The 144,179-nt window shown below is 41.8% G+C and overlaps 1 protein-coding gene across 4 annotated transcripts; it reads left to right on the top strand.

Moving 5' to 3' along the window:
* Nucleotides 1-78,214: 78,214 nt before the first annotated feature.
* Nucleotides 78,215-121,920, top strand: USP25 (ubiquitin specific peptidase 25). 4 transcript variants are annotated; one of them, XM_053456867.1, is made up of 26 exons: nucleotides 78,215-78,482; nucleotides 89,047-89,124; nucleotides 91,442-91,586; nucleotides 92,284-92,407; nucleotides 92,825-92,987; nucleotides 99,029-99,115; nucleotides 99,262-99,399; nucleotides 99,948-100,024; nucleotides 102,144-102,217; nucleotides 103,963-104,111; nucleotides 104,390-104,517; nucleotides 104,887-104,982; nucleotides 105,364-105,525; nucleotides 106,077-106,279; nucleotides 106,756-106,826; nucleotides 107,755-107,983; nucleotides 108,759-108,959; nucleotides 109,455-109,594; nucleotides 112,959-113,072; nucleotides 115,330-115,425; nucleotides 117,024-117,202; nucleotides 118,527-118,605; nucleotides 119,127-119,206; nucleotides 119,530-119,653; nucleotides 120,044-120,239; nucleotides 121,003-121,920. In XM_053456867.1, exons 1-26 carry the CDS (start codon nucleotides 78,441-78,443, stop codon nucleotides 121,173-121,175), a joined length of 3,348 nt encoding a protein of 1,115 aa, XP_053312842.1. In that variant the 5' UTR covers nucleotides 78,215-78,440; the 3' UTR covers nucleotides 121,176-121,920. The 4 variants fall into 4 exon arrangements, with proteins under 4 accessions (XP_053312842.1, XP_053312841.1, XP_053312845.1 ...); XM_053456866.1 differs by having other exon boundaries at nucleotides 78,217-78,482; nucleotides 109,452-109,594; XM_053456870.1 differs by lacking the exons at nucleotides 112,959-113,072; nucleotides 115,330-115,425 and having other exon boundaries at nucleotides 78,217-78,482.
* The last annotated feature ends 22,259 nt before the right edge of the window (nucleotides 121,921-144,179 follow it).

The following is a 144,179-nucleotide window of genomic DNA, read 5'->3' as shown; positions in this document are numbered from 1 at the left end:
GTTACTAACGTAAGTCAATTTGATTTCTCTTCTAGTGCCCTAATAAATTGTAAGACAAGAGTATAATGCTATCTGATAGTAGAGTTGTATTATTCACGTTGTATTTGAAAGTTCTGAACTTCCAGTTATGTCCTAATATCGCTGCAAAGAATTAGAGAAGGGACCAGGGGAACAATTGTCCCCTGGGGTACTATGAATATGAATTTTGACTACCATTATATGTGATTTTCAAATTTTTTAATTAAAAACCACAATGCGAAGTTCATTATTTGAAGTCGTACACTGATTTTCATAATTCATCAAGGATCTTTTAAAATGGTCCCAGGTTCATTATGAATTCTTACTTGATAGCAACAGGTCGATGAAATGATTATTGGTTTTCCTATACAGGTATACATTTTAAATCCATGATGTAAGGAAGAAGTGTTTATGCTATTCATAAGGGGTCATTTAATAAAAAGGTTTTTAATATAAAAAGTTATAAGCTTTAGGTAAGGATTAAGACAGGTGTCTGAAAGTGGAGTATTAATCTCTTTACTCAATTTACTAAATTTGCGTGATTTAATTTAGGTCACCTTTGTCATTGTTACATCAACTTGAACCAGACAGTCTGGCATCACATTGGAATAACAGTATTGTAATAGAATCAATCTCTGATTGATTGTTGTACTCATGCTATTCTCCCTGTTGTGTATATTAAAACCCTTAAAAACCCCAAATGAAGCAGTTCACCCTTTGGAAGATGTATCCTATCTGTTTTCTGGGAATTAATACAATAAGTGCTATCCTAAAGTGGCTCTGCTTGCAGGTCTGCCCCACAAATGCTCACCACTCTTCTCTACGGTTGCGACCATGTACGATTTACTGTGGAAGGCTTGCAAGCCTGGAAAAGTTGCAATATGAGTGAGTCTTCTTAGTTAGTGTATTATTATATATAAATACATTACATCTAAGCCTCTGATCCTCTAGATTCTGTCTATATGATCAGATACTAATTCATGAAAGGAAGAGTTGATAGGGTGAGTTTGCAGGGGGGTTGTGTTGCAGCTCCTTCACTTCGCTAAACATTATGAAGGGTCAACCCCAGTGAGCTTCTGCTGCAGGAAGAGCTTGGCTGGCCCTCTATAATGTATAGTTCAATCAACAAGAATTCTTCGAAGTCTCATTAGACACTGAATTAAGCCCTTCACGCTGGAGAAACTTGCCAGTGGTAGCACTTCATAATAAATAGTGAAATGAGGAGGTTAAAAACTTAAAACCATAACCCTCTGGCAAACCTCCTGCCAAATATCTCTTTAGTGAATAAACTACTCTAGTGTGTATTTAAATCCTTCTGTTGTAGTCCTTCTCTTGTCTTCTTTAAGGAATGTCAGCATGTCAGTTGCCACCGTTTCATTAGCCATTCTTGACCTCTCTCTAGAATGTCTGTATCCTGGAGATGGGGCTTCCAGACCTATAAACAGTAGTCTAGGTGCGGTCTGGTCAGACTAGCATCTGGAGTTATCTCTTTAGTTCCCTAACTTTCAGGAGGAGGTGGGGTCACGTAACATTGTGTTGTGTGACACCGGGGGGGGCAGCGCGGCAGCTCAGCCTGTACTTCAAACACAGGGGAAGTGAGCTGTGTGCTTGTTGGTGTCTGTGTGGGTATGTATGTTAGTGTCTGCCTGAGTATGTATGTGTGTGTTTGTACGTTAGTGTGTGTCTGGGTATGTATGTTAGTGAAAGTGTGTGGGTATGTTAGTGTGTTAACATGTGTTTTCGTACGAGGTATGTTAGTATTTATGTATGTATCTGGTTGTGTTAGTTTGAGTACCTGGGTATGTTTATGTGGATGTCTGGCTGTGTATGTTGCTCATATGTGTTAATGTCAAGTATCTGTGTGTGTTGGTGCTGAGTGTCTGGATGTGTGTGTTAGTGCTGAATGTCTAGTTGTGTTAGTGTGAGTGTCGGTGTGTGTGCTTTAGTGCGAGTGTCTGAAAGTGTATGTCTGGGTGTGTATATTTTTTGGTAAGGAATTAGCAACTTGTTGTTTGCTGTAAAAAAACAATCTTGTTAAGATTCACCACTTTTGTTAAAGTCAAAAAATATTTTCAAATGTTAGTGTTTTGGCTGAAATTTTGTAACTTGTAGATGAGATGGTAAATTTGATTATTTTTTCTTAACCTATCAAAACTTGTGATATTTAGAACAGAGCTACGTGTTGTTTAAATGGGCACTGTAATCATAATGATTCTGAAACACAGTGTACTTATTTTCATAATTCTCATTACACTAGAGTCAATTACACTAAAAATACTAAGTAAAAATCCTGTAAATATTAAATTATATAGCCATCCAATAATAATTTATATTGAGTGAGAAGCTCTTCTAACCTTCCCAATGGCAACATCTTTTTCCTCCCATCCACCATTCTCTTTGGTAGGGAGCAGATTCCAAACTATATTGTTTATAAACTATTTTGTATATACAATAATTACTACATTTGTTATAAATCCAATGAGGAAATATTTGTTTAGCTGTACACATGTGCCAATGGACCCAAGATAAGCATGACTGATAAAATATGTCATTTTCTTTGGCCTGTGAAAAATCATTAAGATCTAGCTTTACCAGATGATTCTGATTTAGTAACAAGTGTTAATTTTAATGACATTAAGATAAGCACAATACCAATAATTTCCTTCACTGTATAATCAATACTCCTGTTCCCAAATATAACTGTTTGCTAATTTATTGACAAGAATAAACCTCTGCTTCATTTGTTACATAGTTACTGAGGTTGTAATAGACACGAGGTCTATCAAGTTGAATCCTTCCAAGTTACTGTATCTGTTGACCTAGAAGAAGGCCAAAAAAATCCTTTGTCAGAATTTTTCCAATATTATTCCAAAGTGGTTAAGAAATTCCCTCTTGACCCCAAAGACAATTAGATGTTTCCCTTGGTCAACAACCGAAGCTAAATTAACTAAGTTAAATTGTTTTACCCTTGAAAACCTTTGTTCCTTTGAAGATTCATCCAACCTTTCATTGAAAATATTAACTGAATCCGGCAAAACCACTTGACTTGGCAGCACATTCCACAACTTAACTGCCCTGACTTGTTTTTCTTAACATGAAATCTCCTTTCTCCTAACCTTAGTTGGTAGCCCCATGTTATAACATTGTAGACATGTTTGGGTTAAGAAAAGAACATATTAAAACTGTCTGAAATATTAAGCATTTTTATCAGGTATCTAATACTGCCAAGCAATAGCAGTGATTTATGGTTTGCCATGCAAAATTTAGTTAATATTGCTTTTAATTTTTATAGAGTGTAGTGAAATGAACAGATTAAAATAAATGGGTAGTTTATGGCACACGTTTAATCAATCTAGTAATTACTTCCCCAAAATTTGTTCCAACAAACTTAGAAATACACATAAGGCACACTTTATATCTTTATTAATCAGTCTACCCATTATATTTCATTATTGCTTGTGATAAAAAAAACATTAACTTGAAAATCCCAGGAGTGTAATAAAAATCCCAAAATTATACAATTTATTGAAAGTGGCAATCCCACATGCACAATGCATAGAGGTAAAAATGTACTGACATCCAGTCTTTAGATCTCTGAATCTGCCCCCTCTCAGTATTGTAGATGATTGCTGGCCTCCAGGAAAATGATTGATGTCCTAGTTGGAAAAGTGAGGTTTATCTCCATCCACTCCCTGCCTGGTTCTTTCCTAATTTTAGCCCCTTTACTGATACTTTACATTTAGCCAGTCCAGTTCTGCTTTCACAGTTCCCGAATGAAAGAGTGAGAGGGGGGTCTCCAGGCCAGCATTCATGGTATGGCCATTGGACACGCCATTGATTAGCAGAATATAGAGCTACAGTAGACAAGAATCATGGTGTAATATGTCTAGGTGATATCTAAATATTGGTATGTGTAGATTAACAGCCAAGAAGGAAGTACACAGGCAGCTGCATCTCATTCTATAACACTGGAATACGTTGGTGCCAAATGTAAATAGATATTTAATAACAAAAGTGAAAGAAGTGAAATAATCAATGTTATATGCTATTAGCTGTGGAAAATGGCACATACATGTAGCTGACATACAGGACTCATATGATAGAAACTGAAAAATTATAGAAACTGGTTCCCATGACTAGTCATAGACCAAATGGTTCCCCAGGGAAGAATACTCCTTGGCAGTGGAGGGCAGTGGAGGTCCCAATAGGCTAATCTGGCCTTAGTAAAGTGGACGAGTCTTGATAATAACCAGTGAAAGAATTAAATTAAATATTCCTTACCTTAGGAAGTGGGATACTGTGGTACTCTTGGTATTAAAAACAAATGCAGAAATTGGAATCTTGAAGGGTTATTTGTAGTATTTAAATGGAACCTGCTTATATTCACCCATCTCTTTAATTAACAAAACATATCATATTGGGTTGATTATTCCAAGATAGTGGAATGTTTGGAATTAATGAAGTTCAAGATTTTGGAGTTGCAGCTCAAAACACGGAAGATATGAGAGAGCGGAAACACATCAGCTTTATATGCAGACCTAATAAATAATAGGCTGCCATAATCTAAAAAGGCGTTGTATCTGGAAATAGCCTACCAAAGGAAAACATAAGACAGAAAGTATTTATAAAGCCAAACAAGATAAACTTAAGTTCTTTCAAGTCCAAGAGTACATTGTGTCCTAAAGAAGGCTGTACATTTTAATGGCTTGTGATCACATGACTCTGATTGGTGCTTCTGGTGGGCAATGATGTCCCATGCTGTCATAGTAGGATTTAAGCATCCTATTTTTATGAGGAGAACTTTATGGAGGAACAAATGGGTGAAAGTGTTTTATGTTTTTTGAGTTTCTTGAATTCATTGGCAAACATTTCTCTTTTTGCTAACACATACACTAGATTTGGTTTAGAAGTGTCACGCTACCGGCAGGGAGATCCGCTGGGTCCCCCGGCCGGCAACAGCAACCGCCGCGAGGCAGGGGGAGACCCCCCGCTTCGGTCCGGCAGCCGCAGCTGCCGCGAAGAAGAGGGAGACCCCCCGCTTCTGAACGGCAGCAGCAGCCGCCGCGAGGTAGGGGAAGACCCCCTGCTCCCGCACGGCAACCTCGGTCCCCGCGCAGAAGGGGGAGACCCCCCACTTCTGCACAGCAGACGCGGCCGCCGCGGAGAAGGGGGAGACCCCCCGCTTCTGCAGGGCAGGTGCAGCCGCCGCGGAGAAGGGGGAGACCCCCCGCTTCTGCAGGGCAGGCGCAGCCGCCGCGGAGAAGGGGGAGACCCCCCGCTTCTGCACAGCGGAGACAGCCGCTGCAGATGGAAGGGGAACTTACCTCTTCCACGTCGCGTTCCCAGCAGCTTCACAGGTCCAGCTCTGGTGTCCGGACGCGTTCTTCTTCACGCCACCTAGTGGCGCCCGAGGAAACTGCATCTACTTATATAGGACGATTACGCAATCGCCAACCACAAGATGGCCGCGCAGGAAGTGACGTAACGGCACTTTGAAATTTTGGCGGGAGATCTCCAATTAGTGCCCAACTTCCTGTGCCTACTTAAGAGACTTCAGAACACCTAGACCTTGCCTTCTGATGGTCGTCTATGCCCTGTGCTAGCACCCAGATAGCGTTTCCTTGCTTGATTCCTGTATTTGACCTCGGCTTGTTTTTGACTATTCTGATCTCTGGTATCCTGACCTCGGCTTGCTCCTCGTTTATCCTGCTCTCCGGTATCCTGACCTCGGCTTGCTCCTCGTTTATCCTGCTCTCCGGTATCCTGACCTCGGCTCTCTGGACCATCCCTGCAGTCCTACCTGACTACGGAGTCTCCTCTGTACGCTGTGTCGTGACAGAATCAGAAGGCCATCATGAGACCCGCTTCGGTAGGACAAGGGTCCACTGAGGCTCGACTTGACGAGATGGATCATCGTCTGGATCAATTTGCTCAAGCTCTTCAGACCTTGCTTCAGCGTACTGATCCTTCGCAGCAAGCACCTCAACCTGTGGCGGCTCCTACTCCACCGCCGTTACCAGTGGCCACGGTTCCTGCTCACCTGCCTCCACCCCAACGCTACAATGGGGATCCAGCAACCTGTCGAGGTTTTTTGAACCAGTGTGAGATACACTTTGAACTGTCTCTTTATGCCTTCCCCACCGAACGTGCCAAGGTGGGATACGTCATTTCACTCCTTACGGATAAAGCCTTGGCATGGGCTTCACCGCTTTGGGAGAGGAACGTCTCTACAGTGCGTTCCTATGCTGAATTTGTTTCCAGTCTACGTGCCGCATTTGATACTCCGGGCAGAAGGGCCACTGCTTCCAATTCGCTCTTTACCATCCGTCAGGGTTCCCGTCCGCTTCTGGAATAAGCTATAGAGTTCCGGACCCTGATGGGAGAGGTGAACTGGACTAATGAGGCATTAGTGGCTGCCTTTCTGAATGGACTTTCTGAGACCCTCAAAGACGAGACTGCTGCCAGAGATTTGCCCACAGAACTAGACTCCGTGATTTCGTATATTTCTCAAATTGATCTGCGTCTCCGCCAAAGGCAAGCACAACGGGAGAGTTTGAAGTTACGTGACAAGGGTGAGAGATCTACTACACGCTTCTTACCACAGTTTTCTTCTGCCGATCCCTCGAACGAACCATCTGAGGAACCCATGCAGTTGGGAGCCACTCGACTCTCTGATCGAGAGAGGAACAGACGGAGACGGGAGGGATTATGCTTTTACTGTGGACTCTCGGGTCACTTTATCGGACACTGTCCTAGCAGGCCGGGAAACGCCCGCACCTAGGTAGGCCAGGGGAACCTACCATAGGTGTGGTGAACTATTCCCCTAACCTGTTCACTACCCGAATGACTGTTCCGGTTCGTCTAGTCTGGGATTCTGGATTCGTTGACACTGAGGCTTTCCTGGATTCCGGCGCTGCCGGCAACTTTATTGATTCTGTGTTTTGTGAGCAGCAACGCATTCCCACCCTATCCCTGCCCGTACCGTTAGCTATTGAAGCTATTGATGGTAGACCGCTTCGTCCTGATCAGATTTCTCGTTCTACAGCTCCACTCAACCTTGCCGTCGGGATTGTACACAAGGAACGTTTACAACTACTCGTCATCCGCTCGCCCTCCATTCCCATTATATTGGGATTTCCGTGGCTACAGGTACATAATCCTGTTATTGATTGGACTACGACTCAGATCACGTCCTGGAGTGCGTCCTGTAAGGCGCATTGCCTCACTCCTCTAAAGCTTGCCACGGTTACAGCCTCTTCGAGGGAGGCCTCTTCCCTGCCGAAACAGTACCAGGATTTCGCGGACGTATTTGATAAGAAAGAGGCTGAGAAACTACCACCACACAGACCGTACGATTGCCCGATTGACTTGCTTCCTGGGACCATGCCACCCCGGGGGCGGGTTTACCCACTCTCCATTCCGGAGACCCAAGCTATGGAATCATACATAGAGGAGAATCTTCGCCGAGGATTTATCCGCCGGTCTGTATCACCCGCTGGCGCAGGGTTCTTCTTCGTGAAGAAGAAGAATGGGGAACTTCGTCCATGCATCGATTATCGGGGCCTGAACAAGATTACCAGGCGTAACACTTACCCTATTCCACTGATTTCCGAACTTTTCGACAGGCTACGTGGGGCTACTATCTACACCAAGCTGGATCTCCGGGGAGCGTACAATCTTGTCCGAATCCGTGCTGACGATGAATGGAAGACCGCCTTCAATACTCGTTCAGGACATTATGAATATACCGTTATGCCATTTGGGCTATGCAACGCCCCGGCGGTCTTCCAGGAGTTCATTAATGACTGCCTTCGAGACTTTCTTCAACAGTTTGTGGTGGTGTACCTCGATGACATTCTGATATACTCTTCCGATTTGCAGTCACACCGCACCCATGTTAAGCGCGTTTTGTCCCGACTACGGCTCCATGGACTATACGCTAAACTCGAGAAGTGTGAATTTGAGATCCAGAGGGTGATATTTCTTGGATACGTTATTACGCCCTCAGGCTTTGAGATGGACCCATCCAAGGTGCAGGCCATCAGAGACTGGCCTCAACCACTGGGCCTCAAACCCCTACAGCGTTTTTTGGGGTTTGCTAATTATTATAGACGTTTCATCCGTGACTACTCCAAGGTCGCTGCTCCCCTGACGGCCCTTACTAAGAAAGGGGCCAATACCCTGGAGTGGTCTCCCGAAGCCATTTCCGCTTTTTCCCGACTCAAGACCAAGTTTACCACCGCTCCTGTGTTACGTCATCCTGATCCTCGGTTACCGTTTGTTTTGGAGGTCGATGCATCTGAGTCTGGAGTCGGGGCTGTGCTTTCACAGAGGGCTTCCTATAGTGGTCCTCTCCATCCTTGCGGGTACTTCTCCAGGAGATTCTCCCCGGCGGAGAGGAACTATGATGTGGGAAACAAGGAACTTCTGGCTGTCATCCTCGCGCTGGAAGAGTGGCGTCATCTTCTGGAGGGTGTTCCTATTCCCACGCTGATTCTGACAGATCATAAGAATCTTCAGTATATAGAGACTGCCAAGTGCCTGAATCCCCGGCAGGCCAGATGGGCCTTGTTTCTTTCCCGCTTCTCGTTTGTCCTGACCTATCGTCCAGGCTCCAAGAACGTCAAGGCGGACGCTCTCTCCCGTATGCATGTGTCCCCCGAGGAGGAGGGTCGTGCGCCCGAACCCATCATACCTGCTACCAAGGTCCTGGCTGCTCTACATACTTGTTGCCGAACTCCCTTGCTTGACCGGATCGCTGGTTTTCAAGCCCGAGCTCCAGCCTCCTTGCCTGCTGGGAGACTGTTTGTTCCCGCGCACCTCCGTACCCGCGTGCTTCGCCTGTCCCATGGGTCCAGAACTGCCGGCCACCCTGGGCTAGCACGTACCAAGGACCTTGTTTCGAGGACATTTTGGTGGCCAGAATGGACTAAGGATACTGCCCTGTTTGTCCGCTCCTGTCTCAAGTGCGCCGCCAATAAGTCCTCCAGGAGACACCCTGCCGGGTTGCTTCACCCATTGCCCCATCCTTCAAGGCCTTGGACTCACCTTGCCATGGACTTTATAGTGGACTTGCCCAACTCTAAGGGGCATACCGTGATTCTGATGATCATTGATCGTTTTTCAAAGATGGCGCACATGATACCTTTGAGGAAACTTCCCACGGCATCAGTATTGGCGGACATATTCTTGCGGGAGATAGTCCGTCTTCATGGAGTACCCACCGAGATCGTCTCCGACCGCGGTACCCAATTTATTGCACGTTTTTGGCGCGAGTTCACGAGGGCATTGGGTGTTACACTAGCGTTTTCTTCGGCCTATCACCCACAGTCTAACGGCGCTGCAGAGAGGGCTAACCAGCACCTTGAACAATATCTGCGCATTTTCATCAACCAACATCAGGATGATTGGGTTGACCTGCTTCCTTTGGCGGAGTTTGCTCGGAACAATGCGGTACAAGAGTCTACGGGAGAGTCCGCCTTCTATTGTGTCTACGGTCTTCATCCGCAACCCTTCCCTGGAGCCTTTCCGAATTCTACTGATCCTGCTTTGGAGGAACGGCTGATTAATATACAGTCCACCTGGGCTTCGGTGCAGAGAACTCTGGAACTGGCTGGTAGACGACAGGAACTCCAAGCCAACAAGAGACGTTCCGGTACTCCTGCGTATTCTCCGGGGGACCGCGTTTGGTTGTCTACGAGATACCTGCGACTCCGCGTGCCCAGCATGAAGCTGGCACCGCGTTTCATCGGTCCCTTTTCGATCGTCCGTCGGGTGAATCCTGTTGCCTACGAACTTTCTCTGCCTAGGACACTCCGTATCCCTCGAGTCTTTCATGTCTCCCTATTGAAGCCACTGGTCTGCAACCGTTTTTCTACTAGACCCCCTGTCGCGGGGACTTCAGGGCGTATTCCTCAAGCCATCCTGGACTGTCGCAGACAACAAGGGAGTCTTCAGTATCTTGTTCATTGGAGAGGACATGGCCCAGAGGATCGTTCCTGGGTTCCTGAAGCTCGCTTCCACGCCCCTCATCTCGTGCGTGCATTCCATGCTAAGAGGCAGCGTGGTTCGGGCAGGGGTCGCCCTGAGGTCGCCCCTTTAAGGAGGGGTACTGTCACGCTACCGGCAGGGAGATCCGCTGGGTCCCCCGGCCGGCAACAGCAACCGCCGCGAGGCAGGGGGAGACCCCCCGCTTCGGTCCGGCAGCCGCAGCTGCCGCGAAAAAGAGGGAGACCCCCCGCTTCTGAACGGCAGCAGCAGCCGCCGCGAGGTAGGGGAAGACCCCCTGCTCCCGCACGGCAACCTCGGTCCCCGCGCAGAAGGGGGAGACCCCCCACTTCTGCACAGCAGACGCGGCCGCCGCGGAGAAGGGGGAGACCCCCCGCTTCTGCAGGGCAGGCGCAGCCGCCGCGGAGAAGGGGGAGACCCCCCGCTTCTGCAGGGCAGGCGCAGCCGCCGCGGAGAAGGGGGAGACCCCCCGCTTCTGCACAGCGGAGACAGCCGCTGCAGATGGAAGGGGAACTTACCTCTTCCACGTCGCGTTCCCAGCAGCTTCACAGGTCCAGCTCTGGTGTCCGGACGCGTTCTTCTTCACGCCACCTAGTGGCGCCCGAGGAAACTGCATCTACTTATATAGGACGATTACGCAATCGCCAACCACAAGATGGCCGCGCAGGAAGTGACGTAACGGCACTTTGAAATTTTGGCGGGAGATCTCCAATTAGTGCCCAACTTCCTGTGCCTACTTAAGAGACTTCAGAACACCTAGACCTTGCCTTCTGATGGTCGTCTATGCCCTGTGCTAGCACCCAGATAGCGTTTCCTTGCTTGATTCCTGTATTTGACCTCGGCTTGTTTTTGACTATTCTGATCTCTGGTATCCTGACCTCGGCTTGCTCCTCGTTTATCCTGCTCTCCGGTATCCTGACCTCGGCTTGCTCCTCGTTTATCCTGCTCTCCGGTATCCTGACCTCGGCTCTCTGGACCATCCCTGCAGTCCTACCTGACTACGGAGTCTCCTCTGTACGCTGTGTCGTGACAAGAAGACAAAAGAATATTCAATACTAGACCATTTGGGTAGAGGGTTAAAAAGAATTGTATAATTAATTACTAAATGTTATAGGACGGAATGAGACATTGACATCCACTGTTCAATGTGACTTTAGCGTAATAATCTATGTCATTAACCGTTGGCAATACTGATCCGTGATCCTACAACTTGTTCCAGACCAATGGAGCAAGTGTCCATTTAGACTTCCAAATTTCATTGTCCCTAATTGTGACCTTCTCTAGAGTCTAAGTTCTGAGCATGTACACTGTCAACTATCAAATTCTGTACTTTATGATAATTTAATTACATTTACAGGATTATTTCAAGCTAAACTTCTATTGACTATATGTTACATTTAAATATACAAAATGAGAGCAAGAAGGAAAGCCACATATATCTGACCAGGTCCAATGCTTTCTCATTAGGTAAGGTCATGCTAGCGGGATCTAACATTTTAAAATGGTTAGTGCACACACAAGACATATGTTTGATAGGAAATCAATACATTTCAGCTACTAAATGATCTCCTTGAACATCTGAACTTTGAGGCTTCGAAGAGTATAACAGATGAAGGCAGGAAAATCCATAACTGTGAAGCAGCATGAGAGGTTCTGAAGAGCAGAATGGACAGACATTATGAGAGAAAACAAGAGGTGAAGACCAGAAAAAGAATATAGGATACAGAAGATATAGAAGGATATAGAAGATTGGGTTTGGAGACAGGTGGAGTGGACAACCATGCATTGCCCATGGTGCTGTTAATATGTAAGGTGTACAAAATGTCAATATACATTTTTAACTTCTGGCTACATTGTATGTTTTTTTTAATTTTTCACTAAGAATCAGATGGTTATGTTGCAAATATTTATCCTACATAGGGAGATATCATGGAAATTATTTTGGACGCCCCTTATTTTTACCATCTAGGTGGACCAAATAGATATGAGCGTCTATGTATTTAAAATGCTATGTCATAGAAGTCTCTGGTGTAGTGGTCAGGCGTCCCAATACTTTTGTCCATATAGTGTAAAAGCATTCAGACACATTTGTTATTTTGGTTTTCTCTCCTTTCCATTTTGTGATACCCAATAAAGGTAACTATAATTATAGAGTGAGATATGGTGTCATATAAAAAAAGCTCAGAAGCCCCTCTGTCAAGGGACCACTGGGAACCTGAACACTTGTGTGATGCTACATGTTCTTCTCTGAGGTGTTAAAGGCTTTTGTGTTATTACATCTTGTTCTGAAACTGCTTTGGCCCACCAGAGGTATCACTAAAGTTTAAGAACTCAGAGATCTGTAAACAAATAGGCTACCAAACTGTTTATAATTACACGGAACTTAACACTTTCTAAGTCAGTAATGTTCTGAGATATCTACAGTACATACCGTATAATGCAGGATCTTCAACTTACTATGATTTTACATTACAGATTGTTTAAAATATGTTATTTAATGGGTAGCTGTGGAGCAAGACCTCTTTATTAAAAATGTTAATTAGAATATGGCAAGATCAATTGTTCCTTTTTTCATTTTATACCTTGTTCCAATGTTTTTATAATTCAGTTATTTTTTCCATAAAATGTTATTATACGTTTCTAAAACGCCAATGGCCTCTGCCACTTTTGGCCATACAATGGAATGTGGTTCCTTGCCCTCTGACACTGAAGGGTTAAGGTACATGGATATAAATACCTAATGCAAAACCTTGAGCTTAATCAGCATTTCAAAGCTTTTTAACCCAGAAATATTGATTTATTTTTTAATAATATTTTATAGTACTCTGTAGCGATTTATAACACTTACATTAAGGAGTAGATGGACTGGGATAACAGCCAACATAAGCATGATAAAAGATGAAGAGTTGTCAGGAAGAACAGCTTTCAAGGATCAGGTAGAGCCCTCATTTTAAACAAATGTAATAAAAATAAAAGAATTGAGCCAAGATGCTTGCAGCCGTACAGGTTGGAGATAGAGAAATTTAGTAATACAATAAACCTGCTATTCCTTTCATGCATTCTCATGAAGTTAAAAATATTAAGCAAGGTCCTAAACTCGTTCTGTGTAATTTAAAATGTCCCATTAAATACAGATTGTCCGAATGTTTAAGCTTCACAAACCACAGTTTTAAGGCTATTTACCAAGTAAAAAGGCTATGCTTAAGGAATTGCACATTGAAGATGATCATTTTGTCTGAAGGCTGTTTATTACAGTAGCTTCACACTGTGGGTCTACACTATTTAAAGGAACAGTCATGGCCCTTTTTAAGTCTTTGGTTCCAGCACCTGTGGATCTGATGTGGTGAATGCCAATGGCCTCTGCCACTCTTGGCCATACAGCTGAATGTGGCTCATTGCCCTCTGGCACGGGAGGGTTAAGTTACATCGATATAAGTACCTAATACAAAACCTTGAGCTGAATCAGCATTTCCAAGCTTTTTAACCCAGAAATATTGATTTATTTTTTAATAATATTTTATAGTACTTTTTTTCTGATATAAAGACTCAGACCTTAATCAGTCCTTTGATTCCGTATAGTCATACGCCTACCCTATGCATGTTTGAATTCTCTCACTGTATTTGTCTCTACCACATCTGCTGCAATGCTGTTCCACCTATCCACCACCCTCGTAGTAAAGAAAAATGTCTGCCTCCTCTTGCTTGCATTCATGGCTGGCCTCCACAGCTTCATCCAAACCCCTGAAGAATCCCATCATATCCAGGAGGTTCCCAGGCATGGGGTATATAGGATACTCCGTCTGGTTCTGTCTGAAGTGCTGATGGGTTTAGAAAATGGTGTTTTTACTATTTTAACTTGATCCACTGCGACCACCCGATTTGTGTTAAATGAAAACAGAGAACGGCCGAATCCCTGTGTACAAACGGAGAGGGTTAAATGTATCTGCCGCAGGGCTTTTCGGATGCCATTCTGATCTTGTATTATTGTAACTGAGTTTGCCCTTACTCTTGTCCTTGACATTTTATTACACCGAGGCAAAGTTATTATCATCTTCACTGAAATTTTAAACAGCTCATATAAAGACAAAACCTTGATCAAGAGAAAGGCTTCACCTCCTGCTCAGCTCACAAGGTAGATTGTTACAACATATTATCGTTTTTCACTACTATTTATAAATGTGCCAAGACTCCTATTTATCAATCTTTACGAAATTCTTCTGTTTGCATTAATTACTTCATTTTATGTTCATTTCTTTTAAATCAATTATCAATTATATTTTAAACTATACAGTTAATAATTTTGGATCGTAAAAATATAAAACAAACGTTCTTCGTCTACGTTAGTGGAAACCAAGATGCACCGCTGAGATCGTATAAACATTTTAGAGAAAATCATAGTTACATCTAGGTGCGGATATCTGGGTTTCTTTGTTAGGGTATCCTGATTATTGGTTCTTGAGAGACATCTTTGTCCAAAACCAATTATTTCAAGGGGTATTTTGAAATTCAAGCAAATTGAGAATTTTTTTTACTCCTCTGCGGCTTTGGCAGTGCATGTAGGAAAAAAAATTATTCCAAGGAATCTTTCTACTCATTAGAGTTTATTCAAGATAGAGGGAGTTAGCAGGGGAGTTGCAGTTTCAACCAACCAACCAACCAACGTCATTATACAGAAAAGCCTGGGCCAGTGGGGATTAACAGTGGGCAAAAGTGCCATTTGCCCCAGAGTCCTTGGTGCCACCAGTTTCCCACTTGGAGCTCAGTTAGTTACGTTTCACTACAGGATGGTTATGAAGAAGTATGAAATCATCTAACAGGAACAAAGTGACACATTTGGTTTTTAACCACCCCATTTAAATTGTGCAGTGCTGTGTCTTTTGTTGGCCCTTAATATATAAAGCATAATAGTAGGTTGAGCATAGTAGATTCTTTTATTCTTTCCTCGGATGATTTAATTACCTCAAAATAGCTTTAGATGTGTTTTAAGTTTCTATGGCAATAGAAACAGCACCTCCTTTTGTTTCACACGATAATTAAGTGTTTCTGGCAAAAATGATGAAAGGTAACATTTTATACGATTTGATTAAAGAATTATTTCTGGAAAGGGTTTGAGCGCGCAGTACTAGTACTGGGAAAGATGTTCACAAAGCTGCATTTACTTGCAAAAATCTTAAAATTGTCACAGTAGGTCAAACAGAGAGATAAGTCTGAAACAGAAAACCGAAGGAGTAGAAGCTGACCAAGAGCTGGGAAAGACCTCAGTCCAGCGAGAACAACCAGGCCAAGCCATCTGACCCTTGTCAAAGATCGGGTTCAATGGGCAATGGAAAGGACTCCGCAGAGACCTTCTGTCATAGGAGTGGGCAAAGCAGGGGTGTCATCGATGGAAGTCCTGGGCATGTCTTTTAACCGAAGAAGCGAAATTATTGTTATTTTTTAATTTTAGACATTCTATCAATCCTCCGAGCACATATTTTATCTTTCACCATCCCCCTTTACAGCAACCTCTTGTTCCAGATTTTTCTGTAAATCGCTCCCTTTCCCCTTTCCGATTTATATATCTCATTTACTGTACCTCCGCTTTATTAACGTATCTCCTTTTTTATACATGGTTTCTTATCTATGAATAAAATAATGTCCCCTCAATTATAACCTCTAATTACGCCCCTCTGTTCCCCACTTTCATTAGAAATCTTTATCAGTTGGATCTTTATTATTCCTGTTTGCTATTATGTTGCCAGGTTTACTTACTTAATTACCGTACTTCATATTTTTATGTTTTGCAAAAAAGTTATTTGAATGAACATACATATTTATAGGATGTTGGGAAACCAGAAAATGTAATTTAAAGATATTCAGACATGAATATATGAATTTCTGGGGGGTAGTCCCATTGCTGGCACTGAAAGAGTTAAATAGAGGGGGGAAAAGAAACTATTTATCCACAGGTTACCTATGATCTCTGGCCATGGAAGGATGGAATAAGTTAATGTGTTTATCCAGCCTGAGGCTAGAATAAATATCCATTCAGCTATTCCAGACATCAGCTGTACCCTGGCTTACAGGAAGAAGGGGGTGGATTTAATGTGGTAAAAGGTCATTTGTGTACAGAGGTTATTTTAGAGGTCAAACAATGACCCGAGATGTCACTATAAAGCTACAAAATAAGGTCAAGCATGTGAAGGAGAAAATGATGCATTTGTCAGAGGCGGTTGGGGCCGAATGTCTTATGTTTATCTCATATTCCCTAAAAAAAAATGGAAAAACATAAAAATCTGGATTTTTAACTGAGTTTCCACTTGTGTCTATACTTTTCATGATTTGCTAGATGCTTAATCTCATTGTGTATATATATATATATATATATATATATATATATATTTCTGTTTAATGTTTTTAATAAATTCTCCAACTGCTTTCTTATGGAAGCCTCTTACATGCAGTGAGCCACCTTCTCATTTGACTTTCCGTGTCATCAATCATACAGACATCGTAGATGTGATTATTGGCAAGTAAAGAGGGCAGAATGTCTTATGATTTTCTCTAATTAATAGAATTTTGCCCACCATTTTTTAGACTTGCAATTCTATGTACGTCCAGAAGGGGGTCATCTACAGTAGAATATATACTAATGTAATGATTGGCAGACCCGTTCTGTGCAGTTGGTTAGGTGTAAGGACTGGTAATTGTTGGACATAATTGGCCAGGTAATTGCATCGCCTAGAAGCCTCTGTACCTGTTCATTCATTTTTTTTATTTAGCACATATGTAAAGCCATTGCATTGAAACAAATGCACTGCATAAACATATAGCTGTTTGTATATTAAACAGCTTGTTGAAGAGTAGTTGACTATTACATTTTTTTCGCTTGAATGACCCCCCCCCAAAAAAAAAGGCTAATAAAGTCTGTAAGAAAAATGTAACTAAGAAAAGAATGGCGATAACAAGGCTGATTAAAAAAAAAAAGCAAACTCCTTTTTCTAATTGGCAAAGGCAGATATAAAAAAATGACAGTTTGACTCTAATGGTCTTTAAAGCATGTAAGTATAGCCTTCGTTTTAACATCTTTGATTTATAAATATCACCTCTTTTTGTCTTGGCGCTAGCAGAGCCAAATGTTTTTATCATAGTTTCTTGTCTCACACCCACAGAGATTTTTTTTTTAATACCCTTCCCTTTCAGTTCTTTGTCTACTTTCAAGTTCAACTTTTGTAGCAATTATGTACATGTTCCCCACTGATCTTTTATTTAATCTTTCATACTTCACTGAAAACTGAATGCCCTCAAGGAAAAGTTTCCTCCCCTTTTGTGTCTATTTAAAAATAATAAAAAAAAATAGCTTATGATTTAAATTAGCAAACGAAACCATTTTCAAATGAAGAACTGTAACTGATATAAAATATATAAAAGCTGTGTGCATGAAAGGGATTCGTTAAAATATACATGTTTAAAGGATAAATGGGATCTCTATCCCTTTTAGCCACTGTAGGTGAATCAAAGCAAAAGAGAGATCATTCAGAAAATAATGTGCCAAGCAAAAAGCCATTTTTTCAAATCAGACTGTGTAGAAAACAGGCAGAAGGAGCACAGAAAGGATTCAGTGGTTGTGTAAATGATATCTAAAATCCTAGTGACAACATAGTAAGTAAAGAACATGGAAAGAAAAAACAAAGTTCCTGGTAATGGGCCAAAATTCTATGTTTCTGTCTTAGCAGCCAGGAAATACCTTCTCCATCCCAAAGACAACGTGTCTTCTCTCCTCTCTTCGTGAATATTTCTCTCCTCTCTGTCACGACCCTAACTTCCTTCTCAAATCAATTACATGTTCATTTTTTCCATGCATTCCCAATAACTTTGTTGCTCTTTTTTAGTTTTTGTTTGCCATCAATGTTCTGACTTTTCCACTCCCATGCCTTTCCTTGGAAAATCTCTAAATGAGCTGACCCTGAGAAATATTAGTCACTTAATAGTCCTGCAACAAAAACTCTATTGCAGCAACGTGCTCGTGGTTGGAACCAAATGGTTCTAATACACCCCTTACAAAAAATGAGGCTCAGATATCAAAATCAAATTAAAAAATAATGATGATGATGACGATGATAAACAAGCAAAGCATAAATGCATGAAAAGGAGTAGGGGGTGATACCAATAAACAATATCCACCTGCTTCCAACAGAACACCTATGGAACTAACTAACCTGTTTTATGGGACTCTTAACCCCAAGCCACTCATTTGCAAGGAATATCAGAAATGTGTTGCTACCATCAGTCAACATGAGAAGCAAAAAGCGGCAACGACTAGGCGGCAGGAGATGTAAATGCAGTGAAAATTATAACTGCACGTCTAAACTTTTCTAATCTTTTAATGCAGTGTCTGGCACTCTATGAATAATATGACACCTGCGTACATAGTTTGATGAAGGAATGTGCTAGACAAAGGTTAAGGTATCTATAAAGGTTTATAATCCAACATGCTGCCTTAGCTTAGATAGAGCTCCATCATGTTCTAGGAGATACATATTTCTGATCGTTGGCATCACTATGGCAGCTTAGTGTTTGAATATTAAGAGAGAAGAAAGTCTCATTTCTGTTGAATGATATTGATACACCAGATTCCAGACCAAGTTATGCTTCTTAAGCACAACAGATTTAGAAAGTATACACAAACTCATGCAAGACTACTTTTAGAAAGTACTCTAACATTTTTGTTACAGAAGTGGCGTAACTACAGGGGTCGCAGCGGTCGCAATTGTATGTTTGTGAGCATGGATGTGTAATTGGGCATGTGAGCATGGTGTGTAAGTGTGTGAGCGTATTTGTGTAAGTGTGTGTGAGCATGTATGTGTAAGTGGAGTAGGGCTGCAACTAACGATTATTTTAATAATCGATTAGTTGGCCGATTATTTTTTCGATTAATCGATTAATCGGATAAAAAAATGCAATTTTTTTAAATTTAAAATAATGTAATAAAAAACGTACAATTTACACTTTCATCTCTTTATTGCAATGGCCTCTCTCTATTCACCTTCTTATTTTACTGACATAATAATAAAAGCTACAAGAACCCAAACACGGTGTTTCTCAAACTAGGTTTTAATACAAAGTTATTAGTAAATATTAATTCATATGTTAACTATTTTTCATATTTAATAAAAAAAGTTGAGAAAATTTGAGAAAAAAAGCCTAGTTTAAATTTTTTTTATTTACCAAACTGCCCCCAGTTATGCACATCAGACCCCCAGCTTGCCACTCTGCCCCCATATATGCCTTATACCTCTTATATGCCAGATTCCACTGTGCCCCCTGATATGCCACTGTGCCCCAATATGCCTTATACTCCTTATATGCCAGTGATATGCAACTGAGCCCTCTGATATACCTTTTACCCCCAGATGTTTTATGACCCCCTGATGGTGCACCTGCTTTATGGTGCATAAATGGTGCCCTGAAATTCATAATACCCCCCATACACCACTATAACTCACCCATACACCACTTTGGCTCCTCCCCCTCCCATACACAACTTTGGCTCCTCCCCCTCCCATACACCACTCTGGCTCCTCCCCCTCCCATACACCACTCTGGCTCCTCCCCCTCCCATACACCACTCTGGCTCCTCCCCCTCCCATACTGCACTCTGGCCCCCCCTCCCATACTCCACTCTGCCTCCTCCCCCTCCCATACTCCACTCTGCCTCCTGTCAGCAACGGATCTTCACTAGACACCAGGGAGCCGGGTAGAGAGGCAGAGTGGCGTATGGGAGGGGGAGGAGCCACAGTGGTGTATGGGAGGATGGCTCCCATACACCCCTCTGACTCCTCCCCCCTCCCATTCACCGCTCTGCCTCTCTCCCCGGCTCCGTTACTGACAGTACTGACAGTAATGCAGACACCCACCAGCTGACAGAGAGGATGATTCTCTGTCAGCCTGTGAGTGTCTGCATCGCACAGACAGCCTCCGTTACTCACCTTCACTTACACTGTGGCTTCTACGAAGCTGCAGTGAAAGTCCTTGTCAGTAACGGAGCCGGGAGAGAGGCAGAGTGATGTATGGGAGGGGGAGGAGTCAGAGGGGTGTATGGGAGGGGGGAGAGAGACGGAAGTGAGAGACCAGCCGACAGTGAGGGGAATCCAGGTCTCTTGCAGCGTTGCGGGGGATCTGGATTCTAGTGTTATAATCCGATCTCTGTTTGAGGTCGGATTATATAAGGAGAGGAGTTTTTCAGAGCATTTGCTCTGAAAAAAACCTCTTTTTATAAATAGTTAAAAATCGATTCGATTAATCGATGATGAAATTCGTTGCCAACGATTTTCATAATCGATTATTATCGATTTTATCGATTAGTTGTTTCAGCCCTAAAGTGGAGTGAGATGGAGTGTGTGTTAGAATGTGTACATGTTATTGAGTATAAGGGTGTGTAATTGGTGTAAGTGTGTTTACATATCTGTGTCAGAGTGTATGTTGGAAGTGGGGACAAGGGGCAATCATGCCACATACCAGCTGTTTGGGGCAAAGATAGCACAGATAAGATTTTTGGAGGCACTGAGAAGCTGAGGGCAAAGATGGCACAGACTGGCTGTTTGTGAGTTAGAATGGGACTCAAGCTGTTTGGGGTAGAGGTGGTGGTCACAAGCTGTTTAGGGCAAAGGTGGCACTGTGGCACATGTTACTTGGTGAAGTTGAGAAGGCCCTGGGGCAATTTTTCCACCAGGGCCCTGTGGTTTCTAGTCACAGTCTGTGTTACAGTGTTGTCCCACAGAGACAAACCATTGATTGAGCTCTCTGGTATTTTCAGCAAATACGCCTTAGCATATCTATAATTTTAGTATTTATCCTGAAGGTTTAATCACATGAAAACATGTGCCTGTATTTGTGTCATGTCATCAAATGTTCCCAGCAATAATAACGGAAGAGGCAAGATTTTACTTGATTAAATAATTATTTATGTGAAGAGTTTGGGCATTTAATAGTGCTAGGAATTATGTTTCTGATTATAGTGTTAAAGTCAGTAGATTAGATGGAACGGCACCTTAAAAAAAAAACCCACTCCCATTAAATGTTAGGTGGTAATTAAAAAAAAAACAGAGCAATTTGTTCTTTAAATAGAAAAAAAAGGTAAAATGTAAGAATAAAGGTAAATTCTAAAATGCTGTTTTAAATATTATGACCTGTCCAGGTATGACACAAATATAACCTAAATACACCGCGTAGAGATAACAAAAGTCAGTCCGCGCTCAGTTTATCCCCGGGCCAAATTCAGTAGCATTTGGCTTGAGCTGCCACAAGCTGCTTCGTATCATAAATGCCGTTAGCCCTGACCTGGAGGAATCACTCTGTCTTTGGGAAAGAGATGATTAAATCATTATGCCGGATCAATCCTGGGCAGAATACCAGCTGCTACATACACATCTCAGCATGAACACCAATTTCAGGTCCTTTCAGCCTCTGGAGATAGCCGAGTCTCCTTAAATGAGAGACTGGTTCTTCTCCGAGCACATTTATTACATTTGGGTTGTGTACTACAGTTTAACCCATGTCCTGCCACAGAAGTATAATTCTATTTAATGTTATATCCAATAGTTTTTGTTTAAATGACATATGAATATGAGCAATATATAATGGTCACCCAATGAACTAGAAAACTATACATCCCAAGAGTCCTTCTTTGGGAATCAAATTCCTGCTCCTCTGTCCTCCCCTGGTGTTCCTCTTTTCTAGGAGCTCAGGAAGCTTGGTGGGTATTTAGAATGTATCAAAGTGTTCTACAGCCCTCAATATTGTGTATATAAACGGCAAACGTGTTTATAAAGTAAAGTGTATAGAAAATGAATTTTTGAAATACCTTATTTACATAAAGAGTAATCAATAGATCTCAAAGTCAATTAAAAGTCCTGCTCATTATCCCTACCATTATCCCTACCCTGCCAGTGCCCCTCTTTTGCTGTTTTAAATGTTGGGAAATATTCTTACAGTAAAACCCTAGGTGGATAAAGCAGAAGTTTATCATGTAATACTGAAAGGGAGCCAGCGAACAGCCTTTACTAAGAATGTCGGCATCTTTAACAACACATTTTCCTCCTAACCTCCTGCTTCTTTAGGTCCAACTTGTTACGTCCTGATGGAATATGATGTGGGATATGAATCAATAAATAATATTTAGTATTTTATCATGAGTAATCATTCAAATATTATTTAATATTAATCAAATAAATAAATGTTCTCTCCTGTGGACAAACACAGACGGAGAGGATCAGCACGGAACACTAATACTTTATAGCCATAATTCGATGCACTCGCACTCAATTAAGTCTCAGACTGATTTATCTCGGTTTTGAAATGGTTCTGTTTGTATTTCCTGCCTAGGAACAGCACCCTGGTGATTCAGCACTGAATGCAGACACAACGTAAGTCAGAGAACTTAAAGGTCAGCCCAGGTCATTATTTTCACATACTTTGGAATAATGAGAGCATCGCATGTCAGCCAGAGGAGAACAAAATGTCACATTCTCCAGAGAAAGGTCAGCTGTGGTCAGAGGTCACGTGGAGAAGGCCAGGAAACGACCTCGCGGGTCAGACATAGAGCACAAAGAAAGGTCAGCAAATGCCAGGGAAAGCATCCAGCTGCTAGGGAGATGAAACAAGCGAGGCACCTTTTTGTGTTGACACTTTTTAAGGTGCCAACTTTAAGACACTCAACCCTCGGGTTTAATAAACATGTATCAAGGAGTGGCTAGACTGTTAACCCTTTAAATCTTAAGTGTGTTGCGTTTGTGCTTTTTTTAAGTCATAAGGAAGTCCACAGAACATAAAAACAAGTGAGAAATGTATTAGGTTACATATAGTTACACAGTAATCTTATACGTAGTATTAACATTTAGTACAGATGTTTTTATGTAAAGTTAGGAATATCTTCCAAACGTCCTTATTTAGGAAATATATTCCCTCTTTGGGACCAAGTTCCCTGGTCCCTCTTCTTTTTGTTTTCTAGAAGCTCGGAATGTTTTGTATCACCGTGTTCTGCAGATTAAAGGTTATAATAATGTGCATAAAAACCATCCATGGGAGTCAATGCGGAAATGTTGCCTTGTTGCCTGCTTCTGGGGTGGCTGGAGAAAAAAAGATGAGTTAGAAACTTGTGTCACATCATGATCACAATTCCTATGTAAAACTTTTTACACAACTCTACTTGTGTAAAAAGAGTCTGGATTTCACTGTCCACAGTAAATATGAATGTGTAATACGATACAGTATGTACGCATATTTCTATTATTTAGTGACTTATATAATGCCTTAGAGTAATAATGGCTGTAAAGTCTTGTGTCCAATGACACCAATATATCCCAACATTTTACTGTTACACACAGCCGTCCAGTTACCTGACTTATCAGTCACCTATACGCAAGCAAAAGCCAGACACTTTTATCACATAAGTCTTGTTATTCACATATATATTAACCCAGCCTTTTTTTCTGTGTCCTCGCTATGTTATTGAAGCTTAGACCTTGAACATTATTTTTATCCATATTTTGTTAGGTGTTTTTTTGACTGGTTCCTGTGTGTATCCACAATCCTGTTTCCTGCCTCTTGTATTAGTTATCAGCCCCGGACTACACTTAACCTTGTCCTCCCGGTTCCGTTACTCTTTCCCTGATTACCCTCTCTTTTTTGTTCTTATTTTATTTTTCTGACCTCGTGAAATTCTGATTTCCGCTAGAATTTGTATTCTGAGCTTGACTTTTGGATCTTTAGCAGCCATTTAATTGGTTACGCTTACTCTGAAAAGATCAAGCGTATACACGTGATAATTTGTTATTTCTAAATGGAAATAAAGTTACCTGAGCCGAGGCTAATATCAAAGATGTCAACTTCAATATGTTCGTATTTGATCAAAATAGAGTGGATAGATTTACAAAGGTGGAATCTTTGTAATGTGTTAAAATATGCATTGAGTTTGAAATAAAGTGGCTTTGGGTGCACAGTTTGAAAAATGGTCTTAACCAGCGATGGAATAGTCATGGTCATTGAGACCATGGTGGTTATGGCGATAAGGCCAACTTTAGTACTAGAATGACTTTTCATACATTATGTTATGTATACATTTTTTATAAATCACATAAATATGCCGTCTCTGGTTCTACTTTGCTGGCCCAGACTGACCACCCAAAACACCCACTTACTATATCTCCCTGCCAGACCCAGCTGAGCCAGGCTCCGGAAACTTCCCCCAGGGGTTGTCTTCAGAGCCTCTCCTTGCCCTGGGGAACTTCATCTCATGCCTTTATCTTACTTTCAAGTATTCACAAAACTAAAAAAATGAAAATATTAATGAATTTTTGCAAAAGGGCGGCTTCTCCGCGCACCCTTCTTCTCTGATTGGAAGACGTCTCATCGTGTGTATGCTACAGATTGCATAACAACAGCACTCGATGCAATGCAACTGTCACGAACCGAGGACACAGATGGATAAGGAGCCCAGGTGCAGGGGATACAACATACAACAGACATGAACAAGACAGGACACACTATACAGAAACTAGCCTAGGACTATTTGATAAGTATTGGAGATTCCGTCACATCTTATGGCCATAGTATGCTTAGCCCACCACTACGCCAAAGTACTCCAATGACGGTGGGTCCTAACGCTAATCCCTGCATGACAGACATACGGAACAATCCAGACATGTAATCAAAACACATAACACGGAGACATACCTTTGGACTATAGACTGAGACAAACAGAACACACGGATGGGGCAGACCTCATAAAGGAAGCAGAACTAAAGCAAGGAATGACTCTTGGCTGGAAGCCCTATTGCAGGGCACACGGCAGGAAGCCCAATTGCGGGGCACACGGCAGATAAGCCCTCTTGCGGGGCACACGGCAGATAAGCCCTCTTGCGGGGCACACGGCAGATAAGCCCTCTTGCGGGGCACACGGCAGATAAGCCCTCTTGCGGGGCACACGGCAGATAAGCCCTCTTGCGGGGCACACGGCAGATAAGCCCTCTTGCGGGGCACACGGCAGATAAGCCCTCTTGCGGGGCACACGGCAGATAAGCCCTCTTGCGGGGCACACGGCAGATAAGCCCACTTGCGGGGCACACGGCAGATAAGCCCACTTGCGGGGCACACGGCAGATAAGCCCACTTGCAGGGCACACGGCAGATAAGCCCACTTGAGGGGCACACGGCAGATAAGCCCACTTGAGGGGCACACGGCAGATAAGCCCACTTGAGGGGCACACGGCAGATAAGCCCACTTGCGGGGCACACGGCTGGAAGCCCACTTGCAGGGCACACGGCACGGCTAGAAGCCCTCTTGCGGGGCACACGACTAGAAGCCCTTTTCCGGGGCACACGGCAGGTTGCCCACTTGCAGGGCACACGGCAGGTTGCCCACTTGCAGGGCACTCAACCAGGGTAGTCCACTAGTGGCAGTCATCCTGGGAGTCGCGATGCAGGGCACTCCTCTTGGGAGTCCACTAGTGGGGCGCTGGCCGCAACTCAGGAACACGGCAGATGGCCCACTTGCAGGGCACACGGCAGGTTGCCCACTCGCAGGGCACTCAACCAGGGTAGTCCGCTAGTGGCAGTCATCCTGGGAGTCGCGATGCAGGGTACTCCTCTTAGGAGTCCACTTAGTGGGGCGCAGGCCGCAACTCAGGAACACGGCAGATTGCCCACTTGCAGGGCACACGGCAGGTTGCCCACTTGCAGGGCACTCAACCAGGGTAGTCTGCTAGTTGGCAGTCATCCTGGGAGTCGCGATGCAGGGCACTCCTCTTGGGAGTCCACTTAGTGGGGCGCAGGCCGCAACTCAGGAACACGGCAGGTACTGGAACAAGGCAGGTACTGGAACAAGGCAGGTACTGGAACAAGGCAGGTACTGGAACAAGGCAGGTACTGGAGCAAGGCAGGTACTGGAGCAAGGCAGGTACTGGAGCACAGCAAGGTACTGGAACACGGCAAGGTACTGGAACACGGCAAGGTACTGGAACACGGCAAGGTACTGGAACACGGCAAGGTACTGGAACACGGCAAGGTACTGGAACACGGCAAGGTACTGGAACACGGCAAGGTACTGGAACAAGGCAGGAACCAAACAGGTAGTCCTCCAACATTACAATGTCAAGGCCCAGACTGCAGGGCTGAGCAGGTTTATAAAGGCTGATTTGATCATGAGATCAACTGCAGCTGGACCTGATAATTAGTCTGAGAGGCAAAGTATAAACAAGTCCAGCCAGCGCATGGGGAAGCGTTACAGCAACATTGAGATATAATAAAGAAATATGGAATCTATATAATATAGAAATATGAAATCGAACTTCCACAATGGTACAATGCACACACTTTTACAGCGCTTCGTTTTTGCACAAACTGCACTTCGCTGAAAGAATCGATTTACAGTAGATTTAGATATAAATCGAGAAAAAACATTAGTTGTGCAGTTTGTTTTGACGGAAGATTGGATAGTTGTAGAGAGGCAAGGTTTCCCTTGCATCACGTTCTCTATAGACTTAGCACAATATGCCAAGCAGCGCAGCCCAAGTTGCTAACATAACAGCGTTCTGCAATCACAAGATCTCAGTCAATTGCACAAACAGTTAATATTTTCAACGCCAACTATATTTGCAGTGCATTCAAGGTCTCGGAAATCAAGGACTCTTTTTTTTTCTAGAACTGATACCCATTGCCAAGTCATCAGTAGCAAATTGTTTCAATTTCTTTCTTACATTTGCTATAAACACAGACAGCTCTCATTTGTATAGTAATAGGAATTATTATTTTTTGTATAATAAAAACACATGATTTGGCCTGGAACCAAAGTTATACATTTTCATAGCCAAGATATACAAGTAGAAACCTGATTTATAGTATTGTTACATGCATTGACAATGCGTTATTATTACTTTATTTTATAAATATGTACTGTGAAAATGATTCACAGATTTTGTCATCTCAGCAAGGGTCTTCATCAGTGATAAATTAGAGAATCCACAGATCTCTTGTGTAGTTTTATTACAAGTTTAAATATTAATTTACAATGTTTAAAACAAACCTACAAACAAATAACAACCTGGCTTTCACCAAACCACTGACTTCAGAAATTAGGCTCTCAGAGAAATCAACGTGCCTTAAAATAAAGGTTTTCCTCTAAACTGCCAATAGAGGTAGGAAAATCTCTAAACCTCACCTGCTTTGACCTTCGGATCACATTTTTCCCACATTTAGGTAATCCAACCCCAGTTAGGTCTGGATCGCATTCATTGCACGACCTGATTATTTTGTAGGATTCTGGGTACTAAGTACATGACCTTCGTACTGATGATAGGTGAAATAATTTATGAGGACAATAAATTGATTGACACAAAAAATTGATTATAAAGGCTGCAACATTTTAATAAACACTGCAACATGTTTTATTGTTCGAGAAGACATTTTCTTAAAACATTGATACCAAATAAATAACATCAGCAACAAACTGTTTTCACCCAACAAATGCCTTACATTTTCAATAAAACCTCTTTCTTGTTCTTCGATCAGTGTCCCACAAAATACCCCCAACCATACCCATACACTAAGCACAGTGGTTCGGAAATACCTCATACTATGGGTAATTCGTAGTAGTACATATGAAAATCCGCCTTATCAGATCAAGGTTGCCCTCGCCCCAGGAGGAATAACCCGATCCCCCAAAATAGTCTTTTCAAGAGAGGAGCCACCTGCCAAAGGGCTTGACCTCCTTAAGTGTGCAAAACACAGCGCTCTCCAAATCCTCACCAACCTTCAGGCTCAGATGTCTAGGGAAATCTTGTTCAGGTGGACCCCATCTGCTTGAAACAGTCACTCCAATTCCTCATAACTCAGAACCATGCTACCAATTTTGACCCCGGAAATCCAACCATCTGACCTGAATGTGGAAGTAAGCCAAGTAAACTCCCTCGATGGTGGCCACTCACTGCGGTGCCCACAAAACAAAAGAATAAGCAGTAAAGAACATGTAATATAAGCTTAACAGACCTCCCATAATTACAGAACTGTGTAAAGCCAGATACTAACAAACAGCACAATGCCATAAACATTCCAATTGTCCAAAAATGGTTTTCATCATGGTTTTCTGTTTGCTAGGCCGCAACCACTTCCGCTTAATGCCTGTGAACCCTGTTAGCCCCTCCTGTTCCTCTATGTTATGGTCATAAATGCTGAGCTGATTCAGTATCTAATTGCCCTTTCTTACATATACCGGTATATATGTACATACTGTATATATGCTAAGAAGCAACACGGTATCTGGTTACATTTCTATCACAGATACAGCAGAAAAATGCTACAATAAAAGTACTCCAGGCTACAGCTGAACAAAATAATCTGCCAAGCGTTTCAGTGGAAAGCACAGATGGAAAAAGCTGGTGGTTTCCAAAAAACATGCATTGTGGCATCATAAGTGGCACAATGATTGATGAAATGATTTATGATTTACATTTGTGACATTTTACTTTTGCACTCTTTTGGGTGGGTAAATTACAGTGCTTCAAATTATCACAAAAGACACTTTTAGAGTCAACTGTGCATATAGATTGCATATATACTGTATCTATAGATTGCAACGATAAAACAGCTGGTATAATACATTTTAACTAGGTTATATGCCCATCATTAAAATTATGTGACAAAAACCCTTTAGTGAATACATTAGAATGATACATGTAAACTACAACCCTTACCGGATATTCCTTGAGGGATATTAGTCAAGAATAAGATGGATTGAAAAGATAGACGTGATGAAAATAAAATATTTTCTCCGCTGATCTTGTCTTTGTCCCGCTTTCTCCTTCTAGAAAAATATTAGTCACTTATAGGACTAATGGTTAAATGTCCCAAACATTTAACCATGTGACATGAGGTTAGATGGTAACTTGGAGAGATCTTGGTGTTGCAGGAAAGTTAGAAGGGGCAATTATTTAATAGCATAGAAGAGAACTGGACAGCAGATATGAACATAAGTCTGCCCATTTTCCCCTTTGGGGCATAGCCATGTGCCTATACCATGTATATTTAAATTCTCTTTCCCTATTAACCTCTGCTAGAAAGCTGTTTCACTCACCTACCACATCCATACATCTCTTCTATTTAAAACTCCAGTTTTAGACTATAATCTTTTGGTATAAACTGTCACCATTGCATATATTTCTATTGCCCAAATTGATTTTGAAATGGAAGTTTACCAAGATAGAGCGAAGAAGGATCGCTTGTAAAAAGAAAAAAGAAACAAGAAGGGCCCAATTAACTTCTACCCATCACCGGCATATAACATGGTTCTCTCTGGAATTTAAGCAATCAGTACTTTAATCAATAGTCAAGAAAAACGTATGAGATTGTTATAGGTCCAAAAACTCAATAAAATATCATCAGGAAAATGGATGTGCCTTACTTGCGCTCTACAAAAACAGACAATCAGCAGCGCGCAATAAACCAAGTTCTCTTGCTGCAAGGATCCATCATTCAACAAAAGTATTGATTATGTAAAGGGTAATTTAAGCCTTTGGATGTTATAAACCAGACGCAACCTTCCTCCAAATGTAATTGTGCAATTTGACCATAATATCCTTTATACAAAATTCTAGCACTTCTACCAATTATGGAATGACCATGTGCTGTTAATACATCTGATAGATTGTGCCGAGCTAGCTCAATGTTATTGTTCATAAGATGACTGTAGGATCAACTGTAAAATAATATAAAAGAACATCCTGGCTGTAAATCTTCTGCATCTAGAGGTTCTTATATATATAAACATATTAGTCTTCAGCTGTGTATCGATGCAAAACACAATGCGAAAGAGATTATAACGAGAATTTAAAGAAAAACTCCAGCTGTTACATGGACTTTAATGTACATGATAGCTGTGTGGTCTCTTTTAATTCATTGTACCCCTTGAAAATGCGTTTGGGGATTCTACAGAGCCCCCCTTCCGTATTCATTTACCCCTATTCCCCACCCCCATCTATGAAGGAGATGCCTTTGGCCAAGCACATATGCTAGCACATGATATACCTAGCACCATTCAATCTCAGTACTGGCTTGGCGAGCATTCTGACGGAGGTCTAACATGAGCCCCCTTTTGCATGAGCTGAAAGTGATCCCACTGATTTCATGGGGGGATGTTCACTGATTCACTGATTGCCGTCTTCCTTCATGTTGTACATGCCATCTCCTGCTGAGTGTCAGGGTATGGTGTCTTGGCATTCTCCAACAGCAGATGGTGGACAGTCCTCTAGGAGGAAGAGTTAGTGAGGAGGTTTATGCCAGCGCTGCACAGACCTAAACCTTCAGACTATGTCAGCTGGGGGGGGGGCAAGGGACAGTTATCATGGCCCCCAAAAGATAAGACTCTGCCCCTACCCCTTTTGTCCTCTGTTAAAGATGATCCGTTTGGGTCCCATTGAGCACAAGAATGCGTATGAGGGGGTGCCTGGGTGTTCGAAGTAAAAATGTCTAATAATACTGTACTGTAAAGCTTCAATAATGAAAATTATCAGTGGGCTTCTTGATCTGAAGTTTATTTAGGATTTCTTGTCTTGCAGAATGACAAAAAGTAGACATCACAAATTGTGTTACCTTAGTGGTAAGCTTAAAGGTTTGCTTCTGTATAAGACTGCCATATCTTCTGTAATCATGTTGTTGAGGACAGCGGTGTAAGTGGTTTGCGGTGATACCTTTTTTTTTGTTTCATTTTTAGGATGAGGTTTTGAAAGTATTTACCTCCCTTTTTAAAGATGTTCATACTCTCACATCCTAAAAACAAAAAGAATTACTAAAAACTGCAATTATTGTTTTTTTTGCATTTACACCTCCACACTAGCCCAGCTATCCTCAACAACCAAAAAGCATTTTCAGCGCCAAAATCTTTTCTTTCATCCATACAATGAATGAAAATAGTCTTTCTGAATCTAACCTCTTCCTATAGGTCTGTTATAGCGGGCTTCATTACCTGTACAACCAAGATTTTACTATTCAAAATTACATTTACATTGAAAATTGAACTCTGAGATGCAGCACGGATTGGAAATTGGCCAACAAGTACAATTATCAGAAGCAGAATTTTAATAGCGGCCAAATCAAAATTTCCATTCTTTTAAAAGAGGGAATGGCTCACATAAAATACATTTACAATAAATAAATGTTTTATCTTTTATCTTTTTTTTGTTGTTTTACTGTCACATAGGGGTTATGTGGGTATTTGTTATATTCACTTTATATACTTTATCCATATATCTATTAGAAGCGCCGTTATTCACTTTATTTTTGTACATTTACAATAAACAACACTAAAATGTAAAAAAAAGCACAAAATCTGTAGATGTGACAAAAATGTTGATAAAATATAAATTACCATATTGAGTATATTTTGCTACACGTTAATATGTATGTAATAATAAAGTGTTTGCTTTTGGATTAGTGCATTATAGAATATTAAAATAAGTAGGACTAGAAGAAATGTAAGCCATACCGATGCAATAAAATCAAATTGGCATCTTAGTAAATATGACATGGATCATCTCTGTGGCCACCAATGAATTATTAGCGACTACCAAGGAATACCCTAGGAAAAATACTGTACACCGATCAGCCATAACATCATCACCACTGACAGGTGAAGTGAATAACACTGCTAATCTTGTTATCATGGCACCTGTCAGTGGTTGGGATATATTAGGCAGCAAGTGAACATTTCATCCTCAAAGTTGATGTGTTAGACGCAGGACAAATGGGCAAGCGTAAGGATCTGAGCGACTTTGACAAGGGCCAAATCGTGATGGCTAGACGACTGGGTCAGAGCATTTACAAACCTGCATCTCTTATGGGTTGTTCCCGCTCTGCAGTGGTTAGTATCAAAAGTGGTTCAAGGAAGGAAAAGCGGTGAACCCCCAACAGGGTCATAGACAGCCAAGGCTCATTAAAGCATTTTGGGGGCAAAGGGTGGCCCGTGTGGTCAAATCCAACAGATGAGCTACCAGAAGATGGCCTGGTCTGATGAAATGGGAAGAAGGCAAGCCGGCAGTGGCAGTGTGATGCTTTCGGCAATGTTCTGCTTGGAAACCTTGGGTCCTGCTATTCATATGGATAACACGTACCACCTACCTAAGCATTGTTGCAGACCATGTACACCCTTTCATGGACACTGTATTTCCTAATGGCATTGGCCTCTTTCAGCACCATAATATGCCCTGCCTCAAAGCTAAAATGGTTCAGGAATGGTTTGAGGAACACAAAAAGTTCAAGGTGTTGACTTGGCCTCCAAATTCCCCGGATCTCAATCCAATCGAGCATCTGTGGGATGTGCTGGACAAACAAGTCCGATCCATGGAGGCCCCACTGGACTTAAAGGATCTGCTGGTAATGTCTTAGTGTCAGATAACACAGCACACCTTCAGAGATCTAGTGGAGTCCATGCCTCCACGTGCCAGGGCTGTTCTGGTGGCAAAAGGGGACCTACACAATATTAGGCAGGTTGTCATAATGTTATGGCTGATCAATGTATATTGTTGTATTCTAGATAACAAAATCACTATTTTAATCTGTATTTTTCCCCAAGTTTAGAACACCATATTTTACTTTGCGTCGTTTATAGATTATTTTAAATATGTTGCATTTGTGGTGTGTATTAACATTGCATTCTGTTGCTATATATCAAGTAAGTGAATGTGATCACTGGAAAGGCTGCCAAGGCATCGTGTAGGCTGTTATTTTTTGTCTGAGCTTTAAAGTCGCTTACGCACTTAATTTACATCTAATAATTTAGGATCTTATTTATAAGATTTACAGAAGCTATTATAAAGGACACACAATCAATGACTTGACGGTTGAACGGTGTCATCAAAGGGTCAGACTAAGACAGGTAAATTATGCATTTTAAGTGTAATGTTAAATTTTGTGACCTACTGACCTTTTAGAATACAAGTAGCAGACAAAGTAAAGTTGAGTCAATAATCCACATTAAGAATTAAAGTCCAACTATATAGTATGTTTAACACATTTTTTTTACTTTATAAAGGTGGTCAAATGCAGAAATATTATATTTAATATAAATGCACCACATTAAACAAAAAGATCTCCCCAAGCTGACTCACATAATATATTGGGTTCTCCCAGCACAGACCTGTCCCATCCCTATCTCTGGATTCTGTTGAGTGATTGAAGCACCAGTTATCTTTTTGCTCTGCTTAAGCCAACAGGGCCGTTTGAATCCTGTGACGTCCCTAAAAAGTGTTGGTTTGGGCATATGCCTTGTTTAACGGAGAATCAGATGTGATAATAAGCATACCTGAGAACTCTCTGAGTTTCATCTGGAGACTCTGGATGAAGAGACACAACTCCGGGTTCGTGGGAGTAGCGTTGCGACACTCCTTACCCACTTCCCCTCCAGCCACACCAGTTTTCATGCAACCTCAGTGGGACCACCTACTAAAGGCAGTGGACTGGCATTGACATCAGCGCGACCACCCACATCATAGGACCACCCACCGACATCAACATGACCGAGTAGTTAGAGCCTGAAAGCTCCCAGGTATGATAATAAGTAGGAATAAAGCTAAGTAAGCAGTGATCCATTAAACCACATGTTGAGTATTCTGTTCACCTAACTGACCATCTGATGGTTATCCACTTTTTTCCCCACTTTCCCTGTAACTCACATCAGGCTTTTTTTGCATTGCACCATCCTGTCACACACTCTTACCCACACTCTCCATTTATAGAGTCAACATTCGATCCTTCAACCGCATATCATAATTAATGCTACAGGCGTTGATATTGAGAGAACATGACATACAATTACATAGAATGCTCAGATATGCAATTGCAACAATATATACATTTTCTGAAATGTGACAGTCATGCCGGTGGAAAGGTGTACAAACAAGGCGAATAAAGTGACATGACTTATGTGTGGCTGCAACCAAAGTGTATCTGAAGGTTGGTTATTCCAGTTATCAAAAAATACAATATTGAAAGATGTGAGCAGGTTTTTAAGTGGCGATAGATTCTTGTGGCAAAAAGAAGCAAACAATCCGCCATAGAAGAAATGAGCGATTCTCGTTCATATGGGTACTGTGCTGTTATCCAGGTCCTGGATTGACCTAACACAGCTTAGGTTCTTATGTTTTTCTATCTTTTGCATCTTTAGAGCATGGAGATATAATGAGCTTTTCTCTCAGCAGGCGTGAATTGGACCATTTTCACCACATACCGAAGATTTTATTTTTGCTTTAATCAGTTTTTTTTAAAGGTAGCATTTATATCTTTAGAATACTGTTCCTTCAGAATATCATACAAGCTGCATTTATGCTTCCTTTACATAAAAAAAAATGTTTAAATGTCTTTTCCACATGATGAGCTGCCCTTTGTTGGTGCAGCATTTTGAAGTAAACGGATCCATTGTTCCAGGGATTTATTATGTTCTCTATTCTCCCAAATTTTACTTTCAGAGACAATATCAGCAAATGAGACACACAGACCCACTCACACACTAACGCACACATTAACACTGACATCCACAAAAATTATGTGTTAACACCTTCACCCACTCTCTATAATGCTGCACGCTAACAAGCACACACACTCACTCTAACACAATACACTAACAAATATACACACATTCTTACCTTGCACTATATTCAGAAGCATTTTGCAAACACACAGTGCTTGCTTTCACCGCATTATGTGGCCCAGCTGAGCGCCTCATTGGGCCCCTGGGACATAAAAAAATAAATATATATATAACCATTCAGAAGTATGGATGGCGTCAGATCTATAGTTAAAAACCCACATGAATGTAGTTGACAATTGCTGTCAATTACACAGTGAGTATAGATACATTATTATTCTTCTAAATCTTTTCTTTAAGTAGGGGTATATCAGCATGAATCACCCAGTAGGAGTCAAGAGAAAACACAAAAAATAGTAAAATAAATAATTTAAAAGAAAATGAAAATAAAATGTAGACACCCCTGTGGTGTCACCATGAAAAAATTCAATGGGATCTCTACCCATATTGTACTATGAACAGTACAAAAAAAATTCAAAAGAAGAAAAAATACAAAAATGATGAAAAACTATTCCTACCATTAGAATCAGAACATTATACGTTTCTCTACCCTGAAAACCACACAAAGACCAGAAGTAAAAATATAACATAGGGGGGGCGTGGTTAGCCTGGCAAGGAAGATGGCCGCTTAACTTGAGAGCTCCTCACCACCCGCTCCATATAACCGCACTTTGCACCGACTAAACCCGAAATGGGTAGGAACAAAAGGGTTCCGTCGGACCCTGGCACTCCGGGGACCAGCAGTAAGCCTCCTGCGGCGTCCCTGCGGGAGTATTTCCAAACTCCGGCCCTGTTACACTCACAGCCGGAGGAGCCGGGTATGGCGCCGACTCCCACGTGCTCACAAGCCTTGGAGGAAGATCTGTCCCAGCGGTGTCCAGAGAGCCCCCCGGAACCTTCCGCCAGGGACTGGCATCGAATTTTTTCTTCGCTGCCGACTAAAGATGACTTTAGCCTCCTCGTGACGGAGGTGAAACAAACCGTCCGGGCCGAGGTTACAGCTTTGCGGGCGGACATCTCGAGGCTGGACGCGAGAGTGTCAACTGCCGAGACCAGGATGCGAGACGTGGATCGCCAGTTTTCCACCTTTAAACGTTCCTGTTCCTCTCAACTCGCCACCTTGTTCTACCAACTAGAGGACTTGGATAACAGGGGCCGACGCTCTAATATACGAGTGCGGGGTATGCCTGAGGGCGAGCGACCCGAAGACCTCAAAGGCCTACTGGACCGGCTGTTTTCCTCGATATTGGGATGGCCTGCCGACGCAGGTAGGAAACCCATCAAGCTTGACCGGGCTCATAGGGCCCTGCGATATAGCGGTGGTCCAGGTGACCCTCCCCGGGATATCGTTTGCTGTCTGCACAGCTTCGCTCTTAAGGAAGATATAATGCGGGCGGCGCGCGCCCAACGGTTCTGGACATTCGAGGGCCACAAGGTCTCCCTTTTCCAGGACCTTTCTCGTTTTACGCTCCAGGCTAGGCGGGCGCTCAGACCGGTCACGGCTGCCCTACAAGACCACCAAATTGCCTACCGTTGGGGATACCCATTTGCCCTGACGGCCCGCAGAGGCACCGCAACCGCCACGATCCAGACCCCTGCGGATGTCGGCCCCTTTCTTCGCGCTTTGGACCTACCGGTTGTCGACGTGGAGGACTGGCTTGATAGGGCTCCGGACCCAGGGACGGCACACCGCGGAGACCGTCGCCGGCGACCCCTTCACCATGCACCAGCGGAGGATGCCCGGCACGTGCGGCAGGAGGACTGACTGTCGTGCTCCAGGCCTCTACATACCGGCTGCAGCGGCGAGCCCGCGCTGCTTACCACCTACCTCATCTCGTCGGCTCCGGCCGCCGCTGCACTGCCCTACGCCTTTGGGCCCTGTTGGGACTCCGCTGCTCTCGCCATGCGGGACACATAGCTCACGTGAGCCGCCTGGTTTTTGTTTATGTTTTCGTTATTATTTTTGTTTCCTTTCTTTATTTGTTTTCTTTATTGTTCTGATGTAGCCTCCTGGGGTGTTCTTGCGTCCCTCGTGGGTTTTGCCTGACCCTGTCCTACACTCTCACACACCTTGCGCCACCGCGACTTGCGTCGCCCTCTGTTTGCACCTCACACAACACGATTGTTGCTGCGTTGGGTATGCTTTTTTTTTTTTTTTTTTTCTTGTTTATTTATTTATTTTTCGCTGGGTCCTATTTGCCCTGCCTCCGTGACACTTTGCCATATCTTCTGCCATTGTCTCCACTCTGCAGAAGCATTTTACACCTGTGTTTTCGGTCGCCGCAGTGACATGATTTTTGTCTGCTGGGTCACACACATGCTGCTGCTACTACAGGGTTCTTTCGCACTTCCGTTCTGATTGCCCCATAAGGGCTTTAATGCGACTGAGGCTTTGGCTCTATTTCAGCACAGCTCCACATTTTACACGAGACACCTTTTTTTTTTTTTTTTTTTTTTATTTCTTTTATTATTATTATTACTTAGTATTATATCTCTCCCTGGGTCGGTCGCCGATACCGTTCTGTTTTGGGACACCTGCCTTCTACCCGTTGCCTGCTATACAGTGGTGCTGTATCTCTGTGTTGCTGTTTTGCCGAGCGGGTGGTGGGACACTCTGTTCTGTTCATTGTTTTATTAACATTGTTACTATAAGCAGCTTTGCTGTTGCCTTCGTTCTTTTACCTTCCTTGACTCCTAACTTGTCTGCCCCACGCGGGGTCCAGTGTCCTTGCAGTGTTCTATTGGTGGCCCCTTTCCCCTCGCCGAGGTGCGGGTTTTTCACCGGTAGACGACACACTTGCCCCTAGTTACCCTTTCCCTCTTGCCGTTCCTTCCCTCCACTGGTCTCCCTTACTCTCTCCCCTTGTTCTCCTCCCCTCGGTCTCCTTCCCTGGCTATCAGGTCCGTCGCTGTCCCCGATGGCTTTCCGGCCGGCCCCTCTGACGTTCTTCTCTGTGAATGCCAAGGGCCTTAACATCCCTGAAAAGCGCTCTAGGGCCCTGAGGGAATTCCGTTTACACAAAGCCTCAGTTGTCTTCCTGCAGGAAACGCATTTTAGGGAAGGGCGGGCTCCCAGTTTTCGAGACTCTCATTACCCCACTGGCTATTTTAGTAATAATCCCGAAGCCAAGACTAAGGGGACTGCCATCCTGATCGCTAAATCAATACCTTTTTTGGTCAAGGATACTCTGTCCGACGCGTCCGGTCGATTTACCTTCGTTAAGGGCACTATTGCCGAGGTCCTGTACACATTCGCCAGCATCTATCTGCCTAATAGGGGTCAACACACCGCCTTTCGCTCCATTATGCATTCCCTCTCCTCCTTCACGGAGGGGCTACTGGTTCTGGGTGGTGACATGAATGTTCCACTATGCCCCACGCTGGATACCTCCAGCGGGTCCTGTTGTGTCCCGCAAGGCCACTTACGGTCCCTTCGCAAGTCATTGGCTGACGCTCACCTGATCGACTGCTGGCGGTCCATGCACCCCGCGGATCGTGATTTCACGTTTTATTCTCCACCGCACAACAGTTACTCTCGCCTCGATTACTTATTTCTCTCCCAGTCCCATCTCGACCTCTTGCTCACTTGTTCGATATTGCCGATGACTTGGTCGGACCACTCCCCCGTGGTACTGACCCTACAATCCCCTTTACATAGGGCGAGGGAGTGGACGTGGCGTCTCAATGACTCCTTCTTACTGGACGAGGCACTGGTGGCTCGTGTAGGATCGGAGTTGGAGCAATATTTTCGGGAAAACGACACACAGGGGGTGCCTCCTCCGGTGGTTTGGGAAGCCCATAAGAGTGTTATCCGTGGTTTTTTCATACGGGAAGGCGCGCAGCGGAAGAAATTCCGCTCGCAGGAGATAGACAGGCTTACTTCTCGCATTACACACCTAGAGAGCGCACATAAACGAATCCAAACAGATGATATTCATCGGGAGCTACTATCCCTACGGGGGCAACTCTCCGACGTCCTGAACTCTCGTTTCTGCCGGGCCTCCCTGTATAGCCGCCGGTTCTTCCATGAACACGGCAACAAGTGCGGCAAACTCTTAGCGAAAATGATCAATCCCCACAAAAAGACTACACATATTCATAAGATTCGGACGGCTGCGGGTGATGTGTCCTCCTTTCCTTCTAAAATTGTGGAGGCGTTCCACTCCTACTACACAGCTCTATATAACTTACCCCGGGGGGACCCGCAACGGACTGAGCTCGACAGGCGTGCGCTCATTCACCGCTACCTCGCACAATACACCCGACGCAAACTTACGGCTGCGCAGGCTGCTGAGATTGACCGACCGCTGTCTGTTGAGGAACTCACACTAGCTTTGCGAGCGACACAGACGGGTAAATGTCCGGGCCCGGACGGGTTGCCCCTGGGTTATTTCAAAACATTTTCTGATAGGCTACTTCCCTTTTTGCGCAAGGCCCTGAATTCCCTCTTGGAGGGTCATAGTTTACCCCCTCAGACGCTGGCGGCCACGATTACCGTTATCCATAAGGAGGGCAAGGACCCCTGTTTATGCCAAAGCTACAGGCCTATATCCCTGTTAAACGTGGATCTCAAGCTTTTTTCTAAGGCCCTGGCGCTGCGACTTGCTGGATTCCTCCCACAGCTGGTGCACCCCGATCAGGCAGGCTTCGTTCCCCGTCGCGAGGCGCGTGACAATACTGTCAGGCTCCTTAACATTGCTCACAGGGCGGGGGTGGGGACTCGCCGCCTGTTGTTCCTCTCCACCGACGCCGAAAAGGCTTTCGACAGGGTGGACTGGTCGTTTTTACGGGCCACCCTGGAGCACCTGGGTCTGGGCCCCTCCATGCTTGCTTGGATTGCTTCCCTTTACTCTACGCCTACGGCCCGTGTAAGGGTTAATGGTGCTTTGTCCCCACCAGTATCGATTGGTAATGGCACTAGGCAGGGCTGTCCGCTGTCCCCCTTATTGTTTGTTCTGTCCCTGGAGCCCTTTTTGGAGGCGGTTCGTTCGTGCCCTGACATTCTGGGGTTTTCGGATGGTGGGGGGCTTCATAAAGTTGCAGCCTACGCGGACGACCTGCTCTTTGTAGTGGATCGCCCTGAGATTTCTCTGCCGAGTATTCTGGCGGAGTTCCGCACATATGGCGCCCTATCCAACCTGAAAATAAATTTCTCCAAATCGGAAATCTTAAATATCTCAGTGCCCCCGCAGCAGGTTCCAGCTCTAGCCTCCAGTTTTCCTTTCCGTTGGTGCCCTGGGAAGATGAAATACCTGGGTGTTTGGTTGACAGCTGACGTTGCCCTGTTATACGGTGAAAATTTTGCTCCTTTATTGTCTGCTTTGACGTCTGACCTCCAGAGGTGGACGCCCACGTATCTTTCCTGGATCGGCCGGGTGAACGTGGTGAAGATGAACCTGCTTCCGCGGGTCTTATATCTATTTCAAACTCTGCCGATCAGCCTCCCTCGGGACTTTTTTGCCTCCCTACGGTCCGCGGTGATTAAATTTATTTGGGGGAATAAGAGCCCGAGGCAGAAGTTCTCGCAACTTACGCGGCCGAAGTCCGCGGGCGGACTCGCGCTGCCGGACTTCTACGGGTACTACCAGGCTGCTCACCTGCTGCGCGTAGTGGAGTGGAACGTGGCGGGTCCGGGTCAGAAACCTTGGGTCGCACTGGAACTGGGTGACTCCCGGGGTGAGGTGTTGCACGCCCTTTGGGGCCCTAGGGTGGGGGGTCGAGTGGTGTCTCACCCCCTTGTGTCGGCGACCCTGTCGGTGTGGAGGGCTACTGGGCATAAGGCCAAACTCTCCTCGTCACCGTCGCCCCTGTTGCCTCTTTGGGGCAACCCAGACTTTGCGCCGAGTCGTCATTGGGGACCTGAAGGATACATGGGGCTCCCCCCTCCCGTCCGGGCCCGTGAGCTGTTGCGAGATGGGGGGGTCATGACCTTGGAGGCTCTACGACCTGGGGCTGCCTTCTCCTGGTCTGACCGCTTCGCGCACCACCAGGTCACACACTACCTTACCTCTCTCCCCAACCGACAGTGCTTGCATAGAGACCTGACCTGCTTTGAGACTTGGTGCTCGGATGCGCGCCTCCCGCGGGGAGGCATTTCTATGCTTTACTCCCTCATTCTGTCTTCCACACACACCGTGAGGCCTTCCTTCTGTTCGACCTGGGAGTCTCTGGGGGTCGCGGATCTCTCGGATGGGGATTGGGAGAAGATTTTTATTCTCACGCACAAGAGCTCCAGGGCAACTAAGGTACAGGAAACAAACTATAAAATTCTGACCCACTGGTACCGCACGCCTCAGAGGCTGCGCCTCATGTTCCCTGGCTCCTCGGATAGATGCTGGCGATGTGATGGGGATGTGGGTACGATGCTGCACTTATGGTGGGACTGCCCCCAAATCCAGCCGTTCTGGAAAGAGGTTCACCGTGTTATTTCAGAGCTCTCTGACTCCCCTCCCCCTTTCCAAGCACTGCCTATGCTTCTACACCACACTCCCCACTCTATTTCACACTATAAGCGCTCGGTCGTGCGCCATTTATTGGATGCTGCCAAGGGTCTCATTCCCCTGTACTGGAAGCAGACTTGCTCCCCGCCTATCAGGGACTGGATGTCGCGGGTGGAGGACGTTAGGAGGATCGAAGATCTCTCCGCGGTCTCTATGAAGCAAAGGGATAGGTACACGGCCACCTGGTTTCACTGGCTCTCCTATGTGTCTTCGCTTGACTTGTGATTTGTTCGATACGCCACACACACACTCTGGGGATTTCGTTGACGCTGTACTTTTATTTCTCTTTTTGTTAATTTTCACAGGGAGTGCTATGTCTCCTCTCATCATTGTTGTTCCTGCTGCTGTTGTGACCCCTGCGCGGGTTGTTGCTTATTTCCTGCTTTAATATGCCGACGATGTGTATGGACTTGTATACCCCTCTTTTCCTCCCTCCCCTCTTTCCTTCTGTACCCCCCCGTCCTAACCCCCAAAATTTCTACAAAAACTCAATAAACCTTGATTCTGAAAAAAAAAAAATATAACATAGGGTACTACGCAAGGGAAAAACAAAAATGTATAAACTGTGTGGGTACGTCAAACATGGAAACGGGGAATTATGGTTTAAAGAATACATGGTAATAAATGGCTAACTGAGGCTCTTGTTATAGGGTAGGGAAAACTATTTGTTAGGGGGCTAAAAAACACATATAAAGGCCTTTTTCCCAGAACTAAACTGCAAAAAGTAAAATTCAGGAGATTGTCAGATCCTCTTAAACCACTTTCACCAGACACGGACGTGAGTTTCTTACGGGTTGATTGAATATTTACCCTTCGCCTATCGGTGGGAATGACAAAAGATTCAGGGTCAAATAAAACCATGGCTACAGCTAAAAGCAATATGACACCTGGGTAAAATAACATTAATGACAGAAAATGAGAGTTATTTGTTGTCATGGTGACCACGTTTGTCACTTTTTTCCGCGTGTCTCTTCCCCCGTAACCAAAACATTTACATAAGCTGAACGGTTTTGCTTCGTACATTGTCATCCGAGCTAATAAATATCTCGGGAACACGGACTGAGCGCACATAGCGTAGACTGCAGCTCCTTGACAGATTGTCAGGACTCTCCAGAGAAGTCATTCCGAATGTCACCAACTGTAAAGCGGATTGCGGCTCCACGGGCTGAGAGATGCAGATAGAGTTCACCTGCTGTAAATAAAAGCCGCGCCGCTGACAGTGCTAAAAACTGTCGGTTTGACACCAGAGTTAGGGGAGAGAATGATCCCATCTCCCCGCAGAGATTTCTGGAGATCTTTTATAGCCACCCTCTGTCAGCAGCTTGTCTTTCCTGAAACAGAGAATCTACCGGAGATCTAAACTCTTTGATGCGATCCTTAATTTCACGTCAGGGGGAACATTAAGAGCAGAAAGTCTTTTTTTTGTTTTTGAAACAATAAGAGACTTATTTCAGAAAGTGTCACGGTATTGAATGTTTTATCGTAGGTTAAATATTAAAGACTAAAAACGTTTATGATTAGAAGGTAGTTTAGGCCTCTACATTGTAATGATCTCACCGGCCCTGGGAATAAGTCTCAATATTTGAATATCCCTTGGTTATAATTTTTTAAGACCACGGATATGTTTTTTTTTATAGACTGTCGGGTATAGTTGTGTCTCGTATGCTCTAATGCCTTCCGGATGTAATTTTTCTCAAATGTATGTTTTATTTAAAAAGGATGATTTTAACATTCACAACATGTAAAGAAAATGGCACATTTCTTAAGGCTTAAGGTGGGTTTAGGGGGCATTTGAAGTAACAAATAATAACTAGGAGCAAAAGTCTCCATCGGAGGACATCCGATCGCCCCACTATTATAAAGTAGGCTTACTTGGGGGTACCTGTATCTCCGCTCTAAACTCAGGAGCTTCGAGGGCTCTCAATGCATTAGTGTTGTGCACTCCTTAATCACATATTGATAAGGACCCATATTAATGCAAAGACTGAGGAATACCCAAAAAATGTGTTCCTGCCCACCCCAAGCTTATAACCGAAGACCACACTAAATATCCATTAACCTAAGTGGTATGCTTTCAAGAAAAAGGCAGAAAGATGGGATCCAGTATTTCAGTTTTCCACTTGATTTGAGTTACGTTTGCTTCCTAATGTACATCTGGGACGATAAAATACCGTACTACAATGGTTAAAACATTTTTAGTTTATGGTAAGGAATAGGCTATTATTATTTTATTTATATAGTGCCATCGTATTCCGCAGCGCTAAACAATGGGATACAAAACTGCATTCTTTTATTTATTTATTTTCTGGGAGCGCTCTTAATGCAGGGTATAAAGAATGATAAATAACATTTCATTAAAATCATTAAATCATTTAAATTGCATAAAAGGTATTTAATATAACCAAAGAGCGTGATTTAGGTACCGCAACCTCACGAATACCTAAAATTGTGCTTGTGATATAATTAGTTGTTTAGAAACAACATATAATATATACATATTTCTGTTGCGGATGTGATGCTACCTCTATCAATTTGGTGGTTAATTGGCATTTATAGATAATGGAAAATCCACAAATGTTTATACCTTTGCACCTTTTAATTGCATTATTTTTTGTGTTTTTTGTTTCCAGATCTTCTTTTTCCGGCGTGACAGTCGCATTTCACAAAAAACGCGTCATCTAACTTTTTTCTACCCGGGCAATTACAGTTTTGCAGTTTATTTGCCCCCCATTCTTACACCATGGATTCAGACCCACAGCTGGGAAGGTGTGGTTTCCAAGTTCGTTCGTTCTTAAGTCTACAATTTCTTTTTCTTTTTCAGTCATTTTTTATTTTTTTTTAATCTATTTCTTTAAAGCAAGGAAAAATCACATCAGGAACTTCAGGAAATTCCATCATCGAAGACCCCCAGATGCACTTTAGATCTGAAAAGCCCATTACACCTTAAGCAAAACAAAAGGACGCCTGGAAATTCATAAAGGAACCTTTGCATATCCGCCATAAAAAGAAACAGGTTGCGTTTTCTGTTATGATTATTGTTGCCGCTATGCACTTACTGCGGCGGATTCAATGAATCCTTTTTTTTTTTTTTTTTTTTTTGCTGTAAGTATGAGATGATAAGCAGCTGGAGCCCATAATGGAAACGCATTCTCCAGAAAGTGCCGAACTGCAGATTAAATACATGGGGAAAAAAAATAATAACTGCTCCTCTCCCTATCTGCCCAGTTACAGGAAGGTTAAGACTAATTAGCTACCGCTGACTCCAATTAGCAATTAAGCTAGGTGACCTGTGCATAAAATTGCGGCAGGAATCGGTGGTATATCCTTACAGAACGTTAACACTTATACATTCCGTGGCATTTGGCATCTCGGGGGATGAACAAAAGACTGGAGATTTATTAAATTTCAAGCTTTTGACAAACTGTAACTGGCAATTTTCAGAGTAAAATGAAATTTGCTTTCTCCATTTGAAGGCTTTCAGCTGTTTACGTCTAAATGGGCGCTGCTGCTAACAGCCGTATCATGTTTAGAAAGGCTGAGATACTTCTGCTCTTTGCTCTTAAAGTGCATTCATATTTCCTGAACAAAAGATCCATTAGCATAAATGGTACACTTTGATAAAACGGCACTGCATTTTAGTAAGTATCTCCCAAAATAGTTATACTGCAGCAATTTCCGACATCCTCTCCTAGTCTGCTCCAGGCTGAGCGGAGCAACATGCCCTCCATAGCTGTGGACTCCAACTCTCATAATTCTCGGCCAACAGCATCTAGAGGGAAGACAATGATATAAGTCTATATAACGTTGCAAGGTTCAGCTGCACCCTGTTGGGATTTATAGCAAACGAGTTTTGCCGAGCATCCTATTGAGGTTGTCTGTCCACTAGTGCAACCCGGGAACAATTTCTAAGTTCAGTATTGTTAGCTAGATTACCCAGTTATCTGTATAACTAACCTCTAGATAAAACTGTGCAATGTCTGATCTGTTACATAGTAATTAAGGTTGAAAAAAGACTTAAGTCCATGAAGTTCAGCCCTTCTACCTATCCTTCTTACTTTTGATCGAAAAGAAGACAACCTTCCCCCAATTAAGCATTGTCGAAAAATAGCTTATGTGTATCAGAACCCACCTGAAAGACATTATAGGTTAGAAACCCTTGATGGACACCAATCTAGTTGCTAACAATGTAACTTTAGCTACACGCAGGTTGGTTTAAATATTCCCAACGTCCCAGGTGTCCAAATTGTGTTAGAAGATGTGGCCATTTATTTTACAGCTCCCTGGGTCAGCCAAGGGAAATCACAGGATCTCTCCAACTTACCCAAGAGTCCTGGGACAACGGGACTGTCCTGTGAAAACCAGGACCGTTGAGAGGGTATTGGGGTTAGCCCTATATTGTTACAGTTGAAAAAATATGGCATTCAGAGGGGCCCTGGGCAAACTTCTAGAAGTCTAGAAAGTTATTAGACATTAAGTAAGTATCCAACACGTTTCATTAGTTCCTATGGCGATTGCACCCCTCCTACCACTGTGCACCGAAATATTTAAACATAATCTCCGATGTGTTGCACAAGTTTATGGAGCTCGATAAGTGAAAGATTTCAATGAATTTCAGTATCTGCCATATTCAGTGAGATTTTTAAGGACCAAGGACTTAGATAAATAACATGTCAAAGGGAGCAAGAGACATTTATCATCTAAAATGCAAGCCAGCATTATTCTACATCTCTGGTTCTCAGCAGAAGCAATAAGGTAGCATGATGGTCTTTGATTTAGGGATGACACCTTTACTGAAACCCTATCAGCAAGATTAAATGTTCGCAGCTTCTATGCATTTGCCAATATGTTTTTTGACTAATTTGCTTCCGAAGCCATTCTGCTTTCATTAACAACGAGGCCTCCCGGTAGCAGGGCTGCGGATACCATTTTATCTCACAACCTCCCCACATTAGAATATGATGTAAACGCTGTATTTGATAGATGTATATTAATATTTATTGTACACCCAACGTTTGGTTGAAGGAAATGAGCCCGCACTTTGCATTCATTATGTATTTAACAAATGGAGGCATGTGAGAGCTATGACGCACACATGTATGTAATAGCGTATAGTCAGCAGCTTAATATGTAATCCGTATCTTGTTTCACCTGGCAGGGGGGATTTGCTCTAAGAAAAAGTACCAGGTCACCAAGTGTTACATAGGTTTAAGTTCCTCATTTGACACTCGCTGTGATTGCAAACTTTATGGGGCAGCTATTATCTCCTACCTATTCATACCTATTGTACCAAGATCATCATCATACCTGTATGCATACTATACTTATATGACTGCACCAGGGCCGGCCTGGTGATGGCCAGGTGGCTCTGGCCTTTTTTACATGGACGGCTACCTGATGAGGTCAGTGTGACCAACAGCTGGAAAAGCATCACCGCACACTGCCCTTTTCTGCTCAGTAGTGTGTGGCGGGGAATATCTAGCTGGTACAATAAGTGCAGTCCAGGCCCGGACTGGCCAACTGGTACACCGGACAAATGCCACTGGCCAATACGACTACATAATCTGCTGCTCCAGATCCTCATTCATTGGCCACAAAACAATATAATGTATATCGATACATTCTATACTTACCTCTTTAACCATTTCTACTTAAATGAGACAAGGCTTACACAGTCTAAAAAGAGACATTTTTAATAGGCTATTTTCACTCTTATTATTTTGCTTTCCAGATATTTCTGTTGCTTACTTTTACCGTATTTCATTATTTTTTTAATAAAACAATAAGTGTTTTTTTATTTGTTATATTTTATTGTGAAACCAATCTTTATTCAGCTATTTTAAAAGGCGCATTGTGCTCTTCACGATACAGTCTGGTGTATCACACCAATAATATCATTACCTCTACACTTGCTATCACTTTCCTGTTTGAAAGTAGCTGCATTAAATAAATAGAATTGTGAGAATTATTGTCCGGAATCTTCAATATGTATTTTTGTTTTTTGGAAAATGACTGCAAAAAAATGGGAGCTTGAAAAAAAATCTACCAAATCTATGACCTGCCATACTTTTGTAATACGCATAACATGTAACTAGACGTAAGAAAGTCTTACTTTACTGAAAGGGCGGTAGATAAGTGGAACAGCCTCCCAGTAGATGCTAATCCATTGAGGGGATTTAAATGTGCATGGGACAAGGATTTAAGGATTACATCAGGTAAAATGGGCAGAATAGATGGGCTGAATGGTTATCTGCCACCAAGTTCTATGTTTCTCATGCAAATACTGTATCAAAGAGCAAAGAAAATATTGGCGATCATTCATATATTTGGGTTATACTCTGTAATGTGCGTTTGAGTCATTCATGCACCATGCACCACTAGCAGAGCTTTCACCCTAAAACAACATTATACAATATGCAAGATCTAATCCTTTAATGTGTAAATGATATTGTTACTTATGAGCTGCAGGGAATCTCGCTCCGTACGGAGGGAGTTCCTAATGTATTAGTTCGTTAAAGCTCAATTTTCCGTTGTGAACTCGGGATCAATGAGAAAAAAAAAAGGATTTTAAATGAAAGTGTTCCAGTAATGCCTCCGAAAACAGTCGAAATGACAAATTGCTGCTCGTTCTTATGTTTCTCCAGTGGGTTATGTACACAAGTTGAGGTTTCCTGCAGCAATACAAGGTGCATTTATGTGAATGAATGATCCTGAATTATTTAAACGAAATAATGAAGAGATAATGTAGGTTCTCTGAGCTTATCTGTGTTCGATATTAAAAGACCAGCTTCAGTTATTAAAATCGTATACGAGGAAATCATTAATTTAACCGTTCACTGCTCTAGGACCCTACCGGGTTTAAAGGGCTCGTGTGATGATTAAGGGAACACGTACATTATTAAAGACCAAATGTTTTATTTACACAAAGCCAGAATTAATATGTTTTCTTCAAGACCTTTTAATATTTAGTAAGTGGAACAATGGATTGCTTTTTATAGGCCTAAGTACTATTGATCACCAGTAGTAATTTAGAACATAAATATATTTGGTTTTATTGCATAGTTGGGATAAAAGAGCAATCATAAAAACAAACCTTAAAGCAACACATTCTTATAACAATTATTTTTATTCGGTGGTGTGGTTTTGCGCTTGGTTCATGCACTTTGATACTCATGTTTTGTTGTTTGTTCATTCAGTCGCTTCCGACTCTTTGTGACTTTATGGACCAGCCCATTCCAGAGGTTCCTGTCGGCCGTCGCCATCCCCAGCTTCCATGTTTTGTTACTTTTCTTATTTAAAGGGACAGTGTAATGTCTCATACATCCCAACCAACAAAGAATGCAAAATAAATCACATTTCAAGTACTTTAATATGAATTTACCTGTAAATAAATAAAAAGACTTACATGCCAACAGTTCCTGTTTTCACAAGACCGTCCCGATTTCCGTTCACACTGTCCTGCTGCCCAGATAGCTGCCCCCATCTCCATTGTAGCTCCTATATGGCCTCTTGGTAAGAGGTAGCTCTGCTTCTCTCCATCTCTGGAGAGATGGAAATGCCACACGTCCCAACACAAATGTACCGTTTTGGAACAATGTTGGGGGGTATGTTACCCTGCAGCACACACGTCCCAACACAAATGTACCGTTTTGAAACAATGTTGGGGGGTATGTTACCCTGCAGCACACACTGTCCCCCTGCCGGCACTCTGTACTGTTTAAACAACCAGAACTGGGTTTGAAAAGGCCACAGACAATTTATTTAACATTAGTCATTGCCATGCAACCTTAAATTAAACCTAGGTACGTTAACAGGGACAATGTCTACCAAATGGAACACCAATAAATAACAAATAATTACCATAAATGATATAAATAAACAACAAACACCACCTAAGCTTGTCACGTTATCGGGTACCATAGCAACTTAGGGAAGGACATACCTGGATGCCAGACCCGAGGTTCCAAGCTTACCCGTCAGGTGTACCCCCAAATGTTCTCAAGTTTCCGCTGCATGTCTGTGACAAAACACACACCACCAGTACCCTGTATAACAAACAGGGAGGGAGGGTGGGACAAATAACAAGACGTCCTTAAATACCCTCCCAATATCTCCACTCTGGCCCATTCTAGCCCCCGTGAGCTTCATTCTGCGCATCGACATGGGAAAGGAAGTCTCGTTAGATCCCTTGGAAATCTCATTCCTGCAGTGGAGCTGGCAGCGAGCACACCGTTAATAACACTGACAAGTAGCTGAACGTATCTCCTGTAAGCCAAGAAGCTGGGGGCAGATGCATAGACGGGGACTTACGCTGGAAAAAATGTTAATTCATTAAGGTACATATAACGGATCAGGTGTAACAACAAACAGGTGGGAGATGACAGGAATAAACTAGAAGAATGTGGCTTGTCTTTTTGTGGCAACAACGTGTTTCTTTTAATGTATATAATAATACAGAACATGTTTCGTAAGTTGACAGTCAACGGCTAAAGCTTATGAAAGATACTTCAGAGGGTGTCATTTAATTTCGACATTAGAAAACAGAAAAGCATAAACACGTTTCAAATCGCAAGAATATGTGTTTTGGGTTTCTTTTGGAACATACAAATTTAATAGGCATACTAAAAACATAGTTCTTAAAATAATCTTTGGTTAACATCTCTTGATGACATTAATAGTCGCATCTTATATACATTCTCTATGCCTTACTCTATAAATCGCGGCTCTGACAACACTGCAGTCCCAACCTTGAACCTAAAAATATACATTTTTGATAACAAAATAGTAGAAAAAAAAATAGTGTAGACATATTTGAAGCCTACTAGAAATAGGGTTTAAAAGTTTATCTTAAAATAAGTAATATGTGGTAAAATATACCTGCTTAGATACTAAGCATTTATTACAATAAGTAATCTACTGCATTACTAAATACATTTCACCGAGTGAAACCGCAAATCACATTATGTCAGAAAAACACAGCTAACTTGGCATAACCTTTGTGAGCATTAAAATTATTCATTAGATAGGTTTATCCCATCCGCACACTGGAAAAAGGAGTGTTCTTATAAGTGAAACTGTGCCATAAATTAGAAGGCATAATAATTTACGAGGTTATTTTATTATACTCATGATTAGATTATAGTTATACTATATTTCACTCACTGATATAGTGGGATTTAAAATGTGCAGCACTGACTCTGGGTTGGAAATGCATTTAAATGGACTATACGTGGCGCTAATTAAAATATTTGATTATATAGTGGTTGGCCGGACGTGATCTAAACCGGGGAAATACAGCGACTTGTCCAATGTCAGCAGTAGACCAGACTTCAATATTAAGATCTATTCCTACACAGATGATTTATTTTAATGTTTGCTTTAATGCAGGGTCACTAACAAAATATAATAATATTAGTAGTTTTTGTTAAAACTAAGTAGCATTCTAAGCATTAATATAATTTACTATAAATTTGTTCCTCTGAAATTTGAAAAAAAGAACTTAGAATATAGCTTTCAGGAAATCCACAGGTTTTGATGCCACATTTATATTTTTATGTCTCATACCAGTCATCTCGACAAACATTCCCAAATCTTACAGCCTTGTTATAAGATAAATATAGTAGAGTCACAACTCTACTGGTTTGTCACCAGTAGAGACCACCTGACCGATTAAGATGTACAGCGAAAGGATTTAACAAGGACTTCATAAACGGTGTCATAAAGCAAAGACCAGCGAAGTTGTAGTAGAGGAGTTATGCGCCACAATGATGGCTCCATGGGCATATCTCCCAATGTTATTAAGGGTTAAATACTGCTTCGGTTTTAGTTCCTTAATCTTCCCAAAATCTTAAATTTTTCCAGTTCTATAAAATAACCAATATATATATGTAACACAAACCAACGTTATGCGTATACCATGGGAGCAGCCATCTTGACTTCCTCTTCTCAGGACCTGCACGATTACTACTTCTCATTAAGTCAATTAATTCCTCCTCATTTGTGTTGGTACACTAACACTATATTTGTCTTAAAAAAAATCACAAAATACCAATTTAAAAAAATATACGTCCCTTTAAACAACATCAATTGTATCGCTAGCATTATTCCCGATTTTTATAATTGTCTCTTGTCTCTTGGTACCACTTTACCAGACGCCACTTTCCCTCAGCCTGGGAAGCTGTAATCCATTTACTGCTGTAAATTGCTCGAAAAAGTTTCGAAGATGAATATTAGCTCAATTTGTGAGGATTAAAAAGGAAGTGAAAAGGTCTCTGCCGTAACCCTGACACTAAGAGATTCATTTTCAAAGCGATGGAGGCGAGGTGTCGCTTTAAGCTACTAACAGAATCTCTAAGTCTATTTCAGAGTCCCCTGAGCCTCCATTAATAATTGAGGATGGAGGCATTTGCTGTAGGGGGAACACAGTTTCTCTGCAGGCGGGTGGTAGTTAGATGTCATTTATCAAGCTGGGATAACTCGGGGAGGGGGGAAGAGGCCAGAACTGGCGCAGTAATATTTTAGACCTGCCTATACAGTAAGCATTGCTAAACGCCGGGTGGGGGTTCTAGTTTTAATCAATCTCACAGCAATATCTTCTGACTCCATCTACTCCATCAGACACATATATATTTTTTAACAAGTTTTATATTACAAAGCATTCGTCAAACTGGACCGTTTGAAATAGGTATAAGAGACGTCAGAAATTAAATAGGCACGTTCTGTCACGTGCCCCCGTGCTGAATTAAGCATTTCAGATCATTAATCTGATACAGAACCAATATTACCCTGGGTTATATACCGTATACCGTGCATCAACACAGCCATTACTGAAATAACAACAGAGCATTGCACCGTCTGTCATTCTGAAATGAAAGTGAAATAAATAGAGTGGTTGGTTTTTAATGGTTTTTAATTTTGGAAATGAGCGAAGAATGAGTGCAGTCAGTACAGCAATCTGCCGTTTGTACACACACACACACACACACACACACACACACACACCTACATACCCAGATTTGTCTCAGGCGGTATCCCTGCGTAACCAATAGAAATGCAGATATAAGGTTTAGGCTGAGTACACGTGTGCTCAGATCATTTTACACACAATCACACGCACTCAGCACCCATGTATTGGTGAGTCAGAGTTACTATTTGTAAGCGGTTAATTGGGTTAGCGGAGCTCAAGAGCAAGATGAAGACAACAATACTGGAGACAATCCCCTGGCAACTAATCCGAGGGTATTACAGAAGCAGAGTCCAGAACAGGCCAAGGTCAAAGTGGAAGATCAGAAGGCAGCGAAAGCAAATCACAATCCAGCATCAAGCTTTAAAAAAATTACTGCAGTTTTTCCGAAGTAATACTGCAGTTTTTTGGACATGAAAAAACTGCAATACTGAACTTTTACTGCAGTTTTACTGCATTTGTACTTCACTGTACTGCAGTATTACTGCACATTTACTGCACTTTTTTTATATTGCAAACCTACAGTTATACTTCAATGTACTGCAGCTTTATTGCATTTGTACTTCCGTACCAAAATAACTGCAGTAAAACTGCAGTACAGTGAAGTACAAATGCAGTAAAACTGCAGTAAATGTGCAGTAATACTGCAGTAAAAGTGCAGTATTGCAGTTTTTTCATGTCCAAAAAACTGTAGTATTACTTCAGAAAAACTGCAGTAATTTTTTCGTAAGGGCAGCATTCAAACATTTGGCAAAAAAAACTATTGTGGGAAAACAGCAAGTTTAAAAAAATATTTATTATATTATGATAATTTCACATACAGCTATAATATTATAATTGCACTATAACGCTAGTAAAAACTAAAAAATGAAATACCTTTTTAAATTCTGAGCTGCCTTTGGCATAGTCAGCTCAACGCTTGGTGATCCACAAAAGTTGCTTTCACCCAGGAAAGAAATTATAGATCAGATGAGCAACATATCATCAAGACCTGCTGATCCATATTACTAAAGCTATAAATTACCAGTCGTCTGTGACTATCAAGACATACAGTATAAACAGCACCCTGCAAGATGTGGTCCAGACAGTCTTAAGATTATAAGGCAGCCATCATGTATGGACATGTAACAAAATCATTTTATAGCTTTTTTGAGACTGTGAAATATACACTTATCAGCCATCAAATTATAACCACCTGCCTAATATTGTGTAGGTCCCTGTGCCGCCAAAACAGCCCTGACCCGTTGAGGCATGGACTCCACTAGACCTCTGAAGGTGCGCTGTGGTATCCGGCACCAAGATGTTAGCAGCAGATCCTTTAAGTCGTATAAGTTGCGAGGTGGGACCTCCATGGATGCATCCTGGTGCCGTGTGTTCTCCAGGTAAACGACGCACCCGATATAAAATAAAAACGCCATTCATCAGATCAGGCCACCTTCTTCCATTGCTCCGTGGTCCAGTTCTTATGCTCACGTGCCCATTGCAGGCGGTTTTGGCAGTGGACAGGGGTCAGCATGGACACCCTGACTGGTCTGCGGCTACGCAGCCCCATACTGCGATGCACTGCGTGTTCTGAAGCCTTTCTATCAGAACCAGCATTACCTTGTTCAGTAATTTGAGCTACAGTAGCTCGTCTGTTGGATTTGACCACACGGGCCCCCCCACGGGCATCAATGAGCCTTGGCCGCCCATGACCCTGTCGCCGGTTCACCGCTTTTCCTCCCTTGGACCACTTTTGATAGGTACTGACCACTGCAGAATGGGAACACCTTACAAGAGCTGCAGTTTTGGAGATGCTCTGACCCAGCCTTCTCGCCATCACAATTTGGCCCTTGTCAAAGTCGCTCAGATCCTTACGCTTGCCCATTTTTTCTGCTTCTAGGCAAGGGAGCTGCATGTGGTCATCTTACACCTCAGCAGCTGAACAAGACGTTTTTTATATATATATATATATATATATATTATAAATATATAGTATATCGTTTATAGTATATATTGTTACAAAACACCATTGTTGTGGGTCAATAAAGTCCGGTTTAGGGATCTTAAGCATGACCCACAAGGACAATAAGACTCGGGAACACTAGATTTCAGCAAACTGTGCATTTCTCATTTACAGGTGCTCACAGCCCCCCCCCCCCCCAAGTGGAGCCCTCTCTGGATATGCTTTGCTGGGCCAGGCCAACCAGCTCAAACACGGACTACCTTCAACCACCCTGCCAGGCCCAGCTACGCCAGGCTTTTACATCTACCTGGGGCTTTAAGGTGTCACAAAATACAGTATATATATATATATTGGGGAAAACGGCATACAAGAGCAAAGTAAACAATCACTGTAAAACTGGATGCAGCGGCATTCAAAGACTTCTGACTAATGGGATGCCATGGGTTTTTTTTTTATAGGCTGTTGTCTGCTCTGTCCAGCTGGCGTCATGCAGCGTGGGTACATAAATTACTGTGCAAAAATATTGAAAATATAAATAATAGATGTCTTTTAGTGAAAAGTGCAAGCTAAGGCGAAAATTCTGACTTGTATATGAAATATTACATTTGATAGAACGGGACAAACGCATGTAGTGAAAGTGGTGTTCATTCATATTCCAAAAGACCTGAGTACTGAAATAAATTATTTTCTTTACATTGAATCGTAATTTTAGAATAAACCCAATTATTTACTAATATGGGGAGATTTGTGCCAGCTGTAAATCCACATATTTGACTTGGCCCTCATTGCATGGTCAGAGTATCACTTTTCTTATCCCTATGCATGTTTATTTTCTGCATTTTATTAAATTCTACGACTCCTGCAGGATGGTTATTTACTGTCCTCTAAGGAAATAAATACTTTTTACCATTACATGCGAACCTCTGAAAGTTTAGCTAAATTATTATAAGGTCTCGGGTATAATACTAACAGTTCTCCTTATTTAAAAAAGATATCATTATACCTACGTGCAAAAAACATAACTTTTTCTAATTAGTCTTCTGACATAATTGGAGCGAAGCCCCCAGCAGATACAAACAAGAAGAATACCTACCTGCCACTGATGGAGCCCAAGATGCTGCCAAAGGGGGACCAGAGGGAGAAGATGTTCAGCGGGACATCCGATACCCACCACCAGGGTAAGAGACGGCCATATATTTCTTTTGATTAGTTCTACTTCGACATGTTAGGGTTAACCCCTTGCGCCTCTCTTTACATCACATTAGGACTCAATTTCAAATGAAAAAGAAAAATGTTTCCCTAAAACCTAGGGGTATATAACATAATGTACCCGGTTATGTATAAGTAATGTAGTGTAGGCATATATTGTCATGTCCCGCATGTCGGAGTACTAATGGCAGGTACCCCGGAGGCAAGCTCTCATTATCCCTGCCGTGCAGCAGCTTGTTCTTACTTTAACCTTCGTGCTGCTGGCACACAGCAAGAATCCTCAATGGAACTACATGCGCGTACTAATTATTAGCAGTTAAAGGGGCAACACCTGCTGCATACTTTAAAGGGGAACACACACCTAATTGTAACTGATGGGTGTATAGTTCTTTCCCGTTAAATAAGAGCTATGTATAGTCTCTGGGTGTAATGCTGTGATATAGCCTTGTTCTGATTCCTGCACCGGTTTCCAGTTGTTTTGCCTTGCCAATGAGTTTTTCTTATCCTTTTGTACTGGTGCTTTTGGGTCTTGAACTGTGTACCAGACATTTGCTAGACATTGACCTTTGTTCTTGCCCTATCCCTGTATCCTGATGCCTTGAGTCCTGCTCCAGTATACCTGACCTCGGCCTGCCTTGACTACGATCCTGTTATTCCCGTGCTGTGTAGCCGGCTATAACAACACTGCACTGCGGATCCTTATCCTGGCACCTATACCTGCCGTGACATATATTACTGGTAACAACATCTTCAGGGTTCAATACAAAACCTACAAACAGAAGCATTAAATATTTATGAGGAATAAACAGTGTATTTTGGTCAAACAACAAAAATCTCTGTTGCTGCATAAAGGCACCCAAATAACGACAGAAAAGAACCCGGTTTACTGAACAGAATTCCAATGGGAGCCAAGTGCTAAAAACAGGGGGTGCAGCTTAATACTTCCAGCTTATGTGCCAAACCGCCTTTTATTAAAGAAAAAAAAACACAGACCATTCTCCTAGGAAACTTAAAGCAGGGGCAAATGCAAGGACAAAATGATGCTGATGGGCCCGGGATAACATGAAACTGATGGCTGAGGTGAGAGCTAAATTAAATAAATGATTGGGATTGGAAAAATTAGAGTGATGGCCGGGGGGCATGGACGGATTGCTTGGGGAGAACATACTATTAAATAAATTAAAAAATGGAGTCTGATGAATGAGTCAATCAAGAGAGGCAATGTGGTTACAATGAATGTGTGGAATGTAGTGAAAACATGGCATGGAATGTTATGACAGAGGTAGAAATGCCTAATAATGTTCTATGTTAAGTTACCGTGGGTTCCACGGCCGGTGTATACGTCTGTGCGCCACCCGTAACGCCACCAATAAAATCAATAAACAAATGGGTTGGATCCATAGCACCGTTAGTAACAACGGACACCGGCGCTTAGTCATAGTCATCCGGTATGGAATGTTTATGCACATATATGGGAACTCCTTATCCAGCAATTTGGGCGGATTCCCAGGATTACATAGTCTGGAGCCGATTCCTTCATGTTCTTCTCTTTTATTTATATCTGGGCATCACAATTGGTGCTCTTTCAGTTGTATATCACCATTGGAATTGTGTTTGGAATACAATTGAGAATTTATATATCTTAAGACTTAAGGATAAACCATGTGGATGCCACCCTGATGAGGTCACCGCAACTGAATTTTTGTGGCTGTCAATCAAAGGAAGAGTCCAAACGGCCTCTCATCTAGAGAATTCATTGGTATGCTTATGCAAGAATCCAGTATGGTGGCTACAACGGGAAAGTCCTTGATATTATGGAACGGGTGTTCCATAAAAAAATATACACGTAGCAAATGTGGATAAATGTATACATTTCAGAGCTGTGATAGGTGGTCTAGAACGGCTACAGCTGTATGGAGCCCAGTAGGCCTCATTGCCACATTCTGGAATGCGTGTCCAGATTTTACCTGGTACCAGGGTACGTTACAGCGGCTTCCCGGTTGTCGGGCCGAGGCTTTAACATTGCAATGGAAAAACCATTGGTTTAGAAGGCCAGCTAGTTTCAACCGTACCCCATTAAAGATAATCTCAATTATGTCAAATTAATAAAAGAAATCACCTGAATACTGGCTGGAGTGGGACAAGGAGTAGGGAGGAAAAATAAAAGGCGTGGCAAGGCAGACTATATAGAAGGGCAGGTCTGTCCAGGGGGCTCCGCTGCTGCCGTCCGGCCGTCTCGCGTCCCGCTCCCTCGGGTGGGGGCGTCCTCGATGGTGCCCGCCATCAGGTCCTCCAGCGATGCTCGCCACCGGGGATCGCCCTCTTCGCCATCCTCGGCCGTCATGGCATCTGTCTCTCCTGCCGGGGGTCTGCGGCAGGGGGTCCTGGAGAGGTTCTTCTGCCGTCCTCGGTGTGCTGGAGGTGCGCACACGTGCATGCTGTCATGGCGGCAAGGAATCCCATACCCAGCAACTGCGTACGTCACGCTAGGGGGCGGGTCCTCCCGCTGTTTATCTGATTGGCTGATTATTGGCTGCAGCTGTTTGGCACCAAATTTAAACCCCCTGCTCACTCTAATCTGAGCCCTTGTGTGGTACATACGTTATCACTGTCTTAGTGTGTTATATTCTGATTTACTGGTTTCCTGACTCCTGCTTTGTTCCTGACTACTCTCTGATCGCCGCCTGGATTGACTTTGGATTGCTTTTTGGACTTTGCCTGTTTGCTGCCTGCCCCGACCTTGGACTGTGACCTGTTTATGCTATTGGAACTTTCCTGCTGTTGTCCCACTATTCCTCCTGCTACTACCCGTCCTGATATCCCACCATTCTGCAAACGGGACCCGTCTCTTGTCGGATTGTTACAGAAGGAAAGTCCTGTAAAATAAGGTAACTAAAAAAGCTATTAGATTCATCAAGTGATGCACTAAAATCTTTTAGTTTGCCAAGTAACATTTCAATATTTTTCTTTATCAAAATAAATTACAGGGTCCGAGTTGGAACAACCATAAGGTTTAAGTTTAAGTTGGAAAAAATAGCTGGAAAAATGGGCAGACCAGATGGGCCCAATGGTTCTCATCTGTCATCAAATTCTGTTTCTAAACTGAATTATATTTATTACACATTGGCGCCCCCCAGTGGTAATGTTTATTAATTAACTTTGCTAAGGCCATCACAAGGGATTTTTTTAACTAAAAAGGAAAGTTTTCGGGATAGTTAAATATTGAAACTCTGTGATTTCACTATGAATTGTAAAATTTGCAGACCTTGGGTGGGAGGGAGGATTGTAATTTGTGATTTTTTTTTTCTTTTGTTGTATTTACTTTATATCTGTTTTTATGGTATTTAAAATAAATAAAATATTTATACTGGTAAAGAAAAAAAAAATTGTAAAAGGCAAGGCCTAGTGAGCTTATTCTTATAACAAAGCTCAGCTAAAATCATATAATGTAAAGTTAAATGGGTGAGGATACATTTATTGACTAGTCAGGTTTGTTACGAAGTTTGCGCTCAAATTCTACCATCTACCTATCAGTTACTGTGTCAGATAGCTGCCCTTGGCTTTTTACCCATATTTTTGCCTTAGTTACCTATATAATTCATTTTAGAAGAGCACTTAAAATCCCATAAGGCTAGATTGTTATTCATGTCCTCTTTCTGTCACCTATAAGGTGCTGCCGACATGGATCTACACATTTTAGCAGAAAGTAATGTATTTTTAGGTTATTTTCTGAAGAATTGATCTTTATCAGTTCTAAATCTAATCTATAGCTCAATTTGTGTACCCTTTATGCCCATGTCTTATAACTAAAGGGTTAAGCCTCCCCTGACTAATGTGCACCGGCAGTTAAACGTCCTGAATTCGGGTAATGATTTGAAGTCGCACTTGCCAAGTCGCATAAAGTAGACTTTTAAACACTAAATGCAACACAACTAATCTAATCCATAAAGATCAAAAGCTGCTGGAAGTGTTTAATGATGACACTTTGTGGGCAATGTAGGTGACTGTAATTTTAAACATACATCTTTCCTGACAAGGTCAGTGGAAAAGTTTTGAAAGCATTACAGAAATCCATTCTGCCCAATATATGGCATATGGCATTGTAGCGGCTGCTACGCTGTGCCAAAAGTCAGGTTATATAGAAAACTGGAAACGACTAGACAAGGTCACGGAACAAGCAACATTATATATCACATTTATAGTATGTTTCCTACAGAAAATCAATTAAAATTATAGAAAGAGTGAATCATAAATGTCTTGGGTTTCACAAAAAGGTATCTGGCTGTCCTTCAGTGAAAGACTAAGGGTATAACTATCTTGGCGTTTGTTATTGCCCCAAAATCCCATAAAAAAAAAGAAAACTAACTTTTGGCTAACTCTCTACTCCTTTGAGACGGGAAAGGAGTTAATTTTATAGTTTGACATCTTAGAAGAAAAGGGCCCTCTTCTCCTTCTGTATTGATATGTCTTGATGTGCTTTCGATATAACTGTTAGTACCGTATATTCTTTATTTTACTATTATTGGTTATTTCCACTGTCCACTATTGTAAAAGCGCTATGGAATCTGTTGGCGCTATATAAATAAATGTAATGTACAACAGCTAGAGTGGAGGACGGACAGCAGAAAGGCCAGGAAAGTGGGAAAAGAAAATGAATAGGTAAGTTATTTAACCTTTTCACTGCCAGAAAGTACACCACAATGGATTGCTCAGTTCTATGGTACCCTTATGTTTAAAATGAACTCTCCATAACTATTGGGTTGTTTTAGTTAACCTTGACATTAACACAGGCAAAACTTCAGGTTTGGTAAATAAACTAAGTTTTTACCAGTTCCAGACTAAGTTTGAACATTTTATAAGCTAAGACAAAGGGAAGATATGCCAGAACAAAAAAGTGAAGCATGTACCAAAGCCTGTTGACTGCAAAAGCTCAGGCATAATACAAACCAACACTATACAACCAGAAGTGTGTGGACATCAGACCATCACACCTATATGAGCTTGTTGGACATCCCAATCCAAAACCATGAGCATTAATATGGAGTTGCCCCCCTTTTCCAGCGATAACAGCTTGTACACAAGATTTTGGAGAATTTCTGTAGGAATTTAGCCAAAACAGCATATGTGAGGTCAGACACTGATGTTGGACAGGAGAGTCTGGCTCGCAATCGCCATTTCAATTTACCTCAAAGGTGTTCAAAGGGGTTAAGATCAGGGCTCGGTGAGCCCACTCAAGTTCCTCCATACCATACTTGTGAAACCATGTGTTTATGGACCTTGCTTTGTGCACCGGGGCACAGTCATGCTGGAATAGAAAAAAGTCTTCCCCAAACTGTTCTCACAACGTTGGAAACATAGCATTGTCCAAAATGTCTTCGTATGCTGAAGCATTAGCATTACCCTTTACTGGAATTAAGAAGCCCAAACCCTAAAAAACAGCCCTGGACCAGTCCAGTAAACTTTACAGCTGGCTCTATACGTTCTGGTAGGTAGCGTTCTCCCAGCATCCGCCAGATCCGGATTCATCCATCAGACCGCCACAGTGAAGTGCGATCCATCACTCCATCGACTCCCGGGCCAGGCCCCTGCTGGAACACACAACCCCCCAATAAAGACACAACAACCATAGATTTTGGGTGTAAAAAGGCCACAGCCGATTTTATTTAAATGCAGGACATTGCCACGCAGACCTAAAACCAAAAATAGGTGCGATAACAGGACAATGACCAACACACAGAAAACAATAAATAACATAAATTAACATAAATAACATAACCATTTAATGTAAACCATCCCAAGCTTACCAGGTTATCCAGGAACCACACAGGGAAGGACATACCGAGATGCCCAGACCTGAGGTTCCCAGCTCCACCTGCCAATAAACCTCCCAACACCAATGCTCTCCCATCAGCATTAACCCCCTAGATACCTGGTAAGCTTACGCACGACCGTGACAACAGACACACATCCATAAAACACAACACACAAAGAAAAGGGAGGGAAGGTGGGACAAACAGTGAGTGGCGCCAAACCCCTAAATAGCCCACCATTAACCCCTCCCCCAAATTCAAAAAATGCCGCCAAGGCCTATCCCTGCTCGGCACACAGTCAACGGCCCACTAAGGCCCATTCTGAGCCTCGTGGGCTTCATTACATCACTCCAGCTGACACTTGGCATTGCATATAGTCATGTTATCAAAATTGAATTTAATGTCTTTTATATTATTATAATTTTCTATTGCTTTTAAAGGAATTCAGTCTATTATTCTTTAAAGTAGCACATAATTAATTTGACTCCAGTTGTCCAGAAGATAAGCCAAACATTTTGTATAGAATTGTATAAAATAATTACCATTTGTTTAAAAAAAGGTGTATTGTATTAATTGATACATACATAAACCTACAAATATCTATCTATCTATATCTATCTATCTATCTATCTATCTATCTATCTATCTATCTATCTATCTATTATCTATCTATATATATATATATATACAGTATGTATGGAGCCCAACTACAGAGGTCTGCCCAGACCAGAGCGCCATGAAATTCAACTTAATTTAGACAGCCCTGCAAGTAAAAGTTATTTGTAATTATATTAACACAATTTATTACCTAATATTATATTACTATATACGGATTTGAATTACTAATAAACTGAATTTGTCTTTGCTTTTGCCGTTACTAAGTTAAAGCATTGAAAATAAGTTTCTTCGGAAAATAACATATAACCCGTGTGACCCTCGAGTAACTGAAATATTTTTTTTACAGCGCTAGTGTTTTTTTACCTAACAGCATTTGGAGATGTTTTTCTTTTTATGTAAAGCTTTGGAAGCTCCATCTCACTTGTTGGATAATTTTCTTGCTGATTAGGTTGGGTATTGGAGCTGCGCTCGTGATGAAAATTCATTTTTCCCAGCTACGTCTTATAGAAGTCACAGATCAAAACAGTTTCGCTGTTAAGATGCCCTCTACCAAACCGAGAGGACGATCTCGCTCACCGCTGCTCGAAACCAACATTCGCTAAAAAAAAATAAAAAAAAATGCCTTTCCATTCACATTCCTAAAGGACAAAACAGAGTTACAGTATTTCATTTTTGTGACATAAAAAGGAAGATGAATGTGACCCATGAAGATATGATGTTGCTACTATTAACATCCTTGTTGAAAATGATTTACCCTGATCCACAAGTAATTGAGATCAGCGGCACAGATTTAGAGCATCTTATCTCAAGGTGAACCCGTAGCTCTTAGATTTTTCTCTTGCATGTTTCAGTAACTTTTTTACAGTTTAAACGTACGTCTACAAAGCTCTGTCTTACCCTTGTGGTTCCAGTCTCTTTTGCAGATCTCTATTTAGCGTGAACAAAACGTTCCTGTAGGGGTTACAGTAAAAATGTCACATTTTCGCCCCATTTCTGTGTGAGCAAAGACACATGCAAATGAGAGCATAGACTGGCAGGAAACTTTTTGCTCAACTGTACTGTTCTTACAGTTTTTAGAATGTAATGAAACTGTACAAAGTATTCACCACCCAAAGATGGGTAACCGATTATTTTTGTGGGGGAGATCAGCACAGGCCCAGCCTAGACATCTTTGAAACAGGGCAAGCACCTGGTGGGCCGGTGGCTGATGGCACTGCACATCATTCATTTGCCGCTAGCTTTAATGTGGCTGATTTGCATCATCTGTATGATATCTGAAATATAGAACCCAAAATGCATTAGGAATAAATATAAAATCTTGTTCAACATATATTTAACAAAAGGGAGAGCAATGAAACTCTGAAAAATGGACCTAGTCAAGACGAAATATTACTCTAGAAGATATTCTCTAGATATGGCTTAATGTGGAATGATATGAGGAAGATACAAATATTAAAATATAGGCTGGAAAATGTAGGAACATTCCTCTCACATTCCCCTACACGCAAAGTTCGCCAGGATTATCGATCTGCATAAGGAGAGGGCAGACTCAACCAATTCTTCCCCACACAGGCCTATATCCTTATTAAAAGCTGATTTTAAATTACTACAGAAAATCCAAGTGGATAGGCCGAAACCTATTCTCCCCAAGATTATCTCACAAAGCTTAAAGGTTTTGTTTCAAGTAGATCCTCTGCTATGAGTGTGAGACATATTGTATTGGGGGTGGTTGGGTCCAGAGATCATCTGAATCTCCCAACCATAATACTCAAATTTAAACTGGTGGCCTCGCCTCTTACAGATACAAGATTTCAGATGCCCCTTTACTTGACACTATTTGTTCCAGGAAAAAGGGCAACTGGCAGGGATGCTCCTTAACCCTTCTGCAAAATGGGCTTTTTAAGTAGGCTCAATGATCAATTACATATTTATGGCTTTACTTTCCAAAAGACATTACACAATTTAATGCCTTTAATATTACTCCATTTATAACACACTCACTGACAGATCTAGACCCCGTTAAATTTTGAGTTTTAATTTCATATAATCTATATTTCTTACACCATATGACCTCAAGAAACTTTTCTACTTTCATTTCCAATGAAATGAAACCTCACTCAACATGCCCTATTAAAGATGTCACCATCTCAGTTTCCGCCACCCTCTACATGCCCCTACATTATATAGTCCCATCCATGGCTTTCACACCAACCCTCTTATTAAGCCACTGAGCTGTCTTAGAAACAAGATCATACGCCTCTCTTTATAAACCGCATTCAATCTGCTTTCCCATTGCAAACAATGCTGCCTTCAAATCTCTCTGTGCATATTGAGGAATCTCTATGATGGGGCATCTTCTGGGACCACATGATTGGGACTTATATTCCTTCTCTGAACTTCAATGGAGATATAGATTACTGCTCTCCCATAATTGACCATCTCCTCAACAAAAGATTAGGTATCCCAAAAGTTGACCGTCATTGACCCAGAGTAGGACAATGAATCGCATTCACAACACTAGAGTGTCCATGTTCTATTGGTCTTTATTTACTTCTTGAACCACGAGTTCAGCAAAAGTGGCAGTGCTTATCCCTAATCTAACAGTAACATCCTTATTAACGGCATTTATACACAGACTCAAATACCTTCTTTATGTTTCCATGATACCTTATACCATCTACTACATTGGGCCTTTGGAACATCTAGGTTTTTCCCTTTATCTGAATTTTCACTTGACATTTTCCTGGCACATTATATATAGTGACCCACATGTGAAGGGGAAGGCCAGGATCAGACTATTAGACTATTCAGTTGTGATACTGTGGATGCAATACTGGGCCATTGGATCCAACAGACCATCTCGACCTTTACTTATTGGAAACAGAAAACCTTTCAACACCTTGTTTACAAGTAGTCCTTTATCCTCCAAGACAAAAAAAAACGGCAACATTTTTTTTTTGTATGGCAAACAGGGAAAAGAAGAAATGTCGGTGCGCTAAGCTAGTCACAGGCTCAAATAATACAAATGTATAATATGAGGCCTACCAAACAGGTGTGAGCATGCTGCAAGAAACAGTGTATTGGCTGTACAATGTATACAAAAAAACAAAAACTGTCTCCGCTTCTTACCCTAATAAAGTTGGCAACAAATATATAAACATAATATAAATGAGAGGTTTTGGTTATATGAATTGGCCAAAGCATAATTAAGCTCACCCGCCACGTCAAGGCACACTCTCAATAGGGTGAGAACCTACTCTCACCTCCTACATAGTGGGCACACAAAGCAGTTTATACTGCTACCAAAACCTTATTAATGTGTTGGGGGAGGTGCAATTAAACCTCCTCCCTATTAACCCCTGGACAGCAAGCTGCAACCAGACTGATGAGGAGCCAACAACCTCAAATATGTGCAAACAGGGAAAAGAAAAAATGTCGGTGCGCTAAGCTAGTCACAGGCTCAATTAATACAAATGTATAATATGAGGCCTACCAAACAGGTGTAAGCATGCTGCAAGAAACAGTGTATTGGCTGTACAATGTATACAAGAAACAAAAACTGTCTGCGCTTCTTACCCTAATAAAGTTGGCAACAAATATATAAACATATTTGGACTCTGACAACAATAACCAAATAAGGTTTGTTTCTAAAACCGCAGACTGCCCCCTGATGAGCGGCACCTGGGGCGGACTGCCCCCCCCACTAGGTACGCTACTGGCTGCCAGCGTGTTCTAGCTACACACAAATGCTTGCGTGTTTGCTAAAAATGCGTGTTTGCACTCACAAAATAAATGGCACAAGACGAGAGTCACGTTGATGTGAGTCGAACAAGGCAAGAAACTTGCAGATTCATTAACCTTTTGAACAGCGGGCAGAGGGAACAGGGATGCCCCTAAAGGAGAAGAGGGTACATATAGTCAGAGTTCCAGGCGAGGACATGGAAGATTTAACTATTAACTCAACTGACTACTGACTACTACAAAAATGCTTTCAAATAACATTTTACTTATCTTATCCTTGAAGTATCCTATTTGTTCCACAAGAGGTCAGTATGCCTCACTTATTAACAACAATATATAATATTAGTAACATACAATACAGTATTTGCTTTATAATACGAGGGACGTTCAAAAAGTTGCCATACTTTTTTTTTTACTTTATTTTTTACTTTATTTATTTCAAAACAGATTACACAAAAAACAAATTACGTCACTTTTCTATATAGTCACCTTCCTTTGCCATGCAATCTTCTGCAGAAAATCATCACCTTCTTCATGATAACGGGCCATGTGTCGGGAACAAACGTCTAAGGGCTCGTGCTTATGCTCCTGCGTCAGCTGCTTAGGCACCCACCTGGCGCACACTTTACTGAACTTAAGGCTGTCATGAATCAGGGCAGAGGCAGATCTATCACTCACACTCAGCTTTCCTGCAACCTCTTCAACTGCTACTCCTCCCGCCTTCACCGTTTCCAACAAATATATAAAAGTGCGGAAACTTTTTGAACGTCCCTTGTATCTGTAAACGTTGAGACTAAAAAAGCTAAATTAAGGAAATATATAACGAGAAATGTATTTATGTATAACATCTTTTGGAATGCTTAAGATAATTGATTAAGTATACTGTGACAGTTTTTCAAAAATGACAGAAAAGCAAGAGCACCGAAATACAAATAGTATGATAAGCAGAAAAGTAAAAACAAACGTTAAGATGTGATAGTAGATCGGATGACATATCTCCATGCAGCATTTGTTACGCCCTATTCCAATGTTTTGACTCATCGGGGCAGCAACGACTGCTTTTGGTTCTGTCCCAATAAACAGCCATTTTTGGTATGTTTTGGGTTATCACATTGGAATAGGATGTAACATTTAAATAAATAGTTATTTTGTTATTCTCTGAACTTGAAAGTATTTTATCAGCCATTTGAGAACTCCATTAAACTTTGCAGATAGATATTATGTTTTATTAACTCAATCGGTACAGTAATGTATGTCCACCTTAACCCCTTGATGAAGAACGATGGGTATTTGTATGTCACACTGTCAAGTGATTGCTGTCAGAGACTGTGCTCGTCGGTTTTGTCAGGAGCCAGTGTTTACGCCTGTCCAGAGGCCACGGAAGGACAGCAACAAGCAATCCCCAAGCCTTACTGTATGTGCATATCATGGCTCCTAGAACATATCAAGTGTGTGTTAACCAGCAGCTAAGAAAGGCAATGTCTTTGTCAGCCTTAGTATCTACCTCTTTCCTCCATGAGTTAGAGAGAGACAGAGGAGAGCTAAAAAATACTGATGGGGATCATGTCAATGACCCCCCCAAAAAATAACACAATGTCATCAAGAATGCTTCACTGCTAAAGTATAGAGGTGGTTATCGAAGGTGAATACCCTATGATCAACACTGGGTAACTTAAGGTCCAGTTAGGGACAAAATTGTTACAAGCAAGCAAGAGTAGGGTACAGGAAATATGGGCCAGCCAGCCCAGCTCACAAGCATACCCTATATACAGAGTGTAACAAAAACAACCACGGACACTACATTTAACACACCTAGCCACAGAAACATGCCAGACAGTGTATGACCAAAGGCACAGAATATGTAACTGAAGTAGAACACATTCATGTCATCATCTATCTCTAGATGGACCCTGGGGGGAGGTTGCCTGGTACTTTGGTAGAGTTTTCTAGGAAGGAGGACTGTACGGTAATACTTGGACTACATAGCCAAGAGATCTATGAATACTCAAAGGCTAGCTGTGATCAAAACATGGACAGTAGATGTACCAGAACACCAAGCAAAGGGAGCAAATGAAGGTCATCAATGGACACATAGGCGACTCATATGTCTGTCAGAGCCTATTGTTGCTGTTGTATACAGCATTTTCGCATCTGTTAACATGTAACACACTAAGGTTGTCAGTCTATACAATGTCTAAACATTCTATACAATAATTACCATATTTGCTCGATTATTAGACAAGCTTTTTTCAGAGCAAAAGCTCTGAAAAATAACCATCGTCTTATAATCAGACCTCAAATAGAGGTACAAGACTAAGTTCCAGATCCTCCTCTCTGGCAGCCGGTGGGCGTCTGTGCGATACGCGCAGACAACCTCCGCTGCTGCCAGCACTTCCTCTGGGACTTCCTCTGGGACTTCTATGATGGAGTGCCGGCATCACATGACCTTTTGGTGCTCAGTCATAGAAGCCCCGGTGGAAGCGCCGGCAGCAGCGGCTGCCCCCACTACACCAAGGAATGTGAAGCATGGGGGACAAGTCTAGGGATGCACTGGTAAGTCGGGGGAGGGCAAGAGTGGCATATGGAGGGAGTATAAGGGCTTTCTGGAGGCAGAGTATAGGGGGTTAAAAGGAATATCAGGGAGGCAGAGTGGCATATAGGGGGTTAAAAAGAATATCAGGGAGGCAGAGTGGCACATAGGGGGTTAAAAGGAATATCAGGGAGGCAGAGTGGCATATAGGGGGTTAAAAAGAATTTCAGAGAGGCAGAGTGGCATATAGGGGTGTATAAGGAATATCTGGGGGGGCAGATGTGCATAACTGAGGGCAGATTGGCAAATAAAAGGAAATAAAAACAAAATAGACATTTTTCTCAATCATAGTTTTTATTAAATATGAAAAAATAGTTTACATGTGAATTAATATTTACTAGTAAAACTTTTTTTCCTATAGGGTAGTCTTATATTCAGGCTTTTTCTTTTTTTCCTAAATTAATATTCAAATTTTGGGGGGGGGTCGTCTTATAATCGAGCAAATACGGTACGTTTTATCTATGCAGCAACACACAACACATAAACCCAATAAAAATATAGAAACCATAAGTTGGCCTTTCCTACTTTTGTATGTGAAATAATAGGAGTTGCTAACAATGAAATTTGCACGTTGATTGTGTTATTTTATAGTATTTAATTGTATCTGCTCTGTCAAATATCCAAACACAAAAAAAGTAACAGCGACTGTATCTGGTAAGAAGAAGAACTGTCCCGATGAAGCCATTGCTGAGTTTTTATCAGGCTAGAGGCTAAGGATGTAAATGCACACAGTGGATATCTAATGACAGGACATGTCCCTGACGTGAAATAGTTTACTCTTGCATAACCAATGTATGGATGCCTTAACTGCCCCTCCGTCAGTAACTGTGAAGACAACTGCAGAGCCAAGTATAGCTTGAAGCACTGAGAAAGAAGCCACGACAATGCCAAAACCACTAACGCTCCTTATCTGTTGAGCAGAGAAGTATATGTCAGTGCCAGTGACCTTTTGAGATAGTTATAAGCATCATATTTTGGCTAAAGGCTGCACATTTCAGCCTTTTTGTACATGACATAATGCAATAGACAGGTACTGCCCAGTTAAAGTGAATTCACAAATCATTCTGATGGTATCTTGGTGGGAAGAGAATCTTACAGTAACTTACAGAATCATACAGTAACTTTAGATTTTGAAGCACCCAAGATATTTTAGGGTTTTACAAACAACAACGGTTGGGATGGAAGTCAATATTTTTTCTCAATGAGCGATAAATTAGGTAGGGATGTATTGAGCAGGGAAAATCTTAAGACATTTCATGCCATACAAACCTATGTATTCATCTATGAAATCCACCTAATTTTCGTGGTGATGGCTTAAATCTGTTAACATACTTATGCACTTCTTCTTCGGGTCTCCCATATGATAAAAGAACGCCTATTTCTTAACATATCCTGGATATACATTGTCTTAGTTGTTATAGCTTTTTGGGGAAAATGTGTCAAGCAAACATTTATACCTATTTTTTGTCCATTATGGGTAATCGATAAATGAAACAGAATGCCAGTGTGGTGATATTAAGGACTGGAAAATGGCTAGCTTTTGGGTAAACCTTTCATAAAGATTGGATTGTGCACCCATCTATATCTGTTGATGATTGTTTGTAATAGGAAACAGCAATGCTATCTTTCTCAGAGAAAAGTGTCAATGTTCACTGATGTTTAAATCGAGTCTCCGGATTTTCTTACAATGTCAGTTCAATTTAGTCATGGAAGCCATTGAGTTACAGTCTTGCACCGAGTACTAAGGGATATTGTGGATGGCGGCGGGCAGACCTGGGGTTTGGAGGACCTGGGCATGGCACTTTGTTTTTGATGGGATTGATTGGTGCCAGTTTCCACTCGTTTCTGGATTCACTTAATTTCTGGGTGTTGTGAATCATGACCACTAAGAGGACAACCTAACCACATATAGAGGTTTATTAACTAAAGGAGTGCTGTCAGAAGAGATTGCAGGAGAGCTGTGGTTTCAAATCCTTCACTTCCCTATATACAGTATTAGGAAGTTCCAGCCTCTGTGAGCTTGGTTGCCCCTGTATAATGTTTAGTTGAATCATTGCAATGTCTTTAAACTTTCCTTACCCATTGAATTATGCATTATACAGGACCAGCTCAGTCCTTCTTACTAGAGAAATCGTTCAGTGTTGGTCCTTCATAATGAATAGTGAAGTGAGGTTGAAACTACAGCTATCCTTTGAACTCTCTGTTTAGTGAATACTCCCCCATGAGTTGTGAACCCTTACAGTGAGGCTCATCACTTCACATGATCCAGCAGGTGGAGATGTTACATGTGTTTCACAATATTTTTTCATAAATGTCATGCTTCTTGAATGTCAATTGTTGCATATGAGAAGTATCAATTGGAATATTTGCACGCCAGTCATGTTAATTAGCTAAAAGGTTGCCCTGTAGTATGCAAAGTGTATAAAAGAAAAAAAGCAGGGGATGTCTGTGCTGCAGATCGAAGTACCGAAAGGACAGAGGTTACTGATCAGAAGACTGTATTATCCGGGAGAACTTAGGGGTATGTAGAATCATTATTAAACACTCATCTACAGACACCAGACAGGCCAGAATGCTTGTTGTTCCCTCAGAAATCTCATGGTGCTGCCACAACCACAAGGGATTCTGGGTAGGCGCATGTAAATAAGGTCAACAATTATCACCTTTTGCCACTATATCCACTTTATACATGGATCCCTTGAAAGCAATTGCCCTCTGTACAGGACAGCCTTTAGACAAAACTCGGGATTTCTGAGGCCTTCTGGCTTGTCTGGTGTCTGTAGATGAGTGTTTAATAATGCTTCTACATACCTCTAAATTTTAGTGGAAGGGTTTTCCATCACCTTTACCCACCATAACTTATGTAGTGGGAGAACTTACAAAGTGTAATATTTAGTCTTGGAGACTTCTTTGGAGCAAGTGTTCAAGATGATGTCATTAATGTGAATTCACGTTCATGTGGTCTTGCTTTTACCCTCACTTTTGTGAATGAAGGTGATTAGTCCACGTAACATTAATCATACCTGCAAACTTCCCAGGGTGGGCAATTTAGAGCTTAGACAGCTTTTAGTGGGTGGGAACTGGGGGGGGGGGCAGGCTGAACATGGATGATCAGAATAGCAGAAACTGGCCTGGAGATGCAGGAAAACAGAGCTTCACAAAGAGACGTTTGATTGTAATCTTTTGTGAATGCCTTTGGAACTCAAAGCATGCAATAGTGTCTTTCCTGCTGACATATTACAGCAATGCTTCCTAAACTGGCTATAACTCTCTTGCTCAGCCAGTTGAAACTAGCAGAAGCGACTACAGTCAACATCAGTCAGTATCAGCTCACATCACCATACTGCAAGTTTCAACGAAAGCTCAGAAGCAGAAGGGATCAGAGGGTTCCTGAACAATCATGCTTTGTATCATTTAAAGTTCACCTTGAAGGAGTTTTTTAAGAATGTTAACAAAAGCCAAGCCACCTGTAGTTAAATTCAGACAAAAAGATACATCTGTCTAGGGCCCAGACACTCCATGGGGGCCCACACTGGCCCTTGATGCCCAACAAAGGGGGAGGGACAAAAAAGCAAAGGGATCTAGATAGATGCGTTTCCTCTTTGTAGCTGCATCATCTGCTGGTAGGAAGCACCCGCAAAATGACATCATATCCTGGTGCTTAGTAGCGGATGGCACGCAGACCTCCACGTTGTACTCAGGACCAGGGGGCATGGAGGGAAGCTTTCCCCATTAAATATAAAGCTGACCCAGCATGCAGGTCCAGTTCGGCCCATCTCGCAGGTGACACTCAATTGGATGGGCCATTCCTTAGTCATAGTGAAGTCCATGAGTTGAAATGTTCAAAACAACAGAGGATCATATACTAACGGAGCAATTTCTCACTAACTCTGAAATTAAAAACACATAAAATGTGATTCCCTAATATGCAGATCACATGGACGGTTACATGGAAATTGAAACTGTGGCAAAACATCTAACCACAAAAAAGTAAATATGTCTCACTCATAACAACGGCTTTTTGTCTCTTCTTGTGGTTTTCTTGCTTAAATGAGTCAGATGTGGAGTTATTTCCATATGATCTTTGATTACAGTTTTTATCTGTAACATGTGACTTTATATGAAATAAACTCTTCATTGAAATGATGTCCCAGGCGGATGACCAAAAAAATTCACTTTCCCTTAGAGAAAAAACTGAGGGTGTTTGTAAATAAGTAGGACTTCTATTTTCTGTTAAAAAAGGAGTAGGTTTAACTACTATTAGCATTTACTTTATGTGTGTTGATTATATTCCAAAGGTACACTAACAAGCTCAGATCATCTGGGAAGGGGATACTGTACTAAAGATCTCATTACTGAGATACTATTTTCCCCGTTCCAAATTCTTTTATTTTTCTTACTTGTTGTAACCGGCAGGGAATGGTAAGGAGTAGTGAAAAATTAAGCCGAGGTCAAGGGTAGGAGCAGGCAGGATAACCGAGAAGCTGAGCCGAGGTCATGGACAGGAGCGGGAAGGGTAAACTGAAACGAGCGGAGGTCAAAACCGTACAGTCACAAAAAAATGCAAACAGAGCCCAGAGTACTAATAAAGAAACTCTTTGACAGGCAATGAGTGGTCAGCTGAGGTGTCCTTAAATAGCCCCAGGTAAAAAAACCCACCTTCTGCTAATTGCTGGAATGTATAGAAAAAAAGGGTAATATCTATTGCGCCGCAGGTTGTAACGGTCGGCCATCTTTGATGTGGCACGCATGCGTAGTTGGCTGTTTATTCCTTTCGTCGGCCATCTTTGGTGTGGCACGCGCATGTGCGCTGGTGGGTAAGAAACTTTACATTTGTCTGTATTGAACTTCATTTGCCACGTGCCTGCCCAGTCCCACACTCTGTCTAAATCCTCCTGCAGAGAAGCAACATCAACGTTAGACTGTATTATCCTATCTAATTTTGTGTCATCAGCAAATACTAAGGCATGGCTCTCAATGCAATGGGAGATTATTAACCCCTTAAGGACAATGGGCGGTCCCTAAACCCATTGAAAACAATGCATTTTGAGCCCGTACATGTACTGGCTTTGTCATTAAGGGGTTAACAATTCTACCTTTTTCAATCCTAATGCATACATTTGCCCCTAAGCCTATTTCTGACAATTTGTACAGTAGCCTTTTGTGTGGAACTATATCAAATGCCTTAGCAAAGTCCAAATAGATCACATCTACTGCCGCTTCTAGTTATATGACTGCTTCATAGAATGATATAAGGTTGGTTTAATGACTGTCTTTCACAAAACCATGCTGACGTTTACTAATTATATTCTGATTCTAAATGTATTCTTGGCAACCCTTCAAACAATTTCCCCACATCAAATGTCAAGCTCCCTGGCCTGTAGTTGCCCTCCAGAGATTTTGAGGCCTTTAAATATGGGCATATACCTGAACCGAAAGAATCCCTAGAGATCAAAAATAATTGTCTGGCCGGCATTAGGCTTAACTACTTAAGTACTGTCTGCCTTAACAGTGTTTCATTTCCTAAGCACTTTTTCCTGTATCAGACAATCCCATGTTTGTTGGAAAGGTTTTATAAAATCAGCCAGCAGGGGCTCAGCTGTTGGCGTCAACAGGAATGTTAAAATTATTTAACATATCTCTGTCTCTGTCCTCACCAAGTTTGCAATTTCAGAGGTTTTATTTCCTGTCTTACATTACTGGTGAGCCACACTGGCGTGTTTTGCATTTGTTTCCCAAAGGTATACATTGATGTGCGTGATGACCTCAGCCTGTCAAAGTTGGCCCTTCTAAAATTAAGCATCTTGGTGAAGCAGTTACCCATTTGATTTTTTAAATTAATCTCAAGTGAAACCATGTTATGGTCACTATTGTTTGATATAAGCTCCAGATCTAGACAGGCATCCCTAGTGGTTGGGGTCTCTACTTTGGCGGCTTCTAGCATATACCCACAAGTAATGTGCAACTCTTTTTATGCTAATTTCCATCCATAATGTCTCCACATTAGTACCAGAGTCATCACACACACACATGCACACTTTTCTTTATACTAGGCTTACATTGAGGGTTCACATAAAAACAAACCAGTACCACCAGCACTTATCCAGCCTTACTAGCAATGTTCCATCTAATTTTTCTTAGGTGGTGTGCGCAGAAAATTTCTCTTGTGCAAAAATGTTCCCAGAGCCAAAATTATGTGCGCACAATTTTTGGACGTGTGCGCTCTCTAAAAATGCTATGTGCACGCGCACAAGCGCACAGCTTAGAGGGAACACTGCTTACTAGCATTACTGTGTGGGGGGGGGGGGTACTAACCTGGCTGCTATGATCTCATCTTCCCAGCATCTGCACACAAACTGGCAAACATGTTGGGGGGTAAATAGCCGACAACAAGCCTCCCAACCTCTCTAGCTGCCTGGGTGCAGTGAGGTTGATAGCTATCAGTCCAAGATAGCCCCCACTCACAGGACTTAAATAAATAGGTAATTTAGTCACACAACCATCAACGTTTCAGTCTTTGTCAGGATAATATATTGCATCACTTCCTTAATGTCACATATCTTAATCAAAACACCAATACCCACACTCTATATTGGTCATCTTAACCCCTTGTAATCCTGGGTTGTTTCCACAGGTATAATTGTAACCGTGTCACAATCAAACAAATCTTTGGCATAATTCATGACATTAAAGTAACTGTTTCCAGTATAGACTTTCCAGGATATATATACTATATACGCACTAGAACAATGAGAAACATAAGGTTGATAGATTCTCACAGCCAAATGCAATGGGTTCAAGTGCTGTGACCATCTCTCTCATTGTTCTAGTGCTTATTTACATCAAGTTTATACTGTAGCAGTTACTTACATGTCATGAATCATGCCAAAGGATTTGTGTTTAAACTGATGACACTGTTACAACTATACTGGTGGAAATTGCATGTTATTAATACAATTGGCAGTTAAACCCTTTGTGACAATTTTTAACATTTTTGGGGTCTTTAGCTGTAATTTTCTTCTTTCTCATTTACAGTACCTAGACAAATTATGTACTGTTTTTTTTCCAGGACAAGGGCTTTCTTTTGATCATTATTTAATTATATTATATATGTTATATAAAAAGAGAATAAACTATGGTGATAAATTGAAAGCAAAAACACTTTTTTTTTTATGCCATGGGTAGAAGTCCTTAAAATACACCCTTAAATTCTACCCTATTTTTATTCTTGTTTTTGTACTTTGATAATCACTGGAGTCTTTATTATCTTTACATTTTATTAATTTTTTTATTCTTTCTTTTTAATATTTTAGTTTGCATTTATTTCTTAGTCATTCTTTTTTGTCTCTGTGATAATTAAGTTTCTGGATACAGGGTGTAGTATTTGGGCGAATGAAATTCCATGTCAGGTAGATGACAAGTAAGGTCCCACTTTGGTGTCATGAATTTCTTGTGCCAGCTTTCTAATTAGGGGAAAAAACCGAGTACCTACTTACATGAGACGTGATCGGGCATGAAACATATTTCCAGAGTACATACCAGGAGGGTGTAATAATAGCGTGAGGAATTAGTACTGAATGTTCTTAACAGTTATACCTGCCGGGCTCCATTGCAATATTCCCCCTAACAAACTCAAATGGGAGCAGACTCCACACCAACATTAATGGGGAATGAGCTGAACTCAACTGGAACTAATCACGTGAACGACCATGGTAGTCATCAAACATCAAATTCATTTAGTGAGCAGAGCTCCATTTCTATGCTAATGCCTATTTAAATTACCTAATCCATTGTGTATTAATTATATGACCTGAAAGCACCTGTATACAAAGTGGCTCATAGATACGGAGTGAAATGACATCATAAGAAGGTTAAACCTCTATTACCTTCACTCTCAAGAACAGATTCAAAAGAAACCACAAGAGTTTACATTTTTTGGATTTTTTTTTTAATTTAAGTTAGAACCAAAATAGTACATTGAAGGAAAAAAAACCTAGGGCAATTACACAGCTCTAAAGGGGAAAAAAATCCTTCCAGACCCTACAACTAACCCACAGCCTGATCCTAAATTTTACATTTAGCAATCCAGAGGAAGGCGAATAATGCAAGTTCTATTGTTTTATCCAGTTACTGACTAATACGGTGGATTCAGCTCTCCGGGAGCTCTATATGGCCCTAGGCCTCCATATATTAACCTATAGATTACATAGCATTGGATAATTAAATATCTAACAATGTCCGGCCCCCAGCTTCGGCTTTCTGATTTTGTGACAACAATGTTTAGATTTGATCATATATATTTTATATGCATATTTTCCATGTGTTCCATATTTATACAATTTTATAATGCTAGCCGTATACTCTCAGTATAAATTAACCAGCATAATTCATACACAGAGAAAGAGGGTCAATTCTTTCCTAATTTGTTATATGCATATATGCAACTACATTCCTTTTCTACTGAAACTTAGATTGTTTTCCATGTATAGATTCTATTACACTTAAAATCAATATGGTACGTTACAATAAATATTGTTAACCCTTCAAATACTTGTTGTTATGAGTAAATGCCAGTGCTGGCCAATGAAACGCAAATTGTATAACCTCCATACACAAAGATCAGCTGTTACATTCTGAGCACTGACAGGTGAAGTGAATAACACTCATAGTCAGTTGGTGGGATATATTAGGCAGTAAGTGAACATTTCGTCCTCAAAGTTGATGTGTTAGAAGCAGGAAAACTCCCGGTCTGCAGTGGTCAGTACCTATCAGAAGCAGTCCAAGGAAGGAAAATCAGTGAACCAGTGTCAGGGTCATGGATGGCCAGGGCTCATTGATGCACATGGAGGGCAAAGACTGGCCCCTGTGGCCAAACAGACGAGCTATTGTAGCTGAAATTGCTGAAAAAGTTCATGCTGGTTCTGTTATAGAAAGGTTTCAGAACACACAGAGCATTGCAGTTTGTTGTGTATGGGGGAGACCAGTCAAGGTGCCCATGCTGACCCCTGTCCACTGGCAAAAGCGCCTACAATGGTTACGTGAGCATAAGAACTGGTCTGATGAATGATGTTTTCTTTTACATCACGTGGATGGCCGGGTGCGTCGTTTACCTGGATAACAAACGGCACCAGGACGCATCCATGGAGGCCGCACCTCGCAACTTACAGGACTTAAAAGATCTGCTGCTAACTTCTCGGTGCCGGATATCACAGCGCACCTTCAGAGGTCTAGTGGAGTCCATGCCTCGACGCAAAAGGGGGACCTACACAATATTAGGCAGGCAGTCATAATGTTATCGCTGATCGGTGTATATTGATAAAGATTATTGTTAATGAAATATACTTGGTTAACCTCGTAACTGTAACCAAAGCCTTTAAAATCCCATGTTTCTATATGTAAATTACGAGTTTCCGGTTCAGACGTTATTACCTACTATATCTCCGGCATTTCATATGCAAGACCCCATCCAGTATCGTGACCCCGAGACTCCTGACAGCTCTGTGATAAGTAGCACCAATTGTTGGACCATTTGCATCCCGGAGTAGGTTTGCTCACAGCCCACCTCTTGTGCCCCCAAGCGATCACCTAATACACGCCATCACCGCAACTGGTGTAAGAGAGGTCACGTCGGTCATACCGCTAGCCCTGCAGGCCTCTCTCCCTCACTCCCAGCACTCTGAGTCTGAGCATGAGAAAGTGCTGGAGTGTGAGTGAGCAGAAGATAAATATGTGCATGTGAGTGAGTGTGTGTAAGCATGTTACCGTGTATAAATAACACTGCGTCTGTGTGTGAGAGGAGCTTAGGGACCCCCAGCCTAAATCTGAAACAAGGACCCGGCCATTGTTTGTTATGCCACTAAAGAGAGAGAAATTACATCCATATCTGGCCCATTGAACAGCGGCGATACATCGCACGAACAGGCACAGGGGCCGTCACCCGCTGAGCCTCTGGCCCGGAACCGGTGACGCGCCGCATAGTAAATGCAATGGGCTCTTCCAGGGGACGCAGAGTCTGCTCAGGGAAACTCCTCAAGAAATCTGACCCTTCCAATACACGTTAAAGTCCGTATTGCCAGGCAGGGAGAGAGCGGCAGCTGCCGTTTGCTCTGCTGCACTTGGCGTCCGTCTGGTCTGTGGCCGAGCCCCGAGCTCTCCGTGCGGCTGCTCCCGCGGTGGGGGGAGGAGTGGCGGAGGCCCGGCCCCCGGTGACTCTGTGCATGTGAGTGGTAGGAGTGGTGCTGAGCTGCTCGGGAGAGACGGGCGGTGTCAGTGAGCAGCAGCAGCGCGCAGAGGCTGCCATTCCCAGGCCCGGACATCCTGCAGCTGATGGCTAATGGTCCCGCCAAGCTGCCCCTGACAGCCCTTCGCTTCGCCGACTCTTTCCCGTGTTCGGGGTTTCAGCTGCACAGGCAGGGGCAGGAGGAGGAGCTGGGCCATGACCGTGGAGCAAAATGTCCTGCAGCAAAACTCCCAGAAGGTAAGAGGCGCCGTGCACCGCCCTGTGGGCTCAATACCCCCTCCGCTTATCCCGGGGTGCCCATGCTGTTACCCTTCCTTACCCTCTTCCTCCGGGGTGCCCGTTGCAGTCAGTCGTGTTCCCCGTGTGCCCAGCATACACTAGTGCCCCCCTAACCCTTTTCCATACGGCTGTATCCCCTGCGCCGCCCCCCGAATGCACACACGTTACCTCCCGCCGTGCAGCCGCTTCACCGGTCTTGCAGTTGAGCGTTATCCGCTCCGCAGGCCCCGGTGATGATCGATATTCATTGGCTTTGGTGCAAATGCATTAGGAATGTGACTTCATTCCCCCTGTGGCTGAGCATGTTGGGAGCTGCCGGGGTGTTTCTAGTGCCTCGGGCGGATATAGACATTTCGGGGGATGAGGAGCCCCGCGTGTTGGGGTATATGCCGTGGCCTATGCGTGTTCTGCATGGCTGGGTACTGGGAGGGCTGCCAAGCACAGCTTGTGGCCGGGTGAGGTCACGCTCCAGCCGGCTGCTTTGTGTACTAGAGCTCCTGGTCTTGAAGCCTAATCCTGGAGCGGAGGGGGTGGGGCGGCGCTGTCACTCCCTGGCTTCTCCCAAATTGGTGTTCATGTAGCTAGGTGGCAGATAGAATAGTCCATCGCGTTACCTGGCAGAGGACACTGTAGCCGAGGTGTTCCGGCTTGGGTTCCCCCGGTTCCGGCTTGGGTTTGCTTTTCTCCGGGTGCCGGGCCGTAGCGCTAGTGATTGTTACCGAGCATCTTGCGTGGCACACAGACAAGGCACTGATGTTGCCATAGCAGAAGAAAAAAAAACCTTTCTGAAAGTATCAGATTTTTATATTTTTCCGGTTTTGCTCATTTTCTTTCCGTGGCTAACATGGTGCAATTCTATACGTCTACAACTAGTGATGGAAGAGCTACGTACACTCAGGCGTCTTAATGAACATATAATGTGTGTGTGTGCTGGCTCCGGCTGCCCATCTGGTACCCAGGGCTAATGCCTGATGGCCGACAGATACTCTAGCGGTCCGCTGCCCCGGCGGCCGGATAGGCATCTCGTATCCCGCTGTCGGCTGCGCCTTGTAAAGGTCCAGGGCCGGTTCGTCATCTCCAGTCCGGCCCTGTATGTGTGCGCTCTTAATGCAGATTTAAGGCAAATACCACAAGCCCTCCAAACGTGATTTCAGAAATGTGTCGCTGCTGATTTTTGGTAAATGTTGGCTGTCTTGCACCGACATTCTTTTAGCCTCTGCCTCAAAGCCGGTCTCTGTAGACATCATCTATGTCCCCCACGGTGTAGGAGATTCTGTGCCGGCTCTGCGGCTACCGTAGACCTGCGGATGGCTACGAATTGGGTTCCGCGCACCCAATCTTTTCATTCTTTGGTGTTCTCTGTCTCGGTTTGGATCAGGTAGCTTCTGTTCAGGTGAAAGGCAAACACCATTGTTTGTTTCTCTCCTGTATACCATGTAGCAGCCTGACCCAAGACATATTTCACTAATTATTTCTAGTATTATTATGAACGCGGTTATTGGCCTCCTATAGATACGGATTAGCGTCATGCGTTGTAAAGTAGCGTTTTATTTCATGCTGCTGCTACATTTAATCTATTGTTATTTAAAGCGTGTCTCGGGAGAGAGAAGTGTTCTGCGTCAAACTCTTTTCCCGAGCAGAAGAGGCGAGGTAAATAACCAGATTCTGTCCAGTAACGCCTCGATGACCTCTCCGTGCTGCGAATCAGCAGTTGATTTTAAGTGATTTGTGGGAAGCAGTGGAAATCGGTCAGACTGGGATGTCCTTTATTCAGCTCCACTCACGGGGAGCTTAAAGGGGCAGTTTAATGTCTCTGACACCCCTACCATGTATCAATTATGTTTGATAATTAACGTAATAGTGTCCCACTGATATAATGCGGCCCTCACATTGATCTGCCGTTGGGTACATTTAATAAACAGCATTATCGTTTGTTTAGTTATTGCATAAAACATTTATTATGAGTTATTTTTAAGTCCCAAGATTCTACCAGAAGTTTCTGGCTACATTGTCGCAGTAAAGCTGTTGGATGGTTTCTGGAGTGAAAAGGTAGCTGTAAAGCTGGCGTCCCAGAGAATAAGGAGTTCTCCAACACGATGGGAAGAGGTCATCAGTGGGGACCACTTCTGGTTCATGTCCTTCCGTTTCATAGCACTGATGGAGCCACATGGAGGCGTTGGCTGCCAATAAGCACCGTGGGGGGGGGGTTGTAGCTCAAGAGCTGGAGGGCTTCTTGTTGGCTTCCCCAGTCCTCGTGTTTAAACGATGGCTGACAGAAGCTGAAGGAGCTGGTGAAGAGCAAGTGCTTGGATTTGTTGGTTTTCTTATCATGTTTGTTAGTCCCGAACACGTTCTGTTTCGTTGTATTTACACGCGGTATTTGTTCCGTGTTGTGTATAAATAATTTATATTGCAATAACAAGACACTTTACATTTACCCCGGAGTGTAATCTTTTTCAATCTTTGATTTGCATTTTTAACCCTGCTGGTGAATGGTGAGCCTAGTTTTTTTTTTTTCACTGAATTGAAGTAATTAAAACCATTGCTGCTTGTCATAAAGCCGTATTTCTATAATAGTCCATTTAACATCAAAACGGTATGCGTTCCAAATGCTGATTGTCCCACTAACCGTATGAGTAATACTGTAACTAGTGGCTTTAAGGGACAACCCGCGGGGACCTCTGGACAATGAAGGCACACAGAAGTACTTTGTACCGACATTTCAAGCTGCTTCTTCTCTACTTAGGGCCACAAGTACGAGGGAAAGCACGGCCACTAAAATCAATGGGATCGCTTTCCATGCTTGCGCATGCAGAAAGGGGGTCTCGATAGAACCCCCAATACACTCGCAGAGCCAGTGCTGGAAGTTTGCAGAATCAAGGGGACTTCTCAGCTATGGTATTTTTTTTTTTTTTCAGTTGCGCTGTACAAGGAAAGCATTTAAGCGCACTTCCCAAACATGTGCCGTATCGCTGTCAGTGGACTCGGTGATACACGCGGGGCGAGCGGCGCCCGTTCGCTGTGGAACGTTTCTAGTTCTTGCGAATTGAAGCGTCCCTGTTAAGCCTTTGCTGCTGATTGAAGCTACCGTGGGAGGTGGTGCTTTTTTAATAGTTTTTATTAAAAAAAAACAATCACTACTACTTGCGCACATGTTTTATATATATTTTTTTCATTTTTTTGTCGTTGACCCCCCAAAAATGTAATTTCTGCCACAGGAAATTGACCCCAGATGATATTCCATCACGATTGTAAATCCGGAGCGGTGGGACTTCTGTTGTCCGTTTTTTTCCTGTAGGAAGTGTTCGAGGCAATAAATATTTACATCTTCCATGTAACGCAGGGAGGGCCGAAACATCCCAGGCGCTTTCCAAATAGCTTTTAAATGAACTTTCTGTTTCGAGAACGGAGCCTGTTAGGCGGTTCCTTGGCAGGAATACTTTATTTGTTCTCTGTATTTGTATTTATTAACCTTTTTCTGGCCACGGATCCCCAATAACACATTACAAGTACAGTTCATAATTAGCTATTTGCAACTTAGTATCGTCATCATCGGAATTTGAAACGGCCAGTAAAGTATAGTTTCTATATCACCGGAATGTGTAGAAACTCGGCAGCTCATAAGAACTATTTGGTCCGTGTATTCTGCCCATTGTGTCCTGCGGTAGGAACCTCAAATCCTTTGCTCTTTGGTGGCTTACTAAGTTAGGTTCAAGTTCAACCTTTGATGTTGGTGGTCTTATGTTCCGCATAATCACATTAAATTCCCTTATTGTATTAACCTCTTTACTGGGAGGCTGTTCCAATTATCTACCACCCTCTCAGTAAAGTAAAAGTTCTTTGTATGACATCTTCGTCTCTGACCCTCTAGTCTTAGACGCTGTCCTCCTGTGAAATATACTCAGAACTTGGAATACTGTACGTCGACTACCTTTTGTTTTTGGGTCTTTCGCGGATTCTATCGGCGTTCCTGTGAGCTGGGTAAATAAATCTGGGCTATTAGACTGGCACATGCGCAAGCTGAGGGGGCACGCTTACAAACGCCAAGTGCTTTTCCCTGGCAGCTGCGGTCATCAGGGAACTCGCTCAACAACGTAGGCAGTCGATGACGGCCAACTGAAAGAGTCTTGGCAAAGTTGACGGAAACCTGTTAGTGACTTAAATCTTTTAACGACCTTCTTGCTGTTCCCCATTAACTCTTCCTCTTGGTTCATGCTGTACGTTTTATCTTTCCCAGATTAACTGGAGATGGCTTTAGATTGTCACAGGTTGGGTTGTGTTTGAGAGGGTGGTAGATAAGGGGAACAGCCTCCTAGCAGAAGTGGTGGAGGCAGATGCAGTGAGGGGTTTAAACATGAATAAAGCTCTAGAATCAAGGACAAGACCAAGGACTGATGAAGGTCTGAGTTTTTGCATCATGAAAAATGGGCAGACTAGATGGGCTGAATAGTTCTTTTCTGCCATCAAATTCTATTTTTGCACTTGGGCCCATGTATAATGTAAGCATGGTTGAACTTGGCGCGGCACAATCCGCAGGAGAGCTCCTTGTCATGGAGAAGGTTCCACATCTAGAACTTTAATGTAGGCCATTTTTATTATTTGTTTCCACTTTGCAAAAAAAATATTTTATTCTTAACAGGAGGATGTGCATCCTTGATGTTAAAATGTTAACCAACAACAAATTTATTAGCCGCTTGGCATCGGCCACAGAAGACATGGCCCTGAAGTCCTATAATGTAAAGTATGGGAGAACAGGTGGCAGTCATGGGATCCCGAGACGGGTCGGGCGATGCACATAGGATTTGGCGCAGAGCCTTAAACCCTGAAATATTTTGGAAGCGAAATTGAATCTTGGGAATTAAGAAATGTTTGAGAAGTCACATGTGAGGAGAATGGTACTCCAGGGCACTTGGGAGTGTGGTGTCATTCTGTGGCAATATAACTAAGGCTGTCTCGACAAACGGGGCGGCTTCTTGTGTCTTTACAGATAGACCTGCAGACGGTGGGGTCTCTTCAGTCTGTAGATCTCTCCGCTGATCTTACGTGTTTTCTTTTCACGTTCATTACGTGGGAATGTTTTATGTCGAGAGAGTTGAATGTTGTAGAGAGCTGATGGTCTGGGATATTTGATTGCGTTAAAAAGAGCGCCTTTCCTTGTCTAGTTGGGAGGCTTTCTGGTTTTGGAAGAATAAGGATAATGCTTGGATTATAGAAAAGTAGAAGGAGGACCTCTGTTCCAACACTCTGAGAGTTTAGGGGGCCATTTGGTCATAAAATTGCCCGTATTTTTGTTTTTAGAAAATGAGTGTATTATGGCTGTTGAGTAGCAGGAGAATCTTACATAAAACCTCATGGTATTTTATGGCTGTATTTTAATATTTAATCCACTTTCCCAGGTAATTTAAGAAAAAGAGCATTTTACACAAACGTTACAGTAATAGTTATAAACGCAGCCGTGTGAATTATTCAGAACGATCCGTTTTATTTTTTGTATACCCCGAATGACCTTTAAAGAAAGCGGTGTGTTCTTTGCGATTTGCTATTTACTGTCCGGTAAGACTTTCCAGGCTAAGTTTAGATTGCGTGTAAGCGTTTCCTAACGGCACCGGTCAATGCTCATCATCCTCGGTAACGTGTTTGTGGTTTCATCACACCGAGGCAATACACTATAGATATGTGCAGAACAAGCCTAAAGAATTGGCCACTTCGTTTACACAAATGATGGAGGCAACAGGTGCTTCTTCTGGCAGCAGGATCCTGACTGAGAGGCAGCGTGTGTAAAGTCCTTCTCGATGGGCTTTATTCACTAAAGGGAGAGTTGTGGTTTCAAGTCCCTCACTTCACTATCCATTCTGAAGGCCCAGCACTGGCAGATTTCTAAGGCGAGATGGGCTGAGCTGGCCCTGTATGGGGCATAATTTAATGTGTAAGTAAACATCTCTCTGATTTCATTACACATAATACAGGGCCTGCAAAGCTCGTTCTGCAGCAGAAGCTCGCTGGGGTCGGTCATTTATAATGTATAGTGAAGTCAGGGAGTTGAAACAAAAGCTCTCCTTTATTAAGTAGACCCCCGATGTAGTGCATGGTCCATGCAGATTGGATGGGTATGAGAGCTCTCCAACATCTATTCAAGGAGTATGGTTGGGGTCAAAGGATGAAGTCCTGATGTTGGGCAAGTTCATTGGAGTGTTTCCTTCTCTAAAATTAGAGTAGCGTCTTGGCACAGATAAGTGGCACAAATCTCCTTCCTGATTGGCCGCCCATTTAAAAGCTTTAAATCTGTAGCATCTTCTAAAAGCAGTAATAAAGAGAAGGTCTAGACTAGAGGGATAGTCCAACGCCCCATGCATCTCCACCAACAAAGGATGTATGTTAATGTTATTATGCGTTCCTCATCTGAAAGAAAAGACATGCACTTGCCTTTAGGAGAAGCTGCAGTGCATTAGTGTTGAAACCCCCAAACTCATGTGCAAGCTGGTGCCGGAGCAGACTGAGGCGAGCATACACGCGTGTGCTGCACTGTACCAGAGATGTGCTCCGAAACACACGCAACTCCTGCAATGCAAATATCTGGGGGGGGGAGGGGTGAGAGGAGATGCTGCGCATTGGCAATGGAAAAAATATTTTAAAAGTGACACTCGACTGTCAGACGCGTGAAAGTGCGCATCATGACTTGAAGCGTCCCTTAGGGCTGCAATAATCTATATAGCACGGTTCACGTCAAATACTACGTCATTCTATATACTTTCTTCTAGCAAATGTGAATCTATAAAAAAGTATAATGATCCTGAAGCTCCCATGCCACCACATACATAGAATGTATCTCTGTGATCTCATTGATACCTAACTGGCATGCGCAATGTATAGATCTATATTTAAATACATAATATGCCGCAGTATTAACATATTAGAATTACATTCGTTTAGCGGGGGGGGGGGGAAATCACATTTTAAGCATTTGCTAGCAATACGAAGCCATCTGTGATTAGAAGGTGATGAAAACGGCTCGGAATCTGTACTTGATGAAGGGCATATAACAGACGATGGCACGTTTGGCCCTTTTGGTTTCACTTCCACCTTTCTCTTCCTTCTAATTACCAAAGGCTCGTGATCTTTGGTTTTATCTTCATTGGAAGGAACTGGTGCTCGTGTAAGAGCCCAGAATTCGAGGCATCCCAGCGTGCGTACCATGCGCCCCACCTCGTACCATAGACTCACGAGACAAGCACTTGGAAGCACACGATACACGTATGTCGCAGCTCGTGTCAGGCTTAAAGGGCCAGTAAACAAAACACATTAGGGTAGTCGTTCTGATAACTTGTGTTGAATAGTAGCGTATGGAGAATTTATTTTCACATCTTTTAGCTATGCATATGGCTGTTTTTGTGCTTTATTGAGAGAGTGATGGGATGCTGTCAAATTCTAGGTCTTTCTGTGTTTCTGTTACGCATATCTGTAGCAATATGCCCCAAAAATCTTCAGGAGGATCTATCCCAACTATAAGAATAGTTCAATTCAGTTTTATGTGGTTTTTCTGTGCAATTGTTTAAGAGTTTTTGGCTTAAACGTAAAGCAATTTTCCACCTTGCACGTTTGGTTAATAATGGGATGACTTCTTATTCCTTTTCTTTGGCATATCACGTAGTAGATTTTCCTTTTATTTTGTAACATAATTAATAAAAAGGTTCAAACATAAAGATAACGCAGCGTCTGCTTTGGTGTCCCATGACAAATGTCCCCGTCCTCCCCAAATAATTGAAATGATTAAACAGTTATTTCTGGGGATGGTTTAGGCTGTTCTGGGAATGGTGTTTTAAAGGGACAGTCGTGCCAAATCCTTCACATCAGAGACAGCTTTGCTAGCTGATGGAAGGCAGTTTTGCGAATTGACCAAAAAGAGAAGGACTGCGAGCAAAACGCCTCTGATGTTAAGCCTTGTTATGTGCCTTTTATGTTCGTTCCCAGTAGTTAGGGACCCAAAACACTCCTGAATCCCTCTCACCTCCCATCTAATAGATTGTAAGCTCACAAGAAGCAGGAGCTTCTGCACTGGTGTGTCTTGTGGTGTTTTTGCTCATCAGTCCCTTTTTATGCTGCTTGCGATCTTAAGTCTTGTTTTACCTCTTCTTGCTCTCTTAGTTGTCGTGTTTTTTTTTTCTTCTTTAATATTTTGTCCAGGTTTTAGCCACCTTAGAGAACTTTATTCCCAGAATACATTAGGAGTCAAGGTTTGAAAGCAAATAATAACTTTAGAAGGAACACGTGTTTTGCTACAAACAAGTATGTTGTATTAAGTGGCATTAATGTTTAGTAATCAGTGGAAATTATATGTGTGTGTGTGTGTATATGTATGTATGTATGTGTGTATATATATAGGAAATGGGATTCAAAGTAGCGGAGCAGTTGTCTGCGTGAACATTGGACAAATCCATTTGGTTCACATTGTTTAATATTCACATATTGCTGTGTGGTGTTTTGCATAGAATCCTGACTTCACCTACGTGCGCACACAGACTACCATTTAAAAGTTTGGAATTACTTTCATATTTGTAAAAGAAAAACACATTTTGTCCATTAAAATACATGAAATGGGTCAGAAATCCAGCGCAGACAGGGTTAATGTTGTAAATGACTATTGTAGCTGGAAACAGCTGATTTTTAATGGAATATCTTCATCAGCATACAGAGGCCCTTTATCACTCCCATCACTCCTGTGTTCCAATGGCATGTTGTGTTCGCTAATTCAAGTTTAAGTTTCTACCATTATTTGCTGACATACACACTCATACTAAAGCCATTCTGTAACATTAACAACTCCATGCAAGCTAGCACCACGCTCTTATACACGTGTGCACACACACAGTCTGACTCCAGCACTATTCATTTACACACTTATACACTGACTATGACACTACAGTATACATACACTGACTCTAGCACTACATATACACACTGACACTGTTGTGTACACACACACACGCACACATACACTACTCCTCCTCCCACCTCGTGGAGACCAGCAACGCCACTGCCTATCCTTTCTTTCAATGAAAATAGCTAAGTGACCTGTAACCTTTGCACGGCAGTGTGCATTACACACAAACATACATGTGTATCTACAATAGTGCGTTCCCTGCGTGCCTGTAGCTCAAGTCAGAGAGCGCTTCCTCGCTTTGTGTTTGTATGTCGCAAGGCAACGAAATAATAACCTGAATCATTGAGTACCGAAAGAATAACCTAAACATGCCACGGAGACTCGTTTCGGGAAACGAAAATGAAAGTTGTGTCTAGAAACAAATGCGGTTCTGTAAGATTTAGTTCCACGCTTGTTTGGGCAATGTTTAAATTCATGATTTGTACTTTGCCAACACACGTTGCACAGGGAGAAAGATGTGAACCATGTTCTGATGAAGAAGTAAGACAAGTGGTTAATTCTTTTGAAGCGAGAATACACTTTAGATACATTTACATTTACATGGTGCCCCTCTTGCAAATGCTCGGGGGTAATATCATATGTAATTGCCCCTTTGCCGCATATGCGTTGTTTGTTTAGGGGGCTGGCTGAGGCTCTAAGTACCAGTGAACCATTGGGGAGTGACAGCTCCTGTGTTTTATAGAATAATCAGTTTGGAAACCAACAATTGGGGGAAAAAAGTTTAAAAAGCTGAGATTCACAGTGTGCGGGTAACTTTTATAAGAACAAACCACGGTACTAATTTCTATCGAAAATGACATTTCTGTGTGGTTAACCAAGTTATACGCTGCGGAATGTTAAATAAATGTAGTGTATGCGCCGCTGCTGCTTTATAAACCTATATTAAGACAAAGCTGTCCCCCCCCCAGACCTTACATTTTTGTATGTTAAATAAACCTGTAATTGGATTAAAAGATAAAAAATTAGCAATATAAACTAACTACCCACCATCTTAACCCTATGTTTTCTGGATCTGAAAGATTTATGCTTCCCCCATTAAGTCTTCTCTGCTACTGTTAACTTCAGGTCCTACTACAGACCCAAAATAGTGGCTATACAGACCCAAAATAAACAGGTCTTATTTCAACTTAAATTAAATGTTACTTAGTCCATCAAGTTCAACCTTTGTACATATCCTTCCTGCTTTTGATCCAAAAGAGGGCAAAAAAAAACCCTCTAATCAAGCCATTTGTTTTTAATTTTGCCACTTAGGGGAAAGCGTTCCTTCTTGGCTCCAAAATGCAATTGGGTTTGTCCTTGCATCAAGAAGATCTAACATAATGTTTGTTCTATTATTTATAGCCCTGCAATAGGTATTATTTATAAGCATAAGAGCACTGAAAAGCTGTGAGCGTTCCTTCTCAAGCGTCTTAACGATCAGCAATGCTAAGTCATTAAATGAAACCAACTTCTTTTTAGTTAGGAGACAGAATGCGGCCAAAGGCTTGGCTTCCATGTTGATCTGCTGTTCCCTGGAAAGCCTTGACTGCGCATCTCAATCGACACAAAATTTTATTGCAACTTTTGTTGTTTTTTGTCTTGTAGCACCAGCAGACCTCTTTGAACCAGCTAAGGGAGATCACCGGCATTAATGACCTGCAAGTTCTGCAGCAAGCCCTCAAGGTAAGGCTTGGATTATTTGGCTTGGTTATTTGTTTGGTGTGATGTCATCGGTGGGTTAGGTAGCTTGATATTACATTTTATTTTTAATTCTCCAGAAGATTCTATAGTAGTATTATAATAGGGGCAGAGTGAAAATTAACAATAACGTTAAAAGCGACAAGATTGACACAAGAGATAACGGTACGGAAGGGGAAGAGGACCCTGCGCTTTAGATCTTGCATTCTTTGTGCTTCTTTAGATAGATGAGCTTTTAGTTAGTTCTTAAAGTTAGAGTAAGAGAGGAAGAGTCTAGGAGAATGAAGAAGCAACTTCCAGATAATAGACAATAAAAGGTTTAACATACTCAGATAAGAACCATTCGGCCCATCTAGTCTGCTGTTTTCTCCCCAGCTTCAAAGACCTTTCTCATCTTAGATTCAGGATAGCCGTGTGCTTATCGAATGCCAGGGATGTCAGGACAGCTTACAGAGAAGGAAAATCCAGAAACAGTTAACAGTGTGCCATATATCGATATGTCTGCCTTTCTACAAAATGTTCCAAATATAAGCATTGACAGAAATACACAGAGATATATTTACATTGATATAAATGCATATATCTGTGTATAAACCCACTCAACGGGGAAATATTCACCCAAAGATGAAATATGCAGGATACCTGTGAGATCCTCCCCAATGTTTTAGGGAGTGGACAGCACCTTTATCAAAGGCTTCAAATACTGTATTTGCTCGATTATAAGACGAGGGTTTTTCAGAGCAAATGCTCTGAAAAATACCCCTCGTCTTATAATCAGACCAAATAGAGGTCCAACAATAAGACTAAGATCCCGATCCCCTGCAGCGCTGCAGGGGACCCAGATCCTCAACCTCCGCTGCTACCCGACATTTTGCCGGGGCTTCTATGGTAGAGCACCGGCGTGATGTGACCTTCTGGTGCTCGGTCTTCGCTGCTACCCGGGACTTCCGTGGGGGCTTCTGAGGTTGTCTGCATTCTCAATCATAATTTATTATTAAATATGAAAAAATTGTTTACATGTGAATTAGTATTTACTAGTAAAACCTTTTTCTTATAGGGTAGTCTTATATGCAGGCTGTTTCTTTTATTTTAAATTAATATTTAAATTTGGGGGGGTCGTCTTATAATTGAGCAAATACGGTGTATATACATATATATATATATCGTTCGCGGTTGAGGGCTGCTGACTTGAATTAGCTCAAGCTTTTTATACAAGTCGTGTCTTTTTGTACTTGTGTTTAATATGTACCTGCTTTCTGGAAAAATATGTTAGTGTTAGCATAATATTGCTCTACAGAATACAGGCCTGTCAATGTACAAAGGATAAAAAGTGTTGCTTGCATTAAATTCAGTAATGTAATGGACTTCTGCTTTTGCCCCCTGTGTATGTTCCTTACCCAAATTGTTACCCCTTTTGATCTGTTGTGCATCATCCAACCCACTGTCGGCAACTTTTTTCCTTGTACCTGCTTTCTTTCTTTCTTTCTTTCTTTCTTCTACCGGTAAAATAAGGATGTTTTAGAGAAAGGATGGTAGATGAGTTAAACGGCCTCCCAGGAGAAGTGGTAGGGGCTAATACGACGAGGGCATTAAAACATGCATGGGGATAGGCACATGACTATCCTGAATCTAAGACTAGACCAGGTACTCATTAAGGTTTGTGTCTTTATATCAGGAAAGATGGGCTGAATGGTTCTGCTTTGTGATTGTGTGTGGAGAGTAACAAACCCCCCATAGGGAAGTTACAGGGTCCTGTCATGAAGGAACTGCCAGGCGCGGTAGGCCACAAACTAATTTTCAAGATGATTTGCGTTCTGATTACCGGTGTTCAAAACCCTGGAGACGGGAGAGTTAATTACACTGCAGTAGGAGAACTCCTGGGGTACATTGGGGCAAATACCAGTGCGATGTAAAAAGGATCATGTTCGCTGTATCATCATACATGCAGTCGACTTGGGCAAGAATGTATTGGACAGGATCGTGTGAGCATTGTTAGCTTTACCATTACCACCCAAATGTGTTGGATGGCTAAAGGTCTCTAGCTTGGGCGAGCCCTTTGGGTGAAATGACGCCATCCCTCCCCTGGGCACATAGACTGGCATCTGGCTGAATAGATTGTTCCGTTGCAGGCAGCTAGATGTTATCATTCAATCTTGAAACCCGTCCAGAAATGATCTCTACCGCAGGTGGAATTTAAATTAGAAATAAAATGTGTGGGTTTCTGCCTTCGTGTGCTTTTTTTTTGCTCTTATTTTTGTCTTTTCATTCAATGAATGACGTTGTTCCTAATTATATTTTAAAGGACAGTAATGGAAATCTGGAGCTAGCAGTTGCGTTCCTCACTGCAAAGAATGCCAAGCTTCCTCAACCGGAAGAGGCGACGTACTATCAGACCGCTCTCCCCAACAATGACAGATACATCAGCGTGGGCAGCCAGGCCGATACCAGTAGGTGTTTCCCAGCACAGTGGCCTTTGGTGAAAATGTCATGTTTTGTTCCTTCCCTACTCGGAGTGTAATGTTTTTACAGATTGCACGCCCAAGTGCTACTTTCCTAACCCCCGCAGGTTCCGTTTTAACTCGCTGTCAAGGCCTAGTTTGAAGATAAGTAAATGGTGATAAAACACTCTGCTTTAATTGATAAAATCTCAGAAATATTTAATGCCCCACAAACTACACATGGGGGAACTCATTGAAGGTCCATGTGAGGAGAGAAGAATAGGTCCAGCTGGGGGAAGTTTTGTTATTAAAGCAGATTATTTATATAGCATCATCATCTCCTTCAGCACTATACAATGGATAAACAGGACGTGACAATTAATGAATCACATACCGTACCTGGGAACTCCCCAGGACACGTGGGCCGTGCTCCTGACCCCTGGTAGATGCTGCACGTTCTTCTTTCTCATTGTGAGATGTTCCTTCTTGATGCTCTAACTTATATTTCTGAGTTGAAGGCCATGATAGACGTGGCATGCTATGTTGCTAAGGAAATTTACTTATGACTAATTTACTTTTTTTTATCTGTCGGTCGGTGGTAGGAATGTTTTATGGTTGTCCAGATTATCATGGCAAAGAGCCTGGAGATATGTTTACGGGAAGCCATGCCTGGTTCTTTGTCATTGAAGCACATCTTTGTTTTTAGATGTTATTGACTTGACCGGAGATGATAAGGATGACCTCCAGAGAGCGATTGCATTGAGTCTAGAGGAGTCCAATAGGACCTTCAGGGAGACGGGAATTACAGACGAGGAACAAGCCATCAGCAGGTCAGTTTCTAGGTTATCTTCTGTTAGGTTCTAATAGGTAAATGGTGCTTTTGTTGAAAGTTTTTATTTTTTTATTTTTATTAATTTCTAAAAGTTTCTTGCCATGTGGATGGAAAGTTGTGGGGAAATCCGATGACCAGAGAGGGACGCTTGTATTAGGGTTGAGGGGTGAGATTAGGGGCTTGACTAATGGGCACAGCATTGCCAACACTTTTTATGTGACTTTGTTTATATAACTGAATAAGTTCATTTATTTGCATAGTTTTAATTAGTAATGCATGGTGCATTTCGCTGTAAGATTTTTTTTTTTATGTTCTGTGATCTTTCAGGGGCTGTACCAATTTTTACCTTGAGCGCATACCGACAACTTTTCTGTAATGTTTAACTTAAGCATTGTGTATTCCGTCTGTACTCCAGGGTTCTGGAAGCCAGCATAGCCGAGAACAAGGCAAGTCTGAAGCGGACACATACAGAAGTATGGAGCGACTCCCCGAACCCCTATGACAGAAAGCGGCAGGAAAACTGTCCCGTTGGGTTAAAGAATGTTGGAAACACGTGTTGGTTCAGCGCTGTCATCCAGGTGAGTTCAGTGATGCGTTAGACTTGTTTTATTCTGATGGATTAGAAAGATGTTTGTGAATACGCCATCAGAACCTCTTTATTTTCATTGTAACGTCTGCATGCAGCGATGTAAACTGCAGCATCGCGTCGTGCTTTGACGTTAACATTGGATGAAATACTCAGGATTACCACCCGTTACGGGGATCTTCATGGATATTCTTTAGGTGCATTTGCTTCACCGGTGCCATTGATTCAGTAAGAAGTGTTTCGCTTACAAAGATCGCTTATTCTGTACATGGATGTACAGCTGCCCAGCAGAAGAGGTAGAGGCTAATACAGTGAGGTTATTTAAAAATACATGGGATGGGCATAAATCTAAGACGAGACCATAAACTGATTAAGCTTCCAGTCTTTACATCAGGAAAAACAGGCCAAACGGTTCTTATCTGTTGTCAAAGTTTTTATGCTATAGCTGCCAACAGTATTGAAATTTCCCGGGATATTCCCAATCACTCTAAGTCTCGGCAAGTGTCCCCTCAATTGGGATAGCCGGCGGTCAGACGCTGTGTATGCTGACAAAGGGCTGAGACTTTGAAAACGTGGCCGGTTGCTGATATTTGGGAGAAAGCAGCAATGGCGTCTCAAATGTAAAAAGTTCTTGGACGTAAACAGAAGAGCAGTAAGTGCTAATAATAGCCTTGAATTTGATCGTATCATTTGAAAGACGTGCCGTCCTATTAATATACATGTATTACAAGGCATTCTAGAACTTTAAGGGTGTTGTATAGAATAGACTGCTTCTCGCTGAAACATCCTGCCATCTTGAAACGTTCACGCGGGTTTTGCTTTGTTAGCGGACGTGGATGTGTGATGATGATCTTCGTGCTGAGCAACGTTTTCAGTTTTCTTTTTTAGGTCTAGTGAATAATCAACAAGATGAGTCACAAGACTGTTTAAATAGCCGGCGTGTGTAGTAATCCAGTAAGCCGTCATCTCATGTTGACCGCACCATGTGGGAAACCCAATCCCCTGATTCCTGCAGAGCAGTGTATCCGTATGAGACCTCTTATGTTCTGTCCTCTATACCGTAGGATCTCATTAATGTCTTTTCGGTGTGGCTATTAATATGGTACACGTTAAGCCTATATGAAAACATGGCGTGATTTCTGTATACACGTAGCAGGCTAGAAGAGGGCAGACAATGCGCGCTCTGGTGGAGGAACAATTTACTCCAAAATATTTACCAAAATTGTCCGATGCCCCAAGTGGGGTATTCTTATTCCTAGATCCCAACACGATTGGTCCCCAGTTAAGAATATGAAGATAAGTCTGTCTTCTAATTGATAAATGTGACAAAAGCCCCAATTCGGATTAATCCTCTGCTCTTTTTTCCCGCTTTGTAAAGTCATTTCTTTGTATGTAATTTTGCTCCTTTTTACTGCAATGGGTTTCCTAAAATCCTCATTAAAAATCAGCCCTTAGCGTAACGTGAAAGCGATGTTTACTGAAACTCAAGTATACGAATCCTCTTCTGAACCGAGATAAATAAAGACGGTGATGCTCTGGGCCCGTTACTGTTTATTTAGAAATATTATTTTAATTTGTTTACGATAAATCGGTTTACTCTGTTGAAATCAAAGCTGGTCTCGAGCCTTAAACGGATTGTAACAGATGGTGGATCGTTGACACCGCTGTCAGCTGTTGGGAAAAGCGTGTTTACTTTCAGTGGCTAATTTATATGCTTGTGTTGTTTAGTCTAACATTACATTTGAAACATTCTACCACCATCGAGCGAAACATAACTGGCCATTTAAAGGTCACGTACTCGTTACCTAAACCTGTTACTTTCACCAAATCGAGCGTCTCGCGACTGGTTGGAATCCTCCTAACCCTGTTGATGCGCTAACGTTATCGGTATATTTATGTCATTATTCTATATATATCGTATGCCAGCGTGAGCCGTCATCCCAGTAACATTTCATGCGATGATGTATCTCGGTAACGCTGTCCTTCCCCTGTGGTGGAAACTGGCAGGCTTGGGGAAAAGGAGCGATAGGAAGGGAGGGCGGTTTAGTAATAACCTACGAGGGTCTTTCCTTAACACAAGCAACATCTAGCCAAGGCCTGGGCTCGATATCGTCCAAATGATTATCCTTCTACAAAATAGGAGGAAGGAAGGCGAGTGTTGGCTGTGCCCCCTAAAGACAGATGCCCTTTACTCAGCACTGCTGATATAACAAGAAGCTTGAGCGTTTGAACTTCGGGTTTCTATGATACATTATTGTTAATAATGGTTACGTGGTTTTAAATAAGCCTGCAGGAAGGGTTCTGGAGTTAATACAGTTCTGATGATAAATTCTGTGATAAGTGACGCGGACAGCATGCTACTTGTTAGAGATGAGAGCCCAGAGGGCATGGTGCATTACTTCTGTCCTTTGCTCACTCTTTCACTCTTGAAACAACTTAAAGTTAATACGAGACCGTCGGGTGTTTTGATGGGGTGCGTCGCGGTGCTGGTCGATTCTTATACTCTGAGTCACACTTAAGAAGTCATCGCGTTGTGTTATTAAATCTGTGGAGTTCTCAGTCATCACGTTGTGAGAGAAGCATTTGAACGGCCCCGTTCAGAAATGTCTGATCTGCTTGTCATAGAACTTCTGTTAAACATGCTGTGCCAGAGGGAGTGTACGTACCTTCACCCCTGCCGAACGTCCGGACGTTAGTAGGAAGCCCTCTTTGAATAGAGAGAACAGTAAATATGAATAAAACCATTTACTTCTATACTGAAGCTCTGATGCGTCATTACATACTGGGGGAGTCTTACATAGGTAGGTGAGCTGGCATGGGGAGAGAACTTCCGTTCCCCGATTATGGATGCCCTCATTAGAGCTGCTGCCTGACTTTAAGAGGGACAACATAATGTCCTATACAGCACTCTGTGATTACTTTACCTGCAATAAATAAATTACATGCAGGAGATGCTTTTGTCCCAACACATCTCCTCTAACCCAAGGAGTCGGCTTAATCCGTAAGAGCCGCTGTCCTCATCACGGCGTGTCGGTTTATCAGAGCTTTAGCTCCGTGTGCCTCTGCTGAATCAATAAGTGCTGGCAACAGACAAGTCTGGTCCTCTGTGGCTTATGTGGCAACTGGGAAAAAAAAAAAATATATATATATATATATATATATATATATATTTTAGAAATACATTAAAATCACCTACCAATGAAAGTACGCAGCTCCGATTTCCAACACGGTGTCTTAAGATCACTACAACTGTGTTTAATATAGAACATGCCATATTTATCCTGCGCTATTATATCTATACAGTATTTATATATATATATATATATATATATATAATGGAGGGTAATATTTATGTGGTATTACTGTATACGATATTTGTACTATATTCATATCTATAGAGGGTGATATATATGATATTACCGTATAGAGATGTACCGTGTTAGCTAGGGCTGCAACTAACGATTATTTTAATAATCGATTAGTTGGCCGATTATTTTTTCGATTAATCGATTAATCGGATAAAAAAAATGAATGTAAATTTTTCATTTATTTAAAATAATTTACTAAACAAATAATGTTAAATACAAACAGCAGAATAAAAAAACTTTTATAATACATTTCTTGTCTTTATTTCCCAACCAGCCCCTTAATATATGCACATTTGAGCCCAGGCTTGCTACGCTGCCTCCCAGACATGCCATGCTGCCCCCCCACATATGCCACGCTGCCCCCCCACATATGCCACGCTGCCTACCACAGCACTCCACGCTGCCTCCCACATATACCACACCACGCTGCCTCCCACATCTGCCACTCCACGCTGCCTCCCACATCTGCCACTCCACTCTACCCCCCACATGCCACTGTGCCTGATACGCCTTATACCCCCTGAAACACCACTCCATCCTCCTCAGACATGCCACCCTGCCCTCCCCACATATGCCACGCCATGCTGCCTCCCACATCTGCCACTCCACAATGCCTCCCACATATGCCACGCTGCCTCCCACATCTGCCACTCCACGCTGCCTCCCACATCTGCCACTGTGCCTGGTACGCCTTATATCCCCTGATACCCCACTCCATCCTCCCCAGACATGCCACCCTGCCTCCCAGACATGCCACTTCTCTATCCCAGATATGCCACTCTACCCCCAGATATGCCACTCTACCCCCAGATATGCCTTATACACCCTGATACACCACTCCGTCCTCCCCAGACATGCCACACTGCCCTCCCCACATATGCCTTATATACTGTATATGCCTTATACCCCCAGATATGTCACTTCACTGCCCCCAGGATTTAGATTCCCCTAAATTAACCCTAAACTCCCCATTAACCATAACTGCCCCTAAATTAACCCTTAACACCCCCTTAACCACAGCATCCCCTAAATTAACCCTAAAGACCCCATCAACCACAGCATCCCCTAAATTAACCCTAAGCACACCATTAACCACAACTGCCTCAAATTAACCCCAAACACCCCATTAACCACAGCTGCTCCTAAATTAACCCTAAACACCCTATTAACATAACTGCCCCTAAATTAACCCTAAACACCCTAGTAACATAACTGCCCCTAAATTAACCCTAAACACCCCACTAACCATAACTGCCCCTAAATTAACCTCCACCTCCCCTAACTTTCAGTAGCCCAAATATATATATATATATATATATATTACATACATATATACACACATATATATATATATATATATATATATACACACATACATTATATATATAAATTATATATATATATATATATATATACATACATATACTTACAGTTAGATGAGTGTCACAGCCATGTGGTTCTGGCCTGGAGAAGGAAGGGGCGGGGCCAGTTGTCACAGTGATTACAGGGAGGGGGAGTAAGTAGGAGCTGCTGCTGTGAGACGGTGAGTCAGACTAAACGGATTATATAATGAGGGGGATTTTTCAGAGCGTTTGCTCTGAAAAAACCCTCATTTTATAATCGATAATAATCGATTCAACTAATCGATAATGAAATTCGTTGCCAACGAATTTCATTATCGATTATTATCGATTTTATCGATTAGTTGTTGCAGCCCTAGTGTTAGCCATAGAAAGAGAAAGTAAAGACGCTAGTCTTGACAGCTTGCAATCCATTGCACGGTATTACTGTATGTCTGTACTGTATTTATATGGCATGGAATACGTTTCTCGTAATGTGACCGCTTCTCTCGATATAAATGCAATAAGCAAGACTTGGGCTTCATGGAATCCCAATGTTTCTGCTGTATTGAATCCCAGATCTCTACCCCACACCTTACAGGGACAGCATGTCCAGTTTTTTTCCAGAGGACAGTGACTATGTGCTGTTTCTACTTTTAGACAATCGGATATGTGTTTCACTTAAAAATGCTGCTCATGATATTGGTGGCTCGTCCTGGGATCAGTGAAGCAGCAGTTCCCCTGTATACGCGTTTGCACGCATATTGGTAGCCATCCAGAAAGCAAACCCTACTGCTTTTGAGTGAAAAGGATTGGACACACATACAGCAGTTCACTATATATATGATATATACACCACCAAAAAGTTTGGGGTCACTCAGAAATGTCGTTTTTTAATAGTAGAAAAAAGGCTAATTCATTATTCGAAAACCCTTTTGCTATTATGTTACACGGCCAGACACTTCCTTGTTTTCCATGAGGATAGGACATTTTGAACGGTAGTGTATATAGTACTGCATACTACTAAATGTACGTATGTATAAGAAACATGAATGTTCAAAGACCTTTATTGCGCTGATTACATGAAATAAATAGCTGCCGGTGCTTCGGATTTATGACATCATGCGGATAGGAACATCTGATGTTTTGTGTACATTAATAAGAATAATTGTTTTATATAGCGCCATCCTATTCTGTAGCGCTGTAGAGTGGGTATAATAATAATGCTGTAAGCTTAGACCTGTCGACCGATTGAGGAGGTTGGTTAGAATGACCCGGGTACTCGTTTTAAGGTAAAGATGTTGTTGTTTTTTTTTTCCATCTAGTCTTTGTTCAATCTGTTGGAGTTCCGCAGGCTGGTGTTGAACTTCATCCCGCCCGTGACTGCTCAGGATGTGCCTCGAAATCAAAAGGTAAGACAATAAATAGGCGGAATTAATATGATGGCTGAAGTGTTTCTTTAAGGTTGATGTTTTATGAAAGATGACCGGCTGTTCTATTAAGTTATCTTGATTACTGTATATGTCACCAGTAACTGTATATGTATCTTTTCTTTTAGGAACATAGGAATATGCCTTTTATGCGTGAGCTGCGGTACCTTTTTTCACTTCTGGTCAGTTCCAAACGGAAATACGTGGACCCGTCACGGGCCGTGGAGATCCTTAAAGATGCTTTTAAGTCCAATGATTCCCAGCAGGTAAGTTGGCTCAGCGGATGTTCCGGAGCGGATGCGTCGGGTTTGATCAGTGACGGTGCGGTAAAGCTGTGCCGTCAGTGTCATTTCTTAGAGATTTGGGGAAACTCATAACTTGTTACTTCTCCTGTCCTGAACCCCGTCTCTAACGCTGTCTGTGCTAATCAACTTCCGCCACAAAGGAAGAAGTAGCCTAATGGCAAAAATAGTCACTAAAACGGCTAAAGTGGGTCTGTTACTTTATGAAAACTTATTCCACACATTATTTTAAGCTTAAATATTCCACAACCATTTTACAGACTAAAAACAAGAACTAGCTTTAATAAAGTATTGTGATGCTAAAACGGGTGACGTCTTTAGCATACCTATCGACTACTTTAATCAGTAAGTTTCCGTACTATAAATGAATGTACAGAACTTTAAAATTCAAGTTATAGAAAGGGACATTTCCACTTCGGTAAGTCGGTTCTGTAGAAATAGTCATTTGACTAGGAAAAGTAACGGCTGTTTTGTTGTGTTTTTTTTCCCCCTCAAATCCTTCCTTCTGCCAGCAAGATGTGAGCGAATTCACCCACAAACTGTTAGATTGGTTGGAAGATGCTTTCCAGAATAAGGCGGAAGAGGAGAGGTAAGAACGCAGACGTTTGTTTCAAGAGTTCCGGCTTTGGGCTCAGCTTGTGTTTGCTGAATTTATCTGCAGGTGGACCGTGACCTCCAAATAATAGTCAAATGCATACTTAATCCTGCTGTGGTATTTAATAGTCTCACATGTGCAAATATTTAATATCCTTTTATCCAAATGCCTTTTATTTTAAAGGAGAAGTCTCATTTATTTCGGATTTTTCCTTTGAGCATTAAATGCAGGGCTGTATACAGTGATGTAGTTTAGCATTGATTAAGTTTTATTTAATTTTATTCCAATGAACTTTATTGACGGTCCTGGAAGCTTCCATCGTAAATAATCATAATGGTTTGGTTGGCGTTTCCTCCTCAAGGAATACACTGAGCTGATTCTGTATGGGAATGCTAAAGAATTCCTGCTTGCCCCATGAAATTCTTTCCTCTATAGGCTTTCGTTAGTCACAGGGTCTGGCTGGGTGATTGAGACTGGGGCGTTCTTTTGTTTACCATAAGGCAGTACGATAAGGAGCCAGGGTGGGACACACAGACCCGAATGACCACCTGCAGCCGCCTGGATACGTTCTGTTGTGTGAAAAACAAATTTGATTTAAGACAACAAACATATAATATTTCTAAAACCTTGTTTTTAATGTAATTCTAGTAATAAAATAAAGCGGTGAGATTACCCCTTAATAAAATGGGTCTTTAGTTGGTACCTCTTCACTTACCCAGCGATACATGTAGCCAAGACTAATACTTTTTACATTACTGATGAAGGGACCTCGGAGTTCCTAAAAGCTTTTGTTGTTCTGCCTCTTACGGTATGTTGGTTCTCCTAAAAGGACTAAATCTCCTCAGTGAGAATCACCTAGCACAACACGCGTGTTCATTTGAGGCACCGTAGAGCCAGGAACCAAGTTTTACATGTGCGCTGTGATCATGTTATTCCGTGTTGTGAGAGCACACTGTCACCTGTGTACCGAGACCTTTAAAAGAAAAAGACTAAAAGCCAACAGTGGCGAGCAGCGCGACATGACGATAGAGAGACTCGCTTTGCGTTATTTGCACCGCGGGTGGAGGTGGCATCGCAGCCGTTCTCCTCTGCTTCCGTAATTAGCTTGTTCGCTGTTTAGTCATTCAGCGAGGATCCACGGTGCAGACCCCGAGCCGCTTACAATTTCCGACAACTGAAAAGCGAAGTGACATCCGCGTAACACTTGAGGCAAGAATAGAACGGAGCGGCAATAACACGTCAAAGCATTTAGTCTCCTGTGCATAAAGAAGGTTGTTCAAGAACTATTGACGCAGACTTTGTGTGGGCTACAAAGCTTTCTGTTTTGTATTCGCTTATTAATTCCAAATCTGAATAGTTCTACGTGCTGAAGCTGCCTTGATTTAAAGTTATAGGAAAGCCTTCAGGGTTCTTTGGTCAAGATATGTTGGCAGTCTATGGAACGGGGGCTCTCAAGGAATAAAGGGCTAAAAGGAAAATATTGCTTAAATCTGGACTTTTTGTGACATGCCAAGAGGATAGACAACCTGGCACTCTCAAACATGCCAACCTGGCATTCTCAAACATGCCAACCTGGGCATGTAACATTAGTTCTGCCGACGTGCCACGCATGGCATTGCATCTTAAGAAAAAAATGAGCTATAAAAACGTACGTAAAACTTGTTGCCATACACTAAACCATTTAGCCCACAGCTATCTTTGACCTCACTCAAAAGATGTTCTGCCCAAAGCTGTTGAATTTTGGATGTTTTTCCTTGGACACAAGTTGCTTAATACCTTCCGGTTGTGCTGTTTATTGTTTTATATAGCGCCATCAAATTCTGTAGCGCCGTACAATGGGTGTTGATTGGATTGCTTGTGCCTAAGTTGGGAAATCCAACATTCCTGCTTTGTTTGTGGCCCTAAAGGCTTGGAATGGGACACCCCTGGTGCGGTGGTGGGATCTTGTACGAGGGGTTTGATTAGACAATGGGCCGACCAGTTTAATAAACAGTCAAATAAAAATAAACTGTGTTGACCCTGTAATAAGAAGCATACATGAAAAAAACCATACACGGATATATCAGTGAGGTTTGCTAATGTGAATTAAAATGTTTGTGTTCTTTTGTTTCAGAGATGGAGAAAAGCCAAAGAACCCTATGGTGGAATTGTTTTATGGGCGATTCTTGGCAGTTGGGGTGCATGAAGGTTAGTCTTTACATAGTTACATAGTTACATAGGCTGAAAAAAGACATGCGTCCGTCAAGTTCAGCCTTTCCTATATCTGTTAATTTGTTGCTGTTGATCCAAAAGAAGGCAAAAAACCCCGGCTTCGCTCTTTCCAATTTTGCACTAACCAGGGAAAAAAATTCCTTCTTGACCCCAAAATGGCAGTCAGATTTCTCCTTGGATCAATAAGCTGTTTCCCCATAATTAAAGATTATATCCCCGAATATTATGTTTTTCCAGGTATCCATCCAGTTGCAGTTTAAACGTCTGTACAGACTCTGATAAAACTATCTCTGCAGGCTTTACTTTTAGGTTTATTCCCTTTAAAAGGAAAATGCATGTACCCTGCGAGTATTTGGTGAATCTTACTGTTAAAACGGTTTTTGGGAACACACATGCACAGTTACATTATTGGGAATGTCTTCCAAATGGGATTCATGGGGTAGCTCGGTGAGCTTGGGAAGAAAGACATCGATTTACCGCAGGGCCATCTCTAACATGGGGCAATAACGGCAGAAGGTGGAGGTCATCTGCTATTGTAGACCTCTCCTAAAACCACCACTCATGGACAGTTGGGCAGGCGGTAGAGGTTCTCAGGACCCATTATGTTTAGACTACTTCACAGAAAGCTATTTTATAGTAAATACATGTGCCTCGCATTCTAGTGTGCAACCAAGCATGCTTCTGTTCCGTAACCTAAAGTTTTAACGGATTATTTTTATTTTCTGCCATAGACAATAGAGTTCAACTAGTATTATGTATTTACAGCGATATACTAAAATCTGTGCAGTTACATTTCAAAATGTCCTTTAAAGCAAAAAAGTATATCATGTCATGTTTTAATACAGTATCTAATATTTGGTCTATTAAATATAACAAACCAGTTTTACAGCCAGCCGTGCCAGTTTTCTATAACAGAGAGATTGTTCTGTAAGAGCCAACATTTTGCAATAGCTTTAGTTCAGCTTGCGATGGGATGGCGCTAATGTGTACTCAGTGGATAAGTACGTTTACCTGCTATGGCGGGTGATGTTAGAGAGTGTGATGATTAAATGTATCCTCGATTAAAGGGAACGCTGTGCATGAGATCCAGTGACGTGTCCTTCCATAACCTCAGAGCATGGCGCGGCCCGTCACGGGCCGAGAGATATGGCTGCCGATGGCAAGCTGGAGCCTGTAGAGACATTTACATGAAAAACGGCAACACCTTGTGCAGGCAAAACAACAGCCGGTCATTAGCAGACTTTTATCGTGGCGTATTTAAAGGTTTGTGGGTGTTTGTCGCGACTCAGGATTCATGAATGGGTCATTCTGAATGAAGATCAGGTGCAGGTCTTCCTCTCGACTACCTGTGCGAACCAACCCTGCAGAGAGATGGAAATTTACAAGGAGGGCTTTACTCCAAAGGGGTTAAAATGTCCGGCTAACATGTTCCCGGTGCTTGGGTTATGCTGTAATAGTAATGGGCCGAGTAGCACGTTTTATAGTTTGCTGCTGACTGCAGCTTGCCAGAGTTACGGGGATCCTGCGATTAATGAGCATTTATTAATTTAAACATTAATAGCTCTCAGAAATCCACGCTACATTCTGTTCTCTGAGCTCGGATTAGGTTATTCTGAATATGGAAATAGTAGATTGTTTGTGCTGACCGTACTAGAATGTATAGCTGTTGCCTTTGTTGTATAGCCTTCTTTACACATCTGACATAACCGTTTCTTGCTAAGGAAAGAAATTTGAGAATACAGAGATGTTCGGACAGTACCCTCTCCAGGTTAACGGCTTTAAGGATCTCCACGAGTGCCTGGAAGCTGCCATGATAGAAGGCGAGATCGAGTCGTTACACTCGGAGAACTCGGGCAAATCAGGACAAGAGGTGAGAAAACTGAATCTTTCTAGGTCTCCAAATGAATATAATTGACCGCTAGATTATTTCGCCTCAACAAAGCTGCAAAATACAACTCTTAGTATTTGCTTTACAACTGAATGTTTACAACAATTTGTTCTCCAACTGAACTGCGCAGGCCATTCATGGCTCATAAAAAATTTATCTGTGTACAAAATTGCCATGCGGAGTGTAAGATCAGCAGAATCAAATTGTGAATTATTTGAAATAGTGATAATTATTAATGCTTCTTCTCCGTCTGCCTGCAGCATTGGTTCACGGAGCTCCCTCCGGTGTTGACGTTTGAGCTGTCCCGGTTTGAGTTTAATCAGGCTCTGGGAAGGCCAGAGAAAATCCACAATAAATTGGAGTTCCCGGCCTGTTTGTATATGGACAGGTAATTGTATATGGACTTATACGCTGTCCAGGAGAATATAATAATCTGTATTGCGTTTGGATTTGGGGGCTGCCTTGGTGACCTGTAACCTCTGATGACATTTTTCTAGACGTAGTTTTCTATTAGTTTTTTTAAAGCTAAAATGTAATAATTAGCATTTTTTACTGCTTTTAATGATTTCCTGGAAGATATTTCCTTTTGATTTTTTTTCAACCTGTGCTAAGTCTCCGTCCTGTGGATGTAGACTCTCCGAGAGCCGTAGGATTGTACATAGTTTCCCATCATGTTAATGACGTTAGAACCGTGAACTAGCCGCAGATTCCGGAGTGTTCTTTCAGACTGATGACGCGATCTCTCTTGTATTGGTAGGTACATGCACAAAAACAGGGAAATCACCCGACTCAAACGCGATGAAATCAAGAGACTGAAGGAGCACCTCACTGTGTTACAGCAGCGGCTCGAACGGTACGGGAAAAAAAAAATCTCTATTTTGGTGTTTGGTGTTTTGCTTCTCGCAGCTCTTTGAACCCATGTGTCCGGAAAGAGAAATGAGATGACTTTCCCGCAGCCTGCGTTTCACATCGCTGTACAGAAAGTAAGCCTGCGGAATGCTGTTTACAGATTCAGATCAGCAATGTGTACGCTTTGTCCTCGAGATCTGTTTGGCTACCCCTCCATTAGGTCGTTTCTACGTCCCGTGGGTAGAAGCTGGTCCTGACAGCGTTTGTAAGAGGAGGAACGCCAAGTTTGGCCTCTTTTGTCACAGCTGATGACAATGATGACAAGTTCTGGTGCTTGTGTTATTCTGAGCGGCATTCATCCTTATCTATTTTCTTTGTTTTCCAGGTACTTGAGTTATGGCTCTGGCCCCAAACGCTTCCCGCTGGCAGACGTGTTACAATATGCCCTGGAGTTTGCGTCTAGCAAGCCGGTTTGCACTTCCCCGGTGGATGATATTGATGCAAGTGCGCCACCTAGTGGCTCTGCGGGAACACAACCCATGTCCAGGTGAGTGTTTATTTTTTTTTTGTATTGATTTATATAGCGCCATCATATTCCATAGCTCTGTACAATGGGTGGACAGGACATAACAAGTAGTATGTAACATAACAATATGCCGTACAGAAACAACAGGTGAGGAGGGCCCTGCTCAAAGGAGCTTACAATCTTAGTGAATATGATATAACTCTAGATAAGTGGTATCTTTATGGCTGTAGAGGAAATAATAGCAGATCCCCAACTGGATTAACTTTGTGTATGTCTTCCTAAATAGACGGTATAGAGAGGGAAATGGTTAAACGGTAACATAGTGATAAGAAGCCGATGTCAAAGGAAGGCTTTGCCAACAAATGTGTGTTAAAGTACTTTAAAACCCTTTTTATATGAGAGGATCAATTCATAATAATAGTAGTGCATTTAATTTATGGGGTACACTGTGATTGAGTTAATGCATAGGGCTTGAGGAGACCCATACACCAAGATATTCACCTGTGACCCATAAATGTTGCAATAATAAAGAGTTCTCACTTAACTCCTTTTGTGTCAAAAATCCAATCCAGCTCAACGGAGAGTCAGGGGCCGTCTTCATCGGCTGAGCCGCAGCCCAGCCAGCGATCTGTCATCCACAAACCGTTCACGCAGTCCCGAATACCCCCAGATCTTCCTATGCACCCTGCGCCGAGGCACATCACCGACGAGGAATTATCCGTGTTAGAGGGCTGCTTACACCGATGGAGAACTGAAGTGGAAACCGATACAAGAGGTATTACTCCAAACCGGGTCCGGATAGCCAGGAAAGAAATGTCTTCTGATTACATTAAATATGTAAATGTTTTTATTACAGATGGCGACTATTTTATCGGTGAGCAGTGAGGACAAAATATTACAAAAAAACCCCACAATCTAAAATTGTTATAAATATGCAATAATCCTTACAAACCCTAAATTAAGATGCTTAAATGGATAATTTAGGGTTTGATTGAAATCGGTTATAGTCGCTGCTTACTAAAAGCACACTGTAAAAATGTCAGCACTGTCTATGGTCAATTTATCGAGCAATTTATAAATGCAAATATAAGGGTTCATAATAAAACAAAATAGAATGCTGATGTGTTAAATTATACAGCCTAGTGCATTTTTCACTTTTTTTTTTTGGTATGTTGTTTTATGTTGGTTTTCTTTTATTCTTTTTTAAAAATGATTTAATTTTTTTTTTTTTTTTTTTTTTTTTTTTTTTAGATTTGCAGGATAGTATCGGTAGAATACACCGAACCATAGAGCTTATGTATTCTGACAAGCTGATGACCCAAGTAAGTTAAAATTATTGAATGCCTCTTTTTATCTTAAAATAATTTCCTGTCTTTTCTAATGCATGATTATGTTTTAAACCACAGAGGATGGAACTTGGAAAAATGTATTATCTTCTTTGCATTAGTTTTAATGTATAAGAATGTTTAGATCCAGCTTGACTCCCAAAGTAAAATACCAAAGATTTTTTCCCAACCCGGGGAAAAACAACCAAACTTTTGCAGCTGACACTTAGTTTTAATAATTTACTAACCATAAGCACAGAAAGGTCTGCTTGCAAACTCTGGAGACTGAGCAGTGAAGGAAAAGTGTGTTACTGCATCTTAGGATTCAAATATTGTTATACTTTCTTACAAAAGCCTCATTTTCCTTGTCTGCTAGCCGGCTTCTGCTGAAACTCATTTTCTTGCACACCACTTATCCATCTGCTTTTAGTGAAGCAGGGAGTGTACTTGAGAATGCTTCCCACGCACGTCCTGTAGTGTGTACCGTAGGAGCTTCTATTTAAACATATTTTATGATAGGGGGCTATAGTATGTACGTACGAGTACAGCTTCCATTTAAATATATGTTTTATGATAGGGAGACTGTAGTATCCCTGTAAACGAGAGGCTGCAGTGCCCCATTCATTCTGCTTAAGCTCAATGCAGGCTGAGTTTTGCAGACACCGGGAAAAGTCATCGTCTCTGCGGTTCTAGGCGGTCCGCTTTAGCTTCATCAAACAGTGCAGGTTTTACTAAATTTACGCAAATGGTACATTTGTGGTTATTTTTGTACAAGGCGGCGCGTCTCTTTAGTTGCAGTTTAACAGGAATGAAGTAGCCATTCGCCGTCATACAGAAACTGTTGGAAAGCTGAAAGTGAGTCACGCTGCGTTTGCTGTCGGTATACTCCCTCGATGATGTGTGACAGTTGTCTTATTCTTTCCAGGTTCCATACAGGTTGCACGCTGTTCTAGTCCACGAAGGCCAAGCCAACGCAGGACACTACTGGGCTTATATTTTTGATCATCATGAAAAGAGATGGATGAAATACAATGATATTTCCGTCACTAAGTCGTCCTGGGAAGAATTGGAGCGGGATTCTTTTGGGGGGTACAGGAACGCCAGCGCCTATTGTTTGATGTATATAAATGATGGTGAAAAGCATCTAATACAAGGTATATACCACCTGCCGTTCAACAAAACAGTTTGGTTTTCTTTAACATTTAATTTTCTTTTACTTCCATGCCTCTCCTTTACTAATGCAAGTTTATTTACTATCAGAAGAAGTGTTTGCTTTGTTTCTGTGGTTCTGTAGAAGACGTGCCATTGCTTCCATAGAGTAGGTTTTTGCGTGGGGGGTGTCTGTGTTCCACTCCTGCCCAAGCACCACACTCTGGGCTTTATTCACTAAACTTGCAGGTTCGGTTTCCTGAATCCTCTATGCATTTTCAGGGGCTGCTGTGAGTAAGGGGTTTATTCACTAAAGGGAGGTCAGAAGAGCTTCCCTTCACTTTATGAAAAGCCAACACTGGCAGGTTTCTCCAGCAGGAGGGGCTCATCTGGCCCCGGATAATGCATAATTTAATGGATGAGGAGAAATCTCACTACGTTTATTACGTTGTACAACGCTGCAGAATAAGATGGTGCTTCGTAAATCAATAAATAATTATTTTCATAATTATCATTGTCATTTCCAGCACTTTGCTGGGTGTATTTGTCTGATTTTTAAATCAATCGTTATGGACGTGACGGAGGGAAGCTGTTTACTTGTTTTTTTTTATTACTGAAAGCTGATTTTGTAAACATAATGCCAGAAATCACACCAAAGGCCTGTGATTATTGTATCCCGTGAAGGTAGCCAAGGAAAGCGCGTTGCTAAAAGTTCTTTACATCGCAATTTCTTCGTCCCTTTGCCAGCTTTCTGATGTTCCAATGGTATTGTCGTTACAGAGGAGTATGACAAGGAGACAGGCCAGGTCCTCACCGGGATGGACACGCTACCCCATGATCTACGGGAATACGTCAAGGACGATAACAGACACTTTGAGAAGGAACTTGAAGAATGGGATAAGGAGCAGCTCCGGAAGGCAGAGCAAGAGAAGATGCTTATTTCTCAGAAAACACTGAAGCCAGCTCCATCCGCTGCTCCGGGTATGTAACGGACTGTGCTGTGTGTGTTGGTGTGTCTGTATGTATGTGTGTGTGTGTCTGTCTGTATATGTATGTATGTGTGTGTGTCTGTCTGTATATATATATATATGTGTGTGTGTGTCTCATTGTATAGAGCTGTGGAATATGATGGCACAATATAACCCTGTATGTAAAGTGTGTGTGTATATAATGTAGTATTGGCCTCCTAATGTAACATTCTTGAGTAAAAGAACCAACACTTGGGTTTAATGCTTTTGTAATTCATTAAAGAAATGTACCCCCCCACATACCCGAGTGAAAAGGTCATCGCTCCCCTACACTCAGATCCTAGTTATGGTGACTCCTGTAGTTATTGATCAGCCTCTCGCGTCACCTATGTGATCACCGAGCACGTCAAGCAACCAAACGCAAACTTTGGTGTAATATATATAACGCAACATATCTATTCCTTTAGTGTTGTTTTTAATGGTGAATGTTTTCTAATCTCCCCAGCAGCTGCACTGAAAGAGCCGGAATATATGGAGCAGCCAACAAGACCCGAACTTTCAAGTGAAATTAAAGAAGAAACCGCCAGCGCGATAACGCGAGCCGTCACAGACTCGGAGGATAAAGGTCCCGAGGCTGTCCTGCGCACGGTAAGACCGTCCATAGTGTGCGCCGAAATAACATTTTTATATTTTTCCTTTCGGTGTTTTGTACAGCTGTATACCGTCTGCTCCTAAGTCGGGTAATGCAGGAAAGTGCGGACCGTTTGGGTGAAAAGAATCAATGCTTTTCTATATGGCTGCATTCATACAAGCCACATACATACAAGCCACATACAGTCACAAAAATACATTAACTGAACCAACAGATCTATGTAACTCTGACATGGAGTACACTGTAACACCCTGACGATTCCATGCGTGTGTGATTTACCTTCATGTGTTACTTAAACATTATTACATCAGATATGGCGAACACGTTACACACGGAGGAAGGATTTCTGGGCTGGCTTGCTGCTCTTTATACAGATACACACCGAGCCTCGTAGCAGACGTGGAAGTGATTAATACGCTGCTGGAATCTTAACAAGCCTGTTATAGCCATACGAGTCCCCCAAATGTACGAGACCGAGACATGGCCATTGCTTGGCTCACATAAGAAGCAGAGCTAAGCGTGTTGCTTTATCGGCAATTCCCATACACAATAATGCAGGTAACCCAAACAATATACCCCCCACACACACCGTGTATACATTATACATTTTCCTGGCTATCTGAGGGGTTCTCAAATACCTCTCATCTCTCAGACTCTGGGATGTCCAGAATAGGCACAGAGTGACAACCCTTTTAGTTACCCCCTAGTAACACAAAATAACAATGACTCAAAACCTTTTCATCTGGGAAGCTGCTGATATGTATGTTGCAGAGACGTGTGCCGATGGAAGTCATTTAGCAGAATATTTGTTGAGCTCTCCACTGTGTTAGAGTCAGTGTTGCTTTAGCCTCCTTTAGTACTTGTTAGCCCTCTGCCCTCCCTAACCTCTGTATTGGAACATGTCTGGGAAGTTCCATCATTTAGATTTTAAAATATATCTTTATTAATTGCCTCCGTCATATTGGTTTATGAACTGACCAGCTAATGAAATACCATCCCCTGTGAGCGTCTCCTAATGGAAAGCCTCTGTTGGCCCTGCATAATGTATAATCAATCCGGTGAGAAGTGGTGGGCAAAAACTTTCACCCGTGTCCGAAAAACATCTTAAAGTAGCGTTTTTTCTGTCTGCTGGAAACTCCCATGAAAAATATTTTTGACGTTTGAGTCGCTTAACCCGAGACATCACAAGGCACAACAATGTTTCTGAAAATGTCAAGCATCCTAATTCAGGCAGGAGGTAGCGCGGCCCGGGGCAAGAAATGCTGTCAACCTGCAGGGGGCGCTGCTGTAAACGCCACTCGTGGCATTCACCACAAGGAGGTCAGCATGGTGGCCGCAAAAAAAAAAAAAACTGGGTTTCCAAACTGAACAAAAGATCAGCAAGCTGTGGAACACGTACTGAGCCCCTACCCAGCAGTGTGCAGCCAGCCCCTGGAGTACCCAACCGGCAGACAGCAGGGAATGGTATAAGTACATCTTTCATTCATCGGCCAACGTAATGGAAAGTGGACTGAAACCACCAGAGACGGAATCCCTAAACGCTGCTTGTAGGAAACCGGAGGAGCTGGAAGGAGGAATGGACGCTGCATGTGGAGCATCACAAAGTAAAGCTATGATCTCATTGCCCAATAGCAAGTGCCACTGACAGCCCTGCGCCAAGCATGTGATAAATATTGTGGCCCACAAAGGAATGAAACGGTGGAAAGTTTGTTCTTTTTCCCCAGAAATTGTGAACCTGGGGAGAACATTAGCTCGTATGTCCCAGACCTCCAAACCACTAGCATCAGTTTCTGGGAATATGAGAGACTCTCTGGTCAGGGACAGAATAGTTTAAGGAAACAGAGATTCACGGCTGAGAGAATATGAGCTTAAAATGGAAAAATGTCTTCTGATACACGGAGCTGCATAACTGACGAGAGAAAGCGTCTAAAAACAATGGAACGTCCCATTAACGCAGGAACTCCGAGGACGCGCTGCTGCGAGGGGGCACCCGGGCCACCTACTGCTATGTACAGAGAAACAGAAATGACCAATTTTATGGACAGATTTGCAGAATTGATGATAAATGCATCATTTTTCTGCACCATTGTCTTGTGCTCGCCATGGCTCCCCCTGGAGGTTGATTGCATATATTACCAAACAGCCTTTGGCCCATCAAATATTGTTATGGCTTCCCCTTGTGCCGTTAGAGAATGTTTAATTTCATCTTGAATGCACGCAGTTTGAATTTCCTATGAGAATCCATCGTTTTACAATCATTTGTTAGATGATGTAATGTGCATTTGTTTTTTTGTCATCTAGTCCTATATTTATATCATAGCGTACCCCATTCTCAGCCTCTATCCCATCACCTGCTAAGTCTTTGTCGCCTTTGTATCGCGTAATATTATTCACTCATTGAGTACTGAGTGCCGTGTCTAGTATTTTTACTGACTTTATAGCATAATTTAGTGGTCAGAGGCCAGTTTATGGGATCTCAGTCCACGTCCCAAGGACCAAAGGTTGAGGATTAGTGATTACCCAGCTGTATTCCATGGGGTTATTTAAAGGCAAGGCCAGGATGGTTGGCGGTCGTTGGGAACGGCTGCACGTGGATGCCTTAATATTTCTACCAATAATAAGTCCGTTCTATGACGGTAGAGATCTGCACGATATGGAAATGAAGTTATTTGTTAAATCTTAATATTATCTTTTTTTCAAATATATCTTATGTCCCAAAATGCAGGGAGACTCGGATAGGAATAAATGTAAGTCCTCAGGTTTCAGGGCTTGTAGTAGAACCTTTGGTCTGATATGAAAAGGAAATCTAGGAGAACATGATGAAGAAGGTTTAACGGTAGCTCATTCCAGGTCTTTACAGAGAAGCGGCTCTGTTAGGATAAAGTAGACAGATGGAATAGAAGTCCATAGACATAACCGAGCAGGTGGAATCATCACCACGGGAACCTTTGTATGATTGTACTGTATTTAGATTTATTAATCACGTGAAGAACATGGTCTTGGGTATGTAATACCGCGTTACTAGACCTTCTTTCTGTCACTTTTTTGGCAGTCATATTTTTTAAGAGATAAAGGGAAGTAACAGAAGGGAGAAACACAACATAATTAAGCTTCATTTATTTTTGTTAAAATGTTTAAATGAGATAAAATCTGCAGATAGTCCCTAAAGCGGTCCTCAAAAATCCACAACGTTGACTCCGAGTCAGAAAGCTGGACCGTTCACAACAGTGGATTTTAAGCGGTTTTGTGCTCGTTCTGGAGGCGTTTGGTGATTTATCTTTAGTGCATTTAGTAAATGTTTTACGTTTCTAGAGGAGCTTCTGTTCTAACCGTATGACTCTATAATCTTTTTCTCTGCAGCCTACTGATAGCACCTCAGTTCCTCCAGCTCCTAGCCAGCGAGTTGTAGAGGTGGCGATTCCTCACGTAGGGACTTTTGTTATTGAGTCAGAGGAGGGGGGTTATGACGATGAGGTACATTTTTTCTTTTTTTTTTCTTTTTGTGGCTGCTTGGCCCCCTCTGCCATCTCTGATCCCCGGTGCTTTGTGTTGCTGCCTGACAGTGTTCCACCTAAGCATGTGCATCAAACCCAACTAATACAAATCGTGCGGCATCGCTCACACTGCCTGCATGCTTCATGGCGAAGGATTACCCCGTTTTGAATGGGATGGTTTCAAGCGACGGAACAAATACGCAGCGCAGCATAAAAAATTGCAGTGCTTGTGTCCGAAAAAAAAAAAAAAACATTTCCCTGTGTTTTACCAAAATAGCCCATTACGGCCTTTTTTTTCTTTTCTTTTTTTTTCTCCTAGTTACCTTACTTGTTTTACGGATCTGTGGATTATCTGTTAATGTGAGAATAGTTCACAAAAACCTGACCTATAGTTTGTTGCTAAATGGAGGGTATATTATTACTATTTTTTTATGTATATATATAGCGCCATCATATTCCATAGCGCTGTATAATTTGTATTCGTTGCTATCCATTATTACATGTAATACGATGCAACTGCCTGATATTTTAGAGGCAATTTATTTGATTTGAAAAGTGAGAATGTAACCATGGAAGCTCCTTGCATAATTTTGTTTGTATAAACCAATTTCTTTGTGGGTTTTGTTTTTTTTGTAATAATTGCTGGCATTTTAGATTTTTTTAACAAATTTTCTAGCTCAAATGCTGCACACCCCCAGTCCTTAAGACTCGAGGCTACGATTTTTGGATAGCCCGGCTTGAGCATCTCTGTTAAAGGGTCATTATAACATATTTTCAAGAAAGGCACGTAGAATTCCTGGCCTATTTGTGGCCGTCAAGGACCGGAGTTGTGAAGCCCTGCTTAGCTTGTACGTAGGTCTCCCCACCCCTGTTCAGACAGCTTATATTAATACAGGCAATTATTACGGGCCTACTTTATGCATCAAGCAAGTTTATTTATAAGTAGCAATTTTTACCGTTGGTCTTACAGTGGAATGGTCCAGTCCAGTAGGTGAGATGAGCTACTGTTGTCCCTGCAGATATTGGAATGGGCCAGTCCAGTAGGTTTCCCCCCACAGACATTGGAATGGTCCAGTCCAGTAGGTGTGAGATTGGAATGGTCCAGTGCAGTAGATTTAAGATGGGCTGCTGTTGCCCCCGCTGACATTGGAATGGTCCGGTAGATTGGTTTCTGGCTTTAGCCTCAAGTTATTTACCATATATACATTATAACACCTATATGTTTCAAGGCCTTTGTGTGCGCCTGCTGTATGAGTAGAAGACGGTACCGAAACGTTTAGTCAGAAAGCTGGACTTAAACATACATCTTTCAGAGCGCCTCCAGGGAATTGATGTGAAATGAATGTTAGATGGCATTGTCGTTCTTGCTGCTTTCTCGTTGCCTGTAGTTGTTTGCTTTTTTGACGTGCATGATTTTTGTTTGTTTTTATCAACCATCGTCTACTTTTTTTGTCACACATTCAGTATATAAAAACGGTCTTACTGCTTGTAGGTATGAGTCCGGCCATTTATTGGTAGACTGAAGTCATGACTCCTGTATGGCGCGGAGATTAAATGTGACTGATGAGTAAAGCACTTAAGAACATTGACGTGCTTTCAATTACTTTGAAACCTTCCTTTAATAGGGGTATCTGGGCTGTACGCTCTGGCTGTCGGGCGCTAGGGGGGCTGTATATTGAGCTGTTGTGTGACCAACTGTGTTCAAAATAGCCCTTCCTGGATGTCCTTCTGGTCTTTGAATGCTTAAAGGTGCTTTTTCACCCAAATAAAACTTATTCTCTCACCATAAAATGTATATAAACCCACATCGGCATGTTGTCTGTGCCGCGTCTGCTTTAGGCTCTGAACAAAAAAGTACAGGATGGGGCATTTCTCTTTTAGAAGAAATAATTCTGTATTAAGAATTATTTGACAATTAATTAATTGGGATGCGTTTGCTAAAGTCGAACGGAATTCTTCTGTTCAGCAGAATGGGTGAAACGGCACCGTTTGAGACGCGGGTGTTTGTTCCGCTTACCGGTGTACCTTACTGGAGCTTGAATTCTAGATTTCCCCGGCAGATTGGTTCCACCTGTCATCGTTCTGTCCATAGCCGCCCGCCATTAACCTTTCCGGCAAGCCGTCTGCTTTCATAATGTAAGCATGCAGCATTTCGCTTTTTATTTCTACTCATGCATGCAAGAGATGCTAAACGTCACGGATCATGATAATCATTCAAACTTAAATCCCTGTGGCAGGTCATGATGACCCCGAATATGCAAGGTATAATCATGGCCATAGGTAAATCCAGGAATGTGTATGACAGGTGTGGGCCCGAAGCGGGGTTCTTTAAGGTACAAATAACATTTACTTTTATATTAATAGAGTTTCTATTTTGTGTTTATCTGTCATTTTGTTGCTTATTAAAATATTGTAGCTCCGGAGCTGGTTTCCGTGTGTAAAAGCATGTCGTGCTTCTATCATCGTGAATGAAGGTTCTATGGAAATAATTGGTTATTTTAGTTTAATGGGATCTAATTTCATGTCCCTTCTTGCAATCACCGTGTGGCATAATTCATAAATGGGACTGGGGGTAACCAAACTTTCCTTTCCTCTTAACCTTCTACTGACAATGTGCCCGGCACTTGATCAAAACATTGCTTACCCCCCCAAACCAGAAAACCTGTTATGTTATTATATATTTTTTTAGTTCTAGGATATTTTAACAAAACTGGACGTATTAAGATGTTTTAACTAATGTTTCTTAAAGGAGAAGTTTGTAACGTATCTTCTGAATCTAATACTATAAAATCATATTTTTATAGTTGGCCGTATTTGGCATATTTATATGGTTCAGGACAATATAACCATTCTTATTATTTGATGTTACTAAACTATTTTATTTGCAATATATAGAATTACTCTTTGATGTCTCTGTATACCATCACACTGTGAAAATAGACTATATAAAATATAAAATCAAAATTTTTCCATAATTTACAGTGCTGTGCCCCCCTCTGATACCCACTCCGTGTGGCATTAGTGTTTTATGTACGTGCCGATATTCACGCTGGAGCATGAGTGCTAGATCATCGCATTATACATGAAAGGCTTTATTCACTAAAAGGAGAGTTTTAACTTTTATGAGGTTATGAAGGACCAGCCTTGGTGGCTGCAGGAAGAGCTTGGCTGTCCCTGTATAGTGTATAGTTAAATCAGTTAGATTTTTTTACCCATTGAATGATATATTATGCAGGGCCAGCCAAGCTTTTCTTATTGGAGAAACTTGTGAGGGTCGGCCCTTCATAATGGATAGTGAAATGAGGGAGTTAGAACAAGAACTCCAGCAAACACTCCCTAAGGTAAAAAAAAAAAAAAAAAAAAACACCAAGTCCTACTCTCATATCCGCATCGACACACGCCTTTCTACCTGCTTCGCTCTCAAATACATCTGGGTGCCATGATCAAATGTCTGTGTGCCCAATATTCTAAAAACTCGGGTTTATTTTTGGAGTTTAGTTACTTTTACACGTTCAGTTGCACATACGAGGTGGTGTCGGAAAGTCAGTCTGGATCTGTGGGGTTGTCTCCCCCGTTAAGGACTGTCTGCTGAGTTGTTAATTGGTGTTAATTTGGTTCAGACGGCCTTTGTAATGGTGGGATGAAGAGAAACGTTCGGACAGGTTAATGTGACGTGCCGGTTTACCAGAATCCTCTGCGTTCCTCGAGTGATTTTTAAACTAAAAAACTACACTAATTTGACAAAAAGGCACAAGAAATTAGTACTGTGCAAGTACCGATTAAATTACTAACGAGATTCCCTCGATCTTCTAATAAATGTATTTCTTTGCCTCGGTGGATTTGGGGGGTTTACATTGTTTTAAGTAAAAGCATGCTTGGTCTTGGTCTTTCTGATCACCGTTGTCTGTTGTATATATTTTTTCCCCATAAGGCAATCAAAACAGAATATGCACGGCTACTGAAATTGGCACAAGAGGATCCTCCTCCGGAGATCGATTACCGCCTGCAGCATGCAATCGTTTACTTCATCCAGAGCCAAGCACCAAAGAAAATCATCGAGAGGACCTTACTGGAGCAGTTCGCTGATCGCAACCTGAGTTTTGATGAACGGTAATCAGCAACATAATCGCTCCTTTGACTTTTAGTACTTGAGGTCTCTGTTTGTGAATTAGATTGAGGATTAGTGTTGAGGAAAGCAGCTGTAACGATTGAATTCTTTCAGTACTCGCATATGTGATGCATGGTTAGTAACGTGGCCCCCAGGGGCCAACCCCTTCCTTGATTGCTTGTAGCCATTTCTGTAGTGCAGTAGATCTCTCCTCCTTCAGGGGTTACTAGAGAGTAAGATTAGTGTCCTTAAGGCAGAGATTGGCCATGGAGCATGCAGACAAATATGGCTACTTGGTACTATAGTAACAGATCATCTGGTGGGGGGGAGATCAGCTCGTTCACCTGCTGGTAAAATAACCTGACCACCTGCCATACCGGGATCAGGAAATACGATGTCACTGGTGCCCCCCCTCAAATAAATGAAAGTTAAAAGACAATTACAATAAAAAGGGTTAAATCCCACCTTTAAACCCCCCCCCTTTTTTTTTTTTTCTTTTTTTTTTTTTTGGAGCTGCCACTACCTGGCTTCGGTGATACATCCATCGCTGCTGTGATTCACTATATATATATAGTGTGTGTGTATATATGTATTTGTATATGTATTTACTTGGACGTCTGGATTCTCCGCTGATAACCACGCTTCTTTGTCTCCAGGTTAAAATAAAAGGAGCACAGCTACTTTCTCGGCTCATTGTATGGGATTTGCATAAACCAAATGCGTGTTTTCTGTTAATTACTGAAAAATTAAATTATTACGGCGCATTGTTCACTATCGCTATGCCAAGAGGCTCGCTGTCCCTGCGTTTTGTGCTCTTTTCAGGGATAAACAATGAGAAATAAGGGGTAATGGGATCGGGTTTTATGATGCCGCTTGTGTCAGTATTTGTGTTTTCGGGCCGGTTCATACACGCGGCTAACAGTTCCTCTTTGTTCGTAGCCAAGTAGTAGATCAAAGGAAAGGTGTTTTATTCCTGGAACATTTTGTCAAATTAAACCAGGCGTGCAAATATTTTCTTGTGGCTTAAAGAAAAAAGTCGTCTTGTGTAAAGTGTTTTCATAGGAACTGCATTTTTACGTCTCGCTGAAGTTCTCCCGCGTTTATAATTCACCGATTTAGAGGGACTGCCTATAAAACCGAAAAACGCGCGTAAAATATTTCTACAGGTTGTGTCATTGAATTTCTCTGCTGGGTGGCTGTTCCATTTATCTCCCACCCTTGTTCTGCTGGGTTTTTTTTTGTGTATGTGGGTTTTTTGTGTTTTGTTTAAAATAATACTATAGAGTACAAGGAAGCACACAAATAATCATTTGGCTTTTATTTTAGGTGCCACAACATAATGAAGGTGGCTCAAGCTAAACTTGAAATGATAAAACCCGACGAGGTGAACATGGAGGAATACAAGGTTGTCATTTTATTTATTTTTATTGACTTATTTTATTCTAGCAAGAAGAATATTCCGACCCAAAGCAATGTCAGACTTCTAAACACTTTTGGAAACTATTATTTCTCAGACACCACTATCTTGGCTGAATCTGTGAAAAGAACAAGCCGAATCAACCCCCCCAAGCTATATCAGTGGGCTTAAAAATCCTAAAATGAAATAAAGCCAACACATCGTACTTTTAGAACCAGCTGGCTTTTCGATTCCGTAATTTCTCATACTATGTGCTACGTTACAAAAGGGGGGCATTTATTAAGTAATGTGGCTTTTATTTGTCCCTTTTACATGACGTTAAACTCCGATAGGCTAGAAATGGCCGCCAAGGCTTTATCAGCTGATGAGGATAAATAATTGGCTCTAGTATTTGTTTGCATTGGGATTGGGGTTCCGTATGTGGCTCCAATCGGTGAGATGTAGAGACGATGTGTTCACACGCGTTGAGTTCATGTTAATTAACCTCTTAAACACGTGTTCGTTTTTAGCGATGGCACAAGGATTACCGGACCTTCAGAGAGACCACGATGTACATCTTGATAGGCCTGGAGCTCTTTCAGAATAAGAGGTAAGAGGAACACTGTTGTGTATTTGGTAATATTCTCAGGACGTGACAAACGGGGGTTGATGGTTAGTGATGTGTAGACTATCTCTAAGCTCCGTAAGGAGGGGTAAAGGTTCGCAGTCTGTCGGTGGCCCTTCTGGTAATGATATGTCCGCGGATCTTTAAGAAGTGTTATGGCGCCTGCCGCTTAGTCCAGGCTCTGCCAGCATCGCCTTTCTTTTTAAATATTTGAGCGGTGAAGGTCTTTGTGATATCGCGCCGAGTCGTTTTCTAAAACGGTGCTGGTTGGGTTTCTCGATGTAACGCGTGTTTTGCTTGTGTTCTAGTTATGCCGAAGCCTTGCTCTATCTCATTTACGGCTATCAGTATAACAAAGAGCTGCTTTCTAAAGGTGTATACAGAGGCCACGACGAGGACCTGATATCACACTACAGGAGGGAGTGTTTCCTGGTAGGTAAATGCCTTACAGTAATGGGAGTTTTCATTCTTAAATGTCAAAGTGCTTCTGTGTGCTACGTCGAATATGTGTATGCAGGGTACGTCCTGACAAACTACCCCAATCAATCATGACTTGTTTGATTTTGTTAAAAAGGCAGTTTACTGGGTTTTGGGGGGGGGGTTTAGCATGAACAGTAGCGATGAGAGCGTTATTATGGTTGTGTTAGAATTGGCTGCGTGGACAGTCTCTCGCGTCTAACCCGATGAGTTTAAAGACTGTTTGCCCGCACCTTCTAGTTCCGGTGCAAGCTGTACCTCCCTGTACATGTATGGACGGCGTGACTGTATTGTAATTTCATTTGTAACCTCTTTTTTTTCTATTTCTTCTTGTTTTTTAAAAAGAAAAACAATGACCAAGCAGCGTTGTTGTTTGAATCTGGAGAGATGGAGAAAGTCAACAATGGTCTGACGTTGATGAATGAGCTTGTTGTGCCATGTTTGCCGTTACTGTTGATCGATGAGACCGATGAGAAGGATATCGTTGCTGTAGAAGACATGAGGAATCGTTGGTGTTCATACCTTGGACAAGAAATGGAACGTATGTATATTTAGTTCCTTTTAGATACCCTGTAGCACACAGTTGAATGATTAAACGTCTTAATGGAATAAGAGGGTACAGTATGGGAGGTAATATTGGGTTGGTCTCTTCATATAGCTGCCATCACGTCCTTCACATATTTACCAATTACTATTTGCTTTCTAAAACCGTGTAGCACGATCAGTCATACATATGGCGTTACGTATTGTATATGCATGCTGTTGTGAAATGTGTAAGGATTTTGATGTTTGATGTCTTGATTGACAGCACTGATCTACACAACATTGTCTTTGACACAAGTTTAAAGATTGTGTCACATTCCTCATTGTTTCCAGATGTATTTCCTACACCTATATGCGACATACTTCTTTCCACTGGAACCTGCCACATTCTTGTTGTGCTTTTCTTAAGTGGGAAGCTTACATTTTTTAAATATCTGCTCTGCCCTCGGAGTCATGAGGAGTATTTAGCATGCGCCAAAGTGTTACAACCTCTTACTGTAGGGTAACATTTCAAGCCCTGGAATCCCGGGACGCTAAGGAAAGGTTGTACGATATAAGGCGGCTATTGATTCTGCGGAGGCTGTGATATGGCGGCCGTAAAACATACATCGGAATAATTGAAATAGTTCATTCAAGACTAATGCCACATTAATAACCGCATCTGTTTATTTCATCTATATACAGTTATAGTCGTCTGTTAAGTTTAAAGCGGCTTTTTATGATGTGTCAGTCTTAACTGCGATTTTCCTTCTTGTTTGCAGCCAACTTGCAAGAAAAGCTCACCGATTTTCTGCCAAAATTGCTCGATTGTTCAACAGAAATTAAAGGCTTCAACGATCCGCCAAAGCTTCTCGCTTTTTCAACCCACGAACTGTGTGAGCGATTTGCCCGAATCATGTTATCGCTGAGCCGGACGCCGGCCGACGGGAGATAAAAATTAGCACCTTCTTACGCACATTGTATAGACATTGGTTTTCATTTTTTTTTTATTTTCTTTTAGTTTTAACTCATGCCTTCCTGTCACAAGGTTTGCTTCGTTGCTGCTATAGTTTATTTTTATTTTATTTTTTTTTAAACTTTTTTCATGTTACAGAATGCTATTTGTCATAATAACTGTACAGACGTTGCTGACATATGCATGGCGTTTATTATTTTTTATTATTATTTTTGGCAGAATCGACGCAACCAAAACATTTAGGGCAAGACTGCTTGGCTTGCCGCACTTCTGTTGACAGTATTACCTTTGCTTTTATCGACAAAAGAAAAAAACAACCTCATTTTATCCCCACCTTTTTTAAGCTTGGGTTTTCCTGTAACAGCAGCCATTTTAATTACCCGGCGCCATGTAAAAATACATGGTGCCTGGTAGCTTGTAAATGAAATTTGAAGAATAAAGTTTTATTTATGGCTACTACTGTTTGCAAAAAAAAAAAAAAAAGGAAAAATGAAAAATAAGCTGTACATTTATGTATGAATAGATGAATATTTTTGATGAGATGATCAACATCTAATGGATGAGTTTGTAAGTAAAATAATCAGTTTATTGATTCTTAAATCAAATAATGCTGAAGGATATTTGTTTCGATTCCAAAGCAGTTAATGTTACTTTTTTATTTTATTTTATTTTTTATTTTAGAAGATTAGCACATTATTTCTGAAATAAATTTTGCTCTTTTAAACTGGTTTCAGGAGTATATTAAATTAGTGCGCTTGCCAAAAATTATAAATCAATATTGTGAAGTATACTTTTTTGGTGTGCTCTATAAAAGAAAAGTACATGGATACCTCTCCTAATTATGGAGTTTAGGTGTTTCAGCCACACTCCTTGCTTACGGATTTATAAAACCAAGCACGTAGGCAGCCATCTCCATAGACAAACATTGGCAGTAGAATGCCACCTGTGCAACAATCGGTTCATCAAATTTCTGCCCTGCTAGATCTGCCCCGATCCGCTGTAAGAGTTATTATTTTGAAGGGGAAGTGTCGAAGAGTCACACCGTGAAGTGGTAGATTATGCAAACTGTTTTTGGAAACATCAGCACGAGCTCTGTGCGTCAGAAACCTCATCAAATGGGTTTCCATGGCCAAGCAGCTGCACACAATCTGAAAATCACTGTGCACAATGCCAAGCATTGGCTGGAGTGGAGTAAAGCCACCGCCGCTGGACTCTGGAGCAGTGAAAATGTGTTCTCTGGAGTGATGAATCACACATCACTATCTGGAAGCAAATGGACATGTTTGGAGCATGTCAGAACGATATCTACTGGAACTGCTGTATAAGTTGGTGGAAGAGGGAAAATGCTCTGTGGTTGTACTTCAGGGTTTGGGCCCCTTAGTTCCAGTAAAGTGTAATGTTAATGCTACAGCGTACAAATATGTTTGAGATACTTTTGTGTGTCCAACTTCATGGGGTCAGTTTGGGGAAGGCCCTTTTCTATTCCAGCATGACTTGTGCCCCAGCGCACACAGCAAGCTCCATAAAGATATGGTTGCATGATTTTGGTATGTAGGAACTATAGTTCTCCACGCAGAGCCTGAACCTCAACCCCATTGAACACCTTTAGGATGAATTGAAATGCTGATTGCAAGCTGGGCCTTCTCGTCCAACATCAGTGCCTGGCCTCACAAATGCTCTTTTGGCTCAATGGGCAAAAATTCCCACAGAAACGCATCTTGTGGAAACCCTTTCCAGAAGAGTAGAAGCTGTTATAGCTGCAAAAAAGGGGGCAATTCCATATTAATGCCCATGTTTGGGGATTTGAGGTGTAACAAGCTCATGTAGGTGTGATGGTCAGGTGTCCACATATTTTTGGTCATATAGTGTATTTTAAATTGACACTGTCTTGATAATACATTTTTGTTGGTGCATTCAAATATTGTGAAGAAAAGCACAGGGTAATATATCTGCAAACAACAATAATAATAATGTGTTTATAGTATACTCCTGATTTAGCCTGCTGGTCAGGAGAACTCTTTATTCAGTGCTTATAAAGCAAAGAGGTCATAAACTTTTTAACTATAAGGGCAAAACGAGTGACAAAGTTGTAGTTTTTGGTTTATCGGTGGTAACATCCCATTGGTTTAGCTGGTACTTTGATACATTGGCCCATATTCATTAAGGTGTGCATGTGCCTTTTAATGAACAGTTTTCACCTTAACCTGCCATGTTTGTGCCATTTGCTCCAAACTGTACCCGAGTATCTACTAATCTAAGAATTTAGTAAATTTTAGATTACTTATAGATGATAGAAATTGATCAATCTTCCAATAGCAAAATGTGACAAATGATGCAAACAACCACCGAAGATCAGGTTTATTGAAAATGAAAATGTTTTGGGATTTGCATGTTAGCTGGATCCTCGTGTAGATGGACAGATATGGGTTGATGAAGAAATCTAAGCACAGAAGTAACCACTAAAGTAAACTAAAACAGTTCATTTGGACCCGTTCAGCAATGTTATTAATGTAATGATTGGAACTTGCTAGCCGGTTTCATGTTGGGACGGTCATTTTGTGCTCATTCTATTTTTTTAAGGCAGGATATCCTGTCCTCCGATGACCTTCCGGGCTACGTCAGCAGTGACGTAACCCGGAAGGGAATGCCCAATCGCGCGTTTGCAACTGCGCGATCGGGCACTTTCAACTGTAACAGCTTACCGGCTTTCATGCCGGAAGCTGTTACGGGAGATCGGGCAGCAGAAAGCCGGCGATGCCGGCTTCTGCTGCCAGGGGGGAGTCCAGGCTGTCAAACGACAGCTGACGCTGCACGAAGGGCTGGACGTACCGGGACGTCCATAGGGGTTTCTTTGTGGGCGTTTTTTGGACGTCCCGGGACGTCTATAGGGGAATGAAGGGGTTAAGCAAATAAAAATTGGCAGATCTGTCATTTTTCTTTCAAGAAAAAATAAAAACACTTAACTTTTCTTTCAGTTTCCACGGCAATAATCTCTCGATACTTGATTTTGTGGCAAGAAAGTGAGGCAAATTTCTGTGGGCAATGACCAGATTCAGAAATAATACTTTTAATAGTGTTAAATTCAACAGAGTAGGTGGAACAACACATTGAAAATGAGCTGTTTTATTTGTGCATTGGTTCATTTTAGCATATAAATTGAGCTACTCTGTGATCCAAATAGGAGCTTTGATCCTTCCTGGAAATCCATGCTGTTTAGGAGCCAAGCAAGTTTGCCTTTGCCAGTTTGGATTAGAATTTGTGACTCATGGATTATTTTTACAATTACTGCTAATAATATCCCAGTGAATCACACCTTGTTAGAGCCATATTAACCCCTGACGGGTACTTCTGGAGAATAGTCATTATTGTGTATGTAATTACCCAATTTAATAACTCAAAACAGAACATTCTGGTTATGTATGTTCAAACAAGAATGCTATTACTTTCTTTGAGACCTAAATATGTCTTGGCTAATGATGCTGTGAAGAGTTGGCCACTGGCAACTAACACAAGAGCTCTGCCATTGTCCTGATATTCTACATTATAGGATTATCTAATACACCATATGATCTTATTGGATATCCCATTCCCAAACCAGGGGCAGTTAATGCACCCCCCCCCCCTGGTTTGTGGCTACAACAGCCTACGCTCTCCTGGGAAGGCTTTTCACAAGATCTTGGAGAGTTTCTGTGAGGTCAGGCACTGATGTTGGACGAAAAGGTCTGGCTTACAGCCTGTGTTCCAATTCGATGAGAAAAAAGGAAAGTAGATAAAGGGATGAAAGTGAAGAAACTCATTTTTAATGGCATATGTTTATGCTAGTGCATATGTATAAGTCTTGCCGTCATGAGAATTCCCCGTCTCACTGGGCGGGGATTATGGTTAGAGCCCAATCAGAATGCGTGTTGTACACCGTGTGCATAAGCGGGTTGGAGTGTGGAAGGCTGCTTATGCATACTGTCTCTACGGGGAGGGGTAGCATGAATTGGGGCTGCTGGGTAGTGGTATGTCCTGTGTACTGTATGAATTGGCCTTTAGTACTCCTAACTGCCCCGCCACTATAAATAAGCAGTCTGTCACTCGGTATAAAGTAGCTGCCGCTGCCCCTAAACACCCCCACGCTGAACACACTATGAATAAGCAGCCTCTCGTGCTCCAACCCACTTATTCATACTAGGTTAAACATTAGGTGGGGATGGGGTTTGGGGCTGCCAAATATTGATGTGTGCACTGGGTAAGGGAGGCAGCAGAAGAGGAGCAAGAAAGAAGAGACTGGGTAATAGAACAGAGAGGGGATGCAAGAAGGGCAGTAAATGGGAATATAATAAAGACAGAGAGAAGGGCTGGGGGATCTCGAAGAGAGGGAGAGAAAAAAATGCAGAAAGAAGGAGATTGGAAGAAAGATAAAGGGTGGAAAGAAAATGAGAGAGAAGACATGAAGAGTGTAAGATGAGAGAGGAAGGGAAAAAACACACAAAAAAAAAATAGTACGGCCATTTTTCTAACAGACATATAGGCTAGTATCTAAATAACCTTTAAAATACTTTCACAAACCTGCTGGCTATTGTCTTTCTGATGGGAAATAGTTGATGAAGTGTTTGGTGCCTCCTATTTGTATGGGGGCTTCTTAGTTCTACAAATCTTTAATGTTAAGAGGCCTAAAATAAATAATTCCTTAAACTGGAAAAAAAATGCTAATTTAATGTGGGATAAACCAAGCTTCAGAGGTTTTTCTTGTCCCTTCAAATTCATGTGTATTCAAAATGAAAATTGTTATCTCGGCCTATTGTATAGGAAGACTTTGGTAATAGACGGCTCGCTTGGACACAGATTATGTAAATTTATCGGCTTGTATTCCTGAGTCAGGAACTTTATTCCATCAATATGTTAATATTTTGCATTATTGTCAGCTGAAGGACACTGATATAGTTTAATGTGTTCTGCGCATTTGTTTGGAAGTACTATGAAGTACGACTGTAATAACTTTGCAATACATATCATGTAGTCTGTGGGAAGAAAAAAACCGTGGGATTTTACATCTATTGAAGGCCTAAAAATAAACCATTCTTCTGAGCTTAAGAGTATCAGGTTTTACCAACTACTGCGGTACACTATATGGACAAAAGTATTGGGACACCTGACCATTGCACTAACAGGGACTTTTATGACATTGTATTCTGAATACATACACATTAATATGAAGTTGTTCCCCTGTTTGCAGCTATAACAGCTTCTACTCTTCTGGAAAGGCTTTCCACAAGATTTTGCAGTGGGAATTTTTTCCCCATTTATCTAGTAGAGCATTTGTGAGGTCAGGCGCTGATGTTGGACAAGAAGGCCTGGCTCGCAATCTCCATTCCAGTTCATTTCAAAAGTGTTCCATGGTGTTGAGGTCAGGGTTCTCTGCAATCAGTCAAGTTCTTCCACACCAAACTCGCTCAACCATGTCTTTATGGACCTTGCTTTGTGCGCTGGGGCAAAGTCATGCTGGAATAGAAAAGGGCTTTACCCAAACTGTTCCCACAAACATGTAAGAGTAGCATTATCCAGAATGTATTGGTATTTTCCCTTCTTCACACTACTGCTACTGACAAGTTAGAATGGTTTCAGCACACATATATACTGTATAATGCTTTTCCCTTTCCCTTGGAAATTCTGGTTGACCAGAGTACATAAGGAAAAAACTCCACAGGTTGTTGGACCCATCAATCATAGCCATAAACATCAATGAGACCATTGGCTGGAATCCACAGGTAAGGGACATTCTTTGTCATTGACGTACACAGTCATGTGCAAAAGAAAGTACATCCTCTTTGAATTTTATGGTTTTACATATCGGGGCAGAACAATCGTCTGTTCCTTAGTAGGTCTAAAAATCAGGTAAATACAACCACAGATGACATATTACACTGTGTCATGATTTATTCAACAAAAATAAAGCCAAATAAAGCTATGTGTGAACATCTAACTTACTGTTTTCATGGGATTTAAGATGCTAAGTAGCAGACAGGTGCTGCTAATCAAATACCCAGCAATATTGACTACCAGCAATGTTATTCTCACTTTCTTTTTCACCACAACTGTATAGGGGTAAATATATAATGTATGTGTGTTTGTTTACATTTCCAGGTTTTAGAGGGTTTTATTCATTTGGGAAAATCCAAACCCAAAGAACGTCTGCTGGCTGCAGGCCTGGCCATTTATAATGCACAGTTAAGTTTGAGGGAATTGTTGAAAGCTACCTCAGGGGAAGCCCTTCTAGTAATATATAGTAGCCAGGTTTTGTCACTTTTCATAATTTGCGTACTGCATAATGAACTTAATGAATTGAAACCTCAAATCTTTCAATGTACTAAATTAACAAACAATTTGAATGAGTTAGAAAGGTGCTTTTCCACCTACCTACTGAAGTTAGCAATTTTGTTACCAAATGCACTATTCCAAATACTTTTATATGCCCAAACCCTAACTAGAAATAACTCTTTAATCAAGTTACATATTTTGGCCACGAACACTTAATTGTCATGCGAAGCAGATACTTATAGGCTGTTCTCATGAATTGAAAAAGCTAAAACTCTGTGCTTTTTATTTAATTCCAATGAAATAATAACATGACAGGTCTGTGGAAACACAGAATGCAATTAATGTTTTGTTGTACAGAACCAATAATTGGTTAATAATTTCTGCTATGCTTATGTTACGCGGAGGTCTAGATTTCTTCAGATTATTTAGCAGTGGATAGACTGGTTAGTCAATGTTTTTAATATTATGTATTCCAGATTACCAATCTTTCTAAAATCAAAAGCAACATTAATCGTTAATTAGAGATGGCCATAATGTAGCATTCCTGATGTTGCAGTGCTACGATGGGTAGCTCCGATAACAAGCTGAGCATCATGGGAGTTGTAGTTCATCAGCACCTGCGACATATGTCTTGGCTAACCTGATAAGTGAATGTACTACATTATGCACCAGTGGGGGGCACTGGCGTACTTTTCCTCTGCTGAGGATTTTTGGTGATATTTTGTTGAATATATGTTTTGACGACACAAAGCAGCTGAAAATACTCTCTTCCTCATCTTCAGTCTTTCATAAAACATAAAAGTTATGGTAATTCTGTAAAGATGATAAAAGCCTCAGGAGAAGCAGTGAAAAACTCTTCCTTTTTCTTTTAGTACATTATGTCATATTATACCAATATTTAAAGTTTGCCAAGGATTTTCTGGAGAATTACGGTAATTTCTTTTAAGGTGAATATCCACCAAGGATTTACATTCAGAATGTACATTAAAAGGTCGTGTTTAGAAGTGCAACTCGGGATATTAGTACGGTAAATTCAGTTCTGCAAAGGTAATATCTAAGTCTGGAAATGGATTATACGAGACCAAATGGGTAAAACTCTGTTTTAAAACTAATGCTCTTCTTTAGAATTGTTACCTCTGCCGGTGGTATAAACAAAAAAACCCACATAGAATCGATATGGACGATGAGCGTGGGGGGCACCCCACCTTTCACCTCTCCCCCCTTAATACCTCCTTACCCCCTCCACATTGCCTACCTTTGTTGGCTTAGGAGTGGGGTTTCTGGTGACAGTATACAGGTGCTGTCGCTGTATGTACTTGGTTAGGCTGCTGATGTTCGTGTTCTGCTTTGTATGATGTAATGTATGCTCAGTTCCTGAATAAAATTGATACAGTTAGTTAGAAAACATATATGACCATGGTACTAGGAGCTAACAGACTAGCATGTGCCTGCACAACATGAGAATTTTAGTTTATAATAGCTGGGGTGGTACAGATTGGCCACAACTACCCCAGCCTACCATTCCTATGGTATTCAGCCAACAACAAAAAGGTTAGTCTGCAGTGTAGGACTCATCAAATCCCAGTCTATAACCACAAATCCCATAAGGTTCAGGTAGCTGAATGTTATTGTAGATGCAGTCAGCAATAGTTAGTGTTTGTACTGTAGACTTGGTGTAACCCCCACTCTCCAACCCCAATTAAAAGTAGACTTGTGCATTCGTATTCGGGCGAACACTTAGGGTGCGTTTTTCATTGTTCAGCCCGAATACCGAACATAGCGGCGCCGAACCGTAGACGACCAGTCCCTGCCTATTTCCCCTTTAAATGGGGGTGTTTCCTGCCGACATCAGCGGGAACGCCCCCGATGTCGACAGGAATGCTCCCGACGTCAGCGCTGATGTCAGTGGGCAGTTCTGGCTGCGTCCCGCAAGGGTATGGGTATCAGCGCAGACCTTTGGGGAGAAGGAAAAACAAGTGCCAATGTAAATCTCAAGCTGCAAGGGTCTGCAATTAAGGGACACTCCTGCCATCACATGCACTTTAATCTATATGATAGCAACCTGGCCCCTTTAAATTTTCGTGGCGTCCCTTTAGCAAATGCATGAAGAGGTCCGCAGAGTCACCAATATGCATTTGCCCCTTCCCCAAGGAAGTGTGTTTGGTTCAGTGAATGCCCGTCTCCATGTGGGCCGAGCGCTCCCATTGATTCCAGGCTGCCGAGTAAAAGATGTCAGGCCACAGAGGAGGAGGGCAGAAGCAGTGACAGGACTTTTAGATCATTTTGGAAAACTGCATATTAAAGTATTCACAGAATGGATAAATAAATACCTCTTATCATTAGAAAATTAGAATGCCATGGTATTCATGTCTGGAGACACCAGATGCTTACTTGGTCAGATCACCTCTGGTGCACGCCTCTATGTTCTGGTTCAGCATGTTTCAAACTGAAATGCTTAGAACATGGCCATATGCTATGGACGTTTAAAAAGGTTATAGAGTTCCTATCAAAATGATTGAGTTCGGTGGAGGAATTTTACAGTGGATCTCTCGGGGCTAATATGAGGACTAGACATTTTTTAGACTTTATAGAGCAGAAATGAGCCCAACGTCATCAGAAATGAACCTGTTTGCCCTTTACCACGCGGCCATGTTTACAGCAGATAACAGCCCCACCAAAGCCCTTATATTTCTGGTCGTTGACTTTGTTAATCTTGATGACAAGTAAAGCACCTGGCACTAGGACAACTGTCTGATGACCAAGTATTGTTCAGAAACACTGCTCAGATTGCTAAAACGCAAGGAAAGTGAACCAAAAAAAAAAACTCCACTGACCCATAAAAACTGGCTTTTTACTAGCGCTTTAAGATTATTTCAACGTCTTGTGATTTTAAGTAAGTCTCCTAAATAGGGTGACTGCTTTGTGGAACCCTATCTTATGAACAATTGAATTTTCATGTCTACAGCATTCCGTATGTGGAACCCCAACCAACGAAGAGAAGCTGAAGCTGCCCTGTCTCGTGCGAAACACTATTAAGCACGAGTGATTACAACTTCCAGAAACTTGATAAACTGACAATTCGAAAGAAAAGGGTGTTTCCATTCCAAATATAATTATACGTACCTGATAAATGCTTTGTTTGCCGGCTAAAGGCATGTAAGAGCAAACGGGCTTAATCCAACATGCAATTGCTAAAATTTGTTCCTTGTGCTGCCTGAGGGATTAACCATGGCTCAATGGCTCCCGGGGCATATAGAAATTTATGCGGAGTAAACATGGCTGGCGAAGCTTGTTTAGAAGTTTCATGTATCTATTACAAATGTCATATTCTTCCTGGCAGGTAGATTTCGGAGGCATTGTGAAACGAGAGCAGTTTTTAGAAAGGGCACATGAGGGACCTTACAAAACCAGCGTGAAACTTAGGATGTGTTTCAAAAAACACTGCATAAAAGGTCATTGGGGACTCGAAAATAGAAATACTGCCTCCAGGCCTCTTGGCAGCTTCTTATCCGACTTGGATTCATTAGAGAACGTTTTACAGACTCGAAACTTCAGATCACAGATTTATGTATGCTTCGTCTATAATACCGAAATTTAACCTGTTGCTAAATTGATTCCATTTGTACTCATTCTTCATCAGCATCATCTATGATTTTGAATGTCTATCATGTCACGGGCTCATAAAACCTCTGCTATGTAAATGTGCTTTAGATATAAACATTACTCCACGTTCTGTTTAACCCTGGAAGTTTTTGTTTGGCATTGTATCCTTAAGGTCTCATACATATTCTGAACATAATTAAAGCTGTTTAAAACATCAAGTGACAACCAAGAGCGCCAGTTCAAATTTCAGCATGTTCTGGGAGCTTTCCCAATGCAATCTCCTGCTTTCAGACTCACTAAGGACTGGGTTTTTGATATTGCAGATGTAAATAAATCCGAGGATCGCGGGGCTCGGCGTAGATCCAAATTTCCAATAGAATAACATCTTTAAGGAAGATTAGCGTTCATTTTGATTTTCTTATGACTAATTGAAGATTATGAGTAGGTAGCAGGAAAGCTGTTGATAACACAGGAAAGAACTGACAAACATGGTGACCCATGCCACATCAGCGCAGCCAACGCAAGCAGGGGAGGACTGACACCTTCTGGCATAACATCATGTTTTGTGACCCCGCCATGTTCTTGCCTCAATGAGTGCGCCGTTTTAACTCTGACCGGACGTGTTTAATGAATTGGGGAACAATTGACCCCACGAGGCTGTCTAAAGCAGGCTGTGCACCTATGACATGTCCGCAAGTCTCATATCACACTCCTAGAGGTTGGATCACTCACCCTGACCTCTCAACATCTGGGCTCGGGTGCTCCACAGCATCATATGGACGGGCCCTACTGTCGTGGGCTTTATCCATTACCAGGCACTACAGACCCAAAATAAATCATATGATAGCTCAGCGTCCCCAATTATTTAAACTTTTTGTATCCTCTTTGCGAATATATTGAAGAATTCATCACAATCCCATAAGCATTTGCACTGTTTATCCCCTTCCCATCCAGCTACTTGGCTTGCAAGAAAGGCATTCATTAAAATGCATCTCCAACTTACCAGAGCGCCATGATGGTTCCAGGGGCTCTACCAAGACCCCTAGTGCTCAACCACAGAGAACTGTCAAAACTGGCACAAAACGCAGACAGAGAAGAGGTGGTGTTCTGCAGCTCTGGAGCAGCAGCTTCTTCTAAAGAAGAATGTATAGCTATTTGTTTTATTAATGGTAATAACTCAGTGGACAGCATTTATCTTATATTACCCAAACAGGGAATGAGCTATCGGCAACAAAATTAGAGGTGATATTTAGAACTGCTTGTGTGTAATGGCGTTGATCAGGGGTGTTTTTGCGGTTTCTGGGAACACATTTCAGACTATGTGCGACTTGAGTACATGAGTACATTTGAGAATAAAATTAAATCCAAAGATAATCAGTGGTAAACAGGACCTTCAACACTGTTTTTTATCAAGTAATGCTTGACCTGATGGATGTACATCTCTTTGGCTCTACTGTTATTCAAATTCCTGTTTCATTTCAAAACTTAATGTAATATGGGGAAAAAATTGTTACTGCACAAAATATTGAATAAGATGTTTAATATCCGCAGCACTTTAAAAAACGAAATCTTATGGCTTGTACGTTCCTGGGAAAACCTCAAAAAACAATTCTCTATTATTGGGACTGTTTAACCAGGATCCGGGATTAAATGCCACATCTTAATGGTGCTATAGATGCCACAAACCTTCCTATGAGCTCCATAGACGTTACGGTATCTGGAAAACCAGCATGGCAATGTTCAAAATGTTGATCCAAGAAAGAAAGATGCACAGAAATGTACTGACAAAGGAAGGAGAAAATAAGGACATGAACGATCACTATATATTAGACACGGAATGTATAAGGAATGGGCAAAATCAATGTTAAATTGGTGTAAAACTTGTAAAATGGGTGGAATGTTGAAGAAGACAGCAACCACCACCTATAGTTTTGCACCCAGTACTTGATGAAACGAATGCCTGGCAAGCGCCCAAATATCCCGTGGCCATGTGCGCCGTCTTGTTGAGCCAGGCTGGGAACTGGCTTGGTTTATGCACAAGTCTAGACTACTCCCCAGCTGGCTCACCCACCTACCTTTAGTGGGGTTCAGCTGTATTTATGTCTCATTGGTCTTTAACCTTGTAACATGCCTATCAAAAAAGAGTAGAGATGGGTAAAATGTTGAAAAATGCACCACAAAAAAAAAAAAAAAAAAAGATTCTTCCCCTGCTTCCACGGCACCCCCTGGGAGAGCTTCGGAAAGCAAAAAAAGTGTCCAGAAGCCACCGATTTCTACCTATTGACATCTAACATCTGCATCGATGGGCCCCATAAGTGATATGTCATGCTGTTCGTGACATACAACACTGAAAACCCAGCCACGGAAACAAGGTTTTACTTGCAGGATTTCTCTAAAGAGAAAAGCGATACTTTCTGCCAATTTTTGGAAATAGTGTTTTTTTTTTTTTTTTAAATCCAGCTCTGAGCCAAGCGCTCTACGCACGAGCCTTGTCAACCTTGAAATCTTGTAATTGTCAGAATTTTAATACTTATCTAGGAAACACATCAACCCAGCAGCACTGAAAGAAGGCCTACATTATTTTATATGCATCCTAATAATTACTTATAGAAACCAGAGCCTCGGAGTGTTAAAATGTGTTGCTCACCCCCTGTGGCACTTAATGGATTATGTATGGAGTTTCAAATTATTGTGCAGAGTCCAAACACATTCTTGAACGTAGTGCACTTGAGAAATCAAAATCCTTCAAGCCACAGATGAGTATTAATTTAGTAAAAAGTGTGAACATATTATTTTAGAACTATAAATAGCGGAATCCGCACGTAAATGTGTTTTTAGTACAAGTGAAAAAAAAATCATATAGAGCAGGAATATGTAAATAAACCCTCTTGATTGTAACTTTCGAGCAGGCCCTCTGCGGGATACCCTTTTAGCGTATGGACCTGTAAGAAGCACGGTGTAAATTGTTAAATTGTTGGCCTTATATAAATAAACGACAAAAACATGGCGCCTTGTTACAGAATTGCTTATCCCATAAACCTTCATTAGGCAGAAGGCCTTCATGAGACCTACAAATCACACAGTCCCCAGAAACAATAAAAACATTGGGGCCTGCTTATAAAGCAGTAAAAGTTAAAGTAATAATGTGACAATTGGAGTCTTTAGTCAACACTGTTGCCTTTTATTGGGCAAACATAGAAAAAGATGTAAAGATACATAAGCTTTCTCGACCTCAGAGGCTATATTACCACTTTCACTCGGCTTTAACGTTATTATTATTAACGTTCCACATTATCCGACGTATCTGCTTCCCCCTTAAGAAAAAATATTCTCATCCTTCGTCCAAATTACACAGAGATAATCCCAGTATCTGAGCCATTAAAACTTCATCCCCGATGATGGATCCGTTTTGTTCCCTCATTCAGGTCACTGACACCCCTCACTTGTTTTTCTGAAGACTTTAACTCAGCAAAAACACAAGAGGCTACACTCCGCTTAGTATTTCTCGCCCATTAATGATAAAGTGGTGCCCCTTCTGTAAGAGAAAATCAATGGCGCCGTATCTGCTCAAAGACAAAAAGCTTTAACGGCAGGTCAATACACTTTAAGCGTTATGGAGCAGTCATTCTGTGTACGGCTGTATCGGTACGTTGGCGTGATAAGATCCCATTATACGTTAGCTTATAGGGCTTGGGCCTCGCAGGGAATTTCATCCGTAGTCACAGTCAACTGCAAAATAAAGGTAGTTTTTGTGAAATTAATTGTAAATTATAATATAAATTGAATAACCTTGAGTATCCTTTTTCACGGCAGAGGGAACAGTAACCAATGTCTGACATGTAAAGGGTTAAACATCCCATGTAATGTTAGTATGCTTTTAGTTAAAAAAATAATATGTAAAATTGTTTATTTTTTTCTTATTTCACTAAGCATTGAGACATGTTTGAGATTGTATGTGAAATGTGAAATTTTGAACATTACTAGGCACTGGGCTGATTAAAGGGGATCACTGACCCAGATAGCATGAAGTGTACGAGGGAACATGGGCAGGAAGTGCTGCCGCCCCCGTGGACCTGCCACCTTAGGCCTAGTTGACCTAGGCCAGAATACTTTATTAAAAATACTATATACTAAAAAACCTTTAGACTACCTTCCATAGGACCGATATGACAAATGTCTGTTTTAAATATGACTTGAAACGATATAAAATATATCAGAATATAAATGTGCTATGTAAAATGTTGTTGCATTTGTGTAGCTGGGGACAATTGTCATGTGACAGAAAAGCAGGCATTTCAAAAGCTTTCTGTGTCATAGTTAAATGATTAAACCTTCAGAGAAAATAAGAAAAGGACAGATCTGCTAAGGTTTATTTACTTAATGTACTAGAGTGCATTGAATGTTTTGTCTAAGTGGAACAGCAGCTTTAATTGCTCATAAAATCATATATTGATCTCATATTAAATATATTTAACCATTACTGAGCTGATCAGATGATTATAGTGCCTACATTTAGTAGCAAAGTCTTCCTAAAGGGTTAATGGGCCTGAATTCATTGTTGAGCTGTTTTAGCGGCATCGTTTGCGAACGTCCTCGTCTCCTCATTACTGACTTTGCCATCGGGTACGTATAGTAATAAAAACAGAGATAAAGAGAGAAAGGAAATTCCGAATGAATGGACGTGAGCGCAGCATGTAGTGCAGATGTGAGAAGAGGTTATTCATGGCTTACTTTTCAACAATATTACTAAAGAACACCAAAATAATCGGCCATTTGCCAAAAAATCCCAAAACTTAATAAACACTTATTTTCTTGTCCTTTTATGGTGTTTATTCGCCTTCTTTATAGTCTTTAGGGGAGAATATTAATACTTTGCTCTCCCACAGATCCACAGATTCATTATCTTTTCAGGTTTGAAAAATACTTTAATTTAAATGTTTCTAGTATACCCCAAATTGCATTTATACTGAAAGAAAACAAAATACCAATTTACACGAATTGTAATACTCCCAGAAAGGGGGTAAAATGTATATTCCTTTATGACACCAGTGTCCAGGCCCGGACTGGGACAAAAAATAGGCCCGGGCATTTAAGCCTGAGCAGCCCATATTTATTTATTTATTTATTTATTTATTGTTAAAGCCCACCCTTCATGTGCCACCTTTGCATTTAATCATTCACACAAATCATTAACACATTCATTAATGCAGTCTCACAAATCATTCAAGCAATTCATCCTCACATGAATTCATTAATTGTCATACGCATTCACACAATTCATCCACACATTTATTCATTCATTCTCATACGCATTCACACTACCCCCTCTCTTCATCTTATCTGCCCCTTTTCACTATGTAACCCCCTTCCCCACTTCTCAATATGTAGCGCCTTTATCTATCCCCTCCCCCTTTCTCACTATCTAACCCCCCTCTGCCCCTTCTCACTGCACCCACCTCCCTCACCCTACTTACCTTGTTGCCGAAGCAAGCAGCAACTGCGACCGCGCCTGTGGCAGGGCAGGATTGACTTAGGGGCTAATGGAGCTGCAGCTCCAGGCCCCCACCTTAAAATAGGCCCACTCAGGACCGGACTGACTGGTACTATATGGCCGCATTAACACAGAGCCCCTTAAGCCCGCCGCAACTACCCCCTCCTAACTATCTACCCTCTCCCTCTTTGAAGTTCACTTACCTTTCAGGAGTCCTGTGGTGGGGGTGCAAGGCCTCTGTCTCCCAGCTCTGCCACTGTATGGAACAGTATAGAGTGATGGGAGTTATGATGTACTTTTAGAGCATAATTAGATCATGAAAAAAGACATTGGAAATGGTACAGCATAACACCCATCACTCTCACACACTTACCAATCCACACGTATACCAATCCACACACATACCAATCCACACACATACACCAATCCACACATATACCAATCCACACATACACCAATCCACACACATACACCAATCCACACACATATACACCAATCCACACACATATACACCAATCCACACACATATACCAATCCACACATATACACCAATCCTCACATATATACCAATCCACACACATATACCAATCCACACACATACACTAATCCACACATATACACCAATCCACACATATACACCAATCCACACATATACACCAATCCTCACATATATACCAATCCTCACATATATACCAATCCACACACATATACCAATCCACACACATATACCAATCCACACACATACACCAATCCACACACATACACTAATCCACACGTATACACCAATCCTCACATATATACCAATCCACACATATATACCAATCCACACACATACACTAATCCACACGTATACCAATCCACACACATATACCAAGCCACACATATATACCAAGCCACACATATATACCAAGCCACACATATACACCAAGCCACACATATACACCAAGCCACACATATACACCAAGCCACACATATACACCAAGCCACTCTCACTTAATGCTTTCCTACCTTTCCTTTCTTCTTTCAGCTTCTTTTCCTCTTCTTCAGTTCTTCTGTCTTCTCTGTCTTCTTCCGGGTCAGAGGGCACGGACAGCGGTGGGCGCGGCTTCAGTGCTGTGCGCCGGGATCTGACAACAAACCCCGGCGCGCAGCAGCTGTTGCCGCGTGGATCGCAAGGGAGCGGTATCGGAGGTCTTTAACAGACCTCCGGCTCCCTTGAGTGATTTTAAGCCGGGTTGAACCCGGCTTAAAATCACTCAAGGGAACCGGAGGTCTGTCAAAAACCTCCGATACCGCTCCCTTGCGAGCCTGCTCCTCCAGCGGCGGACATTACTGTCCGTCTCTGGAGGGGTGCCGGGTGCCGCAAGTTGGCGGCACCCAGTGCGGACCGCCCCCCCGCCGCCGCCCCCTGGAGGGTGGTCGCACACCCCAAAGGTCGGCCCTGCCCTAAGGGGCCGGGAAGCCCCCACCAGGGCCGGCCTTAGGGGTCTGCGGCCGTACAGGGTTTAAATTAAAACATCGGGGGGTTTTTTTTCAACTTAAAAAAACTTTATTTAACATGGAGGATGTTAAATAAAGTTAAAAAAAAAAACCCGATGTTTTAATTTAAACTCTGTGCGGCCGCAGACCCGTAAGGCCGGCCTTGGTGGGGACTTCCCGGCCCCTTAGAGTGGCGGACCCGGTCGCAGTTGCGGCGGGCTTAAGGGGCAGGTGCCCCTTATGCCCTGCGTTAATGCGGCCGTAGGTAGGTTAGGGGCCTGGAGCTACAGCTCCATCAGCCCCTAAGTCAGTGCGGCCCTGCCGTGGCCCGGCCCACCGGGCAAATGCCCGGTGTGCCCGATGGCCAGTCCGGGCCTGCCAGTGTCGATCAAAATAGTCCCTGAACCAAGATTTAAACACAAAAATATAGAATTTCACTTCAGCTAAGAATCATTTAGCAGCGGTGGAACTAGTAAGCTAAGAGCCCTGAGACAAGAAAGCTTGCAGCCAACAATAAATGCAATTATAAAAACAGTCAGGAAAATAAACTGACCAGCTAAGACAGAGTTATACAGAGTTACAATGGACAAGTTGGGAGATAATGCGGGCAATGTTTTTGAGATCTGATGTGGTGGGTGAATGAAAGGTTGGAGTCAAGGTTGACACCAAGGCAGTGAGTGTGAGGGGATGGGGAGATGATTCAAAGTTCAAAGGGAGACGGTGGAAGAAATGTTAACATTAAAGGGAGGAAACATAAGTTTGCTTTCGGAGAAATTGAGTTTTAGGAATTGTGCAGACATCCAGAGGCGATGCAGTCGGTTACATTATCCTGGAGGAAGGGAGAGAGATTGAGAGAGGAGAGGTAGATCAGGGTGTCATCGGCATACAGGAGGTATTGAAAGCCAAAGATTGAGATTCGTTTGTCAAGCAAGGTAGTTAAAAGTGAGAACAGAAGGGGTCTTAGAACTGATTTTAAAATTTTAATGGTTTGTTAATTTAATTGATTGCTTAATTTTAGGCTACATGCACAGGCCACAAACAGGGGCCAACAACAGGCTTTGTAGGGGCAGAAAGTATGCAGGAATGTTACTCATTCATGGTGTTCACAGAAGCCCAGAGCCGTGGCATACAGTATCCGAGTGCTGAGAAACCATAGGTTTTTAGAAGTACATCTGTGGACAGAATCTTAAGGATAACCAGATCAGAACCTTTAAATACGGGGACTATAGTAATACACAAGACTACATGTAGGGAGGTTTCGTCAGTCATCTCACTAATCCAGTATACATTATACAGGGCTGTCTCAGCCTCTAATGACCCCAGCTCTGCACTCAGCACAGCCCCGTCAGATTCCACGGCTGGCTCTGGAATTCCTGTAGGACGTCTATTAGCGCAGTGTTAGTGAAGTGGTGTCACACTGTGCCAGGAACATCTCTGTGCAAAAGCCGGCTCTGAACTCCGAAAAATGTAATGCAATTAGCTATTTTACTTCAATGATATGCTCGTCTAAGACTAATACTTGAAACTTTGTTCAGGCAGGATCATAAACAATTGTGGTATAGGTTTTGCTTGTGAATGAAAAAAATATCATGTAATTACTTTTTGAATATACATTCACATACACGTTCTGTCATTTACATCAAGTTTATACAAGGACAGCTAATTCTAAATGAAGGAGAGCTTTACTACTACCTAAAACAAACCATATATATATTTATGAATATATATATATATATATATACTTTGACAGGGGCTGCAATTTGTCACCCCAAGTCGTGTTCTTTCTGGAACCTGTATGCATTATTATTATTAAGCAGAAGGTAGGGTTGAGTGGGGTCACGTTGACTTTGCTGTAGTATCCTGGCAGCTCTCATTGCGAGCTGCATTAAGGACAGGCTGAGGCTTCACAATGGTAAGTGAGCTGTGTATGACTGTGTGTGTATGTTATTTAGTGTGTTTATTAGTGTATGCATCTGTGTGTGTTTGGGTATGTTAGTGTGTGTGTCTGAGTATGTTAGTTTGCATATGTGTTAGTGTGTGTGACTGTGTGTCTGCGTATATTACTTTGTGTGTGCATATTATTGTTGGTGTCTGGCTGTGTTGGTGTAAGTGTGTAAGTATGAGTTTCAGTTTGCGTGTGTTTGAGGGAGTGTCTGGGTGTAGGAATGGTGCAGCGCAAACATGGATGATGCATTTATATACAAATAATTATTAGATTCAGGACACTCCAGGTACACATTGAGTGATGAAATGATGGTCATCAGAAATTCTGGGCACATGAGACATAGTGGCATTAATTAACTAGTGTTAGAATTTGTCGCATTCCAAACATCCTGAAGGTGTGATAGGTCATTACTTAGCAAGTCTGGTGGTGACATTTCTCTTAAGTGCGTCACTGCATTGCCAAAAAGGTTTCTAGTTTTCTACTTACTTTGCACCTTATAAATAACAAGCATTTGTGAAAGTGTAGGTTGACTTGTGACAGAAATGGTGCACATTGTGGATTTTCTTAATTTAAGACCGGGATCCTACCTTCCCAGATTTATATGTCTGTTTTATTCTAGCTGCCTGTGTCCTAAGCTGATTCTGTAATTCTGTAATTAGATAACAGGATGTGCAGCCAGATAGCTCGGGAAGCATTGCACTGTAGTGATTAGACACTAAATTATGTGCATCCACTTTCTGCAGCCACTTTCCTTTGTACTGAGTGCCAGGATGTGATGTCATACAGAGCCGTAACTGATGATATTGGCAGCATGGGCATTGTCAGAGGTTGCTTCCTGTTACATCCTCTTCTGGAAGTGGAGGCAAGTGTAAGTAGGCTAAGGGGCATCCTCACTGTGCAGGGGCAGTTCTCTCTCTTGCCTCGTTAGAAGTCATATCCTGGTGCTCCACCACAGACATGAGGGTGTTGCATATCAACTTTAAATAAAATAAATCCAAATATTATGAAAACTGTTGTCCGCACTACCCCTGGTTGATCCAAGTGCCCTTGGATGCAGAGCGCCCCCACACACACACTGAATGATCTTACCTTCTGTAATTAAAAGCCTAATGAAAGTAAAATGAAAGCCTAGCTCACAGTTGGGGCCATCTACTAAACAACCTAAACACAAACTAACTACAGTCCCCCTACCAGGCCCAGCTAAGTCAGGTTCTAGAAAACCTCTAGTTTAATGTAAGGCAACACTTGGCTCTGGGATCTTCTTTCTGGGATCTTCTTTCTGGGAGCACAGTGGGACTCCCTCTCAACTTTTCAGTCTGTCTCATTGTGACGTTTCAGGGTTAAACGTCTGTCTTCTGCACCTGTCCATCCTGTTCATGCATAGCTTTATGGTGCATCCAGACTGGATCATCCAAACCTTTATATTCGCACATTGCTGCATGGACCCACATACATGATCTGGGCAGCACCTGTGCACAAAATCCATACACATACACTGAATATTGGACCAGACGACCCTTAGTGCCCCAAAGCCTTTTTCTGCCTACAGTCTCTTCTTGACCTCTGAGGCCCTCAAAATATTTGTGATTCTTCTTACTCTGTGAATGGTGGTACACCAAAATCTATCACAAATGCAAACGAGGGAGCCCATGTCTAGGGAATCAGGAAGACCTCGTGTCTTTGTGTGTATGTCTTGGACATGTCCATATTTGCGTTTGTAAGTGTATGTTAGTTTGCTTGCCTTGTTCAGTGACACAAACATCCAGAAGCACCTTGAAGACTTTTTGCTGAAGCCATTAATCAAATGTTTTCCCTCATCGATTAGTGGGACGTTAATATTGGTGTAAAAAACTGAATGTTGACCTTTCCTCCCACCGATCCCCTCTCCTGCCTCCAGCTCTGAAAAGATGCAAGTTAGTAGACATCCCGATGACAAGTTTAGCTGAGTTTCTCTCGAAAATACTGACACGGTGCTATTAATCTTCTTGTCGGTTTCAGTCCCCTTTATTAACAGGGGATGTAGGAAAAGAATTCCATTACTATCACAGATTAATTTGTGCAATTGTGTAAATTTCTGCTTGCAAAGTGATTGATATCACTGCATTCCTCGTCTTACCATATAGTCTCTGGATCAAAAAACAACATCCCAAGAAGATATTGAATAAAACATCATTTATTGAGAATAATTGTAAAAAAGGCCATAAAATGTGTATATAGTGATAAGTGATAAAGAAAAATAATAAATTCATTTAAAAACAAATCTGGTTGTTTTAATATTATAGGCACTGTATCCTATGTATGATAGGTATGAATACCATATTAGTTCCATTGATTATGGAGGGGTAAACGGAGAAGGGCTTAGAAATTAATGTAAATAGATATGTGGTGATATAATCTTTATTATGTTATTTGCGGAAGTAATTCTGCTGGAACTGGATTGCTGCACTGGTCTTGACCCAGGGAAGCATCTCCAGGTACCTCCTAGACTAAACCCACCTCTTCTGGCGTTCATCTTCTTGTGCAATGCACTGAGATATGATGTCATATCCCACCACTTTGCATTAGTTCACATGGACACAATACACTTCAGACCTTTTTAGTATAATCCTAAGGGTGATATTTGATCTAACCAAGCGAGTGAATAAGAGCTGAACACTGGTGAGGCCAACTCTCCAAATATATTGATTGGCCCCTATTGATGGCCCCAACCCAGAATATGCCAATGCAGGAGATTATGCTCTGTCTCTACTGAAAACAGCAAAAATATCAAAATGTCACTAAAAGGCTGATCTTTTTTTAAATTATTGGTATAACAATAGAAACAATACTTATTTGCTTTCTGTTTTGAAACAATTCTAATTTTCACATTATATAATCTTTTAGACAATTGAAACTTTGTCAAGTGTATGGTTTCTAGTAGAGGACTGCATTGGGAGGCGTGTTCCGTGGGTCCCGCCAAAAAACTTGTGGGCGTGGGTGGTCTTGCTGGGGTTGCCTGCAGGTCCCGGTAATCCCGCGCAGTCCTGCAAGGCTGCCTTCTCACTGCTCCCTTACAGTGTCTCCTCTCACTTCCCGTGACTCCGCCTTGTTCCTGGACGGAGCAAGAGAAGAGACGCTGTGAGGGAGCAAGTCGAGGGCAGCTTTGCGGGACTGCGCGGGAAGCAGGAGGGCTCCCGAGCCTTGGAGTTCCTGAGTATGCTGATCATATATAAAAAAATATTCTCTGTAAAGAAATTGGATGCAGAGACGATATAATTTAACATTACACGTGAAAGTATATTTATACGTTAGAAGCTGAAATTATTTTTTCAGATAACATACGCATCATGATCAGTAATTTGCAATGTATGTGTGTATTGATATGTCTGTGTCTATAGTTGTATAGATGTATAGTATAATAGTAGTAAAACTGTATAGTATAATATAGTTAATAGTATAAGTATTTATGACTTATGACTTATTTTGTCATATTTAAAGCATTTATGTATTTGAGAAATCTATATGAATGAAATATTTTTTTAACTAAATGTTTTTGTTGTATGTATATATATATATATATATATATATATATATATATATATAATTTTTTCTTTATTAGTTGTGGAATGCTGTGATATGCTCATATCCACCAAACAAGATGGATGATATAGTTCCCTCGGCCTAGGTCATCGCTAAATAATTTAACCATTTTAAAAAAAGAGTACTTGAAATAACTGAAAATTAGATTCTCAATATAAAATTATACAGACCTGCGGAATATGGTGGCGCTTTATAAATCGATAAATATTAATAATAATAATAATAAAAGCATCCTGGCCTGCTATGAGTGTGTGTTGGGATGGCCTACTCAATGCTTTCTAACCTCTCACAGTTACTACCAAAAATATATATTTCTGAGGGTCTCCACATTATAAAAATGGCCTTGAAAGTATCGAAACTTGATATGGTCAGTAAAAATATTTAATTTTGATAGTGTGAGTGTTTTTGGGTTGTGTAGTTCCGCAAAATATTTCATTCTTTATAACACATTTATTTCATAATCATATTAAATTATTCTATAGTATTTTATATTGTCTGAGTAAACTGACAAATCCATTATAGTACACGTAACAAAGGTATTTCTTTAAAGCAATAATACATTTTGCAGTTGAAGGTGGTAGTA

Source organism: Spea bombifrons, chromosome 2, assembly GCF_027358695.1.
Source record: "Spea bombifrons isolate aSpeBom1 chromosome 2, aSpeBom1.2.pri, whole genome shotgun sequence".
Taxonomy (NCBI): domain Eukaryota; kingdom Metazoa; phylum Chordata; class Amphibia; order Anura; family Pelobatidae; genus Spea; species Spea bombifrons.
Note: the sequence above shows the minus strand (reverse complement) of the source record. Positions and strands in the feature narration are given on the sequence as shown.

Coding starts and splice junctions, on each gene's coding strand:
- USP25 (XM_053456866.1), top strand. CDS start 78,441: ATGACCGTGGAGCAAAATGTCCTGCAGCAAAACTCCCAGAAG. Junction 91,587..92,283: donor GGGCAGCCAGGCCGATACCA/GTAGGTGTTTCC, acceptor CTTTGTTTTTAG/ATGTTATTGACTTGACCGGA. Junction 104,112..104,389: donor CGGGCAAATCAGGACAAGAG/GTGAGAAAACTG, acceptor GTCTGCCTGCAG/CATTGGTTCACGGAGCTCCC.